The following is a 141,756-nucleotide window of genomic DNA, read 5'->3' as shown; positions in this document are numbered from 1 at the left end:
ACATGGATTTGTAGAAATCCAAGTGTTGGAGTTGCATAAACGCAATTATGACAATATCCAGAATGGATTGAGCATTTTATTGGGGTTTGAGGACTAACTGTTGTTATGCCATATGCCCCGAATGATATCGTTGATATCGCTCATATGAGGAAAATAAATTCCATCCAATGCGAGGTTGGGAATATTTCAAATTGGATATATTAGCCAAGTCCTACATTGGTTATGGACATCATACTACATGCGGTAGTACGATATTAGGCTAATAATATGAGCCCGGGGTAAATCCCGTCCAATCAAATGTCTAAACCCTAAAGTGGCTGACGGAGAGCCCGGGGTACAGAACCACGGTCTTCTTCATGGCCTAGCTTTGCTTTTGCTTCAATTCTGTGGCTTGTTGCAGCAGGATGCACCTACTTTGAAAACAAAAAAACTCGACCTGTGGAGAGGAAGACTACCCCGACCTGTCTTAAAAAGAAAACGGGGCCTGTCTTAAACACATGGATGGCGCATCGCATCGGCGAGACCCGCTCACCGCTCCCTTTTAAATGTTGGTTAATCCTGAACAATAGTGCATAAAATATTTTTATAAATGAAGTGTCAGAAAATGTTACTACTATATTAAAGTACAGCAGCGGTTACTAAATTTTTCTTCTCGTATATCATCTAGATGACATCTTAAGATAAATTTAAACACCGCGGGTGTATTTTACTCTCGCTACTACGAGGTAGCAATCTTTAGCTGAGCAGCCGAGGACAATCGCGATGGCTGAGATTTGCAGCGCCGGTGAACGAGAGGGAGTACAGTTAGGAAGACGACAAGGCATCGAACACTGTCCACACTAGTACACAGACTACGGTTAAGTTGGCAAAAAAGATTTGCTCTAGATGTCACATCGATGTCACATCAAACATTTGATTGGACCGGGTTTTTGAACACTAATTAAAAAAACTAATTTCTCAACTTGCCCGAAAACCATAATAAGAATATTTTTTAGACTAATTAATCAATCATTAGTAAAAGTGGGTTAGCAAAAATGTGTTGTTGTAGCACTTATGACTAATTATATACTAATTAGGTTCAAAAGATTTATCTTGTCGGGTACATCTAAATTATGCAATTAATTTTTCTTTCATTTACATTTAATATTTCATCCATGTGTTCAAAGGGTGTTCCAAAAAATTTTGGAAAATAAACGTGCCCTAAGCACAAAACAACCGAAATGAATTCAACCTTTCAGATACAACGAAAAAACAACACGCTAAAAACTATGCTGAGCTGCAGCACAAATGCAAAGTATGACGGGTCATTCGCAAAAAAAAAAAACAAAGTATGAGGGTGTGTTTAGATCAAAAAAAACCCCCACAAAATCCAAACTTTACATCACATCAAAATCACATCGAAATATTAAATATAGCAAATGACCCATGTATGGAGTACTAAATGTAGGTAAACAAAAAAATTAATTGCATAGTTTTGATGTACGTTGCGAGACGAATCTTTTGAGCCTAGTTAGGTCATGCTAAGATAATATTTACCACATACAAACGAAAAGTGTTATAGTGTGCTACAGTGTCCGATGTGACTTTTTTCCCACCTTAAGGATCTAAACACACCCTCGGAAGCGTCCTGACAGACACAGACCCACTGCGTCATGGACTCAAGGGCATAGCCATGTTTGGTTACCTATCACATCACAATTTCACAAAAAGACGAATATCCGCATGGAGTACTAAATGAAGTCTATTTGCAAAACCTTTTCAGGGATGAGTGTAACTTTTCGAGACGAATCTAATGACTCAAGTTCCGTCTTGATTAGCTACAGTGATGTTACAGTGACCGCGCTCAATTATTCACTAATTGTACGGTCAAAGACCTCATTAGTTAGAGTAACTGTTACAGTACCATAGTTGTGAAAGTAATTTTATAATTAGACTATATTTAATACCCTTAATTGATGGTCAAAGTACCAAAAAGTTTTCATCAAAACTTTTTCACGGGTAAACCAAACGCGGCCATGGGTCCGACAGGAACTGGCCAAACGCGGCGCGCGACGAGCCGCCGTCCTTCTTCCAGGCCATCGCCGCGGCTTCCCTGTGCTCGGCGACCCGTGCCCTGAGCCGCTCGCCTTCCTCGCCCTACATCACCAGCCTCACTTTGGCCCCCAGCTCTCCGGCCTTCACCATCCCCTGCTGCCACCCGAGCACCTCCCCGCCGACCCCGTACTCCTCCACCATGAACGTCTTGTTCATCTTCTGCTCCGCATACAGCGGCCAGCAAAGCATCAGCACGTGAGGAACCGAAGCCGGCGACCAGAGGGGGGGGGGTGAATGGGAGCCGATCAAAATTTCTTCAAAATTTGAATCGTCGGCCTATATCCCGAAAATCAACCAAGCCCTCTGTTGACGCTCCTTAGCGCCCCGATTTATATACCGCAAGCGCACGGTTCGTGTAGCTTTTCCCTTAGAGTATTCCCCCCAAGGTTTATCAATCCGTGGATCGACAAAGAACTACCTAAGGTTTTCCATCTAATCTAATGGATCTATCCTAACATGAAGCATTGATTGCATATAAAGGGTAAACCTTTAATAGATATGAGTGATATGTAAAGGTTGATCTCATCCATAAACATAAGCTTAATCATAGCAAAACCAAAGATATGACTAGGCCTATCGTCATCTAGTTGTAGTTCAAGCTAACGAGCAAACAAATCATGCATCTCAATCAAAAGCATCTTTAAACTCAAAATCTCCAATCCGATCCCTCGATACTCCGCCTACTCTGTGGAGACGGCCTGTCACGACGCCCCCCTTTTGAACGAAATACCCTGAAGCAAGTCGAACCCCCTTTGGTAGTTCCACCATGAACCTCTAGCCACCATGACTACAAGATCATGCTAAGCGATCTATCTCGATAATAGATCTAGGATGAAGCAAACCCAAAGAAAAGAACGAAATCGAAAGAGGAGAACATGATCGCTAATAGATTCGGAAGACTTGATTATCATTACTCACATAATAGATTCGTTTGGATCATCACCGCCATGTGCACACCATCGATGAATCCAACTAGCTCTTGAACTCCGCCATGGCACAACCACGCAGGGAGGCCACGGCGGCTAGGGTCGGCCTAAGCCATCTCCTAGACAACTTCGAAGACTTGCGGCGGCCGTCATCTCCCTCCGGTCTTGACCCTAGGTTTTCGTCGAGTTCTCGGTGGATGGATGCTTCGAGTTGAATAAGGTGCGAGCTATTTATAAGCCGAGGAAGCCACCAGTCGAAGGGGAGGCCGAACCGCCTCAGAAAAGGGCTGGGCCGGCCGGCCTACCCCTTTTTGGGCTCGCCTCGGTCTCATCTTTGGCGTGTAGACTCCTCGCATCTTCTAGAGTTTCTGTCCTTCACGATTGCACCCCTTTGGACGTTGTTATCTTGGAGATATCTTCGAGGAAAGGATAGGATAGGGAATCCTTCCTTAAATCTTCATTTGCTTTTCTTAATCTCGAAGTATCTTGATCTCATCTTCGTGGGCTCGGTCCTTTGGGCTCTCTTGGAGGATGGATGTGCGTGAATGGGCTTCGAATCAACATGGGCTTTGGTCCTCCCTTTGGGCTTTGGCCCTCATCTTTCTCCGTGTTAGCGCTCGATCACGGGCCTCGTCATTTCATGCTCTAAAATAGGCCAAAAACCTGCAAAAACGAAGTTCCTCCAAAATATATGTGCAAGTGTGAAAATGACCAATAATTAGGCCGGGGTTAGGACGGTTAGTGATTTTGATATCAAATTCATGCCATTATTAAGGATAAACAAAGGATAAAATGGGTACTTAAGGAGCGCCAACACCCTCAAGCGTTCTGACCAAAGTTTGGAATAGCTATTGAAAAGCTAAACCAACACAAAAGGCCTCGAACGAGCGAGCGAAAACTCGAAGCAATTCGGAAGCGACTCGGGAAAACAGCCGACCTGATCTGCCTGGACCGGTCTGACCGGTGCACTGGACCGGTCTGACCGGTCTCGGCTGTTCAGAAACTAGCAGATCGGTCTGACCGGTCTTGCCTACCGGTCTGACCGGTGGCACCCAGAAAACCCCCGAAAACTTGGATTCAAACGATGAATCTCAACCAAACGACCACGAAAATCGATGAAACTTGGGGGATAGCCTCGCCCCTACCCCGTGAACATATCCCTAAGAGATCTCGTCCTAAAGATCAACAAATCTTGAGAATTCGAGGAGAGATCAAGAAGGATTGGGGTTTTCTCAAAAGCTCAAGAACTTCAATTCTGAAGAGCTCGTGATTCTAGAGGGTTTGGCACGAAGCTAGAAGCACGGGAATCACTCCAAAGAGCTCTACGAACCGTCGCAATCAAGTGCATCAAAATCGAAACGAAAATCCATTACAAAAAGCACAAGAGGGACGGAATTGGATTGATTCAAAAGCCCAGAGGGCACAAGGAGGATGGGGTCTCCTTTCTCAATCAAATTCAATACAAAGTCTCACAAATCCATAATTAAATCCTACTCTAAAGAGAAGAACAGAGGGAGGGAGACACAGGGGCGGCGGCCTGGAGAACAGAGGAGTCCACGAACAGATTACAAAAGCCGCAATTAACCTAACACAAATGAAGGGGTATTTATACCCTCGGGACCGGTCAGACCGGTACGATAGACCGGTCAGACCGGTTGGTTAGACCGGTCAGACCGGTGCCAGGGACCGGTCAGACCGGTTGGCCTGCAGCACCCCCTGTACACGATCTCATCCGACGGCCGAGGTTCTTTCTTCGAAACGAAGTCTTCTCCACGATGCCGCCGTCTTGATGAAGATCCAGTCCGCGGTTTTGGAGGGTCCGCGAAACCCGGGTAGGTGGCCGGTTTTGAGAAAACCGCCAAAACCTCACGCGCGGGAAGATTCCCGCCTCCACGCCGTGGCCCTAGACGCCGTTCCCGCCTCGGCCTTCTGACGGCCCTAGACGCCGCCCGACGCCCGTCACCTCCTCGCCCGCAGCGAAGCCCTAGACGCCGTCGACGCCCGTCGCCTCCATCAGTCCCGAGACCGACTTCCGTGCCTCCACGACTTGGTGTCTTCAACCGCCGTCCGCCTCCTTGGTTTTGTGACGCAAACCAAGAAACCCGCCTTCCGTCGTCGCTTGCGCCCTCGATCCAGGAGTGGACGCCAGAGCTGCCGCCCGGTCTGAGCTCCGGTCCTGACTGCCCTTCACCGCCGTCCACCGCACGGTCCATCGGCCACAGCACCTCCACGGCAGCTCCCCGTCGACACTCGATGCCCGTGTACCTGCAATCCAAAGACCAAGCACACGATCACACCGCACAGTTGACAATTCACTCATCACAGGCGGTGATCCCCTGTCGCCGCGTGGCGGAGCACCTCCACCTGCGGCACCCACAGCTTGGCGACGAGGCCGCGGCTACGGGTCCTCGCCAGGAACCCCTCGGGCAGAAGGGCGTCGAGGTCTGGGTCGGCGCGAGGGTCCAACGGCTGGTCCGGGTCGCCATTGGGGGGTAGGGCCTCGCACCACCCATAGGAACCGGTGCCCGGACTTCTCGAGGCCAATGGCCATCTCCTTCAGCTGCTCCGCCGAGTGGCTGCCGTAGCCAGTGCCTCCGAAACAGAGGAACACCACGCTGCGCTCCGGTTGCTCGTCGAGCCATGTCAGGCACTCATGCTTTTCCTCTTCTTTCGCCTCGCTGGACCCGGCGACCAGTGGCCCGACGCAGTACAGCGGGGGCATTTTGGGGGAAAACCGTAGGTCGCCAAGAGCTCCCACCGCACGGGGCTCGAGCGACCCAAACGTGTTTGCTAGAATTCCTTGGGATTCTTGTATCCTGCCGAACATGCTCGCCATCGCCCCGTACGCCTCGCTCCCTGGATCCTCGAGCACTTCGGCGGTGAGATGGGAAGTCAGCACGGGCGGGACACCACGGAAGTGGAGAGGCGCATCTCCCAGCTCTCGGAGACTCGGCCAGCCTTCCGCACGGATCGCCGAGACCTGGACGGACGTGGCGAGCGCGGAGGCGTTGGAGGGGAAAAAGGTGTACCCCGGGATCCCGAGCTCGTCGGCGACGCCGCCGAGGACCCCGAAGGACATCATGTTCACGACCAGGGCGTGGACGCTGCTGGGCGGCATGGACAGGAGGAAGTCGCGGAGGTGCTCGTCGAACCTTCCCATGAAATCGCTGTAGCTGGCGATGAAATTGGCGCCGTGGGCGAAGGCGCGGGCGTCCTGGATGCGAGGGAGCCTGTGGAAGGCCACGGACGGCTTGGAGGCGACGAGGCGGTCGACGACGGCGGGCAAGGCGATGTCTCCCGTGAGGGTGGGGTCGATGTACGCGACGATCACGGCGTAGCCCTCTGCCAGGAGGGCGTCGGCGAGCTGCACCATGGCGACGAAGTGGCTGATGGAGAGGCCCGGGTACAGGACGACCGTCTTCTTCATGGCTTCTCTTGGTTGTGTGGCTAGCTGTTGGCTGTACGTAGCACGGTAGCAGAGTGAGTGGCACAAGTTCTTGCTTTGAGGGGAATAATGGAGCGAGCGAAGGGCTGGACGAAGCGGAGGACGGAATTGAGCAATGATTGCATCGCGTGGGAATAGATGCAGATCTGCAGCAGTCATCGGATGCTAGATACAGAGGTGGTGAGCATCCGGGTGCCGGTGGGGGCGCACGTATAGATGTCTAAATGGGCCGGCACGATGCTGCGGCACGGGGCACGACATTAAAAAACACTGTACGAACACGACACGGCACGTCACGATAGGTTTAGTGTCAGTCATAGCACGAACATGGTACAGTGTAGTGTGTGGGCCGAACCCCCAGCACACAGTGCCGGCACGGACACGATACGAATAATGGGTTGGCACGGATCTAGCATGGTACATATTTGATATTAGCCATTAGAACTGATCTACTAGTCGTTAGCCTTACAGGTTTACTGGACCGGGAGCCCACTTAAGACCCATTACAGCGACCGACGTATATATGTCACGAATGACGTGTGGCAGAATCAGTCTGAATTACACCAGATTAAGTGCACTAAACACCTAATTGCACCTCGGCTGGTATAATCACCGGTCTGTCGGGTAAAAATCCAGATAAAACCACTGGAATATCGGATCGTAACACAAGTATACATCCCGCACGAAGGCGAATCAGAGGTACAATAATTTCACAATATTTTACATCACATAAGTAAGGGTATAATTTACATCAAAGTGAAGCTAGAAAGTTGAAATTCTAGCTTAACTAAAAAGAAAGTTAGAAAAAGTTCTACAGCAACTAAGTATAAAAGAGGAGTTCTGCAGCGGAAAGAACACACGTTTATACCAAACATCATAGGGTTGATGTCATGGTAAGCCCAAGCATGACATCATTCAGCCAAGTTATAGCTGGTTGAAGATGGATCCCATTCCAAATACTAGCCAGGAGGTAAAACACTAGGCCAAGTTAAACTAGTGTTTGGATCTTCCAAAGTTATTCCTGAAAACAAGGCCACAAGCAAGCCTGAGTATACTAATACTCAACAAGGCTAACCCGGCTAAGGGTATAAAACATCCCTTTAACTAGACATGCAAAGTTTGTGAAGGTTCTGGGGTTTCTTTTGATGAAAAGCTACAAAGAGTATGTCCTTAATTTCAAGTTCTAGCTTTCAGGTTCTAGTTTCATTAACCATTCTAGGTTTGCACCTATCTATACAAGTATGGTAGAGAAGAATTATTTGCATCCAACAAAATTGAGAATCATCCTTGTTTCACTTCTTACTCTATGTGGAAAAGAGATTAAGCAGTCTCAATATCCGTGAGCGGCAGAACAGTTCGAACCGAATTTCATCCTTGCAAGGTAAACCTAACACACACGCTTGGAGCACCATTGGGTCACTCCCAAGTAACCGTTGGCTTCACATTCCGATTCATGGACAGGGCCACTCTCCCCGACAATAGGGCACTCACCTCGTCCCTCATAGTCGTATTGTAGCACTACAAGTTCCATCTAATTCATTTTATTCATCCTATCCCTAAGAGAGAGTGGGAGGTATGTCCACTTGCCGAGCCGAGAAGTTACTAGGCTTACCGCGTACTATATTTACGGCATGTGGCTAGTACTTTCAAACGCTTAACCAACACTACCACACACTGCGGTCTTATCAAATTTTATCAACACAGACGGATTACCACCATGAAACTTATATCCCAATCCATCCATGGTCCTTATAGTGATTGCATAAAGTAAGTAATCAACTCCTATAAATCTCGTAAGTGACAGAAAATCACCCGATTTTTACCGGTTCTATTCGCAAAGCATCTAGTCGGACTCTATTTCTAGTGTTCAAACAATAGGTACCTAAGATTATGCATCTAGATTTTCATTCAACTCTAATAACTTAGATGCACAAGAAAATAGTAATAAGTTGCATAAAATAATAGGATTATGCACCGGGGCTTGCCTTTAGTGATGTCTATAAAGTCAGTGAAGTTTGATCCTTCCGAATTAGAGTTCGGGGCTTCAGTTAATTCAACAATATTGGCCTGAGCTTCGGAGAAATCCCCGTCTGGTTTCTGGATAAACTCGTATGTTCCGTCGGCTAACGACGTTATTTTTATATGCAATGCAGTAAATGTAAATTAGTGAAGTGCTTGAGTATAGCTTTCCTTCACTAAAAAGTTGAAAACCCATAAAACTCAAGTCAAGAAAACAACTATTTCATTTTCCATTTACTGGGCAGTCATTTATGGAGTAAAAGGGAACACAATAAATTCCATAAAATGACGTGAAAAAGGGGTTTTTTATTTCAACAAAATAAATTACAGAAAGGTTTTTAATAAATCTTTAAACAATATAAAGAGAAGAAAATTTTGCTTTGGAAATTTAGAGTTTGACACATGGTAAAGAGTATGTGGTCAAAAGCATAGTCAAAATAGAGCTTTGGAAATAAAGATATAAGTAAAAGAAGCCAAATCCTAACCCTATTTTTAAAACCAATTATACAAAATTTCAAATTAAACTTATAGCATCATCATGTAGAGCTACTCACAAGGAACAAAACAAAATTAATTTCACATTTTTCTGATTTTTCAATGTTCACTAGAGAAAGAAAAGAACTTTTTATAGAAAAGACCTTGGAACATTTTTAACCCTTACAAATGGGTCCCTGGCTCAAGGAAGAATGAGACAGGGAAGGGGGCCGGCCGTGCTCCGGCGAGGGGGGTCACCGGCGGCGAGGGCTGAGGGGCTAGGGAGCATGAGGAGGTCGAGGCGAACCTCTGGGTAGGTTTGGATGGGGCGCGGGACAGCCGGAGGAGGCTCGTCGGCAGGGAGCAGGGCACGGCGGCGGAGGTGTGCTCGACGGCGGCGATGTTCCGGCAGGGATCGACGACGAGAGGTGGGGGTAAAGCTTCGTGAAGCCATGGTGAAGCTTTCTAGGGGGTTAAGAGGGTCGGAGGAGGTCTGAGGTGGCGGCTCCGTGTACTCCGGCGGTCGGCGGCAGTTGGCGTCGGCGGAGGCGGTGCTCCGGTGAGGGATTGGCGGGGAGAAGGGGCTGGTGAGCTTCGTGGGAGCAAGGCAAAGCTAACTGGGAGGTCGTGGGGTTCAGGGAGGGTCTGGAGCGGCAGGTCCACGATGGGCAGGGGCTCGTCGGAGTTGGAGGAAGGCGGCGGCGGTCTTTGGCCGGCGATGAGGCTTGGTCTGGGCCTTTTATAGGCAACAGAAAGGAGGATGAGCACAAGAGGAGCATGGGGATCGAGTTTGATAGGAGAAAAGGGAGAATCGGTGGGGTGTCGATGCAGGGGAGCTTCGGGGCGGCGTGGCGCGAGGCATGGAGGCCAGCAGGGGCGGCGCTGGTGGCGGCAGGAGCTTGCGCGCGGCACGTGGAGTCGGTGGAGGTGCCAAACAGGGGCAGGGGTGACTTCCCGCGGCGGCGCGCTTGCCGGAAAGGGGAAAACAAGGGCGGCTCGGCGGCGTAGCTTGACGTGGAGAGAGAGGAGGTGCCAGTAAGTGGAGGGAGTGGGGCCAGGGAAAGGCAGGGAGGCTCAGCGGCGCGCTAAACGGCGGCAAGAGCGGCCGGTGGGCGGAAAACCGGCGGCAGGGCGGCGCCGCTGGAACTCCGGGAAGGCTGGAGGTCGAAGAAGGACTGGAGGACTTGGTTGCAAAAATAGAAAAGTTTAGGGGGGTTATCTGTAAACTAAAATTTCCCACTAAATTAGGGCTCAAATGAAAAAGTGCCCAACATGAAAGTTGTTCCATTTTTCAAGATCTACAACTTTCATGTTATGCAAATTTTCACTAGATCAAAGATTTTGAAGATATTTTTATGATTTCAAAATAACACTATTCCATTAAGGAAAAATACTTTTAATAGCAAAAATTATAATATTTTTGGGCTGAAATGCAACAATGCTACTAAAATAACTATTATTGCACATTTGCAAGAAAGCCCTTCAAAAAGTTGAAAATACCTCCTAAGTCAAAACATTTGCAAAAAGGGGGCTTGTAATTTTCTAAAATTACATAAATACCCCTAACTTTGCACTGCAAATTTTTAGCAATCAGACAAGAATTAAACACATCATTCACACACTAAACTTTAATTTAACTACTAGACACCTGAGGTGTCACATGACGCCTCTCACGCTCACCTCTCGCCTCTCACGCTCACCCGAATTTTGAGTGTTTTGAGCCTTTTTTGTGGTGGTAGTGCCTGGGCCGGCACTAGCACGGCGTGCTAACCGTGCCGCCGGCACGACACGGCACGGTTAAGTGCCTATAGTGTAGTGCCTGGGCCGAGTGGCCAGCACGCAGTGCCACACGGCACGGCACGACTAAGGGTTAGTGTCGAGTAATGTAGTGCGGAATAGTGTCAGTGTCAAATAGTATTAGTGTAGTGTCGGGCCGGGCTGCACGTTTGGACATCTTTAGGCACACGGAGGCGTCCGGGGTCCACCGGATTTTCTTCCCTCGTGGAGGGCCAGACGGGGTCGGGGTGGACGGTATTACATTTATGGATTTACCGTCCACCCCTTGTGTCTTCATGGCCGTTCGATCAGACATGTGCGGCCCGGATTAGACATCGTCGCAGTCTGAGGTCGTTGCTGGTCTCGGGAGCCCCGAATGGCGGATGTCGGGCGCAAGCAGCCAGGATGGCGAGCGGTGGAGCTCGACGGCGGCCACGCTCGCTGCTCGAGGATGCCCTCTGTCCTGTTGCCACGTTCTTCATAGATGCCTGGCCGGGGCGTCGGCAGCGGCGACAGCCGATACAACGCGCAAGGACCAGCGCACCAACAAGTTGAATCCTCTGCACGTCATCTTGCCTTGTGCAGCGGCGTCCGAGGCCACCATAACCCCGCCGCGAGCTCATCACGCAAAACACTGTGCTCTAGCCGTCGTCTCATTGGCGCCATTGCATCGGGATCGGCACTATACTCGAATGCGCGGTACAGAACCATAGCCGCCATGCCCAGCCAGTGTGCGAGCACAAGCGCGCCGCCCGGGCACGCGAGCCCACGGCGGCCAGTAGTTGCGAGGAGCAGAAGAGTGGAAACCTTGATGAATCTGGGTGTTCAGAGGGCGATTGCTTGGCGGGATAGGGCCTCGCGATTCCAACCCGCGCTCCATCATCCAAGCTCACCCACCAGAATGAAGGTGGGAACGCGTCGTCAGCAGCTTCACTAGCAAGCCCCGCTGCAAGTATCTGCAACTTGCATTTGCAACGGTGGGCAACAGGATGGCGCCAGATTTTGCCCAACGATGGTCCATCGACTTCGCCTCTGAAGCTTGTGCAAGAGCGCTTCTCTTCTAGCTGAAGAAAGAAACCTGAACCTGAATAGTCATTGCAGGCAAGACAGAAGAGCAGGAATAAGCTGATTCAGTCTGAACTCTGAACCAATTGAAGAAGTGTGTGGAGTTACATGTCTTGAGGTCACGACTGGAGCCAGCAACTGGGTCAGTCCAAGATCAAAATAGCAAATCATCCCAGGAAGATCTCCTGAGTTGCCAAACGATCCTACAACATTTTTTTGTCTCGTTTGAGGATGACAATCTTTCCGTATGCAGTTTACACTATTATTGTAACAAATGTTCTGAAGAATCTGAAGCTCAGTGTTAGCAATCGGAGTAGAGGAGAAGTAGATCAGGGAAAAGGCTAGAAGAATTTGGGATCGGAGGAACAGTAGAGGACAGCTTAGATACGTTTGTTTGTTACAAGCTTGTTCATGCCATCTTCATCCTCTCCACGCATACATATAGCCAGGGCTCTCACACACGCACACCTACTGCCACTCTGGGCAGAAAACCCTCGAGCTTGCTTTCCTGGGCCGAGTGGGCCGAGTGGCACAGCTAACACCCCCTCCCTCTTGACGTGCTGGTTGTCCCCAAACAACGGTGAACGGAAACTGCTGCTGCAGAGTTGTAGCATCCTCCCAAGTCGCCAATGATGCAGGAACGTGAGACCACTTAATGAGTAGCTGCACCACCGGTCGGACACCATGAATGACAGAACGGCGCTGCAAGATGGCCTCAGGAATACTCCAGAGAAACTGATCATTAGGAAGATCATATGTCACCTGATGATGATCACCCACTAGTTTCTTCAGTTGGGACACATGAAAGACAGGATGAACCGATGATGATGAAGGAAGCTGCAACTTGTATGCGACAGAACCAATCCTGGCAACCACGCGATAGGGCCCAAAAAACTTGAAGGCCAACTTCTGATTAGCACTTGCAGATAATGAGGACTGAACATAAGATTGAGCTTTAAGAAAAACCCAGTCATCAACTTGGAAGACCCGTTCTGAACGATTTTTGTCCGATTGTTTCTTCATGCGGTCCTTGGCACGGAGCAGATGCTGATGGACCAGATCATTCATCAACTGACGCTCCGAGAGCCAGTCAGAGAGACTAGCAGAACCAATTGCCATGTCTGAAGAAATACCAAAGTGCCGAGGCTCATAACCATACAACACTAGAAAGGGAGACTTGGTTGTAGCAGAATGAGAACTAGTATTATACCAGAACTCAGCCAAAGAAATCCACTGACTCCAGGATGATGGGCACGCATGAACGAAACAACGCAAGAATGTTTCGAGGCACTGGTTGACACGTTCGGTTTGTCCATCTGATTGTAGGTGATAAGCGGTACTCATACTTAAGTGAACATTGGCCAAACGAAACAGCTCACGCCACAGCTTGCTGGTAAAGACACGGTCGCGATCAGACACAATGGAAGTGGGCAGGCCATGCAGCCGATAAACCTGATGGTGAAACACTTTGGCGATAGACAGAGCTGTAAAAGGAAGCTTGATAGGCAGAAAATGAGCATATTTGGAGAAAAGGTCGACCACCACCATGATACAATCATAACCACTGGATTTAGGCAAACCTTCAACAAAATCCATCGAAATCACCTGCCAAGTTGAAGTAGGCACTGGGAGTAGCTGGAGGAGCCCGGGTAATTTAGTACGATCTGGTTTTGCTTGCTGACAGACCAAACAGGATTGCACAAACTGCTACACAAATTTTTTCATCCCAGTCCATGCAAATAGCTGCTTCATACGCTTGTAGGTGACAGGTACACCAGAGTGGCCACCCAAAGCTGTAGAGTGCATAGCTGTCACAAGTTTGGAATAAAAACTGTCATCCTGACCAACCCAAATCCTATTCTTATAACGAAGAATATCATCCCTCCAAGAAACCCCAGGAACTGATGCAGGATCCAAAACCAACTTAGCAATCATATTTTGGGCCAGAACATCATGAGCATAAGAAGTTGTTACCAATTCCAACCACACTGGAGCAGAAGAAGAAATAACCAGACATTCAGAATCGACAGCAGACCTCCTGGAAAGCGCATCAGCCACCCTGTTATCCACTCATTTCTCATAAATGATCTTGTACTGAAGCCCCAACAACTTAGCAAACACTTTTTGTTGCTAGGGAGTATGGAGTCTCTGCTCAGACAGCTGCACTAAGCTCTTCTGATCTGTATAAATGAAAAACTTAGCAAAAATGCCTCTGCTGATGAACAACCTCTAGAATAGCCAGATACTCCTTCTCATAGGTAGAAAGGCCTCTAGATCTTGGACCAAGAGCTTTGCTAATATAAGCTAGAAGATGACCCTTCTGCAAAAGAACTTCCCCAATTCCCACTCCACTTGCATCAAATTCAATACAAAAGGGAACTGAAAAATCAGGCAAGGCGAAAACAGGTGCAGAACTGAGAGCTTGCTGCAAGGTCTGAAAAGCCCTTTGGTGTTTAGAAGTCCACACATACACTACACCTTTCTTGAGGAGCTCAGTAAGTGGCTTAGCAATGATCCCAAAATGCCTCACAAATTTCCTATAATAACCAGCTAGCCCAAGAAACCCTCTCAACTCCTTGACATTTGCAGGCACTGGCCAATTCATCATAGCTGATACTTTACCTGGATCAGTTGCAACTCCATGTTCACTAATGACATGACCAAGATAGGGGACTTGTCTCTGGGCAAAAGCACACTTAGACAACTTAACTTTCCATTGATCCTACTGCAAAAGTTGTAAGACTTGCTGAATATGTTCCAAGTGCTCAGCATAAGAGTTGCTATAAATGAGGATGTCATAAAAAAACACCAACACATATTTTCGCAGTAATGGTGCTAAAGTTGAATTCATTGCCTTTTGGAAGGTACCAGGAGCACCAGACAACCCAAACGCCATAACTCTAAATTCATAATGGCCTGTATGAGTCTGAAATGCAGTTTTATAAGCTTCACCAGGTTTCAGCCTGACTTGGTGATATCCAGCTGTAAGATCCAAGCTAGTAAACCAACTGGCCTTGCCAAGTTCATCCAAAAAATCATCAATTAGAGGCACTGGATACATGCATTTCAATGTGATGGCATTCAGATGTCTGAAGTCAACACAAAATCTCCAGAATTGATCCTTCTTTTTCACCAGGAGAACAGAAGAAGAAAAAGGACTAGTACTGTGCTGAATAATACCTTCTTGAAGCATCTTAATGATTTGCCTTTCAATTTCATCCTTGACAGCTGGAGGATACCTGTAGGGCCTAACAGATACCGGAGAAGCACCATCAATTAATGGAATCTCATGATCATAGTGTCTAGAGGGTGGCAGACCACTAGGTGGTTGAAAAACATCAGCATACTGGTGTAGTAGGGCAGCCAAATCAGGAGGCACCTGTAAGTCCTGAAGAACTGAATCTGTGACAAGCACAGCACATACTTCCACTACATAATTTTCAGGCAATTCAGGCACTAGGCCTTGCAAAATCACAGAAGCTCCTTGGTAAGGAATAGACATCCATTTATGCTTCCAGTGCACTTTCATCGGACTAAAGGATTCTAACCAATCCATTCCAAAAATAATGTCATAATGAGATAAGGAAATCACCTTCATATCAGAAGTGAAATGGCAATCTTGCAAAGACCACTGAGCACCAAGTAACTGAGACTGACACGACATTTTGTTACCATTGGCCACCAATACATTCAGAGAATGAGGCAGAGGGGACAGACCAGAGAGCTGAGCAGCAACAGTATCACTAATAAACGTGTGAGAACTACCAGAATCGATCAACACAAGTACCTCTTGATTCTGGATTAACCCTTTAAATCTCATAGTCCTTGGAGCCTCCACACCAGTGAGAGCAGCTTCAGACAGAGACAAAAACAACTGCCCAGAACCCGGTTGAGAAAAATCCTCCTTAGAGTGTTCATCCTCGAACGGAATCAAATCATAGAGCTCCTGGATGACATGCAACTGCACAACTTCAGGGCACTTGTGGTCGCGGCTCCATTTCTCAGCACATTTGACACACAAGCCTTTAGCACGACGATAAGCACGCAGAGCCGATAACTTGTCATCTGAGACACGGCTTCTGCAAGGATCAGGAACACGGAGGCCATCAGAAGCAGACTGAGGCAGATTCTTGTCCGACAATGGAGGCAAAGGCAATGGAAGCGGCACTTTTGCTGATGAGCGTGCCGAATAATCAACACGAGCAAAGTCACGAGACTTGTTACGGTCCAGCACCTCTTCCTGCAAAAGAGCGAGCATGCAAGCAGTATCCAAATCGGGAGGTCGCTGAATGACTACTACAGAACGAATATCACTTTTAAGCCCATCAACAAATCGGGTGGTGTAGTACAGCTGATCGGATTTGGCCTCATACGCGGCCAACTGATCAACCAGCCCAGAAAAACGCTCGATATACTCTGCTACCGATGTGAGCTGCTTGATATGGACAACTGACGAATCAGCAGTTCATGATGATCCTTACCAAAACGATCTAAGATCAACTGACAAAAACTAGACCATGAACAGGAAGGAAGTTTGGGCTCTATGGACTGTAACCAGCGAGCAGCCGGTCCAGTGAAGTACATGGATGACAACTTAATCCAGATCTTAGAATCTACTTGGGATAACTCAAAATAGTCCTCAGCACGGCGGATCCATAGCTTGGGGTTCTTGCCATCAAACGAGGGACACTACAACTTGGGAATCTTACTAAACTAAGAACTACCCCCAGAATTGAACCCGCCCGAAACAGGGGAAGTCGACCGCTGATGGGAAAACGCAGGAAGAACAGGCTTAGAGGGCTCAAACGACATACCCTTGCCCGGGGAATGCGAGTGGGTATACACGGACCCGTGTGCATTCTCCCGGATGTTGTGATCGACGCGGTGCCCATCGGGGCCGTCGGCGGAGATGGCGGCAGCAGAAGGAGCCGAAGCCGACACGGGCGCGGGGAAGATTCCCGCCGCCGAAGCGGAGTTGGACTCGAGCACCACTCGATTCACGGTCTTGCGGATGGCGCCGAGCTCCAAGCGAACGTCGTCGATGGAGGCATCCACCTTGGGCTTCCACTCGCCGAACTCGCCGGCCGCATCCTCGATGCGCTTGAAGCGATCGTCGAACGCGTGCTCCACGCCCTCGATGCGCTCGGTGACCGACGACTTGAGATCCGCCATGGACACCGAGAGGGACTTGATCTCGTCGAGAATGGTCTTCAAATTGGGCTCCATAGCGCCGATAGTTTTGCGGAACCGGGTGAAATGCTCGTGGTGGATTTCGTGGGGATCCAGATCGGTGGCTCTGATACCACTATGTTAGTAATCGGAGTAGAGGAGAAGTAGATCAGGGAAAAGGCTAGAAGAATTTGGGATCGGAGGAACAGCAGAGGACAACTTAGATACGTTTGTTTGTTACAAGCTTGTTCATGCCATCTTCTTCCTCTCCACGCATACATATAGCCAGGGCTCTCACACACGCACACCTACTGCCACTCTGGGCCGAAAACCCTCGAGCTTGCTTTCCTGGGCAGAGTGGAACGACGAGGCCCAATCTCCGCAAAATCACCGTCATCAGCACAGCTAACACTTAGAAGAACATGCGCGTCCGCTTCTTGCGATTGCAGACAATTACACGCCACTACAGCACCCAGCCACTACCCTCGCGTTCGCAGCTACGCACACTCCGGGGGAAGAGGAACGCGCGAGGTTCGAACCATAGCTGCCATCCCCAACCAGTGCAAGCAGCACAAGTACGCGACCCGGTGTCCGGTTGTTGCGGCCTTGCTGGAGCAGAAGAGTGGAAAACCTTGATTGTTCCTGGTGTTCAGCTGCTGATGCTAAGCTTCCCAGCCCCGGTGTCATGCTGGAGCATCAGCATCCAAATTGTAAGAGCTCGCAAACCCCTGCGATTCTTTGTTTTCATGACAGAGGACACACGTGACGTGACACATCCCATCCGCACATCCAAATCTACCTAGCATTGAAAAACAGAAAGATTCCACAAACAATTCCCGAAGTAATCACGTGAAAAATTCCAGCATGCACAAACGTTCGACGTCTCGTTGCATTAGCACCGAGTTGTAGCAGCAGGTACCAACAAGATCTACCAGGTTCAACTATTCGTACAAATTTCACCGATGTGATCATTATTTACCGCATGTAATCCGTTCATTTTGACGCCTCAACCGCCGGGGGAAAAAATTTAAACAAGGGCTTCACTACAGTAAAGGTATACAGCATTCAATCATACACTCGGGCCCTAAAAAGAATTCCCATCTTCTCACTTAGACAACACAGCAAAGTAAAGCTTCAATCAAATTTGGGCCCGGCAATCTGGGCCCAGTCACTACCAACCTACACTACATACAAAAAAAAACACATATACTCCTTCCTGTTTTTTCATCCCTCCTGTATAATTACAAAGTTAGAACAAACATGTGGCCTCAGTCAACCACTCAGCTGCATGCAAATATACAGTTAGATAGCCTTGTGACATCCTGGCCTTCATCCTATGTCCTACGTCACGCTGCTTACAATCACAACCATCCTCAGAAACTGTGGACACGCGCATGGGGGGTCTTATCGAGGGAATCCCCCCTTGACCCTTGCTGGTCCACGTCCACTTGGGGTATTCCTGTTCAATCTATGATGGAAGCCATGTGATTGCACCAGCTGATCCCCCATTTACCTTTCTATGGGCTCTTATTGTATTTGAGTGTCTCAAGCAATTGATGTCGCTGCTGTAACTGGTTGTATTATCACGGTGCGGAGGGCGCCGTGATGACACAACACCATGCGCAGAATCCCTAGCTCTTCCAGGTCATTGCGAAGAAGGCAACGTGTCAAAGCAAAAATGGCTTACATACAACACATCTTCCCCCCCTTGTTCCCCTAATCTGTATTTACCTTCTTACGTCAGAAATGCTCCTTGTGGAACTCGAATTTGGTTGTAGATTTGCCATTGAATTCGTAACAAAGTTTGCTTAGTTCCTGTGCCAAAACTGGAGCCCCACAGTAGAACACTCCTGTACACAACAAGAAGATTTACCTTATTTACAGCGATCAGACTATAGAAGATGGTATTGAGATTATTGGTTCAGCCAGAAATGGGTGTTTTTACACCTAGATTTAATTTCTTTTCAGGGCATAAAGTTAGCAAAAAAAAAAAAGGCTTTGCAGAATTCCTTTTATTTTTGCAAGGAAACTTTCTAGTTCTTTACCATGTCTGCGCATACTAAACATGCTATTCTGTTGTATGTACCACTGAGAATCGGTATTTTCACTATAGGAAGCTCCTTATTTTAGTTATATAAAAGTGCTAGTCCAGGTTCTATGATTATGAAGGACTAAACGAAACTCCCATCCTGAATGGCATATTGCAGCTAAAAAGGAAATTTTCAACTATACCAGGAATATGAAAAGTATCTGACCTATTTTAGCATAAGGATGTTTAGTGGCTATCTTAGATAGGACTTTCTTAAAATTTGGCCTTGCAAAATGTGTCCGGACCTGCAAAAAAAAACAGTATAATGAGAACACATCCTCATAAGTGGCATAATATTACAAGGTATTCTTCCTCATCCTATAATAAAGTGCAACACTTTACAGCGAGATGCAGGAGTAGTGGAGTACTAAAACTTACTTTGGTTCCCGAAACTATGTCAACGCCATTCTTGGCATGATTGAGAGCTTGCAACATTGTGATGAGTGCTGACCGAGCATCCCCTTCCTCATAAACACTTGTGAGATAGTTGTGCATCTCAATTATATTCTAATAGTGAACAAGGACATCTGTAAGAACAAATTTGCAAAGAGAAAGCACATAACATGATATGTAAAAGAAAAAGGGTTAGATGATACATACCCTTTGATCTAGTTCAGCAATCTCATTCATGACTCCTTTAAACCAATCAAAAGAGCCTTGTTCACGTGTCACCCAATAAAAGTAAGCATTTGTTGTCTTCAAAACCCTATTTGGTTTTGAGGTAATCCTCATAAGGGTGTCGAGATCAACTTGTGCCTTACTGCGACCAATTGGTGGGTAAAGATCGCTTGAAGCTTCCTGAAGATTTTAGACAAATAAATTAATTCATGGCCTATCTAGTATTGGTGAGATTTTTTTTTTTGAACAGATGGCCAACTAAATAACAGATAAAATAAGAATTAAATCAATTGCTGATTCCTAGGTCACCGAAAAAATATAAAAGGCCAGTTGGTGACATGAGAACAATCACTTACTTCCTCTTCCTCCAATTTGATAATGTTATTGAGTAAGTCTTTCAATATGCTAATAAAAGGTGTGGCACCAATCCCTAATCCAACAAGTAGTAAAACATCATACTTGCTGTAGTCTTGTGCAGGAGACCCATATGGTCCATCAATCAGAAGTTTCGGTAAGCTGAATTTCCAAATAAAAAAGAAAAAAAAGTGAAGCCCCCAATTGCAGAAACAGACTATTAAGTATTAATATGGATATATGGGGATGAATATACGCTTTCTTAGTTGTTTCATCTGCTCGAAGAAGGCCACTTTTCCCACCCACCGGTGGCTCACAAGCTGCTGAGAATACCCGCTTGAGCTCCCGTGTCCAATCACCAAGTTGCCGAACATGAATGCTTAGATAGTCATCCCCAGGTGCCGAAGTTATTGAGAAAGGATGCCTGAATGCGGAATCAAGTGTTCTATTACTTACAGAAGAAAAAAAAAAGGTGCCCAAAAAAACATAAAATTTGGGATCTAGGAATAGTTTAGTTACAAAGAGGAGCCACACACCATTCAAAGGGTGAAACAGCAGGGCACTGAACAAACATATACTGCCCACTCTTGTAACGGAATGTGGGAGGCTTAGACATCTGCAATGTCAAAACATTACCAGGATATATGGCCACCTGCAAAGCAACTATGGATCAGAGAACTGTAAACAAAATCAATACTCAGATTTCTAAATTCTTCAGGGGTGACCTTCAATAGCCGGACAGAATAACTGCCAGATCTGAAGAACCTAAGAGTCCTCTCCCCAACATACAGACCAACAGGTACAGAGAGATACATCCATGTCTGTACAAAATCATATATCATATATATATGAGACATGCACATAGTGATTGAGGTCCAGATAAGTAAGAAAAGATGAAGATTATCTCACCGTCTTTTTGTACCAGTCGTGGATAAGGTATAAACACTCTCCATGAATAACGAGTGCTATGTACACAATGATGAACAAATGATGGGAGTACCAGAATGCATTGAAGCCAGTTAATTTGTCAAATGGCCTTGGAAGCTTCACCAGGCTACGGCGGAACCACCTTGTTGCTAGAGTAAATGCAATAACCATGCACACAACCATGATTACCCCTGTTATGCCCTCCACTCCTTTGACCAGGTCTAAATATGTTGGCTTCTTATCCCCAAAGTACTCGTGCAGTGGAGCATACTTCTCCTCTGGTGAACTTATGAGCCGCGGAAAATCACATACAAGGTGGTTCCCTGCATGAAGGATAACACCAACCACAATTGCCGCTGCAATAGTCTGCCATTACAACACAAGCAACAATTTTGTGCTTTTAGCCATATTCTTGGTTTTCACTGAATGAAATATCATATGTCCTTTTATGACAAAATCCCTTATTATGAGGCGCCACTGATTACCACATTATATGTTTCTGTTACATTCATAGCCAGCAAAAACGGGTATGGCATGAGCTGCCTAACATGGCATTGCCCAAAACTATTGCTTTTAGCAAATTGCTATGGTCCAATCATTGCCCACGTGCAATTTAGATATTTCCAACCAAATGGCTTTAGCTTGCCTAGTACCTTTTAAATGAATATAAGGTATGGGTAAGCTTCGATCAACCAAATGATTTCTTTGTTATGTAAATGGAAAGGGTAGATTAGTGCCTCCCTTGTGAAGGACAAAATACTTCTGGTCAAGAGCAATGAGTCTTCAGTTTGATCTAAAACTGGGCACAAAATAACTATTTGATTGGGATATCACAATCTAGATTATGCCCTGATTGGGATATCTACATTAAATAACGCCTTCAGACAAAAAATATATATTAACATCTAAAATAACAAATAAATGCACTATCAAGACATATTTCATGTGGATAATGGCACTAATTTGATGTTCAAGATGTTGGTGCATTTTTCTATAAGCTTAGTCAAAGTTAGAGAAGTTTAACTTAGGAAAAACTATAACCTCCTAAATTTTGGTACGGAGGACAATAAAGAAGTAATTTGAGTCTATACTGGCTAACCTTGTGAAAGTTTATGTTGTCATCGAATGGCAATGCCCTTGCAGCTTTCGTATTCCGCAGCCAGGTGATGGTGTTGCGGCACACAGGCAAGAGAATAAGTGCCATGTTCAGCTTGAGAGTCTCAGCAGCACCCTTGGCAGTTGTAACACAGTAACCCATCACATGAAAGACATACCGGTTGCGATACTGGATGAACTTCCAAATGAATAATCCAGCCATTATCCCAATCCATAATGCAAGCACCCACAGACGTTTCCAGTTGTCCTCCAGATAGTAGTTCAATGTGCTGCTAATTTTTCTGATCGGACTCCCTTTCCTTAGACCAGCGAGGTTCTGGCTTAGTGCCTGGCTTGTGTAGCTCAAGGCCTGACTGTAGTTCACATAGGTATCCTTTTGCAGTAGCAGTGTCTCCAATTGCCAGAGCTGCAATGCCAGTCAGAAGCAGTTTTTTTTCAAATGACACAAAATTGAACTGCATCTCTAAAGCCAGATAAAAATGAAAAAAAATATTATGGAGCATCATCACAAGATATTTGTTGTAGATTTTAACGTACAGGTTATTGGTCAGGTTCACACCTAAACTATTAGAGTATATTTGGTAGTTGTAGATAGATGTATCGTAGACTGCCATATGTATCCCGGAGAGTCTTGCCCCCCAAGTCATGTACTCTTATATATACCGGCCGAAGCCTCAATGCAATACAACCATCCATCCATTACACCAATTATATTCACTTCTACATGGTATCACGAGATTAGGGTTTGAGATCCTAGGCTATCTTCCGCTGCCCTAACCCTAGCGGCCGGCGCCCCTACTACCTCCTGCGCGCCGCCGGCCGTCCCCCACGGCTCCCATCCAGGGCGCCCCCTCGACGGCCTCCTAGCGCGCCCCCGGGGAGGTCCCCCATGACCTCCGCCGGGGGCAGCGCCCTCCATCGCGGCGGATCGAGTTAATCCGCCGCCGTCCTCCCGTCTAGCAGCAGTAGATCGTGACGTACCTCGCCACCGCCGCCATGAAAGCTGTCGTCGACGACCACGATCTGCGCTGCCGTGGTGGCAGCCGCAGTCTCCTCCGGCGTCTGTGCCCTACCCCGTGCTGCCGTGGTGGCAGCAGGGGCCCCGACACAGCGCGTCGACCTCGTCGCCGGCGGCATGCATGACGGCGCCGCCCCTTCCCCACGCGGGCTCCAGCCGCCGCAAGGGAGGGAGCCGCCCGGCTTCAACTGCCCCTCCGCGGCCTCAAGATGGGAATGGGCCGGGTCGACCCATTGGGTAGTTGGCCCGGCCCACGAGAGCAAGGCTAATGGGCCATGAGAGCCGGCCTCAAATCAGATCAGGGGCCATGAAAGTCTGAACCTATTGACCCAATGGGTAAGTTGGGTCAACCCAAAACAATCTGAGGCATGAGAGAGGTCGGGACTCGGGAGCCTGCATGGTGGCGAGCGACCTGGCGGCGGTGGCGACCGTAGTGGTGGCGGCTCGGCGCGCCTCGCTGGCCTCCGGCGGCGACGGATCCGAGCACCGCGCTCCCTTCCAGCGGTTGTCCCGTCAGGTAAGGTTCTCTTCCAGCGGCTGTCCCGTCAGGTAAGGTTCTCCCATCTCTGTTCTTCTCCTGTAGTTGTCCTAGGGTTTGTTCGTCATGTAAGCTTTGATCTGGCTTGACGGCTTGCTTCCTCGTCGTCGCTGCACTCATGCGCCCGGCTGGTCACGGACGCTGGCAGCTGGGAACCGGCCGTGCCGGGGTGCAGTGGCCCGGCCGGCGACACACTGCCCTTGTCCTCGCTCGACATGGTGCCCCCTTTTCATGTGCCCTCTCTATTCCGCCGGCTTCTTGTGATGTCTGTCAGATCAGAGCTTTTCCTCGCTTGTAAATTGCGGCTGCTATGCATCACGATGGCTAAGTAGGGTCTCTGTTCTTTTTTTTTGCTTCTGAAATACAGCTGATTATTAAATTCCCAATTCAGTTACAATTGAGGTTGCTAATCTATTGGATGCTGACTGAATTTTTGTCAGTGTGCAAAGTTGTAGGCTGTACTCAAAACGATGCTCTTCCCCTTGTAGAGCTCAATTCTTTCATTGCTTTTGTACCCTTTGTGTATTATGGATCTACTGGTGCTTGAAGTTGCCATTTCTTGAGAAAAGATATATCATTCTCAGTTGTCTAGTTGTGAAGAGCATTCAGCTCCACACATTGACAGGCGTACTTAATCATCATATTTCTATTCATTAGCTAATGTGTAGGTTACTTCAGCAAATTAGATAGCAGGTTCATGGTGGTTTTTCTGATGTACTAATGAACATGTAGGTGAGGAGGCTATAGAAGCAAGCCCCTGATCTAGAACAAATTCAGTTGTTGGGGATTCAATTGTTGGCTTGGGCTAGTTGCTTGTTATGGCACAAATTCAGTTTGTATTTGAGCAGTAGATTCAATCGCTTGTGATCTGGAACAAATTCAGTTGCTGGGGATTCAATTGTTGGCTGGGGCTAGTTGCTTGTTGTGGCACAAATTCAGTTTGTATTTAAGCTGCAGATTCAATCGCTTGCTATTAGATACTTGTAATAATCATAATTTTATTATGTGTCATTTACATCTTCATTGGGTAATTATTGTTGCAATATTCGGTATATACGATATGTCTGAATGGGTCGACCCATTATACCCGTTGGGCCAACAAAGCCAGGTGCAGATTATACATTGGGTCGGCCCGTGGCCTCATAAATTGGCCCTGAGGCCATAGGGCCAGGTCCAAGGCCAGGTCCGGGCTGGCCCGTTCCCATCTTGACCGCGGCCCCTCCCGGCGAGCCGCTCGGCGCAGGACCTCCAGCGCCGCCGCAGGGAGCCGGCCGCCCGCCTCCCTCATCGCTGTCCGCCGCCCCTCTCTCTCACTCCATTTCTTCCGCTTCAGATGCGGTCATTGACCGTGACGGGAGAGAGAAAAAGAGGAGATTGAGAGGATTGCGCGACGCGCACCCAAAGGTGCTACACGAGCTGCTGCTGGTTTATTTTTGGTTATTTTCTCTGATTTTTACTCGATCACTGATCGAGCTTGAGTCGCCCACCGCCCGTCGACCTCGCGCCTCTACTTCGACGTCGGCGTCGACTTACCCGGCCTCTTCTTCGTCTTCGACATGCGACATGGTGACATGGACGGTGCCCTAGGGGACGCCCATCTGCACTGCCCTCCTCGCCGCTTTGTTCGCATGTCGACCTTCGCCGGCTCGTCGTCGCCTTCACCGATCGGGACGCCTTCACCGACTTCGCCCACCGTCGTCTCGCCTCACGCTACTCGGTCTGATCAGCCGATGTGCGTGGTCCACCCGGCTCCCGTGATGTCCGTCCTCGTACTGCGCGCCTCTTCGCCGAGTATGGAGGGCTGCCGCTGCTTCGCCTCTTCGGGCAGCCACGGCGCCACCCGTGGTCTCCTTCGCCGTTGCATCCTCACCGCCGCCGACTACGTCCATGACCTCATCGTCGACTTATAGCTGCGCGTCCTGCGCATGGTCTTCGTCAAGCTGTACGGGTTCTTCGCCATCTCCTTCGAGCACCGCCGCCGCGCAATCCGGATCATTCGGCCTTGTGCTGGAAAATCTGGGTTCCCTTCCTCACTTCGTCTAGCACAACCACGTCGCCAGCATCGACATCTCGTCCCCGACTACTTTGTCTACTCCAGCAACAGCAGGCGTTGGCACCTTCTACCTCGCCTTCTTCTACGCCTACGACCGCCATGGAGGCCTTCTCTGCTGGTCCCCCTCGGCGACGGCGTCTGGTTGTGCATCCTCCCTTGCACGTTCGGTATTGGCAACACCGGTGCGTGCCCATCGTCCCCGATGCGTTCCCGAGCCTGGCAAACTCGGGCATGTGTCGCCTGATGGCCTAACTGCATCGACTTCGGCATCGCTCCCTCTACGACTGCATCGACGCGTCGCCATCTTCGTCTCCGGCGTCTTCTCCATTACACCACCACCATGGCGCCTCCTCGTGCGTCCACGGCTTCATGTGCGGCTACCTCGTCTTCGGCAACTTCGACAGCTCTACGTCGACCACGGCTACTCTACGCACGGCATCTTCGACCATGGCTCCTTCAGCTCGGCTATCTCGACATCGGCACAAAGGGCTACCATCCGCATGAGTTACTCGCTGGTTTTCTCTCCAGTCGCAGCATCCGCACCACACCGACGTTATGACTGCGGGGGGATGTTAGTCCGTTGGCTACTGCTTTCGGCTTCTTCTCCAGTCTCACCGTTTGCGGTGCTCCCGCTGTGACTGCGGGGGAGTATTAGAGTATATTTGGTAGTTGTAGATATATGTATCGTAGACTGCCATATGTATCCCGAGGAGTCTTGCCCCCCAAGTCATGTACTCTTATATATACCGGCCGAAGCCTCAATGCAATACAACCATCCATCCATTACACCAATTATTCCCTTCTACATAAACGGATACAGTATAACTGCTCAGAAATATTAGACAGGGAAAGGATTCAGGGTACCGATTGGTACTTAAAAGTAACTTTACATCAATCAGGCCCAAGATGCATGGTTTTACTGCTCAGAAATGCCACAGTAATTGTATTTATTAGCATGTAAGGAAGCATTGTTTTAACCATAGTATTATTGCATTATTGCTCAAGTGGCATCACCAACAATTCACAACACTGCCTTAGTAAAATCAATCCCATCGACATAAATAATAGGACAAAGAGGCCAAGGATGGGGGCATCCTAAATTACAATTCTCAGAGAGAAAAAAAGAAGCAGATTAACCGTACACGATTTAAGGGACAAAAGTCAACCAATCGACGAAACGATGGTCCCCACAAGCTTATAATTGCACCTGCCGGTGCACATGGCTCCCATATGAGCCCACCATACATGTTGTGGATCATGCACGCAATAATTCCCTTGGAGAAAGGTGGGACATGAACTTGGTTCTCAATTGTACTCGCACTATGTCAGAGACTGGAAGATGCATAAGTACATAACTAGCCATACTGTATAGAATTATCTAAATAACACGGAACTAGATGTGCCACTTTGTTTAAAACAAATACAATTAGTATTAGACACCTAATGAAACAATCAGCACCAACTGCTAGGCAACTTTCCTTCAGGAAAGGACATCGAGACCCCTAGCCTTGTATTTGAGAGATGTAGGATCAGTCATATCATCATCAATCATCAGGTGGATATGCTCTACCTTAAAATAAGAGTCTAAATATGATTAGTGCCATTCAGGAATAAATGGAGAAGCAGATGATACCCGGTGACGACCAATCAACCAGAATGCTTCATTGGGACAAATTCAAAACTTAAGATCAGTTATGGATGTTTTGTTCCAATTCAAACTTTTCTAACTTTGACAAAGTTTATAGAAACACCAGCATCTACAACATCAAATTAGTTTCATTAAATCCACCATAAATGTCTTGATAGTGCATTTATTTGGTACTGTAGATCTTAGTATATTTTCGTATAAGACAAAACTAAGGCTACGTTTGGCACAGCTCCAGCTCCAAGATCCACTGGATCGTAGTCCAAACAAAAAACAAAATGATTTATCAAAATACTCTCTAAGTACCATGGAGCTGGAATGGAGAGAATGGATATGAATGAATGATCTTATCAATTTAAACAAGCATCATATTGTGTGGCCTGCTATGCAGAAGACCTGAAGATATCATTTGAAGAAAAATAAACTGCTGGGGCGAAGGTATGCCTCAAACTAGGCAGCAAAACAAAGAGGAAGATGGTAGGAAGTTTCTCATGCAATCTGTTTTTTGTTATATGAATGTTGACATTATGTATGTCTAATTACAGCATATGCGTGCTGGCTAGAGCTATATTACTTTTGCTACAAGATGCAACCCCAAGTGAGCCAGTGTATAACGCCTTTGAATATAAAGATCAAAGGGTCTCCATAGATGAAGTCAGATAGTTCAAATTTGGACAGAAGGGCTCCAGCCTCTGCCCTGCAGGTACCCAGTTCCTCACAAAGAAACTTTTATTGTGCGGTAAGAATTTTCAGGTGGAAGTCACAGAAAATACATGAGGGGCGAAGCATTAGGAGAAATAAAAAAACACAGAGACTTGTATCCCAGACTGAACAGGAGCGAGATGGTTATTGCTACAGGGCATTCCGGTATGTTACATGGAGATACAGGAGGGAAGCAGGAAAAAAATCAGTGGAAGGGCTTGATTGGGCAGGAATAAAAGTTTTCCTTTAGGTTCTGACCAATGATTCCTTCCTGGCTCTATCAGGATTCAGGAATGGGATTCTTTTGATGGAAAAGTTGGTCAACTTTCGCTTTCAGTCTTTACCAAATATTACTGAACTGAGGACCGACCATGCCGTGTTGTTTGGTTGAAACAACCCCCCCCCCCCCCCCCAACAAAAAAAACCACACACACCCACATAAAAACAACAAGAACAAAAAGAACAGGTTAATGCAGCTGTGCCAAATATCTCCAGTCATAATTACTATTTTCTCACTCAATTCCTTAAGCTAACACTCTTCCAGTTAATATGTTTCTCCTGAATACCTTCAAAAATCAGCGGATACAGATGGAATCATGGAACCAATTATGTGCGCCAACTCCTGTTATAGAAAATTGAACGGTACAGGATAAAACATATGTTATTTACCTCAATGTAGCCAAGACCTTCGGGATCAAGTTCCTCCATGATCAAGGCGGCATACTCTTCAGCTTGCTCCTTAAGTCTCGACAGTTTATTAGCTGAAGCACTTAACATAATAATCTGGAAACAGAACAATGGCAATTTTCAATAAACTGATCACCAACCATCCTTTTCACACCTCGAAAAAAGTAAGGGGCCGTTTAGTTCCCAAAAATTTTCACCCAAAAATTTTCACCTCCCCTTTAAACACATGTATGAAGCACTAGATGTAACTAAATAACAAAACTAATTACACAGTTTGGATGTACACGACGAGACGAATCTTTTTAAGCCTAATTAGTGCATGATTAGCCATAAGTGCTACAGTAACCCACATTTGCTAATGATGCGGTCAAAGGCCTCAAAAGATTCGTCTCGCGGTTTCCAAGTGAGTTCTGAAATTAATTTTTTAATTAGTGTCCGTAAAGCCCTCCCGACATCTGGTCAAACTATTGACGTGACACTTGGACCAAAAATTTTCACCAACTAAACACCCCCTAACCTAACCTGGCCTGGCCCTTTCCACGATGACTTCAGCTAACTAAATAAATTAAACTCTAATCCAAAAGCTGCCTCCTTTCCACGCATCGTTTGAACAGATTATTAGGCAGCATGACAGAAATGCCCCCACCAACTACTGCCTTCTGGTGTCCGAAGGCGAACAATCAGCTCCATCTCTATCAATAGTTAATTTACGAAACACCCCTCCCACGTTCTAGAACAAACAATATCAATTGCTCAACAAAAAATGATGTGTGGAGACCAGCCGGACGGTGGTGGGGATGCTTTCCCCGCCAGTTTCGCCGGGATGCCTCGATTAGTCGGCAATGTTTTCTCATGCTACCGATTTCGCAATCCTTATGCGTGAATCCGGGAGCATAAACTTGTAAGACAACAAAAAACAAGTACGTATGTACAGAGGCATGGAAGTGGACAGCTGAATTATCAAAAGACTCCAAATAATTCTATCGAAATGTCCCCAAACAGCAAGAGCAAAGAAAAAAATGAGTGAAAACACCCAGCACAGCCAAGGGGAATTGTTTACCTCTTTCACTTCTGCCTCTGTGATATGGCCATCTGCATTCTTATCCACCCTGATTAAAATTATACCAAAACGAAGACAAGTTAACGGAACTGCATAACTGATGGTGTTCATATCGCAGTTCGTAGATTGTGGGGAGTTACATGTCGAAGAAGATCTGGAGGCGCGAGTCGAAGCTGTTGTCTGTGATCTGCTGCCAGATCTCGCGCAGCTCATCCTTGTTGATCTTGTCCACCTGCATCTGGCGCCGGCGGCTGAGCGTGTCGAACAGCTCCATCGCGAACTCCTGCGACTCCGTCATCCCTGCATCCGAAACTCCAATGCGGTTAGGAACTAATCATTTGGAGAAGCGTGGGGGTTTCTGGAAGAGGACGGTGCACGGAGGGGTATTGAAGTGAACCTATGCATTCGGGGAAGTCGTCACGGGAGAGGTAGCCGTCGCGTGCGAGGCGGTCGAAGTTGGCCTGGACCTCGATCCAGGCGTTGCTGGTCTTGTTGCCGCCGCTGATGAAGCGGAGGCCGCGGATCGCGCGCTGCGCGCCGGACTTGGTGCGGTCGAGCTGCGCCCGGCGGCGGCGCTGCGCTCGGGCCTCGAGTGCGGCGTCGATGCCCGAGGGCGCGGCGGCGGCGGCGCCGCCTGCCTCCCCGGCGAGATTCGCGCGGCTCTGGGTGCGCGTGAAGCGCTTGGTGAGGTCCTGCGAGAACTGCTTGGCGCGGCTGGCGGTGGCCTTGAGCTCCTGCGAGAACTGCAGCAGGCGGTGCGAGGAGGTCCGGCGCATGGCCGGCGACCGCGACCGCGACGGCGCCCCGGACGGCGGCTCCGGGTGGCGCCGGGGCGGGGGAGGCGCCGCCGACGACGACGACGAAGGCGACGCCCCCACCCCCAGCCCCGCCGCCGCCGCCGCCGCCGGCTCGACGCTCCGCAGCACAATGTTGTCGTCCTCCAGCAGGTCCAGCGTCACCTCGACCAGCTCCTCCCCGTCGTCGGAGCTCCGGTCCGACCCGCGCGGCGAGGAGCCCGTGCTCAGCGAGCGCGGCGTCGTCACCCCGGACCCCCATCGCGGGCGGCCCGGCGTGCCGACGCCCGGCCCTCCTCCTCCTCGCATCGCCTCCTCTTCCTCCCCACCGCCTTGCGCTGCTACCCGCTGCAAGCCAGCCAGACACCAAACTCCTTTGACGATTTGGGCAGCTAGCTCGCAGGCGCAACAGTCCAAGCGGGCGCGACCTAAAACGCGGTAGCTTGCAGTCACTCACCCTCCGTCCCCTCCTCTCTCCCTCCTCGCTGGCTGCGCGCGCGTGTGCGCGCGTGGGAGGAAGGCACCCGCTCCCTCGTGCCGAGGACAACCGAGTCCAAGCAAGCCGGGGGGGCGAGCGGAGGGAAGGGGAGGGAGACACGGCGAGCGATTTATCGGGGACAAAGCCGACGCCGCCCCGAGAACACACGTAAAAAAAAGTTTTTTTATTGGTGTCATTACAAAATTTGGAGTTCGAATATATGCCATTACAATTTAACTATTCCGAAACATGACATTACAATTCCAAGCTTCACCGAGCCACGCCATTTTCTACGTATCCCTCGGCACAGGGCCCACCCACAGGCGTACGCATACGGTAGGACGCCCGTTGTGGACGCATTTGCCCCTCCGCTCGCGAGTATAGGCGCTGGCAGCCCTCTCCCTCCTCTCGCCCGCTCTCACTCTCTCCCTCTGCCTCTCCTCTCCCCCCCCCCCCCCCCCGCGACGGCGGCGGAACCCTAACCCTAGCCCGCGCGGAGCACTGAATCCATCCCCGCTGCCGCCTCCTCGCTCGCTCTCACCCTGTCTCTCTTCTCCCCCGACGGCGGTGCAACCCTAAACCTAGGCCGTGAAGCGATGACGTCGAAGTGGTCGGGCAGCCCGATGAAGTCCACGGGCTCGAGCGCGATGGCGAGCGGCAGGAGGGTGTGCCCGTCTTGCCTGATTCCTTTGGTGCGGATCCAGAGCCGTCAGCAGGACACATTTGGGCAGTGGTTCTTGAAGTGCCCGTTGAACATCAAGGTTTGGGTTCATGCAATTCTTGGTTGAACTGTCTCCTTCTTCTTCTGATTCTCCAATTCGATGCAGGGTGATCCCAGTACTTGTGGCTTTATCCGCTCTGAGGCAGAGTATGAGGCCTTGGAAGCACATCCACGGCGGTGCGAAGCTGCAGGTGGTGACTGGTGCGCCGAATTGAAGGATTTGAAGCAAGAATTGGCAGAGGTGAAGGAAAAGCTTGATAGATTTGGAGCTGCGGTTTGGAAGCAGAAGTCTGAACAAGAGTCTAGGAAGTTGCAGATTGTGCTTGAGTCATCAGTTGTAGTGCCTCTGTTAGTAGGCCTTGTAGGTGTTCTATTTGGTGTTGTTGTTGCTGAAATGTGGAAGTGAGATGCTCAGAAATGAATGAAATGCTGACTTGTTTGAATGCTATCATGTGTGTTTTGTGAGTTGCACTGGAATATCTTGTTTGAATGCTAATGAATTGCTGAATTTAGAGTGAGATGCTTGTTTTGCTATTGACAGAAATGATCAGGTAACAGAAAGTGACACATTAGCTGAAAATGACAGAAATTGAGACATAACTTAGCATCACATTAGCTGACAGAAATCTCACAGTTGTTCACAAACCATCAGACCATTACAAGGCCATACACCGGTTCACAGAATACCACAAAGAGTTGTTGAACACACAGGTTCATATTCTACAAGCCACAATGTTTGACAACACAGGTTGAACACACAGGTTCCTCAGTTTGGAAACATAAGCCTTTTGATTGTACTGAGAACAGTAGTGGGTGGGTTAGCTGCGGCCTTCTTCTTCTTCTTTTTGATTGGCGTCTTCTTCTTCTTTGGGGTGCCCTTCTTCTTCTTCTGAACTTTCTTTTTCTTGGGTTGGGAGGGACCAGCTTCATCTATTGGATGCTCTTTCCTACATTAACAATGTGAGATTAGATATTGTCAAGGTGAGATTACATAGATTGCAATTGTGGACAGAATGGTACCTTTTCTTGGACTTGTTCTTAGGTGCAGCTGTCTGACCATCTTCTCCAACCTCTGGCAGCTTGCAAGTTTTTTCAAAGTGACCAAAATCTCTACATCTCTTGCATTTAACCTTCTTTTTTTGCAGCTCTTTTCTCTAAGAAACCTCTAATCCTTTGCACCTTGGGTCTTCCTGCTCCTCTACCCAGCAATGGTGGATAGACATTGAATCCAAGTTGCACTTGTGGCCACTGTGACCTATCTAGCAAAGGCTCAATTCTGTCCTCATAGGCTGCTTTGAACTTAGCCACAGAGTAGTATTCATGGACATAATCTTCAATCTTTAACCCTCTATTGGACAGAATCCATGCCAAAGCATGTTTGCAGGGCTTGCCTGTCACCTGCCACTCTCTACATGAGCATTTGTGGTTGTGGATGTCCACTGTGTGCCTTTTCTGATTGTTCCAGTCATCCAAGATGGTGACTTCTGCAATGTCAACATCACTAACTGCTACTTTGACCACTTTGAGGTTGTTGCTGATCAAGTTCAGGTCCTTCATCACATTGGGGAGTACCCCATCTTCCCACTGCCTAGCAAGCACCTTTCTTGTGTACCTCTTCTCCATTATAAGCTATCTGATTCTGTCAACTAACTCATGCACTAGCAAACCTTTGAACTTCTTTATCTGAGCATTGAAGCTCTCTGAGACATTATTTGTCAAGAAATCACACTTTGAGCTTTCAGAGAAGACACATCTGTACCAGATCCTACTGTGGTGTTGATCTAGGTAATCTATTGTGTCAGGATCAAACTCAATGCTCAAGCTCTGCATCAGCAAGTCAAACGAGAACGATCCTACCTCGACATCCCACTTAATCACCCTACTCTTCGTGTATGATTTCCTACCATTACTGTCTGTTGTACAGAACCCTTCGACTTTAATCTCCAACGAGAATAAACGAACCCTACCAGCAAACATCAAGAGCCGATGAAAAACGATACTAGGGTCAATGCAACGAGAATGCCTATTGCGTCAGTGCAACTTAGCGGAGCTGTAAAAGCAGATCAAGGATGCAGATCCATACCTTTCCTCACCGTGCTCCGGCTCCGCAGGATCCGCCATTCTGGTCAGTGGATCAGCATTAGAGCTCCAGCCCTAGATCTGGAGGCAGCAGCGGGGATGGATTCAGTGCTCCAGCGGGCTAGGGTTAGGGTTCCGCCGCCGTCGCGGGGTGGGGGGAGAGGAGAGGCAGAGGGAGAGAGTGAGAGCGGGCGAGAGGAGGGAGAGGGCTGCCAGCGCCTATACTCGCGAGCGGAGGGGCAAATGCGTCCACAACGGGCGTCCTACCGTATGCGTACGCTTGCGGGTGGGCCCTGTGCCGAGGGATACGTAGAAAATGGCGTGGCTCGGTGAAACTTGGAATTGTAATGGCATGTTTCGGAATAGTTGAATTGTAATGGCACCAATCAAAAAAACCCTAAAAAAAGCCTTGGAGCTGCGGCGCCGCGGCCGGTATATCCGCTGCACCAGGCGCCAGCGCCAGCACGGAATTTTTTTTTTGAAATATACAGCACGGAAAAATATTACTGCCCTGTTCAAGTGTGATCTACACGCGTGGCAGCGAGATTTCTACAGTAATTTTTACGCGCACATTTTCCGAGAAAAGAATCTCGCATGGAGTACTAAATGAAGTCTATTTGCAAAATCTTTTCAAAGACGGATGTAACTTTTCGAGATGAATCTAATGACGATAATTAATTGATCATTTGCTACAGTGATGCTACAGTAACCGTTCTCTAATCACGCGGTCAAAGACCTCATTAGATTCGTCTCGCGATTCACACGGGATTATGGAGGTGGTTTTGTAATTAGACTTTATTTAATACTCTAAATTAGTGGTCAAAGTGCCAAAAAAATTTCGCGAAAACTTTTACACGACCAACCAAACACGGCCGACCAAACTTTTACACGGTCAAATCTGCATCATCTACAGTTGCGTGGCGGCGAATTTCACAGCTGCGGAGAAATCGCAAGATTCTTATAGAGCGCGGAGCGTTAGCGGCGAACGGCCCGACGGTTGGTGGGCAGGGCGGTCGGCGGCGAGGTCACCACCAACCGTGGGCGGCGGTGGGAGGCGGCGGCCTTCTTGTTTTGGGGTTGTTGAGGTTCGCCGGAGTTCCCCGGCTACAGAGGGAGGCCGGGGGCGGGCGGCCGGCCCGGCGGAGGTGGAGGGCGCAGGGCGGCGAGGCGCGGCGGCGGGGGCGCCGCTGGCCGGGCGGTGGGGGTGTGGCAGAACTGCCTAAATTATCCCGGCTCAAGTGCGCAGGCCATCACCATAAAGGCAATATTAGCTTAAACGCACTTCAAACGGAACAATTTTTGGTCTGTCGGGTAACGTCCCGATACAACCACCGATTCTCGGATCGAACAAGCATACCCCGCACGAAGGCGAGTTCAGAGATATTACAACCACACTTTTACAACACAGGCATAGTAAAGATTACAAACCAGTTCAAACGATTATTACAAAACCAACTTAAATAAAATAGTTATACAAGCCAAAAGTGTAAAGCTTCAGAGTTTAAACAGCGGAAGATAAAACACGACGGCTACAACACGTCGCAAAAAGGATACCAGGCTAGCCCAAGCATGGTATCACTCGTCAAAGTCATCGCCGGTCGAAGACGTACCCCACTCTACGGACCAGCCAGGAGGCAACGAGCAAGGATAGGTCAAACTAGCGATCTGATCCTCAAAACTCATACCTGAAAAAGGGTTTCAACAGCAAGGCTGAGTATTCTAATACTCAGCAAGACTTAACCGTCAACGGGTATATTTAACCCACTTTAGCTAGACTATGCAGGGTTTGTGAGGTTCTGGTTTTCCTTTTGCTGAAAAGCAATAAAGAGTATGTCCTTACTTTTAAGTTTTAGCTTTCAAGATTCTAGTTGATTAACCATTCTATGTAAGCAACTATTATCCAATCATGGTAGAAAACTAAGCAAACAACAAGATTGATAAATAATATTGTTGCTCTTATTACTCTGTGTGGCAAAGGGATCAAGCAGTCTCATTTCATCGTGAGAGGCGGACGATTCTGAATCGAAATTCAACCTTGCAAGGATAAACCTAACACACACGCTTGAAGCACCGTTGAGTCACTTCCAAGCAACCGTTGACCTTTCTTTCCGGCTTGTGGATAGGGTCACTCTCCCCGACTACAGGGCTCCAAGGTCCACCCGTGCCCGGTCCAGCCTTGTCCCTTGAAGTCGTAGTGTTGATCAACAATAACATTTAAAAACCTATCTCTAAAGAGAGAGGGAAAGGTATATCCACTCCCCGGTCCAATCGGCTACTAGGCTTGCCGCGTACCATATTTACGGCATGTGGCTAGTACTTTCAAAAACTTAACCACCGCTACCATACACCGCGACCTTAGCAAGTTCATCAACACAGACGGGGTCTCACCAAAGGTCATGATATCGAACACGACCCCGTCCGTCGTCCTTATATTGATAACAGAAAGTAAACAAGCAATTCCTATAAAGCTCGCAAGTGACAGGCAATCACTCGACTTTTACCGGTCCTATAAGCTTAGCAAGTAGTCGAACTCAGGTCTAGTGTTCAGTACATAGGTTCCTAGGATTATGCATCTAGGTTTTCAATTCAAAGCCTAAGAACTGTAGATGCACAAGTAAATAATAACAGTAAATGATAATAATTTGAAATATAGGTTATGTCCGGGGCTTGCCTTCTCGGTAGTTGCTAACTATTTCAGCTCTAGGCTCTTCCGAACTTTGGTTCGGGGCTTCAGTTAGTTCAGCAGTGTTTACTTGAGCTTCGAGATCACCTCCGTCAGATTCCGGGATCAGCTCATACGTCCCGTCTGATAAAGTAGTCGTATCTATATGTAATGCAAGAACAACATTATAAACACACATGGGCAATCGTTTATAGAGTAGTTAAATAACAAATTTAACTACACAATGCATCATGATCAACAGCACAAGCAAGTTATACTAACTTCATTAACAAGTGGGGGTGGTTTCTTATAACAAGCAAGTCATGGATTGCTAATAAATCAACAACTCAAAGCACAAACAGAAATAAATTCCGCAAAAATTACAATAAACATAACTTGAACAAAGTAATCTACCCTGTAAAAATCATGCTAAGACATGTAGCCAATTAATCACAACAATTCTTTCATTCAGATAACACCTAGAGCAAGATTGAATTACACAGACTAAAATATAGCAAATCAGAAGCTCAAAATTTAACAGGAGATCTACACAGTGATGATCTAGCCACTGTGAATTTTTCATGATTTTACCTACACATAATTAATTCTGAGAAAATAAACAAAACAGACAACAGATTAGCAAGATTTATATTTAGCTCCTGATCTAGCCATGAACTGATGCTCAAACTTTCTGGACAAGCTAAGATATTCCAGATGAACACTCAGGAATATTTTCATGATTTATTAAGAACAGAAACTATTTACCATAATTAAAGTCGATTAAACAAGGATTAAAACAAATAAATAGCTACACCATAGAACTGATCATGAAATTTTTATAGCAAAACTAGTGTAACATGAGTAAACTACCACAAAAATTTCAGAGTAATACAAGCTTTCAAGCATCAGATAAGAAAAAGATTAAAGAACAAGTATTTATATACCTAGTAACACAAATCAAAATTTACAGCAAAAACTTGCAACTAAAGCCTAACATATTATGATTCTACTGCATAGAGCTCTTCAAGAGGATTCCAAAACATCAAGATTTTCTATTTTACGAATTTTCTACGAATTGATATTGAATTTCAAAGTTCACTGAAAATCATAGCAAAGAAGTCCCTAAGGCACTATTCATATGTGTCTAGGCCTATTCAAATAACCCCCTGGGGTTTACTTTCTTTCAACTCGAGGTCCCTGGGCCGGGTCAGAGAGGGGAGGCGGCGGTTGACCGGCCGTTTCCCGGCGAGGGGGTCACCGGCGGCGAGGGGAAACAGGAGTGGGGCTAAAGGGGTCCAAGGCGCACCTCTGGGTGCTTGGAATCGAGGCTGGGGTGGTCGGAGATGGGGTGGCGACGGCGAGCGGCGGCGATTGGGGCTCGGCTACGGCGGCGAGGGGGCTCCGGTGGAGGTCTGAGGGCGGGATTAGACCTGAGAGCTGCGCGAGGTCAAGGCAAAGCTACTGGTGGGGTCAATTGAGTGCGAGGAATGGCGGAGGAGTGGGTTCGACGGCGAGAGTGAGCTCGCCGGCGTTTTGCGGAGCGGCGGCGGTGTTCTGGGGCGTCGGAGTGGGGAATCGGAGAGAGAGCGTGCGGAATAGAGTGTAGGGGTTCTCCAGAGGCTGGGGCGCGCGCGAGAGGAGACCCTGGGGTGCTGCAGCGGTCGCTCCACGGCGGCGTCGCGGTGGCGGCCGCCTGGGCGGCTCTGGAAGCGGCGTGGGTGCGTGGCACGGCCGGGGAGGCTCCAGCGCGAGGAAAGAGGGCGGTGGGGCGACGCGTGGGTGCCAGCGCGAAGCAAAGGCGAAGTTGGAGTTGGCCGGGGAGGCGGCGGCCGGCGCGGCGCGGTTCGGTGGCGCGGGAAGCAGAGCAGGCCGGCTGGGGAAGAAGACAGGGACCTAAACGCTATTTCCAAAAATTTCAGGGGCATAACTGTAAAACAAGGATAACTATTAATCTAGGGCTCAAATGAAAAAGTGTCCAACATGAAAGTTGTTCAGTTTTTGAAGACCTACAACTTTGATGTTGACCAAAAATTTATTTGATCAAAGATTCAAGAGCTAATTTTTAAAACATGGAGAGGATTTTGAATTCCAGGAATTTTGTCTTTTTCAATACAATTTCACTTTAAACTTAGACTTAAAAGCAAAATTTGCTGCCATGCAATAAATGCACTGTAATTTTGCAAAAACACCCTCCACAAAAGCTATAATTACACAACCTATTCAACATAACTATAGAAAGGACCTTGCATAAAATTATAATTACACACATAACCTTTTATAATTACAAAAAGATCCTTTTTAAGCAATTCAAGCACATGATGCATGATTTGGTTCTAATTACCCTAACTTGGCTATTTAAAAACCTGGGTCGTTACAGGGGGGGCGGTTGGGTAGGGTCGGGGCGGGGGCGAGGAGCGGCGACGAGGCTCCGGCGGCGATGAGGGAGGTCGAGATGGCAACGGCGGATCCGGCAGCTCACATAGGGCGGCGGCAGCGGGGGCGAGCTCCGGCGACGAGTTAGGGTGGTGGAGGTCGAGAAGGCGGCTGCGGATCCGGCGCCGCCGGAGACGGGCAGGGCGGCGCCGGCGGCAGGGACGAGCTCCGGTGAGGTGGTAGAAGAAGAAAAAGTAAGGAAGAAGAAGAACAATATAATAGAGGGAATTTCGTTCGCTGGCGGCGAACGAGCGCCCTGCAGTGTCCCCCCAGAAACCGAACAATTTGCAGTAGCTGGAGGCGGAGAGAGAGCATTCGCCGGCCGTGGACGGACGGGCAGGGAAAGAGAAGAATTGACCTGTAACCACCGGAGGCCAGTTGCCATGGCTGCGGCTGCTGATGATGATCTGGCGCAGGCAGAATCTCCTCCTTCCAGCTCGTGGTGGGCATACGTTCGCCAAGCCGTATACTCTACCTGGCCTGCGCGCGCCAGGATGTGCGATTACGACAGTGCTCGCGTCCTCCCTCCTCCACTTTCCCCAGCCGGCCACAACTACCCTTTTCGGACGTCAACCCCCCCGCGTTCGTGCCCGGTGAGTTGTCTCGTCCCGCTCCCAGACCCGGCCCGCGCACGCCCCCGCGCCCGGCGATACGGAACGCTACCCACCGCCCCGCCCCGTTGGGTTCGTTCGGCGCCGCGCCGCGTGCGCAGGCAAGGCAAGGCCGCAAAGGCAGGCAGGCAGGCGCGCGGCCGGGGCCGTGCGTGTCCGTCGGGGTGGGCTCACCTAACGTGATCTCGTCTGTCAGATCGCGGGGCGGGACACGGCGGGGGCGGCCCGCGCCGCGGCTGCTGGCTGCCACCCGAGAACATATCGCCATCATGAGCCGAGCCGGCGCAGGTGCCGTGCCCGTGTCCGTGTGGGCGTGGCTGCGGTTGCGGCTGCGGGAGCGCGCACGGCACCTTCCCACTCCTCTCCTCACTCCTACCCCAGGCGCGTCGCCGCCGCCCACGGCGCCAGGTTTCCTCTGAGCAACGCCGGCCGGCCGATCATTGCTCGGCAGGGCTAGCTCGTCGAAGCGTGCTCGAGCCCTCGGTGAGTGCGGTGGCAGCGTCATCGGCTGGTGAGGGGAGCGGACAGCGGACGCCTGATCTGAAGCCGAAACCGCAGCTGACGACGGGGTGATGGCCATGCAAGTGGCTGGTGGCTACCTGGTGAGTGATGGCAAGAGGTTTGGAGCGAGACAGGGAAGAGGAGGAAATGCGTGTCATACAAGCGGCGAACAATGCGGATAAACCGCAACAGCTGTCGTGGATCGTTTCTGTCCTAATGCCAGCCACACCTGTTCTCAACATTCCGCCAAACATTCCACTCAAAATAGAAAAAAAAATCTGTCAAACAAACATTCCGCTTGTTGCTACCCAATAGCACATCGGCGGCTACCCTTTTCAGTTTTATGGAGGTGGCCTTTTCTGATGTAAAAATAAAAATAATGTTTTTTGGAAAACTAAAACAGTAATTGGACGACAAAAGTCACCCTGCTAATGGGTTTGGGTTGAAATGAATTTTATGGGTTGTGTTTTGATATGGAGTGTGTTTGTATGGGTTAAAATGTGTTGTATTAGGTAACATGGTGAGGTGGGGTGGGTTCTATATAAATACGGGTTGAGTTGGAGTGGGTTGAAATGGATATTCTGTGCAAAACTGTGACTATATATAAATGCGGTCCCGCATTAAGAGCCGGATCCTAGAAATAAATCTCGCGTTCACACTATAAAATTTCATCGAAATTGATTGAAATTTGTTGAAGATGACTCAGTATGACTGGCAGCTACTTTGTGTAAAGCAGTGTGGCTAGAAATATACGTGACCCCCACGTCAAGAGCCGGACCCTAGAAATAAAATATCACGTTCACACTTTAAAATTTTATTAAAATTAATTAAAATTTGTTGGAGCTGACTCAGTATGACTGGCAGCTACTCTGCGCAAAATGTGTGGCTAGAACTATACATGGGCCCTGCATCAAGAGCCGGACACTAGAAATAAAACTCCGCGTTCACACTATAAAATTTTATCAAAATTGACTGAAATTTGTTGAAGATGACACAATATGAATAGCAGCTACTTTGTGCAAAGAAGTGTGGTTAAACCTACATGCGGGTCCCACGTCAGAAGTCGGATACTATAATTAAAAGCTCACGTTCACACCTTAAAATTTTAGCGAACCTGAGTAAATTTTGTTGGAGATGTCTCTTAATGATTATCAGCTATCCTGTGTAGACTGGTATGTCTGGATTTATATATGGCCCACCATATCGAAATCAATATATTAAGGCTCTGTTTAGTTCTAAAAAAATCTATAATACCCGTCACATCGAATCTTCAAACACATGCATGAAATAAAAGATTGCTATAGTACCCGTCACATCGAATCCATATAAAAAAGAATGGACGGCCTGCCCATTTGATTAGCAAGACGCAACTAACGCCCCATGATTAACCAGCTCAACATCTAAAGATTTATATTCGTGCATCAAATAAAAGATCGCGCTCGTACCCATAAACATTTCTTAACGTGCCTGAAGGGAACTCAGCATTGAGCTAAGCTTGACGAGCTTGGTCAATGGATTTCTATGCCAATTCCTGTGTTTGAGTGTTTCAAAGGATAGGAAGCACGAAGATGTGCCGTGCAATTAGACCTGATCATAGGCCACTCAACCTAATAAACCTGACCCAACCCGCACGAAAAAAATCTGATCCGACCCAACCCAACCCAACCAAATGACAAGTCAGGTGCGGGCCAAAATATTTAACACGAAATTCAAAAAAATCTGATTCAACACGAAAATTACACATAAAAATATGGGCCAACCCGAACCCGACATGGGTTGGGTGTGGGCCAACATTTTTTACCCGAAACCCGAAATGACCCGACCCTGACCCAACCCGAAAGATGATAAGGTCTGTGCGCAATTCATAGTAATGTGTAGTGGAGGACATCTTTGAGCTCCAATACTCGATGACCAAGTCTATAACGAACTCACACGCCTCTTTGCATATGATTTGCTCTTGATTATTGGGTTCCAGCTGATATGACTTACAAATTACAAAGAAGGGGTGTTCTCAAGAGGCATGAGCGCCATTAACCGAAATGATTGGTCATCTCTAGTGATCATAAGAACAAAACTAATTATATTGGGGGGAATAAAGTAAAATTTCTAGTTGACATAGCTATCACAACCATGTTCCACATCTGACTTTGCCACAGGAAGACCATGGGGGCGAAGTCATGTGGTATACAGATACAGGTATCTGCTTGGCAATTCCTGAATCGTATCAGTTTGCCCATGATCTAGAATGAACACGTTCTTGATGGATTGTTCGTACTCTAGGTTCAGATGCTTGTGTTTAAAATATTGTTGCTAGAACAAATGAGAAGTACTTGGAATCAGTCTGGTTAATGACCATGATTAAAGCTTTCTGAATAAATCGCCCGGCTCATGCCCTGAGTTGTGCTTGTGAACTGCAGCAAAACGTTATCGGAGAACCAGACAGTTCAGAGAAACTAACCTGACAAAAGTGCAGTCACAGAAGTCATTCAGTTTTTGCTTTTACCTACCAAGGGCTCAAATGGAGTGACCGGCAATGGGTCTTTGGTCAGCCTTGAGATGAAGTAATCCTCACTCCTGCTTTTCAGGGTCCAGATTGGCAGTACCCCAAAGACGTCTCGCGTTTGTCCTAGGCTGCAGTTGAGCTTTGGACCACGACGCTGCAGTGCCGCCGACCAACCATCTACCATGGCTTCGTTTCCCACCAGTTCAAACTTCAAACCATGACCAACTTGACGCGGCCTGTCAGTGACAAATCTTTCTGCATGCAGCTCAGGTGCAACGTGTACGATGCATCAGATCAGGCGACGGATCATCCACGCTGTGCAGACAACGACGATTATCGAGCGAAGATCTCTTTCGGTCATCTGAGATGGTCATCGACCTACCTAACACCAGACTGTGATCGGTTCTCACAAGCGGGAAGCTCACTCGGACCTTTTCCATCCCAATTCCCATGTGATGGAGATTGCAATGGCTGCCTAAGCTAGATAGAAGACACTTTGTGATAATTTCTCCACCAGAATATGAATAGTTGAAAAAGGAATGTGCTTACAAACACGGGAATGGAAATGATGAAAAACATGTCAGGATCATTCAAATTTTTAAGGAAAAAAAATGATATCCTTGAACGAACATGGAAACTGCATCAAGGAAACCTGAGTACAACTAAAAGCAGAAGAGCTGCGTTCTTTTTTTAAAGAATAGGTAAAGAGTTGTGTAAGATTGAAGAGATGTATACATGCCATGAAAAGTTCTGCTCATCCACACAATATTGAGTAGGGCGACCAGGACGAAGCAGCCCAGGACGAAGCAGCCACCAGGAAGCTCCATTCTTCTAGTCTTCTAGAGTTCTAGGAGACGATGATGCAGCCCACGCACCGAATTTTTAAGAGATGCGATGATGCCATGATTTCAGAAGAAGGCAAATACGAACCACTCGGCTGCGGTCTGCACTATCATACACACATCCTTTTTCCACGTGCTTGAAAATGAGTGGTTACTTACTCTGCTCTCATGGTAGCAGTTTATAAGCTTGCCAATGAAGTAGAAAACCTGACCAGTAATTAATTCTTCCAAAGTTTTTCAAGAGTAAAGGGAACACATTTTTCAGAAAACTAAAAGTAGTTGGCATGGGGTCCAAAACATGTACTACGATTGTCTGTCCGGCAGGTCGTCAAACAGACAAGCTCTTCACGACGTCACAAGACAAAAGGTTACTTTCAGATGAAGATGTAGCCGTCAAGCTTGATTATTGGGCAAGAAACGGTTACAGAATGCTTGCTAGCCCCTCCTTCCTAGCAGGAACAGGCCTGTTCCCAGGAAATGCATTGCGAGATACATCGACAAGAGCCTTGAAGCTGTATGGCTCATGCATGGACAGCTCAGAGAGAACCTTCCTGTTAAGTTGGATATTCTCCTTCATCAATCCATGCATGAAGTTGCCATAGTTCACCTGGGCAAACAATTAAGAAAATAGATTCAGAAGGTGATTTCTGATAATTGCTTGTTTTAGCATTAGCATGCAAGAAACTCTGGGCTAAGATAGAAAATGTGCAATGCATTGCCCTGTGACGCCTCAATGTAAGTGGATACATACCCCATGAAGGCGTGTACCAGCATTGATGCGCTCAATCCAAAGAGATCGCATGTCCCTCTTCTTGTTGCGCCTATCCCTGTATGAATACTGCAGTGCCTTTTCCACCCTCTCCCTTGCTATCCTTATACAGTTTTTTGCCCTTCCTCTGAATCCCTTAGCTAACTTAAAAATCTTGCCCTTGTTCATTTTCAAGTTTTGGTAGTGTCACACAAAACACTTTTCCCTGTATCTGCAACATCAAGGAAAACGTAAGGAAAACACTGGAATTCAGTATGCACTAATCAGATGTGTATCAAGGAAAAGGCAGGGAAAACACTGGAATTCAGTATGCACTAATCAGATGTGTGTTCAGACTATGCATAGGATTTGGCAAACATTTATTACCAACTAGAGACCCGTACAAGTGAAACATCACAGCAGATAATTTTTACAATTTGTTTGATACTCCCTCCATTCTCTATTGATAGTCCTATTTCAACTTGACACAATGACCAAGGAAAAGCAACCTTGCTTATCATCTAATTAATGTAACACAAGGCTTTTGCTAGTCCTCCAATGTCTGTGCTAGAAACTCCTTGTTACTGGTGCTATTTATTGGCATGGTCCTTATCAATAGCAAATAGGACTATCATTTGTGAATATTTGAGTTTTGGAAATAGGACTATCAAAAGAGAATGGAGGGAGTACTGCACAGTCACACGAGTTGAACTGAAATTGGAAGCATATGTACTAATCCCCCCCCCCACACACCCCCCAAAGAAAAAACTAATTCAAAGGCCAAGTGCAAATGCAACACAGAAATTAAATTATACATATATTTCACAATTTCAGAGATAAGACTGTACCAAGGACTCGAATCTTGAAAACCAAATACATATGAACAAATGAAGCGCATATCTGATATCTACGGCGAAACAAGTGCTGGCAAAACAAATCTGATATTGAACTTGCACTCACATACCATATTAATATGAACATCAACCAGTAATAGTTCACATGGAGTAATTCACAGATCACAAAAATGGTTTTGGAAACCAAATGTTTCAGCTCTTGCAACCACCCTGTGGTTCCACCAATTCACACTACTGATGCTTCCACCAATTCATACCACTGATGCTTCGACTAATTCATACCACCGATGGTGCAAAAGAGGGGCAATGGGGGCAGAAAGCACACTACTGCTTCCACATTATCAGAACCGCTCCGCGAAACTGGTAGAGACGATTATGTGAGCTCGTATTACAAGATCAAGGTTTCAGAAAAAAAAATACTATAGGGGGTTAACTGTAATCTCATGGTATTCTAGGAGCGGAATGAACTTTTTTTTTCTCTCTCTCTTCTCTATTGAGGTGGATTCACATCTTCCCTGTTGATGTGGATCCATACTGGCTGGGCATGGGTCAGGGCAATTTGAAAAAAAAAACCTACTAATCAGGCTATAACAACTCATTGATTTGGCAGTTGCAATAAACAAGGAAAACATTATGTCCATGGAGGATCATTCAAAGCTATGTAGCATGGATACAGATACGCCTGTAAGTATCGGGAGGATACAGATACACGGATACATCATTTTTCCTAAAAGAAGATACGCTAGTATTGTTATGAAAAAAAAAAAGCTACACTAAAACTACAAACGCAGTAGCAGCCTAGTAGGAACTACAAAGTAATTTGCGACATAGCCGTTTCGTTATTTGCAATTTTCCAAATTTCCAGCTAGCCACACCTAACACTCCAACAGCCAAGCCAACTGTGAAGTAACAGGGGCAGACAGTACAGGACATCGGTGTACACATCTACTTGCAAAAATATCGAAGTTAGTAGGTAAAATCCATGGTCAGATCCGAATACAAATAGCACACAGCACTCGTTAGGGGGTTTGGCAGTTCGATTTCGCAGAACAGGAAAGGAAGGGAAGGGAAGGGAAAGGGCGGACATACCTTGTCGGCCGGCGAAGCGTCCAACGAAGAAGGCGGCGCCGCTCCCCTACCGTCGCCGCTTGGAAAGAAGGCAGCCGAGAAAGAGAGAAACTTCCGTGGGGGGCTTCTAAGGTAGCCCATGCAATAAGCCCACGGCCCATGATTCCTCCCGCACTCAGGAGCGGTTTTTTTATTTTTTTATTTTTTATTTTCGTTTTTTTTAAAAATATTTTTTCGAAATTTATAGGAATATACCCCGGCCGCCCAGCGGCCGGGACCTGGCCGCCCGGCAGCGGGGCGGCAGGGGCTTCTGTGCAAAAAATTTTGCAAAAATAATTACGCGCAGATCCCTGGGGCCGGTCGCCCGGCAGCTGGGCGGCCGGCCCAGGCCGCCCGGCTGCTGGACGACCGGCTCTCCCACTCTTATATAAGGGTTGGCTGGTCCCCCCACCCCTCATTTGCATCAAAAAATTTCAGAAACCAAGAAAAAGAGAGAGGGAGGGAGAGCGGCGAAGCCCTGTCGGATTTTCGAGCCGGGGACTGCAGGTAACCAAAATTCTTCTACGCTTTACAAATATCATGATTATGTGTCCAGATATGTCGAGCAAGCTTCGTTTTCAAGTTCATTATGGTGACGAATATATTTCTCATGATGCGTATGGAGTAGATCTATCAGCTTTTGAACGAAGAGAGTGCGGAATAGATAAACCCTTATAGGGGAGTTTTGGTTCCATACGCAAATGGCTTCACGAGAAATTCAATGTGAATCCAAAGACTCATTTCCTAACCGTTCAGACTATGACAAATTGGGGAATTGAAGGGAATTTCTGGTAGTTGATGCTTATAGCAAACACTGAAGAATGACGGACTTACATGCAAGCAGCTCTTGACCGCGGGTGACCTCTTGTAATGCTAATTCAGATTCACCAGAAGATAGCCCATTTCGGTGAAGGGTCAACAAGTACATCATCTCATATGAACCAAGCAGTGGAACAAAAAAATGAAGATCAGAACATGCATGTCACAGAACCTGAGCCGCAAGGTATATCTGATCAGGTAGGAGAAAAACAAGATCAGAACGTGCATGTCATTCAACCTGAGCCGCAAGGTTTAGCTGATGAGGGGGAGCGGATACCTGGAATAGTGGAAGCTGTACAGAATGAAGACCAAGATCCTCGAATGATGGAAGAATGTGGGGACTCATCAGACGATGAGGACTACCCGTTGCTAGGTGAATGGCGAGGCAAGCGTTTTGGAAATCCAGTGATACAGGATATTAGGAGTAATGAGTACGAATACAGAGAGAATGAGGTTGTGCAGGGGGCAAAGTATCCTAGCATTGAAGCTGTGAAAGATGCTGTGAAGCTTTGGGCTATATCGTTGAGGAAGGAATTCAGAGTTGTGAAATCTAGCAGCAAAGAATATGAGGTGAAGTGTGTCAATGACGATTGTACATGGCGAGTATATGCCTACAAGGGCAAGTACAAGACACACTAGGAGTGTTCAATTGTTACACCACATACATGTAGATTAACTGCTGTTGCGCAAACTCACCGTAACATCACATCCACTTTCGTGGCCAAAAAGATGTATGGGGTGATTCTGGACAAAATTGATTATGAGCCAAAATTGATAATTAGGGACATCGACGACCGTTTTCAATACAAAATCAGCTATGCAAAGGCTTGGCGGGCAAAACAAAAGGTGTTTGAGATGAGATTTGGTACATATGAGACATCATATGATAACCTGCCTCACATGCTGTCAGCAATTGTGCAGAGAAATCCTGAAAGCGCGGCTGATACCTACATTGTACCGAGTTTAGATGGGGGACCTAGGTTTCTGCTTCGTGCTTTCTTCTGCATTGGTGCATGTGTGAGGGCATTTATGTATTGTCTTCCTGTTCTATGTATTGACAGCACATTCTTGACAGAAAGATATAATGGGACAATATTGACAGCGATTGGAGTTAATTGCAACAATCAGTTGGTTCCCATCGCCTTTGCTTTTGTTGAGAATGAGAACACAGAGAGCTGGTACTGGTTCCTTGAACGTGTGAAGATTCACGTTGTTGCTGGAAGGCCTGATGTTTGCCTCATCAGTGACAGACATGCTGGTCTTCTAGCAGCAATAAGGCAACTACATGAAGGAAGTCGAGGACAGCCTCCTTTATGGCCAGATGTTGTGAGTAGGTGGTGCATAAGACATATGTGTGCAAACTTTTATGAGCGCTTCAAAAATAAGGAACTTATGAATTTGTTCAAGAGATTGTGCACTCAGAATCAGCAGCGAAAGTTTGATGCATTGTGGCAGGTGCTAGATAACATGTGCGCCGAGCTGCTAAAGGAACAGGCCTCAACCTCCAGCCGGAGACGTTCCGGCGGCGGGCCTTTCACACAGTGGATTAAGGATGCACATAAGGAGAAGTGGTCAATTTTATACGACACTAGTGGTCGTCAATATGGGATCGAGACAACCAACCACGCAGAGTGTTACAATATGGTAATGCGTCATGTTCGTGGATTTCCTCTTGTTGGTATAGTTGAGTTCATCATGTACGGATGCACAAGGTACTTCAGAGAGCGGTACCAGGCAGCTGCTGTCTTACTTAATGATCCAGGAGTGATTTTTTTAATAGGGTCACTAACTACATGAAAGAAAAGATTGAAAAGGCTCAATATCACAGAGTGGTCTCCATGGGCACAAAGGATCAAAGGTTTGAGGTTTCATGCAAGGACAGGACAAGGCAGGGTGTCCGCAAACAAAGGGTCATTCAGGATTGCTTGATAATGCCGGAAGGCAAGGTTTTTTGCAGATGCAAGAAGCCACAGTTTCTTCACTTACCATGCTCCCATGTCATTGCGGCATGTTCAGAATCTGGGTTGGATCCTGGGATTTTTGTTTCACAATATTTCAGAAAAGAAACCGTTGTGCACACTTGGGGCCATGAGATATATGGCATAGGCAGTTTGGGATCATTCACTACACCAAATATCTCTCCAATGCACATTCCCAATCCAGATGCTAGGAGAGGGGTAGGTCGACGGCAGACACTTCGTATCCGTAACGGAATGGATGAGTCTGAGGCAGGAAAGAAGAAAAAATAGATGCAACCTGTGTGGAGCAAATGGTCACACTTACAAGAAGTGCCCTAAAATGCAAGAAGATAATGCTGGTGCTGAGGTTGGACCTTCTGGAAATCCCACCGATGGATTGCCTCCGGATTTTGGAGCCCGTCGCGTCTAGATTTCGTTATGTGTGCATATGTATTTGAACCAAATGTATGGATATGTATTCGGACATGTATGTGATAATTACATTTTGTTATGTATGGATATGTATTTGCACCAGATTGTAGCATTTAATATTATGAAGATATTTGCGTAGTCAGATTTCTTGGTTGTAGTTCTAAATGTGTAGGTTGCTTCAATTATATTGCTCACTGAATGTAGTGTACTGAAAATATAAGGGTAGTTACGAATCATAAATTTTCGGTTTGCAATACAGTTTTGTAAACAATGCTACGATTACAAAGCAGAGGTCTAAGGCGTTCGTACTACTAGATACTTGAACAATGAAAAGCATGGCATGTGCAACACGATAACCTCGTGTTGTGAGTAAACCTAACATGCCTTAGGAAATGTAAAATGCCGGGATTACATAGTGGTGCTTTACTGAGTGCACCGAGGATATTTTCCCTTCCGAATAGCTTCAGACCCTGCTTCCTTAGCACGGCGGGCCCTCTCTCGCTTCCTCTCCCTATCAGTTTCACGTTCCTCTGCCTTCTGACGTTCCACTTATGCAATCCTCTTCTGAATCTCTTCCTGGTTTTTCTTGCGCTTCTCCTCAATCTGTTCTTCATGCAGCATTCGTTGCCACCTTTGTGCAGCCCACCTTGCTTGACGCTCCACGTGGTCCTTATCCTGCTGAGATTGCTCGGTGTCTAACCACTGCACGAAATCACATAGAGGCGGTGGAGTCTTCCCCCAAATCATGTTAGAAGTCATTACTAGATCTGAAAGTGACAAGATCTGATAGTGTTTTGTAGTACCTTTGCTCGGTCCTTGCAGTAATGCTTGGGCGGGTCGTACTCGTAATTCTCGCACATGAAGAATCTCTTGCCAAAGTCGTCCCCCAAAACCCTTGATTTCATTAGTTTGCACAAGGATCCGCAAAAACACATAGTCACCTGGACTCCTTGGGGGACTGTTTCCGTCACCTTATTCCATGGAATGTAGGTGGATCCTGAGGATGCCATGGTGTTGAGCACTGGCAATCACAAGTGAGCAATCAGATTGCTAATATACTATATCAATGCTAATCATTATCAGTAACTACACCTAAATGTACCACTAATCACTCCTAATAATAATTAAACTGATTGCTGAGACTTTCTAATACTTCTCTAACAATTTTTCTATAATTTTCTAACATTTTCTAAAAAAATGTAATATTATCTTCCAATTTTTAAGACTTTCTAATACTTCTCTAACAATTTTCTAGTATTTTCTAATATTTAATCTAACACTAAATGTACTGTATCAACGCTAATCATTACAAGTAACTGCACCTAAATGTACCACTAATTACTCCTAACAATAATTAAATTGATTGCTAATTTACTGTTTCAACAAAAATAATTACAACATAATCTATTTGTAAAGCGTAGAAGAATTTTGATTACCTGTAGTCGCAGGCTCGAAAATCCGGCAGGGCTTCGCCGCTCTCCCTCCCTCTCTCTTTTTTCTTGGTTTATGGAATTTTTGTGATGCAAATGAGGGGCGGGGGCACCAGCCAACCCTTATATAAGGGTGGGAGAGCCGGTCGCCTAGCAGCCGGGCGATCAGGGCCGGCTGCCCCGCTGCCGGGCGACCGGCCCCAGGGACCTACGCGCAATTATGTTTGCAAATTTTTTTTGCACAGAAGCCCCTGCCGCCCCGCTGCCGGGCGGCCAGGTCCCCGGGAGCTGGGCGGCCGGGGTATATTCCTGTAAATTTCCAAATCAAATATATATTTTTGTAAAAAACGAAAATAAAAAATATAAAAATAAAAAAACCGTCCCTCAGGAAATGCATCACTGCAAGCGGATGCAGCTGAAGGCCCAATTCGGTCAGCTGGCTAGACTAGATTTTTTTTCTATTTTTGCCGTTTCTATTCTATCTTTCTCTTATATGGCTTTCTTCAAATGCTTCCATTAATCGTAATAGACAGTTAACTCAGAATTCTCTATAATTATTGGCAACACTTTTTAGCACATGTTCGACATTTTATGTTCAAATGTTGAAGTTGTAAACATGAAATGTTTAAATGATGGATTCAAACTGTTTATTGATTATTTAAAAAAGAAAACACATATGCTTATTGGATCTTATTTTCTTGAGTTTATTATAAACAACACAATGCTTCGAGTGGTTCAAAATAATCGTGCCCAGTCACGATCCGTTACATGTTCCTGCTTTCCCTGTCCACCTGCATTGCATATGCCCGGAAATGTTTGGAAAGAGTACCAAAATAATAACGCAACTAATACCTTGATATTCGACCCTTAATAGGTTGCGAGGTGCCACCAGGACACCGCTGGATATATAGATGGTGATGGAGAGTGTAAAGGAAACTACCGAAAGCGTACACCACTAATTGGCACCCCTAGAGCCTAGAGGAAATTAACCGAACATCGCTGCGGACCAAACATTACTGCAGAAACATCTATCAACAGTATGCAGATGATGACACTTGGAGGATTATTGTGTGCTCTAGTACGAACCAGCACGAATGGCTTATGATGACCTTACCCTTAATAAGCTACAAGTAAATGGAGGAAGACAAGAAGAGTTGAGCATTATTGCAAAGAGAACTTGCTAGGTATAGAAGAGGATGGAGAGTTGTCAAAGAGGCACGCGGACATTTTATTGTGCAAGTCAATCTATCTTTTAAAACATAGTGAGATCCATATGTCGATTTTTCTAACGTAGTGAGCAGGGTGTGAAAAAATGGCATTAACAATTAATGAAGCCGAAGAGATAGATTGACTTGCACAATAAAATTGCATTCTTTTTTAAGTTTACTAGGGCCTTTCTGATCAGCAGTTTAGCACATTGATTCTTTTGTAATTAAGTTTAAAACACAACACATGCATCAGTGCCTACACACATTTTTTTTGGTATATGCATGAAACAAGAAGGAACACATTTGTATTTGTTGGGAGGTAGGAGTAGGACAGCCTACTATTTCCTTCTCTTCCCGATCTAGAACGTGTTTTGATTTGTACACTTTGGGCAGTAAACAAATCTGCATTAGTTCGCGCTGACTATGCACGCTGTCATCTGTGTGAGATAAATAATACTAGCTCATCAGATGAGCTGATTCGTGCTGCACTGTAACTGGGAGAGGAGCTGGAGCTGCTTGAGGATGGGGCTGAGTGCCTCCATGAGCTTCTCGCAGGGGTGGTTGTGCACGCCCTCGTACGTGGTCACCACGATGCTCGTGTCCCTGGCCAGCCGCTGCACCTGCTTCTTCACGTTGCACGTGTGGTGCGAGCACCGGTAGTAGCTCCTGCACGCGCGCATTGGCAAAAGGCAAGAACAAAAGGTCAATTAATTTAATTCGAAGATAACATGTTGCATTGCATTGTGGATCGAGACGGATGGAAGGTAAACCTGGGATACGCGCTGTTCTTGACAGCCTTCTGGCCGTACTTCCTCCACCGGTAGCCGTCGTCGAGGATGTCGTTCTCGCTCCGCGTCTGGAACGCGAACCGCGGCCAGGTCGCCTTCTTCTTCTTCTTCCCCCTCGTCCCGCCGCCCTTCTCCCCAGCTCCCGTCTCCCCGTCGGCATCCCCTGCGGTGCTGCTACTACAACCACCACTAGCCCCCGCCACCGCCTGCTGCTGCGACGCCGTCGCCCCGACATCGTGCAACGACCCCGGCGCGCGCGGGAGGAGCAGCGACGCCCAGTCCAGCTGCGGCACCGGCGAGGCCGAGGCGAGTAACATAGCAGGCAGCTGGGGATTCGGCTGCTTCTGCTGGCTGCCTCCTTGCAGCGAGTCTTCCATCGGCCGCACTTGCACGTACAAGACAAGCCAAGGAGATCGAGGTGGGGGACGCGGGATGGATCATATAAATAGGTGGGCGCGGCTGCGCGGTAGCTGTGACTGGCGGGTGGGGCGCGTGTGAGAGGGAGGACGCCGGAAGGTGAGAGGCGTTGGGCGCGGGACGGGAGATCGGAGAGCGGCGACGGCGAGGGAGGGCCAGCGACCGCGACCCAACCAGCGCTGCATGGGCATGGTTGCAGCTCAACTGCCCCGACCACCACGAATACTGTGGCACCGTTTAGTTCTCAATTTTGTTTGCACAGTAGCAGCTGTCAAATCAAACTTTCAAACACATGCATAAACTATTAAATGCAGTTGGAAAAAATAACTGATTACACAGTTTAACTGATTTATACGAAATGAATCTAATGATATTAATTAATCCATAATTAGACATTAATTGTCAAGTAACAACAAAACGTACTACAGTACCCAAACCCAAACTTTTTCATCAACTCAACACCCCCACATGTTTTTGCCTCTTCCGAAGCTCGGCAGGCGGTAGACCCGCAAACGCTTACCGGTGCCACTAGTTGAGCTCAAACGTAGGGGCTCACCCAGATTGTTACAAAAACGACTGGGCTTAACTAAGCTAAGTTCTGAAATCTAGGTTCCGAAGGAAGGATAGAGCGTAAACGACTAACAAGTCAACTTAGTCTTTATTGCTGAGACTATAGACGGGATAAATCCGTTCGTGTACACTCAACGGCGATAAGTTCCAGAGCATTCGCCAACGGTTTGACCAGAACGAGCTTGAGCATAACCTCTAGCTCGGGTGAAATGGGCCTAGAGACCCTTCAAAAAAAAATGGGCCTAGAGACAACAGAACGCGTAGCTCGGGCGGCCTTTTTTCATTTTTATATTTTTTAAAAATTAAAATTTCAAAAATATATGTCCGTTTTCAAATATTTCAAAAGTATACCCCGGTCGCCCTCCCATAGGGCGACAGGCCCAAAGTGTAATTTTTTTCTTCAAATTTGCAACGAAGACCCTGGAGAAAAAAAAGAGGGGACCTGTCGCCCCCCCAACGGGCGACAGGGGCCTGTCGCCCACCCCTCGGGCGACATGCCCCTGTCGCCCGTTGGGGGGGCGACAGGCCCCCCTTTTTTTCCAGGGACTTTATTTTTCCAGGGACCTATTTTGAGCTATTCGAGCGTGTATTCGTCACCATCGTCGGCAAGATCTCGGCCGCTAACTCCTACCGCACGTAACTTGTCCTTCATTAAATCACGGGAAAAAATCGCAAGAACTTCTCTTATTTCACGAGCATTATGGAACCCACAAACATAATAAGTTCACATCAATAATATCTATAGAAACAAATGACAAGTAACCTACCACAATCATAAGCATCGGATACAAATAAGCGGTCCACAGCTATCTCATTACAAATAAACATCAGATACATCTAACCACCCCTAGGGCGTCGGACCCTCTTAGCCCTCTGCTGGGCACGGACATGGCCCTCGGAGTAGGTGAGAACATCCGGAGACCTCACCTGTCGCTCAGGACGCGCAAGGGGCTGCGGTGTCTGCTGCTGAGAGATCCCAAATGGTGCTCCTCCAAGCTGTGAATACCCCAAAACATCGGGGTCACCTTGCACGGCAGGCTCTTCTGGAGACAAGCTGTCGAAGTCGTCTAAGGTGAAGGTCTCGTTATCTGGTCGAAACGAGGAAGAAGAAGGTCCGGCGCCCGCATCGGGGTAGAATCCTACGCAAAAAATGTGGATGTTAGCATACGCTCGTATATTTCGTAATGACATGTAGAAACCGAAATATGAAACATAAATTAACCTGTGTAGGCCGGTATCTGTGGCCCCGGTACCATCCCTGGATACGGTCCGCCAACTGGTGCTGTCCCTCTAAACATTCCAGTATGGCCGAAAGCAGTAGCTGGATCGTATCCTGTATGTGATATTAGTAAATATGTAGGAATACTTGATCTAATTATAAAGAGATATGTACGTTACCTGCACTTGGGAAGAACTGGGACGTCGGCCCGCCCACGGTCGACGGACACGGGAACGACGACGAGGCCTGGGACGACCCGTGGCTGTCTTCATACTGCACACGGCTTCCCAAGTTGTGCGCCATCTGACGCAACTGGTCACGCTGTCTCGACCATGCCTCTGTCTGCTCAAACTGGGTCATTGGGGATCCGGCACGTACCCTCGTCAGGTAAGTCGAGCAGTCCGTCTGCATCATGTTGCAAAGGCGAAACTGCATCCATTCAGTAAAGGTACAGTTAGAAACACATGAATTATCTTACGAATATGAATATATATATATATATATATATATATATATATATATATATATATATATATATATATATATGCAAATATGATCAAGAGACTCACCGCGCCAGCTAGTGCCTCCACGTGGTGCCGGGCATAGCCATCCTGAGGCCTCGCCTGGTGTGGCTGCGGGTGAGTGTCAACAAAAACCAGACGAGCCCGAGTCCGGGGTAAGTACCAGGTGAGGTAAGCCCTAAAGGAGCTGTCTGTGTGTGGACCTGTTGGATGGACCAAGAGCTCGTCTGCCTGTTCCCATTGGTCCACCCACGGCTGGATCTTGGTGAGCCATTCATCAGAGCACGGCAAGCCACTCCTTGACAACCTACAAAGTGGATTACGAAGAATCGTTAGATTCGACACGAATGTATGAGCCAAGTTCATTCATAATTACCTGTGGTCCTGGCGACTGACACGCTCCAACGCGGTGGGCACCGGAAACTCCTGGCGCTGCCCAAACTGTCTCCTGACTCTCCAGGGGCAATATGCCTCAACCGCGATGTCATAATCCAGGACGGCGGAAGTAAGCCACAGGCTCGCATTCGCGGAGCAGTGCGAAGACAGGCCTGCTGGTGCACGTCTAGCCCCAGCCTTTGGGCTGTAAGGCTCCCAGATAACGTCCTCGGGCGTCAGCATGTCGAGCTCCGAAACAAACTCAGGATATGCGCGTCTAACCCGCGCATGTGCCCAGAACCTCTGCATTCCGAATAAGTAAAATTAAAATTGCGCTAATACATCATGTAACAATGAATAACAAAATTAGATTTGATACGAACGTACCTGACGCCAGATCCAGATAGTTCCCATAGTGGGCCTCTCGTCCTCCTCGTCGCCGTACATGCCTCAGTGGTAAGGCTCGTGGCTGACAAAGGGCCGACCAACGGCTAGCCTCTCGTACGACCAAAGCTGTAGCAGTAGTGGGCACCCTGACAGGATAGCGTTCCCATGTGTCTTCATGCAGCCGTCACAGAGTCCACGGTAAGTGGCTGCAAGTACCGCCTCACCCCAGCTGTAGGGCGGTACGTCCTCGTCCCCATCCGCAATCTCCCGTGCATACGGAAGGAGAATCCTATCGACCGAGTTGCCATGAGTGTTGTTGAACATGATGTAACCAAACAACCAAAGTAGGTACGCCTCCAACGATCTGGTCACACTGTACTCGTCGGCATCCGCAGCCAAAAAGGCAGGCTGCATAAACAATTAAGATTAATGGTTTCAACTATCAATGGAATATGTGAATTGTAATAATTAAATTTATATTTGGAATGAATACGTACTGTAAACTGTAGGAACCAGGTCTTCGAAGGACCTGCTGCTCGCGGGTGCGGGTTGATCGGACCTGCTTCTTTCACGCGGTCAACCAGGGCAAAACGGGCCTCCAGCTCATCCTTCCATGAGGCCGCCACCACACGCGGACCTACAGCCTCCCCGACGATAGGGAGGCCGAGGAGGTAGGCCACGTCCTGCAGCGTAGGAGTCATCTCCCCACACGGGAGGTGGAACGTGTGTGTCTCCGGCCTCCATCTGTCAACGAGCGCCGTCAGGAGGGATCGGTCGAGCTGAATAGGCCCAACCTCGACAAGACGGCTCAGAGTCAGTAGGCCGGCCTCACGTAACCTGCAAAAAAACAAAAAATGTCGAAACAAAGAAATACCGGCGAATACATAAGTCATAAACAATAATATTTCATTACATACCGGTCACACCAATCGTGGTGTATAGAGATCGCCTCGCCGGGTGGACGAGGACGTAGCACCTCTAGGGCTCGGTGCTCAACAGCTGCAAAGTAAGACCTGTGGCTCGAGTCGATCACTGGGTCTAGCAAGGAGTCCATCTCCATACCTGCATTCAAAAATATATGAGAACACATAGGTAAATATATATTTCATACAAACTGGACACATAAAAACAATAATACTTCATTACATACCTGCCATATTTCATTACTACATATTACAAATAATGAAATACAATTGTGGATCATGACAACGAATGCCTTCCACGAGCAATTCTCACCGATGCTCGTCTGAACGTAGGAGGTGCTCCATCTCTGGGATTTCCGGAAGGACCGACGTCAGCAGCATCGTGAAGTGCATTCTGAGGACACTTCTTGTAGTTGTGACTCAATGATCCACATTGGCTGCAACGCTTTTGTGCCTTGCTTGCTTCCGACTCGTCCATACCATTCCGAATACGACGTGTCTGACGGCGGCCTTTGCCTTTCTTAGTGGCTGGATCAGGAATAAACATCTTATTCTCATTATCCTGAGTGAAAGGCCCGACAATTCCAATCCCGTATACCTCATGTCCCCATGTGGATACAACTGCTTCCTTGCTGAAGTACGGTGAAACAAATTGTCCTGGCTGTAACGCAGACTCTGCACATGCCGCAATGAGATGGGAGCATGGCATATGCAATAACTTAGGCTTCATGCAGGAGCAGAATGCTTTGCCATCAACTGTAATCAAACTCTCCTGTACCACTCTATCTCTACGTATACCACGACCACTTTTATCCTTACATAGAACCTCAAATCTATGCTCCATTGTACCTGTGGATATGACGCGGTGCAGTTTGGCCTTTTCAATCTTCTCTTGCATATATTGTGTCACTCTTTTGCAAAACTGAATTTGGGGGTTGCTGATGTTTATGCTTGCAGCCGTGTAACGCTCTCTGAAATACTTCATGCACCCATACATGATGAACTCAACAATTCCCACAAGTGGAAAGGCACGACAAGAACGCATAACCATATTGAAACACTCTGCATGGTTCGTTGTCTGAATACCATACCGTATTCCGTTGGTATCATAAAGGAATGACCATTTCTTCATAGGTGCACCTCGAATCCAGTGTGAAAATGGCTTCTCAATTGAATCCCTAGCCTCTACAGCCTGACTCGTGCCTGCTCCTGATGCCCTTACCTTCACTAGCTCTGCAGTCAACTGATCAAGCATCTGCCACAATGCATTGAATTTTCTCTGTTGATTTTGGGTGCACAATCTCTTAAACAGGTTCTTAAGATCCTTGTTCTTGAAGTGTTCATAGAAGTTTGCACCCATATGCCTAATGCACCACCTGTTTTGGACATCAGGCCATAATGGAGGTGTTGTCGCAGTTCCACGTTGCAATTTCAGTATTGATTGCAGGATACCTGCATGCCTATCACTAATAAGGCACACATCTGGACGTGCAGCAACAACATGATTCTTCACTCGTTCAAGGAACCAATACCAACTGTCTATGTTCTCATTCTCAACAAATGCAAATGCGAGCGGAACAATTTGGTTGTTGCAATCTACACCGATTGCGGTGAGTATCTGACCTTTATACCTTCCAGTCAAAAATGTGCCATCAATGCAGATCACCGGAAGACAAAACTGAAATGCTCTAACAGAAGCACCTATGCAAAAGAAGGCTCGTTGCATAATTCTTTGTCCCCTAGTCACAGCTGGTAAAAGGTATGTGTCATAAAAGCTTCCAGGATTTCTAGCAGCAACCTGGGATAACATACGAGGTAGGTTATCATATGATGCTTCGTATGTGCCGAACCGCATCTCGAACACCCTTTGTTTAGCCCGTCATGCCTTCAAATAACTGATGGTGTACTGATAAGTCTGCTCAATGTGTCGAACAATCATTTTTGGCTCATAATTTAGGTTGTCCATAATAAACCCATACATTTGCTTTGCAACAAAGTCGCATGATATATTGTGATGCGAGGGAAGAACTTCTGACAGCAAACAAGTGTGCTCTGTGACAATGGAACATTTCCAGTTTGACTTCCATTTTCCCTTGAATGCATGTACTCGCCATGGACATCCAGCATTCACACACATCACCTCATATTCTTTACTGCCAGACTTTACGACTCTGAATTCTCGTTTCAATGAGATTGCCCATAGTCTCACAGCATCTTTTACGGCTTCAATGTTTGGATATGTTGCACCTTGCACTACCTCATTCCCTCTGTACTCCCACTCCTGATTTCGTACATCTTCTGCGACATGACTGCCAAAACCATGCTCTTTCCACTCTTTTGGCAATGAGTACTGCTCGTCATCAGATGAGTCCTCATATTCTTCCATCTCTATTGCGGTTTGGTCTTCTGCCTCCATCTCGTCCAGAATGCTATGTATCCTCTCTCCCTCATCAGCAAGACCATGTGGTCCCATGTTTTGGTTCTCTGTCTCTTCTGACTCATCTTGCTCAACATAATTGGTCTCTCTTCGAATACTCGGAGTTCCTTGATCTGCACAATGTTGGATTTCATTTTGTGTCTTCTCCCAGATTTGAATAAGAATGGCCAGAGGCCACCCACGCTCTAGAGCTGCTTGCATGTACTTCTGCCAGTCATCAGTGCTGTGTATCATCATTAATTCCCATAATTCACTTTCTACCTCCCAATTAACAAGAGACTGGACAGTGATCACATGTGTCAACGGATCAACATGGAACCCACACTGCAGCCACTTACATATGGAACCAAAACTCCTTTCCAGAGGTTTATCTATGCCGCTAGATGTGCGCTTAAAGGCAGAAAGATCTACTCCATTTGGCCCATACATAACATTGTATTCACCATAAAATACTTGAAACTGCATCTTGCTCGACATATCTGTATATCACATAATACTTATCGAGTTATACTCTTTACTTCACTACCTTATTCAATAATCCGTAAAAACTAAGTATGAAATTCAATTACAACGTATAAGTATTCATAACTACGTGATGACACTCAAATTCTATACTGCATAAATGGTTCGACTAATTTTCTAAACTAATTTACTACTACGTAACTACAAACTAAAGTATCATTGAACTCCTACTTAAATGGTTTTACTATAGCACTAATTAAATCAAATTACTCATATTAAAATACATAGTACTTAAATATAACAATATTTAAACTAAATGTACTAACCTGCAGATCACAAGTGCTGAATCCGGCAGGGCTTCGCCGCTTTCCTTCTCCTCACTCCTCTTTTTTTCTGGATTTTTGGTGGAATTTTCGGGCTCAAATGAGGAGGGAAGGGGAGGGCTTGAGCTTATATAGGGGGGTACCCCCGGTCGCCCGCGGGGGGGGGGGGGGGGGGGGGGGGGGGGGGGGGGGGGCGACAGGCCCCCTGCCGCGCCCGTGGGCTGGGCCCAGCGGCGGTCGCCCGTGGGCTGGGCGACAGGTTTTTTTTTATATTTCCAGGGACCTTATTGCGAATTTGAAAGAAAAAAAATTTCACTTAAGGCCTGTCGCCCTATGGGGGGGCGACCGGGGGTATTTTTGAAATATTTCAAAACGGACATATATTTTTGAAATTTTAATTTTTAAAAAATATAAAAATGAAAAAACTCGGGCTGAGGCATTTCCAATCTGGGCTTGGGCTAACAAGGCCTCGACCGCTGGCTGTTGCCTTTGCCATCTTCGCCCGAGCGACAACAGGAAACCTTTGTAGAAATGATATCTCGCGTATTTATCCAAGGCGGAATAGCCAAATTCATCCATGAACTATCGCGTCCGGCTCAAATTCGTCCTTGAACTTTCAAAAGGTCCAATTTAGTCCCTGAACTATCTCCATTGGTCCGGTTTCGTGCCTGTGTTGAGCTGGCGTTGACACCGTCTACTGCCTCCTTAACTTTCCGTCCATTAGGTTTACAGCAAACGCTGAAATGTCCATTTTACCCCTATTTTTTCTCTCAGTACATCGGCCCTCCCTCTCCCAGGCAGCCCTCTCGCTCCCTCGCAGTCTGGCCGCCGCTGTTTCCAGCGAGCGCGGCGCCTCACCTCGCCACCCCCTCCGAGCCTGCTCGCCGGCCCTTGCAAGCTTGCTCGCCGCCTCCTCCAAGGCAGGTCGCGAGCCCTCCAAGGCTGCTCGCCGCCTCCGTCCAAGCCGGCTCGCCGCCCCCTCCAAGGCAGGTCGATTCCCCCCACAGTGGCCGCTCTCTGGACCTTGCACGGCGCCGCACAGGACGCCGCTCTAATCGTGGACATTGGCTGTCGATTGAAGGTGAGTGAAAGTTCTGCTCGTGGGATCTAAATTTGATTTCTGTTTTTGGTGGAATTTGACCACGAACTGGATCTGTAGGGCGGAATTAACATGGGAGATGATGAGGTATTGACTGTTCGATTTCATTTCAATGGGGATTTTGTTCTTGATGGGTCACAGATGCAATATTGCAATGGGGATTTGGGAGTATCACACATAGATAAGGACAAATTATCAATCCCAGAGCTGAATGGCCATTTGTTAGATCACACCACCTTTCAGAGATCTATTAGGATGTACTGGTTAGCAGTTGGTGCAAAGCTAAATAATGGAATGAGGCTGCTTGTAGATGATAAGTCTTGCATGGATTTGCTTGATGAGATAGGATCTGCAGGTATTGTGGACATATACACTGAACGAAATGAGTTGGACATGAGTGCCAATGAAGGCACAGAGACACAATATGGAGATGAGGACGTCTTTACCTTATTCAGAGATGAGTACATTATGGATTTGAATGAACAAGAAGGTAACCAAAGTGCTGCACTGGATGAGAACATTATGTATTTGGAGGCTCTCACCACTCGTGAGGATGATCAGAATGATGGAAAGGGTGACCAACATGCCGAAAATGAGAAAGAAGAATCAGGAAGCGAGTTTGATGCCACACGATTTACAAGTGATGAAGATGATGAAGTAAGGGAGATAAGAAATAAATACAAAGAGTTTATGTCGACTGCGAGGAAGGGAGGAGACATTGCATTGGATGCTCCAATTTATTTGGATGTCCCTGGTGGTAGTGATGTAAACAATATTGGTGAAGCCAGTGAAGGTGGTGATGGCATTGCATACTTTGATTCAGATCATGATGCATCATATGATGAGGATAGTGATGGTGTTTCTAGGAGAAGGAACTGTAGGTTTTCAATATTTGATAGTCATGCTGAGACTCCACATTTTGCAGTCGACATGTGCTTTAGAGGAAGGGATCAATTGAAAGATGCAATAGAAAAGTATGCATTGAAGATGAAGGTAAATATTAGATATCCCAAGAATGATAAGCAGAGGCTAAGGGCTGTATGCAGGTGGAAGGGATGTCCCTGGGTTCTCCATGCTTCATACAACTCAAGGACAGATTGGTTTCAGATTGTGACATATAATCCAAATCATGCATGCTGCCTAGAACTTAAAAATAAAAGGTTATCTACAAAAAGAATATGTGACAACTATGAGAGTACTATCAAAGCTAATCCAGCATGGAAAGCTAGAGCAATGAAAGAGACTGTGAAGAAGACATGGGTGTTGATGTGTCAATCACAATGATTAAGAGGGCGAAGGCAAGGGTTGTCAAGAAGATGATGGATTGTCAGACTGGCGAGTCCTCAAAGTTGTTTGACTATGCACTGGAACTGAAGCGAAGTAATCCTGGAACCAGTGTGCATATTGCTTTAGATCCTGAAGAAACTGACCATGTATTTCAGAGAATGTACATCTGTTTGGATGCATGTCGAAGGGGATTCTTGGATGGATGTAGGAGAGTTATTGGGCTTGATGGTTGCTTTCTTAAGGGGCCTATGAAAGGTGAGTTGCTGTCAGCTGTTGGAAGGGATGCCAATAATCAGATTTACCCAATAGCTTGGGCTGTTGTCGAATATGAGAACAAAAATTCATGGGCTTGGTTTCTTGGGCATCTTCAGAAAGATATCCGTATCCCTTATGGTGCTGAAGGATGGGTTTTTATAACAGACAAACAAAAGGTAATTGGGACCACAACCTATGACATGTATGCCACTGAGATATTTAGAATTGGATAATAACATTTATGACATGTTATTGCAAGGTCTTCTAAGTGTAGTGAATGAGATATTTCCATTAGCAGATCATAGGATGTGTGCACGACACATTTATGCCAACTGGAGGAAAAAACATAGGCTACAAGAGTACCAAAAGAGGTTCTGGAAGATTGCAAAGGCTTCAAGTGAGGTGTTGTTTAATCATTACAAGAACAAACTCGCCAACAAAACTCCTAGAGGATGGAAAAATTTGCAGAATACAGACCCCATACATTGGTGCCAAGCTTGGTTCAAGGTGGGATCCAATTGTGAATCTGTTGATAACAACATGAGTGAATCATTTAATAGTTGGATTATAGAAGCAAGGTTCAAGCCTATCTTGACTATGTTGGAGGACATAAGGATCCTTGTGACCAGAAGAATCCAAGAGAATCGGAGCAACAGTGAGAGGTGGTTAATGGAAATATGCCCCAACATTATCAGGAAGGTCTGTAAGATCAGGCATAGGACCCAGTACTGTCATGTCTTGTGGAACGGTGAAGCTGGTTTTGAAGTGAGAGATAAAAAATGGAGGTTCACAGTTGATCTCAACAACAAAACATGCTCATGCAGATATTGGCAAGTTTCTGGGATTCCATGTGCACATGCTTGTGCTGCCCTGTTCAAGATGTCTGAAGAACCTAATAAATATGTGCACAACTGTTTCTCTCTTGAGGCATACAAGAGGACATATCAGCATGTCCTGCAACCTGTAGAGCATGAGTCGGCATGGCCTGTGTCCCCAAATCCTAAACCATTGCCTCCTAGAGTCAAAAAGATGCCAGGCCGGCCAAAGAAAAGTAGAAGAAAAGATCCTTCAGAGCCAAAGAAATCAAGCACTAAATCATCAAGAGTTGGTACTAAAATCAGATGTGGCCGATGCAAAAGGGATGGCCACAACTCCAGGACATGCCCTAGAATGATGGTGTTTATCCTTTCGAGTTATTACCGTGTCATTTGTTTGCTGCTTCCAGATGCACTAACTTTTGGTGCTTAACTGCAGGGAAGGTAGTGCCACAACCAAATCCTTCACAACAGCATGCTACCAATGCAACGAGTCAAGTAATGGTACCTGCATCAGACGAGCAGCGTAAAGGAAAGCGTCCAGTACCACATTCAATCCACACAAATTCATCTGCCAATTCATCATATATTCAGGTTAGCAAATTTCAAAGCAGTGATTATGGAAGACAAAATTTTAGTAAACTAATTCCTTTCCATATCTTCTTTTCTCAGTCTAGCAATAAGAAGCAAAAGGTGTCTAAGTCAAACTCTAGAGCCATTGCTGAAGCGTCTGCAGGTGGGACTGCATCTATTACAATCGAGACAAGTGCTAGCATGGTTGCTGGAACATATGCAAAGGCAACCATCAATGTTTCAGGAGCAACCGGCACAGCCAAAATTCGGTCCACTTCAACTGGTCATGGAAACAGGGAAAACGCAATGTCATCAGGAAAGAGCATCATGTAGTTTGAGTGCCGGTGCATGGCACATGTATCATTTGGCATGTTCTGTCACTTTGAAACTGGCATGTTCTGTCACCTTCGATGAACAAGTACTTTATTTATTTCAACAAGACATGATTACAATTGTTGCAACATCATTTCATACTTGCATTTTACATTACAAAATGAGCCATAGAACTCCAGCGATTACAATACAGCGGCGGCCAAACTGAGAGGGAGGGCTGATGGCGACCAGACTGAGAGGAAGGGCTGATGTACTGAGAAAAAAAATAGGGGTAAAATAGACATTTCAGCATTGGATGTAAACCTAATGGGACGGAAAGTTAAGGAGACAATAGACGGTGTCAAACGCCAACTCGGCACAGGACAAAACCGGACCAATGGAGATAGTTCATGGACTAAATTGGACCTTTTGAAAGTTCAAGAACGAATTTGAGCCAGATGCGATAGTTCAGGGATGAATTTGGCTATTTCGCCTTTATCCAAGATACACAAATTTCCCTTCAGTTTATCAAACGAATTTGAATTTGATTGATTAATAATTAATAAAACTAAATTTAAATTTGTTTCCTACAAACAATTTTGTGGTTTTATACGTCATAATCAAACATCATTAAAATGAAAAATTACGCTCAAGAGCAACTAGCATTAGAACATTTCAAAAATATTTACAAGGCAAGCTAGGGAATAGATATACTAGAGCATCTTCCATTTCCAACCTAATTACAAATTTGAAATCATCCAGACTGCTACAGGCAGCATCTATCGGGCTAAGTAACTTCAAATTCAAACATTGCAGGTTTGAAATCTTCAACCACGTCATGTGAGGCTTCAACTGAGAACAGCTGCATTTTATTTTAAACTAGAGAGCTGAGAACAGCTCGAGTTAACCCTATGCTTAAAAATATATCATTCATGAAAGTCAAGTATACCAAGAATTAAACATGCAAGAAAATTATAGCAATAATGAAAAAGCTGGCATACAAAAATTGAGCTAAAACAAGACGAGATATCGGGTGCTGTTCACAAGGACGTCAGTTAGGAGCGAAAGACTATTTATTCAAAGTAATCACAACCACTAGGGTTAGATCATCTGAACTATGCACTGGTACTCATCACCCGACCTTACAGCACAAATCAATCTCAGAACATAGAGAAGGTAGATTGAAGAACAAAAAAATAAATTCCAGAAGATACAAACGTAAAGAGGCCTCAGAAGGAAGGCAGTAATGGTGTTGTAATCACAAAGATATCATACAAATACAACATCCACATGGTTCATCCTAAGCCTCAATCGAATCAAAATTCAAAACACAAACAAATCCAAAGAAATAAAAATAAAGACACAGTACTACTAAAAGATCTAGTTGACCTCATAGAGAAGATTAGGCTTTTCCACACAGAAGGATTCAGACATATGCTTGTCTATTTTTCTTATTTAATCATCGGTCAGAAAAAAACTAACAGATCTGAGAAAAGTTGTGCAGAACAAACAAAATAAAATCTCGATGGGTCCTGGTGACTGCGGCTGAGTAGAGGACTCGGAATATGGGTGGTGATATATCAGGATGGTCGGCAAGGCAAACAGATGCCAATTACGACGAACGAGACCTATAGATACAATCTTCACAGTCCTCAACCCGGCAATAAGCAACTCAAATCCCCCATCAGAGAACCAAAAACAAACGGAAAAGAAAAGGCACATAAAAACCTTGCAGATGCCCACAAAACCAAAAACGCTGATCGAAATCTGCTGATGGACAAGTGGAGGACGGAAGAGAGGAGAATCTACCAATGTGAGGTGAGATACTGAGATGGCGGCGTGAAGAAGAGAGCCAGCCGGCCCGTGCTTATATAGAGGCCTCTTGGGCACTAGGGTTTTAACGTAGGCGGCGGGTCTTCTCGTTCTCGGATTCTCCGGCTAGCGAATCACAGCCGTCCGATATATCGCGTTCGATTAGACCCATCTAGTGGTGGGGTTTCCGCTTTTTGGCCCAAGGCCTAAAATATATAGGCCCATGGAAAGTAACTCAGGCCCGGGCAAGTCACATGCGTAGCGCCGTAGCGGATAAGCGCAACGAGCACACAACAACATTCGAGTACGCGCTTTTTCTAGTTCTATCTACACTAGTGCATAGTAGATCAGAAGTCCGAACATTTCAACGAAACGAAGACCATAAACACGAAGGATGCTGAAATTTCACGGAGAAGGCACCATGAGGATGTTGCCACCTGAGGAAATCAGCCACATGTACACGAACACAGCAGAACAGAACATCGAAATTTCAACCAAAGAGTTATGGGAAAACGAATAATGCTCCCACGAGGCCACGATGCACAAATAAATCGGTTTAGCTTCCAAAAAAAAAACAAAATGAAGAAGAATGCAACCATCGTCGGCAGCTCCACGAGTTGAGAACCCTTAATTCAACATCTTTGGATGAAAGCAAAGCAGCTCTTCAACAGAATCAAAGGAGCACGAGGATAGGAATGCAACAACAGTTAGATACAGCTGTGATGCGTCTTTCTTGCATAAGGTGCAGTACCAAGTACAAACTCCAGCCAACAATCAAACCATGTGAGTCGCCTACATCTACTTAATATACAGATACTTGGCTCATAATCTAGTTTGCTGTACTCGTATGAAAATGTTACCCGTGCCCAGGAAAAAAGGGCACACAAAGAGCTCATATCAGCTTCAGCTTCTGCTTGGTCCGGTTCTGTCCCCAATGATCACTTGTGGGTCAAGGGTTGACAGAACTTGCGGCATTGACATACCACCAGATACAACGATCTCTGCAAAATATATATGCTCTTTTAATGCGAAGTATCTTTTGGCATAAGTAACTATCCACTCCCATTATAAAATGGCAGACACAGGAGAGATTGCGAATTACCAATGCCTTCACGCACAGAAAGATTTGGCCTTATGACATCCTTTGAATTCACCATGAAGATATCGCCAATATAAAGATGGTTGGTGGGGACATAGACACAGTAAAGATCTTCTTGACCAGAATAACTCTGTGGCAACAAAATAATGAGATTAATTTACTTAGATATCACATCAAACCAGAGAGAACACATCATCGTTACTATTTGCTTGCCCTGAATGTGGGAACATTTTGAGTTTCAACCTTTGCAAGAATTAAACTTGGCTATGAGCCTATAATTACTAGGTAGCGAAACTGTAGCACATGCATAAAACAAAACAAAAAAAAGCATAGAGATGTAATGCAATCTTGTCTGAGAGTTAATATTAAAGAGCCTTTCAGACCTGGAGCGAGACTGATGATGTAATGAAACCAAACGCATATTCTCCTACACGAGGATGCCTTATGATGACCACTTCCTTGAATGCCTGTTTGTTCTGATCTGCACGAAGCAACCAGAGTTTATTTGGCGCTTAAGTTAAGCTGATTGACCAGTGCGATGATAAGTTTACCTGGTGATATTGCAGCACTAATTTGCTTGGATGCATTGTAGATATGACGTACAAGAGGCATGCGCTTAATAATCCACTCACTAAGGCTAAGGACAGATGCCCCAACCCAAGATGACATAAACACTCCAATCAAGAATATGAAAGTAACAGATGTGATGAAGCCAAGACCTGTGAAATCATCAGAATGGATATTGAAAAATTAGGTTGGATAAGCAACACGAATTCTTCTCGTTGACGACAAGGTACCATATAACACTAACTTTTGCCAGGTTTCCCAGATTTCTACAAGAACTGATAATCTAATCATATGATGCATTGTGAAACCTAGATCAAGATAACAGTAGAATTTATAGGTACAATGCTGAACATATCCAGATTTAATACGCTATATACAAGAGCAGCGGCTAGAACATAACATTGTAGCTGACTTAATACGAATCAAAGCAAAAGGCAGAATGAAGGTGCCCCTTTTTCTGAACGGAACGAAATCATTACATGATACCAACAGTCAAAAAAATCTAAGATTTCAATTAAAAAAATAGTTAGTTCATATACCGAATATGTTGATTCCCAGTTGAGCATATATTGGAGAGAAGAATCCATCAACAAAATGAATGAACCACCAGGTGATGTAGAATGTTATTGCGATGGGGAAGAGAATCACACTGGAGATTCACAGCAAATAAAATGACAGCAAAAAAAATGTCTTAGTATATGTGGCAGGCACATGGAAGAATAAATTCATGCAACATAATTGCAAATTGCATACGAATGACACATGTAAAGCCAGATTCAATGCCAGGGAGACACTTAAGAAATCAGGAGAAATAAGACTAGAGGATGGAACATATATGTGCGAAATTATCTGAAAATGCAATGGACAAAGGAAATTCCCTGTTATTAGGACTTTACGCCTAATGATGGAAAATCATGGTATGTTTCTTCTAAACTGTAAGTTCAAGTTCTCATATTTTGATGTTGATTGAATTATCACAAGTTCACAACGGCAACATGTAAATCCTTCATACCAACCATGCACCTCCTGATTTTATCAGGATTTCAACAAGGTAATCTTTTTATTGAAAGAAACAAAAACCAGAATCAAAGAAACAAACATCCCACTGTTCCTAGAAACTGCTGGTTGTATCCATTAATAATATTGCATCACCTGCCTAAATGATTTCCTGCGGTGTAAAGGGGAATGGATGTTGGCTTGACAACCATATAGCATTGCAAGTTTGCAACCACAAACTTGACTTTTGAAGTGGCTGCTAAGTCATGCTAGATGCTAAAACACAAATCCACAACAACCAGGCTATACATAACAAAAGAATGGAAACAGAACCTAGCATTAGCTACTAGGAAGTGCACTATTACTGTTTCATTGCTAGACACTAGACAGTAATCATGAGGCAAGGGAAGATTAGTTTTGCTATAGACTTACCACCCAGTCATGAACTTCTTTGAAGCCCAACTGCGGACAACCTTATGGAATGCCTGCATTTCAGGGGGGGGCAAAGGAGATGTAAAAAACAATATGAGCTGTTCTAGCTTGAACAATACAAAGAGAGATGCCTAATCTAGAGAGCATGCTTTCTCAGTTTCTGCAAGGCAAGTATCAGCTAAGGGGGGAGGACAGGCAAAACGGTAGGAATAGAAACATTGCCTAACAGTTTTTGTAAAGTGGGGGTATTGTTATTTCAAATTGCAAAACGGTATCCTAAAGGTTCTAGACAGTTTGGGGATTTCATGCCGGTTCAAACATAATAAATATATTAAATATCATTCTGTTCCAAGAGTAATATCAAGGGGTATCAATCAAGGGGTATCATCGCAGAAAAGCAGCTGAAGCAAAATCTTCACAGCTTACCACTTTAAGCAGATCAAATAAGGTGCATCAAGGCCATCTAGCTCAAGGTCCAAATGCGACAGTGATGCATTTCCTAGCACATAACTTGTACTGCTTGCTACATGGTTCATGCAGTTAACTGCAGTCTACAAGAGGTTGCGAGGTGAAAGGGCGAGAACAGCAGGAAGCGTAGACTAGACTCATCAAATTAGCTGAACAGCAGTTGAATAAATAAAAGGGGAAAAAACTATGAATCGTGCGGGGAGAAGAGGCATGGGGGTGGGGCGGAAACGGACCTCGCGTCCGGAGGAGGAGAGCGCGGCGGAGGTGGAGGATGAGGAGACCCTGTCGCCGTCTCCGTCCCCGTCGCCGGGCGCCGAGCCGCCGCCGGAGACCGGGATGAGGAGCTCCCGGTCCCGGTCGCGGTCGCGGCCGCCCATCGGGCTCAGGCTCAGCGGGGACTTGTTGTCGCCCATGGGGGCTCCTTCGCCGGCTTGCCGCGGCGGCGGTCACCCTTGCCGCCTCGGGTCGTCGCGATCGATGCAGGGGGGGAGGGAGGATGCCGGCTCGGCACGGCCGAGGGGGCAGAGAGACTTTTCCTTTTTTTCGATTTTTTTTTAATCTGGAGTCGTTTGAGAGCATAGTAGGCTCGTCCCGTCTCGGTGCCTCGTTGGCACCTGTCGAGTGGAAAGGAGACGTGGGTGCCCACAGGTACATGCGAGACGGCCCCCACGTCTGATAGGAGTTGTGATCAGGGTTTATCTTACCGGTGGGAACCGGTTCGGTGGTCCGGTCCGGTTTCGGTTTGGGCCAGTACTAAACCGACACAAATTTAAAATTCAAATTTAAATTCGAAAAAATGAAAATTTTCTAAAAAATTCCTAAAAATACTTTAAGGTGAAACGAATTTAATGGTGTCAAATTTTCTTAAAAATTTGTTCGTTTAACATATTTTTCGGGCATTTAAAGTTAAAACAAAAAAAGGAAAAAAATGAGACGGCCCATTGAGGCCCACTTGGTAAACCGGTAAAACCGGCCGGTAAATCGGTCCAAACCGGTTACACATGCAATTTTAAATTTGGATTTGAATACAAACTGGTCAAACCGGTCGGTAAACCGGTCTAACTAGTCGGTATACCAGTACGAACCGGTTGAACTGAATTTTTTGAATTCAAATTTGAATTTGACCGGTTTCTACCAGTAACCGGTCAAACCGGTCCGGTAAACCGGAACCGGTGGGCGCCGGTTTGGGTAAACCGGTCGGCAAAAAAACCCTGGTTGTGATAGACCGATTAATCAGGTGGGGTGGAGTTTGAATGTTTGATCGCTTTAGCACGATATAAACCGTTAAGTCCACCAAACAGTTACCCTCCGCCACATCATGAATTCCCTACTTTGTAGGTGGCATCAAATTGATTTGAATACTGTAAAAATGTGTGTACGAAAGTCTACGGCGACATCCGGAGGATCTTCTAATCCAAAATTGTAAGCAACTTGAGCCAAAACATCCTAACATCCTTCCTCTTAAAATTCACGTGATCCTTTCTTTATCTCGAAAGCCTATCCAGTATACAAGCCAGCACGGCGAGTGGAGCCTTTTTGGTGTGCAAGTTTTCAGTCAGAGTCAACAGTCAACCAAAGCCGGAAAGTGGCGGGCTGCAGCAGCCACGGGAGTGGCCAAGATACGCCGCCCGCCACGGATGCAGTTGCAAATTGCAACGTGAAAGTTTCAAACTTCCAATATCCCAGGAATACGAAATAACGCGAGCTCGACCACAACATATGAACACCTATCGGTGATCTTATTGGAATTCTATAGAGTCTAGCAGGCACATTAAAAATTTTCCAGCAAGGTGGGGAGAGAAACATGAATTTAGTCCCCACCTTCAAGCAAGCAACTCACAATCACAAGGTTTGCACATGTACATATTGTCTGATTCATCGATAGTGTCAATGGCTGGCTGAGCCGACGTACCAATACAGAACGTGAAGGGATCTCCACCACAGAAACCCTGCAAAAAAAGAAGGAAAGAAAATAAGGTCAGGTTCAGAAACTCAAAACGAGGTTGTTTGTGAGAATTGACAAAGGTGTCATAATTGCTTATTTGATAGCACAAAGTAGGACCAGGACAATGTAACATCTCAGAAAGCATAATGTATATATTAGGATGCCAGGAGGTAATTCGTAGTCTTAGCAGAATCTTTTGCACCAACATGATTTGTGAGCTTAAATAAGTTATGATTTAAATTCATAAATGTATACAAGAAAGTGGATTTCTTGATCGTATAAGGTACAATGATGATATGCAAGATAATCTATACATTGATGCAAACTGCAGATAAGTCATAGGAGATGATGAATGTAAGGGTATTTTGGTACCAAATAAACGATGCTAACCTTCTGTGAGGGGTCAAGCCATGAAGGTGATTTTGGTGGTCTGAATGGAAAATTTTTAAAGTGTGATGGTATGAATGGACAGAGCTAAAATGTGACGGTGTTAATGCATACCAGGTCTAGATTGGTCGTACATATGCAAATTTCCCTAAATAATACTCCCTCCGTTCACTTTTGATAGCTATATTTCATCTTGACACAATGACCAAGGAAAACAACTTTACTTATCATATAATAAATACAACACGGACTTTTTTATTGGTCCTCCAATGCTTTAACTGGAAACTCCTCGTTACCAGTGCTATTTATTGTCACAGCCAATGCCATTAGCAAATATAGCTATCATTTGTGAACATTTGAGTTTTTAAAATATATCTATCAAAAGTGAATGGAGGGAGTATCTGTAAGGTTGCAAATGCAAGAACCAAAGGCTTGGTACCATCCTTATGGATCTGGTTCATAAGATAGCAATTCATATGCGAAACTACCCATCGGACAAACATTTTAAGTGAATAAGTTGAAAATTGTAGCTAAGACCAGGATGACAAAGGAAGATAAAATGCTCCCATCCTTTTCAACTTTCAATTGCCAAAAAAGTATAGCTAGATCCACTTCAAGTACAAGTGGTCACCCTAATGGTCACTCTCAAACTCGTTCCACAGCTGTGTATTTGAATTGACCGTTGCATCAAACATTGTACAGATAGAGTTAGCTGATCCACATCAGATGGGTTATGGATATCAGCTAAGATAGAGTTAGCTGATTCACATCAGATGGATTAACAATATCAGCTAAGCTTGGCTCCATATGACTCCCAATAAAATTCAAGCTTCTCGCAAGGACCAGAACTACAGTCAAAAGGGATTTTTTTTCTTCTGAAGTACTAAAATACTGAATTGGTTAGGTCCAGCACAATTATACATTCAACCAAACGAGAAGAAATTAAACTGAATGTTTCTCATGTTGCGAGTTGAGTCAGTGAAAACGCATAGTCAAATGTGACGAGAATCTATTTGATGATGCAATGCGTAGGTCATCTTCAAATCAAATTTGCAATAGAGAATATGGGCAGCTTCATGAAGGTCTGGTGGACCAATAATTCAGTATCATGATAACAAATATGGTTGTATCATTATTGGCAAGCATGCAATTGGAAATACAAACGAGTATCAATAGCTAGACCACTTGCTCTCTAAGTTAGTATCACGCTAGTAGTTATTGAAACTTGATGTGTCTTTCTTAAGGGATTGTTGTCATAAGAAAACAGCCACGAGTCTATAACAGCAATAAACATGAAAGATGGCAGTTGGCACAATGAATCAAAGCCCTCTTAGAGCTCAACCTGACAAATAAATCATCATACTATCTGCATAAACAAACAATAAAAAAAACTCAAACAATCAAATAAAAAGGCACAGACAAATTAAAAATTGTAGCTTATCTGCTAATGCCATGAGAGAAATGGACAAGGAAAGATAGAACCCCACTGCATCCATCCTTTACTGTTATTCCTTCACGAGTCATCCCTGATCCCTATATTGATCTTTACCTGACCTGGCATTTACCAATCAGTCCTCTTCAAGTTGTGCTTCTATTGCTATGCCCTCACAGTGTTATATTTAAATAATCATTTATCCATTTTGCTCCTAACTCTGCCACTGTTTGCACATATCTAAATTCTAAAGCCGATCCACAAAAGATCCAAAACATCCCATAAGCTTAGACTGCAATAGAATTCAAATTTCTAACTATGCTCAAGGATAACAACTACAGCTGAAACTAAGCAGATTGTTACTGCAAGTCAACATCATCATCCGAAATTCCAAACTATGAGGTATAGTGAGTCGATTGGGTACAGCACAACCATTTCATAAGTAAAATCAGCACAGATGAAACTATATATTTCCATCGAGCGTTATTAACGATGCTCAGCAACAAGGCGTGGAGCTTATATTAAGTCAAAGGGATGAAAGGACTCTGCAATTCTGCATCGACGATGTAGAGTTGCGAACACTGACCTCACTCGAATCACAATCACGGCTTCAGAGCTTGGAAGCGAAGTGCTTCCTCTTCACCTCGTCACTCTCCTCTACAATTCCAACTGACCTGCAGGCCTCAGGGTACATGGACATTCTTATGGACGCGTACACGGCACCGTCCCACTTCCTCGCCGCGAGCTGCTCGGCAAACTTGAAGGCCTCGGCCGCCGTCTCGGCCGCGGAGGGGTAGACGGCGTCGACGACGCCCATCTCCCTGCCCTCCGCGGCCCTGAGCTTCCTGCCCCGGAGCACGACGTCGCGGAGCGCGTTGGCGGCGGTGATCTTGGCGCGGAGCACGGCCATGAAGTAGGGCGGGAGGGGCAGGCCGATGTCGACCTCGCTCATGTAGAGCACGCCGCGGTCGGCGCGCATGAGGCGGTAGTCGTGGCAGAGCGCGAGGAGGAACCCGCCGGCGGAGGCGTGGCCCGTGACGGCGGCGACGGTGGGCATGCGGAGCGCGAGGAGGTCGGCGGCGAGCGGGCGGAGCGCGTCGACGAGCTCCCCGAGGCGCGCGCGGGAGGTGCCCGCCCACCCGATGTCGAGCCCGTTGGAGAAGAAGCGGCCCTCGCCGACGGTGACGAGCGCGGCCCCCGGCCCCGCCCGGGCCGCGGCCTCCGCGGCGGAGGCGACGGCGGAGCGGAGGGAGGAGATGAGGGCGTGGCCCAGGCGGTGCTCGCCGTCGCCTGTGAGGGTGAGGACGAACACGCGGCCGCGCTGCTCCAGGGTGCACATCGCTGCCGGCAGATTGGGGGGAACACGCCCTCTCGCGGGGTTGGTGTGGTCTGTGGGGCGCTAGTGGCGTCTAGTTTTAAGCAGCTGCCAGGAAGGATGGAGCCCGGAGCAACCGACGAGTTGGCGCACGATTTTTACCTGAAAAAAAATATAGCGCACGATTTTATTTATGCTTCCTTGACGTATATATCTTTTTTGAAGTAATACGTGACGTATATATGCAGCGCACGATTTTGTCGACCGATCCGACGAATGGATCTTGGATGAAGTTGATTCACAATTTCCACATATAGACAGAAGTTGCAGCTCCCAAGGCAGGTCGTGGACTCGTAGTGGCAGCAGGCAACAGGCAGCACCTAGCAGACGTATCGACGAGAGATTATTCAATTTGCCCGACGCATCGAAGCTTCCGGCCACTGAAGCTGGAGCTGAAAGTGGACGACGGAAGAGGCAAAGAGCTTGCGCCGCCGCTGTTTAGTTCGTCCTCTAAAATTTTTTAGAGAGAATCTTGCTACTTAAAAATAAATCTAATAAAACTAATTAATCTATAATTAGCAAAGGGCTACTGTATCATTACTGTTGTAAATCATGAATGAATTAGGTTTATTAGATTCATCTCATGATTTACAATTTATTTGTGTAAAAAATTTTGTAAACAGATTTTATTTAATACTTCTAAATAGCAAGGTTATCTTTGACGTAACAGAGTGCAAAATTTTTGAAGATAAAACTAAACAGACATGCGCCCCGTGATTCAGCCATGATTTGGCATATGACCCCGGTCCAGAACAGAACCACTGTCTCAGCTAGGTCTAGGAGTATCTGATAGAGTATGCACGTACAGACAAGTATATATAAATCCAGATTCCATGTCATGAGATTTTTTTTGATACCCGGCTTCACCCTATTTTCATTACAAGAACGGAAATTTCACCCGTTTTCGTGTGAAGAACGACAAGCCAAATAAGGGGGTAAACTATCTACCCTGATTCTGTGATTCAAGCTAGATAGCCCAGCCGATAGTTTAAAGCCCTGGGATTCCTAGGATCCATACCCAAAAAAAAAGCGGAGCGACCACACAGCCCCGTGACGAACGACACCCACCACGCAAAAGACAGACATTTTATTGAGCCCGATCCTTAAATTTGTTAAGCTAAATTATTTAGACGTTTTATCATCTGAGGCGCTTTATCACTTTTTAGACGCAGTATCGTGGGAACCCTGCAGAAGCAGGACCTGAGCTGAGATGTGGCCCGGAAGGCAACGCATCAGCCGCGCGTCCCTGGGGCACCAGGTCGACCTATGGGCACCAGGTCGCCCTCCGAGAACAACAGCACCACCTGGGCCGTAGCCGATGCTGGGTGACGGTGCCACTCCGAGCACCGGGTCGGCCTCGGAGTGCATCACCTTGCCGGTGCCGCCTTCCTCTTCTGCGACCAGCAGCCTGCGGCCTTCGCACGGCGAGAAGCGAGGCAGGAGCAGGCACAGGGCAAGGCACGCCGACACGAGCCGCAACGAAGCGTCGCCGCCGCGTGAACCCATTGGAAGCGGTGGTGATGTGTTCCTCGCTCGGCTCGGCTCTGGTCGGAGGAGGGCGCCTGGCCTCGGCTCGGATTGCCTAGTCGGGCTACCAGCTTTGCTTTCAGAGACAGACTATGATGTGTTGCTCCTGCCGTCGTGCGTGCCGATGGGGCCGAGGATGAGCTCGTTATTTATAGCCTCCCGGCGCAGCGGATTCCTCGTTTACCGATGGAGAGCTCTTGACAACCAAACTGCCGCCTCAAAAGTACTTTTCTTCTTTATTTACTTAAAAAATGTATTTTTCTTCTTTACGTAAAAAAAACTATTTTTTCTTTTCAGATCAACGGCATATGGGCTCTGTACTTCTTCTACTCGTAGAAGTATCTCATTTTTCTTCACATGCAGTAGCAAAGCATCAGAATTCTGTAGTCACTATACATACAGTACAACATTTGCCCCATGCGTGCCCAAACTTTTAAAGCTGCCCCGGAATGGGATTTTCGTTCTTCTTTCAACAGACGGCTGATTCAGGTGATTGTGAGTACATGGCATCGCTGAGAACCTACTAATCTGAACCTGTTTAATCAGCTGACTGACGAGTATTTTTGTTAATTAGAGAAAAATCAGGGCAGCTGTTCACAACGTAGAACTCATTAGTTTTTACATCCAGCCATTGTAAGGCAATTGACAATGCACGGTTTATAGGGATTTAAATTTCATTAAATGACATGCTTCAGATAAAAATAGTAACATGACATAGAATATATAAGGGACCCCCCCCCCCCCGACTCTGGATCCTCCCCTTCTAAAATACTTGTAATTAGTTTATATACAATTGCAAGTGGTTACACAAAATCATAGCAGGACAAACCTGCTCACTTAAAAAGGCAATCGCTAACTAAAGATATTAGCTACTAGCAGTTTCTTTAAATACTTATGACCCCACGGTAGGTTATGAAGGTTTAATCACCAATCGGATGATGATGGAGCAGGCTATGAACCTAGTCACCGGCCAGTCTCGGACACAATCGTTTTAAGTTAAATGTTCGTGTGATCCACCGGATTGGATCAGTCCATTGTGCCAATTGTCCAGTGGTGTCTTTTTCAATATGGGTAAAGTCTTTTTTTTCAACTCTAAACTATCACGATCGTAAGATTTTGAATCATGAATTGCGAAACCGGATATCTTACACCTGTCAACTAACGAAACCGTGCAAAAAAAAAAACACTCCCAAGCCAAAACCACCGCGATTTCATGCCACCTCGCCGACGTGCCACCACTTGCCCAGTCAGCTCCCTCCCTCCCCCAGCCCCACTCGCTCTCTCTCTCTCTCCCATTCGTCCTCGAGCTCGCCGCCTCTGCCGCGATGGGGATCTTGAGCATGCCGGCGGAGAGGATGCAGAGGTAGAGCTGGGTGGCGCCGGTGCTGTCAATGCTGGCGTTGCCGACGCGGTGGAGCCGCACCTCGTGCTCAAGCTCTAGCTCTAGCTTGAGGAACCAGCAAAGCGAGGCGGTGCTGGAGAAGTAGCTCATCGCCTGCCACCCGCAGATGACTGTCGCCGCGTGGCCCCCAACCTCCCGCCAGACGGCATATGGGCTCTGTACTTCTTCTGCAGGCCCGTGCCCAGGGGGCGTGCGGCCCGTGCCCAGGGGGCGTGCGGCCCGTGCGGCTGCACAAGGACCCCATTTTTTTGGGGCCCCAGAATTTGTAGCAGCCCATTAACTCCCTACATATTTCCTACTTGGCCGGCCCTAATGCAAATGGTGAAACGGACGCATGCCACGCCCCTGCCCTGCACAAAACAAAAAGGCCCGCAACACTGAGGAGTCCTGACGCCCGCCGCCCGCCAGTTTAGTTGCCGTGCCGTCTTCCTCTAATCCTGTTCCGATTCATCTTCACTTCTTGTTTTTCACGAGTCACGACACCAAGGGCCGAGCTGTCGAGGCAGATGCCAGACGGCAGGGCAGGCAACACCGTGTCACTGCCGAGGCCATGATCGCGAGTTCGCGACGGCGACGCGGTGCAGCAGCCGGCCGGCGGCCCCAGGGCAGGCGGAGAATTCAGCAACGACAGGTCGGCAATTTCAACTCTTCACGCAATTGACTGGCTTAAGGAGAAGGTAAATAGATATTTCTTTTAATCCCCCCAACTGTATTGATATACATATATACTTGTATCCTTTGAGTCTTTAATGGATTAATTATAATTTTGTTCTTTCATCTTTTATGTTAGAAAACGATCGATTGAAGCCATATTTTTTGCAAATCGATCTAGAAAATATGATTCTGGCAGCCAAAAACATAAGGATGGTTAGTCTAGTAGACATCACTTCAGAATTTAGCACATGGCTCCGATTTATGCCGGCACGGCCCTGTTCTTCTGTTCATATAGAAGTATCTCATTTTTCATTACATGCAGTAGCAAAGCATCAGAATTATGTAGTCACTATAATACAGTACAAAATTTGCCCATGCGTGCCTAAACTGTTAAAGCTTCCCCGAATTTTTCCGTTGTTCTTTTAAGTTTTAACAGACGGCTGATTCAGGTGAATCCGTGAATGTGAGTACATGACATCACTGAGAACCTACTAATCTGAACGAGAAAAGCTGTCAACCAGCTGACCGACGAGTTTTTTTATTAGAGAGAAATCTGGGCAATCTCGTCACTAAAGATATTAGTTATCAGCAGCCTCTTTAACCAGTAAATAACCCCACGATAGGTTATGAAGGTCCAATCAACAATCAGATGATGATGGAGCAGGCTATGAACCTAGTCACGGGCCACAATCTTTTTAGGTTAAATGTTCCTGTGATCCACTCGATTGGATCAGTCCAATGTGCCAGATTATCAGCCGTGTCTTTTCACTTTGGGAGCTATCTATTGAAGATTCACATAGTGCACCGCATTCCATTTGACCGCCCCCTATGTAATTTAAGAGTAAAAACTGAAAGCGAACCATATGTCCATATAAATGATTGTACTAAAATAGGCGTGGAAACAAAGCGTGTTTCTGACAGGTTGCTTGCAAATGCGAGATGTGCATATCCTGTTACATTAGTGCGCAGTCTTAATGTTGTACAAAAAGCATCTCATCTTTGTGAATAATGAATCTTCAGGCGTCAAGCGCTGCATAAATGGCTGAATGCGCTCTCTGATCTGAACGAGGACAAATTAGCCACTTTTGGACATTTTCAAGGGATCCTATACCTATGCCTGAGGCTGATAGGCAGCTGTTTAGAATTTCAACAACAATAACAGTAGGAAATGGTCATCGTGCAAAGTTTGATGAAAAATGTGCTTAGGCACGGTCGCTAAAAAACAACAGTAACAATAGGAAATGGTCATTGTGCAAAGTTTTAGCATGATTATTGGCTGGACCCAAGGGCACCAAAGGATCTAGCACCTAACTTGTTCAAGTTAGCATGGAGGAAGAATAGAACAGTTAGTGACGGTTTGGAAAATATGAGTTGGACAAGAGGACTTTGGAAAATGTCAACAATTCAAGATATGGCAGGGTGTATTCAGCCAGAGACCTTGTTAACAACTTTTCTCACAGATCAGTCTGATGACATTACTTGGTGATGGATTGTGGATGGGGAGTACTCGGATCAGCATATCAAGTACAATTTAGTCAAGTGGATCGTCGTTCAGTTCCTTCAGCGTATCTAGTACAATTTGGTTAAGTGGATGATCAATTCCTTCAACCATCCTCGATTTGGAAAGCACAGGTTCAAGAAAATCAAAAAGTTCTTCGCTTGGTTGCTTGTTCAGTGCAAAATCTTAACTGCTGACAAGGTGTTGGCTAGGAATTGGCCTTGCAACCGAATTTGTACAATCTGTGATCAAGAGGCTGAGACACCAGCGCACTTGTGTTTGCACTGCCGATTTGCGAGAGAGGTTGGGGGTAAGATTAGAGCATGAACAAATGATCTCGTGACTATTCCTGAGCCAACAAGCACAATTGAGGAGGAGATGCGCCTGTTGAAGCTGGCCTGTGGAGGCCCGGAGATCACTTAATTTCTATGTTTAGTTCAGTTGTTTCGATAGTATTTGTTTGTTTTATGTAATAGAATCTTGTAAGAACTTGCTTGCTTTTCCCTTCTTAAATGATATGGCAGTAATCCTTCTTTAATTTTCAGAAAAAAAGTGATCCATGCCTGTCGAGGATCTTTACCACGGGTATAGATTTAAAACTGGACAAAACAAATCAAATGGTGCGGATTAGTAGTGACGGAAGGGAGCAGCGGCAAATGGCTGGCTTCCAGGAGGTAGTGATGGATTGTGATTTTACTGGCCTCGGATAGTCGGATACGATGACCTACCTCACACTAGGGATTATAGCCATGAGAAATGGGTAGTACGTGTTCTCAGTGTTTCCGTCATCGCTTCTCTTTGATGTCTCAACTGCCAGTGACGGTGTCCGCCTTTTGGCTTTTCGCACACTATTCTGAAAAGCCTTTGGGTCAGTTGGATCCATGCCACTCCAATTTCTTGAAATTAGATCTCATGTTGAAAATCATGCCATTGAGTGGCATGATTTTCAACGTGACACCCAATTTCACAGAGTTGTGGTGGCATAAATCGAATTTTCCCAAAGCCTTTTGGCTTTTCAGTGCAGCTGGGAGGCCGAAGCCCGGAGCAACCGACGAATCAGCCCACGATTGGATGATCGATGATGGAGCAGGCTATGAACCTAGTCACCGGCCACAATCTTTTTAAGTTAAATGTTCCTGTGATCCACCCAGATGGATCAGTCCGTTGTGCCAGATTGTCAGTGGTGTCTTTGTCACTTTGGAGCTATCTTCTGAAGATTCACGTAGTGTTATCCGTGTTTCCATCTCGAGCATGTGATCGTGAACGTACCGCATTCCATTTGACCGCCGCTGGCTCTTAAAGGTAATGGAATTAGTAGATAGCAGTGAATCTGAATATGAAGAAGATGAGTACAGGAAAATAATGTACTCCCGCAGTTCCAAATTATAAGTCATTCCAAGAATTTTGGAGAGTCAAAAATTTTCAAGTTTGACTAAATTTATATAACAAGATAATAACATTTATGATACAAATTAAGTATCATTAGATTCTTTGTTAGCTATATTTTTATAGTATACCCATTTGATGTCACAAATCTTTGTGTTTCTCTCTAATTTTGGTCAAACTTCTCCAAGATTCTTAGAATGACTTATAATTTGGAACGGAGGGAGTAATTTACTTCAACCAAGAGAAATCTGAGTGATGAGTTGGAAGCTTGTGTTTCACCTCAAGAAAAAGTGGTTCCCATGGAGCAAGCCAGCAAGTTAAGCCTAAGAAGATCAAATGGGGCCCTGAATTGCAGATAGACAGACCAAGAAGGAACAAGAATGGTACTAGAACTGTGATGCAAAAAGCTACTGAACTCAAATGCATTCAAAATCTAGAAGCTCCTACTAAAGGTGCAGGTAATTCCTTTGTTGTTCTTGACTCACAATATTTAGCTCAAATTGCTGATAAAATTGATATATCTTTGGGTATTGATACTCATGAATGTCTCTATAATGTTGATAGTATGAAAAATGATGAAAATAAAAAAAGTAATATATTTGAGTATAATCATCCTGAGGTTACTCTACCTAGTGATTTGGAGGTCTGATAATGTTGGGGGCACCATTAGGTTGCCAGTAGAACAAAATGTGGAGGTGTCTAACCCTCAACCACCGGAAACACAAAACGAGACTTGGTCTCAGATTGCTAAAAAAAGCATTGATGCTGAAAAATCAAAACAAACATCTAATGACAGGTGCTTTTTGGAACATAAGAGGCCTGAATAAAACAGGCAGGATAGAGTGCTTCAAAGACTTTGTCACTACTAACGAGCTTGATTTCATATTCAGGAATCCAAAAAAAACTCTTATGATCAATCCTTTTTTGATTCTATTGGGATTCCTTTTGATTGGAACTTTCTGCCTGCTTGTGGTACCGCTGGAGGTATCCTAGTAGGTTTTAGAAGCAATAAGTTTAATATTTTGAGTTGGTCTAAGAAACATTTTTGTATTTCTGCTCATGTTAAGAACATTAGTGATAATTTCTCGTGGAGATTGATCACTGTTTATGGGTCTGCTTATGAAGATGGAAAACAAGAATTCATTAATGAACTTCATGAAATCTTAAGTGAGTGGGATGGGCCTACTTTAGTAGGTGGTGATTTTAATTTGATCAGAACTGTCTCTGATAAAAATAATGGAAATATTAATTTCCATTGGGCTAATGCTTTCAATGAGTGGATTAACCACTGGGGTTTGATTGAGTTCAAAATCCCACTAGAGCTTACACTTGGACCAATAACCAAGAACATCCTACTATGGCTGTCTTGGATAGAATTTTGGCTTCTACAGACTTTGAGAACCATTATCCCCTAGCAAATGTAAGAAGTGTTTCTAGATTAGGAAGTGATCACATCCCCCTTATCCTGGATTTTGGTTTACACCAAACAAAAAAGGATCACCTTTTTCGATTTGAAAAATGGTGGCTGGAGCAGGAAGATTTCTATGACATTATTGTAGATACTTGGAGGAAACACTGTCCTTTGACAAACCCCATAAAGGTTTGGCAATTTAAAATAAGAGCCCTAAGAAAGAAACTCAAAGGTTGGTCTATAAACATCAATGCTGAGATGAGAAAGAAAAAGCAGGCCTTGAGCGAGGAGTTTGATATCCTGGATGTTTTCTCTGAAGAAAACAACCTCACTGATGAGGAGAAAGATAGAATGCAAAATATCAAAACTCAATTAGAGCAAATTTGGTGCATTGAGGAAATCAAAGCCAAACAGAGATCTAGAGATAGGTTTATTAAAGAAGGAGACCACAATATTGCCTACTTTCAGGCTTTGGCTAATAACAAAAAAAGAAAGAAAATGATTACTTCCTTGCAAGGACATGAGGGAGAGGTTACTGATCAAAAAGAGATGCTCACTATAGCTACAGATTTTTGTAAAACTCTTTTTGGTTATGAAGCCAAACCCAACATCCATCTTAAAAGCTCCTTCTGGAATGATGAGGAAAAATTATCTAAGGAAGAGAATACTATGTTATCCTCACCTCTTTCTGAGGAAGAAATTAGAACTGCTATATTTGATTCTTATGCTGATGGAGCACCAGGGCCTGATGGCTTCCCTTTCCTCTTTTATCAGAGGTTTTGGGACCTGATTAAGAATGATTTTATGGCCCTAGTGAAGGATTTTGAGGAAGGTCGTCTTGACATTAATAGATTGAATTATGTAATGCTAATACTAATCCCTAAAGAAGCAGATGCCACAGAGATGAGGAAGTTCAGACCTATTGCTCTAATCAATTGTAGTTTCAAAATTTTTAGTAAGGCTCTCAATAACAGACTCATTAAGATTGTTGATAGGTTGATTTCCCCAAACCAAACTTCCTTTATCCAAGGGAGATATATCCTTGAAAGTGTGGTGGCTGCTCATGAAATTATTCATGAGGTGGCTAGGAAAAAAGAATCTAGTATTGTTCTTAAAATTGATTATGAGAAGGCATATGATAAAGTAAATTGGGACTTCCTTATTGAAGTTCTTTCTTCTAGAGGTTTTTCCAACACCTGAATTAGCTGGATTACTAAGCTAACTCAAGGTGGTTCTGTTTGTGTTAGACTTAATGATGTAAATGGGCCTTACTTTGCAGTAGGAAAAGGTTTAAGACAAGGGGACCCCTTGTCTCCCCTTCCTTTTAATTTAGTTGTGGATGTCTTCACCAGGATTCTTAGTAAAGCTGCTACTCAAGGCCTCATTGGAGGCCTGCTAACTGATATGATAGAAAGAGGTATTGTGAGTCTGTAATATGCTGATGACACAATTTTATTTCTAAAAAACAATGCATTGAAAAATTTCGCAATGTCTTCACCACATCACACTTTGAAAAACTGGCGATCTCTCTACTCAGAAGCGGATGTGGTGAAGCTGGACCAGGTGCTGGCAAGGCTACTAAGCAAGCTGGAGGAGCCCTTGCAGCTGACTGCTCCTCCACAGATGAACCAGTCGTCATCAATTTCCCAGATGGAGCATATGTCAAGTTTGGAAGCATCTCCTGGGAGAGCAATCTACATCGCCGATATGCCTTTGGAGGCTGCTGAAGCTCTTGTGCCGATGATCTCTTGTTCTCTAGCGACAAGTTACCTTGATGCTTTAGATGCTAGTCAAGTTGTCTCTCTTTGTTCTGTTGTACCTTAGCGGGCGTGCTTCGAATACGCTAAACCTTAACTTTGTGCAACCTGAACTTTGCTTTGTTTCGTGGAAATAAATCGGGGAAACCTTTCTTCGAAAAAAATATGTGCGGAAACAAAGCGTGTTTCAAACAGAAATAAAGATGGTTCGTGGTGCTTGCAATGCGAGACGTGCCTAACCTTCTGCGGTAGTGCGCCGTCCCAACCTCGTGAAAAAGCATCTCATCTTTGTGAATAATGGGATCTTCAGGCGTCAAGCGCTGCATAAATGGCTGAATTCGTTCTCTGATCTGAACATCTGAATGAGGACAAAAAAGCCACTTTTGGACATTTTCATGGGATCCATGTCAGTTCTCTCATGTGATGCTTTGGACGGCCGGCCAACAGTGGCGCCAACCAAGGATGTAGGTGAGAAGGGGATGTTGGAACTTGATGAGGTTCCTACGTGCACAACTTGCTGACCCATGGTTGTGTTGGGAACTTCAATGAGGTAGTCATGGATCGTGGTTTACTGACCTCGGAATCTCAGATACAAAGACCTACCAGACACCTGCTTGGGATAGTAGACGAAGAGAATCACAACAATGCCAGATACAATGGAGAAGCTAGGGATTTAAGGAATACTCATTTATCAATCATGTGAGATGAGAGAGCAAAGACGAAGGACCTATTGGAAGGTGATGATAACACCCAATATTTCCATTTGGTCGTTACTGGCAAACATAGAAAACAACGCATATACAGGTTAGAACAAGAAGATGGCTTAATGGTCGGTGATGCTTAATTGAAAGCTTATATCACAAACTATTACAAGGATTTATTTGGACCACCAGAAGATAATAATTTTACCATGATGGAAAACCAGAACGATGACATACCTCAGGTGACAGAGGATGAAAATAATCTCCTCATAGCACCATTTACAGAGAAGGAGATAAAGGAGGCGGTGTTCCAAATGGAGCATAATAAATCCCCTGGTTCTGATGGTTTCCCAGCACAATTTTATCAAGTTTTTCAGGAAATTATAAAAGCAGACCTTATATCGCTATTCATGGAATTTCATGAAGAGCGTCTCCCTATATATAGCCTTAATTTTGGAGTAATTACTCTTCTTCCCAAGATAAAAGAGGCAACAAAAATACAACAATATAGGCCTGTTTGTCTACTCAATGTGAGTTTCAAAATTTTCACTAAGGTGGCTACCAATAGACTCATGGGGGTGGCCAGCAAAGTTGTGCAACCTTCCCAAATAGCGTTTATGCCAGGACACAATATAATGGAAGGTGTAGTGATATTACATGAAACCATCCATGAACTACACACCAAAAAACTAAATGGTGTAGTTCTCAAAATTGACTTTGAAAAGGCATACGATAAAGTAAAATGGCCTTTTCTACAACAAACCCTCCGAATGAAGGGATTTTGCCCACAATGGTGTAAATGGGTCGAAAATTTCGTTTCTGGAGGAAGTGTGGGCATCAAAATTAATGATGATATTGGACACTTCTTCCAAACAAAAAAAGGGTTGAGGCAAGGAGATCCTATGTCTCCTATTTTGTTTAATATTATGGTGGATATGCTCTCTATTTTAATTAAGAGGGTTAAAAATGATGGACAAATTAAAGGCGTGATACCTCACTTGTTGGAAGACGGATTGTCAATTTTGCAATATGCAGATGACACGATCATATTCATGGATCATGATTTAGAGCAAGCTAAAAATATGAAGCTATTGCTCAGTGTATTTGAACAATTATTTGGTCTAAAAATTAACTTCCACAAAAGTGAGATCTTTTGTTATGGAGAAGCCAAACAATATGAGACAGAATATGCTGAGATGTTTGGCTGCTAGCGAGGGTCATACCCTTTCAGATATCTAGGAATACCGATGCATCATACCAAACTCCGTAATGCGGACTGGGGTATTATTGAGGAAAGATTCAAACACAAACTAAGCACCTGGAAGGCCAAACATTTATCTTACGGGGGACGACTGATATTATTGAATTCGGTCCTCAACAGCCTCCCAATGTTCATGATGTCCTTCTTTGAAATTCCCAAAGGTGTCCTAAAAAGACTGGATTTTTATCGTTCTACTTTCTTTTGGCAAGGAAATAGGGATAAAAAGAAATATCGTCTAGCCAAATGGAATATCTTTCGTCCAAAGGATCAAGGAGGTTTGGAAATAGCAGACCTTTCTATCACAAATAAATGTTTACTCAACAAATGGTTATTTAAATTGCTGAATGAGGATGGCACATGGCAGACTTTACTTAGAAATAAATATCTAAGTTCGAAGTGTCTTTCTCAGGTAAAAATTAAACATGGAGACTCGCACTTCTGGAAGGGTCTTTTAAAATCTAGAGAAAATTTCCTGGGCTACGAAACATTTAAGATAAAAGATGGCTCGCAAACCAGATTTTGCGAGGATATTTGGGTTGGCTCCAAACCATTTAAAGAGCAATTTCCCAACCTATATAATATAGTCTATTATCCTCATATTATAGTGGCAAATGTTATGAATCAAGCACCATTGAATATCTCTTTTAGAAGAACTTTGGTTGGAGATAAAATGACTGTCTGGAATAACCTTGTAGCTAAAATATCCGCTTACCAGCTTTCCGATGGGAGGCACATTTTTACCTGGGACTTACATAGACATAGCAATTTTACAGTACGGTCTATGTATCAGTACCTGATGAATCAAGAAACACCTTTCGTTAATAAATTTTTATGGAAGCTGAAAATTCCACTAAAAATAAAAATTTTCTTTTGGTACCTTCAACAAGGTGTTATTTTAACCAAGGATAACTTAGCTAAGAGAAACTGGTCTGAGAGTAAAAAAAATGTTGTTTCTGTGATCTTAATGAAACAATTCAACACCTCTTCTTTGATTGTCAACATGCTAAGATCATTTGGAGAGTTGTTCAGGTAGCTACTGGGTTAACCCCACCAAAATCAATGACATATATGCTTAGGAATTGGCTAACGGGCATAAGTATGAAAGAAAGAAGATTGATTTTTGTTGGGGCTGCAACTCTTATGTGGGCAATATGGTGTACACGTAACGATTTAATTTTTGAGAAAAAAATATTTACCTCATTTATGCATGCAGCCTTCAGGAGAGCGTACTGGCTGCGATTCTGGTCCTTGCTACAGCGTGAGGATACAAGGAAGACTGTCTGTTTGGCAAGCAAGGCATTGGAGGTCGTCGCTTTGGATATCTTTGCCAAGAATGGATGGAGAAGCAATAATAGACTTTGCTTTTAATTCATTTAAGTCGTTTGTGTACTCCTCTCTATTTTATTAGCTTGTTTGCTGAGAATTTTGTAAAAACTTAGCTGTGTGCGGCTGGAGAGGCCGGAGACGTATCCATTTTCTAAAAAAAATCAATCATGTGAGAGTGAGAGTCACCCTGTCTAGGTGATCGGAATGAAGTGCCCATGCAGCGCTACACGTGGAACGCAATGTGGACATAAGTAGCAAGTGTAGGTTTTCAGTGCTTCTGCCATCGCTTCTCTTTGATGACTACCAGCCAGTAACGATATCCGCCTTTTTTGGCTTTTCGCACACTATTATGAAAAAACCGCTAGCAAAGTGAGCCTGATAATAATGTAGCGAGTGAAATCATTGGTCTCATTGGTCAAACGACGATGGTGCCTATAGCGTCGCTCCCTCCCTCCTAGAGGCGTTGTCTTAAAAACTCTACCTATGGTGGCGGTGGTGGTGGTGGTCATCTGCCTATCTTCGCTTGTTTCATCTGCATCGTTCGGGCTGCAATGGTCGTCTGGCGGATGTTTCATCGTCTTTCCGCTCGTTGGCGGATACTTTGCTACTGTTCTGCTCTGGCGGATGCTTTGTCATCTTTGTTGTGTTGTCGACCTTTACACCCTTGGCGTTTTGGTATCTTTTAGCAGGTTCAATTGTGGTCGTATAGATTTGTGGGTTTATATTTATCTCCCCCGTTTTTCTTGCTGTACTTGTTTGTTGTCGCATGCCACTTATTTGGTGGTGCTCTTTATCCACCTTAATAGTCTTTGCCTATTAAGGTTTTGTAAAATGGTCGTATTGTTTAATTGTGGTCGTATAGATTTGTGGGTTTATATTTATCTCTCCCGTTTTTCTTGTTGTACTTATTTGTTGTCCCCTGTCACTTACTTGGTGGTGCTATGTATCTACTTTAACAGTCTCTGCCTATTAAGATTTTGTAATGATCGTATTGTTTTTCTCTTAATTAAATACTCCCTCCAAATCATTTTATTTGACGTTAGGACACAAAACTTTAGTTCATTTTCTATACACTTTCTTGTCTGAAACGTCAAATATAACGATTCGGAGGTAGTACGTGCTTAGACATGTTCGTGGAAAAAAAATGTAGTGTGGACTGCAGAGCGCCGGTGGCGTCTGATTTAGCAGCAGCCTGGATGGCCGAAGCTCGGAGCAACCGACGAATTAGCGCGCGATGTTTATCAAAAAAAAATAACGCTCGATTATTTTTTATGTTTCTGTGACCTACTGTATATAGGTAGCGCTCGATTTTCTCTGCCGATCCGATGAATGAACCTCGGATAAAGCTGATTCGAAGGCCCCTTTCAGTTTCACATAGACACAAGTCGAAGCTCACAAGGCAGGCAGATTGGACATTGGTCGTGGTGGACTCGTAGTGGTGGCAGGCAGCAGCTAGCAGACGTAACGATGGGAGATTATTCGATTTGCTGAACGGATCGATGCTTCTGACTACGGGAGCTAAAGCTGAAAATGGATGACGGAAGAGGCAAAGAGTTTTTTTTTTTTTTTTTGAGAGCGAAGAGGCAAAGAGTTGTGCGGCATTGGCGCCGCTAAAACGTTTGGGCATCGGAGTTGACGCGACGACCGACGAACCCCGCATCCAGTGATTCAGCCATGATTTGGCAGATGGACCCGATCCAGAACAAAGCCATTGCGAGGAGTACTTTCTAGAGTGTGCAAAAACAAACAAGTAGACAAATCCAGATTCCGTAAGACGCGTGATATGGTGCCGCGCAGGTGATTCAACCATGACTAGGCAATGAACCCCAATCCAGATCAAAGCAATTGCAGTTCTTCTATTGGTATCTTCCAGCATGTGTCGACAAGTAGATAGTTTCAGCAGACAAACGAGCGTTCAGATTTCGTAAACAATGTGGTGGTACGATACGATACCTCATGAGTCGGGCAAAAATATCCAATCGCACAACTCGGACCACCATCAAACACATATACGCAACCGAATCAGCACATCGGTTCTACAAAAAAACTGGCATGGGCACTGGAATCATAAGTTTTTGTTTCCGAGAAGTGAAACAGAGCAAGTAAACAACAGAGCAGCTGAAATGTATGTGAATGTGATTTTTCAAATCGAAGGTAGCAGATACAAAAAAGGGACTAGTCTACTTCTGTGCAGCAGCAACCGTTAGCTTCCGAAACGTATAGACTTTGCCATGGGAAACACAAAGATCAATTCTCGCAGGCAAGACCCAGGATATGGTATCAATTGCAACTGCTCCACCTCATTACCAAGTCTCTCCCTGCCCATATAATCAACTAATCTCTAGAACACTAGAGTCACGTAGTGTGCAGTCTTTTGGCACATCAAGCAGGCAACTCGAGCTTCACGTTGTTCTTCCAACTGTAACATTAGCATTGAATTGTCAATACCCAGTAGCCAAAGAATAATATGTCAGTGATATGTGACAATTCACAATAGTATGCAGTTCACCTTAAGAAATAGTAGTAAAAGAAATCTGCATACAGAGCTGTTTGCACCAAACCAGCAAGCCAAGCTGAAAGAAATAGACCATTAGTGGACAGCAATTAGAGAGAGAGAGAGAGAGATAAAACACCAAGATAGAAAAGTGACAACTTACGGATCCATCTGCTGTGATGACCCTCCGTGAAATAACGGTAAATCCAGTTTAGAATGTAGAGCGCACGGTAGGCCCTGAGGAAATAATTACGGTGTTATCATGAAGGCACAAGGGTAGCAAGTGAACTGAAAAGTGTGACGAAAATTTAGTATTCTAAATAATGTTAAACTGGAAATAAGAATATGTTAATCCATCTTGTCTCATGATGCAACTTTGATTATTATAAACTTTGCCCATTCCTGGAAATAAGAATATGTTAAACTGCACATCAACTACAAAATGACAGTCCCAAGTATAATTCAAATGGTAAAATAACAAAAATAATAATTGCACAGAGTGCATGCCTAAAAAGTTAAGCTGTCTTGGCTTAAAGGTTATGATTCTGGTCCAAACTCCAAAACTATTCCATACATACTACTTACGACAGGCTGACAGGGCAGCACTAACAAACACTATCCTTCCTCTGAAATATGAACTCCAATACTATAATTCTACAGCACCAGTCGGACAGTCTATTTAGTTACAGAAAGTGAAGAGCGCCATTCAACATTTAACTCTGAATTATATCATGGAATACATATCTAAAGAAAATATAGAATTGCCATATACAACTGTCTGAAATTATTTTATTTGTAAGACTTTGTGCCAGTTATTACATATATGAATAGCGAAAGGGTGCCTAGCCGGATTGGTTAGGTGGCCCCAGTAGCACTCCTCAGGTCCTGGGTTCGACTCCCGGTGGGAGCGAATTTCAGGCTGAGGTTAAAAAAATCCCCTCGCCTGCCTACATGCCAAAGCACATGGAAATAGGTCCCAGCTCACCCTGGCCCGCTCTCACACGGGTTACGGTATGGGTTACGGCGCCCCTATGTAAGGGTGGGGCAGGGGTTTGGGGGTTTTCTCGGCCTGCATGAGAGGTCTTCTACTCTTCTTCTTACATTAATGCCCGGGGGGCGGCTTGCCCCTCGCAGGTCGAGTTTTTTTATTACATATATGAATAAATGCTGATAGATTTAACATTAGAGAATATAGTTCAATGCAGCTTATACCGTAAACTGATTCGTATTTTCCTTGTTATATGTGGTGTTGAGAAAAATAGCAAATTGCCTGCAGGGACCAAAAAAAATGCATACCCAAGGAAGAAAACATATTGCCCAGTCAAGTTATCCACATTTCTGCTTCTCTGGAGCAACACTAACTGTGGGAGAATTGCCACTGCTTCCAAATAGATTGAAAATGCCCAGCATATCTGCAAAGGAACAGTATTTTAGCCTTTAGGATACCCTGACACTGAATTTTGGAATAACTAGTAACAATTCCAGCATATGCAATAACTTATGTTACTTATGATTCTGATATGTTATCATTGAACTTACATTATATAGTAGCTATAATAATCCCAGCAAAGACAATAAGGAATGATATTTTGCCCCAAACAGGCAGTTACTAATAAAGAAGATATGTACCTATGCTGAAGAAAATTATAAAGCAATGGAACCTTACAAAATTTATAGAAGTGTGAAGGGAGGCTGATCAATTATAAGTCAACTTCATAGAATTAAATGCTATTTTAGTTGCTCTTCTCTTTACAATTTTATATTCTAGGATCGCTATAACCTTCAGGAAACTAATCATTAAGTTTTGTACTGTAACATAGATACTCTGTTAAATAGAACAACATGTCGAATCACAAGATGAATCTGAATCTGACCACCAGCAAGTAACATCTAGTCAAGTACACGTACAATCTGCATGCAGTTTGCTAGTTCTTCTTCAACTATCTCAGATCACCTGTGACTAGCTTGGCATAGATCAGATATGGTCCTATGTCATGGGTTACCTTTGACTGGCATGAAATAGCATTTTCGGATACTCTGTCCAATGACTCCGCGGAAGAATTTTTGGAACAATTCTATGTGATGGGTCATCAAATTGCCACCAGATATACTCAGCTAATTTGGCTGCGGAACCATCAGACATAACTTGAGAACAGTTTTTTCAAACATGCCAGTTGTTGTTGTTTAATACTCCAAATTAACTATGCAAAAGATATAATATTTCTTTTTTGACTAGATGATATCGTATTTCTGAAAGCACGATTAACGTAACTTCAATTTCATCAAGCATCCAATAAAAACATCAATTCAACATTGCAATAAATAATCCGGGACAGATCAGTTAGAGAGAAGACATCACCTCCCGGAAGGTGAACCGCTCATTGAATACCAGCGCGAGCAGGAATGCGGCGGCGACGAGCACCACATGGCGGAAGGTGTCCTGCTCTTTGTCGTACGTTCGGCGCACCTGCGGGTGGCGGCGCATGCACCATACGATCGCCGCCGAGCTGGTGATGAACACCACCTTCATCACGGAGTTGTAGAGCGAGATGTAGTCCGTGAAGAGGTCCAGGTACCTCGCGACGAACACCAACATGTACAGCTCTTGCGTCTTCCTCGACACCCCTGCGCGGCGGCACCCAGATCCGTCAGCGGCGAGCCTCCCCTAACCGGCGGCCGAAAACCTAGCGCAGCTACGGCTTACCTGAGCAGGACTTGGTGGCGTAGATCTTGAGGAGGAGGACGAGGACGGAGAAGAGGTGGGTCATGTCCCCGAGGAACCTGAAGGCGTTCATGGCTGCGGCGGCGGCGCAGCGGCTAGGGTTTGTGGGTTTAGCAAGAACAGCTCCAGATGCGCAGGGGAATGGCGGACCGGAGGTGGGCAAGACGCCAGCACAGGAAGAAACGGGAAGGGAGGAGATGCCAGCGTCGGGGGCCGGTGTGGACAGAACCTATACTGTGGGGGCCACACATCAGTGACTGCTGGACCAGTGAGGTGGTTGCAGGAAGAGAGGTCCTGGAGCCTGGAGGGAGGCGCGAGCGACACGTGGGCCTCGCCGCGGGTCCCATGCGTCAGTTACAGGTGGCGAGTCGCGGCGCCGTGAAGTGCGGTGCGGGGATACGTGGTGGGGGCAGCGCGCAGAGGTGACGTGGCCGGGCACCTCACCTGCGCGGTGACGTCACCTCATCGGTTTTTCTCTTCTCTGGCGGTCTGGTCTGCACTTTGCAAAGGCTCTCACATTCACATCACATGCCCGCTGATGCTTCGCGTCTCCTACTCCCTCCTGCTTCCACTTATTAATCCGCCGCTCTCTGCCTTCCCCCTCCACCCGCCTCTCCCGGCGCGAGATCCGTCTGCGCTTCCAGAAGCTTCTGGAACGCCCGTCCGATGAGCGTCTGATCGGCCGTCGCCATGGGCTGCGCTGGATCCACTCCCAAAGTCGATGGTAACTTCTTGGTGTTTGCTTTGCTGATTAGTGAGTGGTCTTTGATTCTTGGGAAAATTCGATTCATGCCACCACAACTCCGTGAAATTGGGTTTCATGTTCAAAATCATGCCACTCAATGGCATGGATTTCAACATGAAATACAATTTCAAGAAGTTGTAGTGGCATGGATCCAACTGACCCTTGATTCTTCGGTGCTACTCCAAGTGGTCGGAACAGAGGGAGTAACAGCTAAGATCAGGTTTAAGTTGTTTCCAGGCGCTGCCGTTAGGAGTAGGATTAGATCGTTTGTTCTTTACTCGTCTCTTGATTCTTGATCAAGTGACCCTAAATCCCATGGCTTGAAGACATCAATTCACTATTCATGCAAGAGTTCAGTTGCAGAAGTGTTGATCGAGAGGAAATTTAGCAAATTGTCTCTGGTGGGTTACTCCGATGATGTTTGTATGTAGATTGTCACAACTGTCGATTCCCATCGATGTAATTGTCCATATTTGGTAAGGCTAGTACAGTGGAGTCAGTACTAGTGGAAACTCTTGCATCACGGTGGTTATATTCGTTTAGTGGAGAGATAAATGGATAACATTATCATGTTCAAAAGGGCACCTGAAGTGATGGCTATATTCTCTAGCAGGATAAAAGCAACTTTGTTTGCACCTACTAAAAGCTAAGATGAGATTTTGAGAGCGGTGAAGTGACGATTTATTCTCACAATAGGATGAAGGAACTTATTTATGGGTTGTGCAAATTAATTTGCTCCTTTTTGTGTGTGTGTGTTGGGGTGGGGGTGGGGGGGGGGGGTAATTTCCTTATATGCCACCGAGAAAACTCACGATCCTTCATATGCCATCGTTGTGTGTATGACATGTGGGTCCCCTACAGCGACGTGAGGAATTTTTCCTTTTTTTATTGTCAGTGCCTTATCTAGTTCCAACCACTTTATTAGGTGCCACATTTCAGAAAAAAGCACTATTCTTTGTAAGTACGTTCGCAATTTGAAACTTACAGAATAATTTTAGCTATTGTGATGATTCCTAATTTTGGCATCATATATGTGAGTCCAATCAGTGGTAACTCATTCTACATACAGAGAGTTTAATTAAGACTAATTTTCCCTTTTCCTTTTCCTGCTCTGCGAAGAGCCATCCGTGTGTGAAGGAAGTTGTGTTGTGTGTTAGTCTTGCAGTCGACTAAAGAGAATTTACATCCTTCAGTTCCTAACAGTTCCTAAATCCAGATTTCGTCCCGATTGTGCTCTGTATCCTAGCATGGTAGCACCATGATATCTTGATAGGTTATATGGGATGTTCTCTTTTGATGTTATTAGGTTACATCTTAAGTTCCCAATAATCCACTCTATTAGATTTAGCAGCATTCTTTCACATGATAACGATGTGCCTTTGGACCAATAAAATAACGTTAAGTGATATTTCTATGAATACAGAGAACAGTAAGAAGCTGAAAAAGCCTAAGGCTTGGAAGCACACTCAACCAATTACATCAGCACAACTCAAACAGATGCGTGATGAATTCTGGGATACGGCTCCGCATTATGGTGGCCAAAAAGGTATGTTTACAACTGTTTAGGCAAAGTTGAACATAACTAATTCTTCTTTGATGTGTGCTGCATGATTCTTGCAACTTGATTTCATTTTGTTAGTCTTCAATTGTTGGTTTCTTCTATCTTGTTTTTCAATGTTTTCACGATAACTGACTGATATTTTGTTTGACCTGTCCAGTTATTACAGAGTTGGCTTTAGTTCGATGTAATCTCAATTCTTCAGCAGAAATAATACTGAGGCCTTAATTTTGTGGTACTGGTTTCGTATCAAATAAGAACATTAGCTCGGTTGCACCAAAAAAAAAGGGTTTGGTTTGGGCAATTATAAAATTTTCACAAGTTGTTGGTAGCCAAATTCAAACTTACTGTACAATCATTGGCTAAAGTTTGGAAGCCATGTTTTTCAGTTTTTACTATATATGAAGGGACACCTTCATTAGCATCAATTTTGTAATATGTTATTGTTTGTTTGTCCAGAGATATGGGATGCTCTTAAAGTTGCTGCAGAATCTGATTTAGCCCTTGCCCAAACCATAGTGGACAGTGCTGGGATCATCGTTTCGAACCCTGACATGACACTTTGCTACGACGAGAGAGGTGTGTATATCTTAATTACCAAATTCTTTGATTCTCTTTTTCTTGACGAGTTGTTCAGGACCGATCTTAAAACTGAGAACTCTGTGTTGCAGGTGCCAAGTATGAACTGCCGAAATATGTTTTGAGCGAACCAACTAATTTGATCCGCGACGGTTGAATCTTGAATGAAGACTTAGAAGACAAACAGAGGGCCACGTGAATTATGTTAAAATGTTCATCTGGTCGCTGGCTCTGATTGCAACTTTTGGGGTCAACGACCTCATTTTAGCCACTGTAAAGTAATTCTTCTTGGGCCTTGTTTAGTTGCCGGGTGTAAAGTTTTTGAAAGAGAATATTTCTATATTTGAAGTACTAAATATAGACTAATCACAAAACTAATTACAGAACTCGTCTGTAAATCGCGAGACGAATCTAATGAGACTAATTAATCCGGCATTAGAGGTTGTTTATTGTAGTATTACTGTAGCAATTTAGCGTCTAATTACAGAATAATTAGGTTCATTAGATTCGTCTTGCGATTTGCAGACAAACTGTGCAATGCATTTTTTATTTCGTCTAGATTTAAGTCTCCATGCAGGTGCCGGATTTTTTTTTGGAATTTTGAATTATGCAACTAAACAATCATTTGGTTACGTCGTAGACCTGCCACTGAAGTCGCTTCTACAGGAGAGTGCTGACTTTGCTGTATGGGAACATATCTGGTGGAAACCACAATTTTCGTGAAAATCAGTACAAGTCACGGCAAAAAAGTCATCTAAATTCAAAAAAAATCACACATGTAGATGATATGATGATACATAACTTTGTAAAATATTTTGTCCAAACTCGACTTCATTTGTGAGATATAAAAATAACAATTTCAAGTCAGAAAGCTGTCCAAATGATTTGTTAGAAATTTATTATTTTTATATCTTACAAACAAAGTCGAGTTAGGACAAGATATTTTACAAGATTGTGTATCATCATATCATCTATATGTGTGATTTTTTGTGAATTTAGACGATTTTTGTCGTGATTTGCAAGAGTTTCATGAAAAATGTGATTTCTACAGAATATGTTCCTTTGCTGCATATATATATATATATATACACACACACAAGTACCAATCCATCTGTTGTACATTTACTTGGAGAAACACTGCACCCCATGCATGTTGCAAGATACGGTGTCATTTATCTGCATCTGCATTTAAAATCGCCGTTTTCTGTGATGAAAATCAACGAGGCGACCTGCTCCGAAGCCGCGGCGAAATGCCATCTTAAAGAAGCCGTGGAAAAGCCGAAAATGCCCCGCAAGAACAGCAGTGACAGGATGCTGCCAAAGGGAAGTAAGCTGGGCAGCTGGCAAGATAAGATTAGCATGAAGCTGCCAAAGAAACCTGCTAATCATGGTCGAGCATGATTAGCCTAGGCTTCTTAGAATCAATCCCGCGCAGCATAGTAGTGTCGGATCTGAGATCTGATCGGCAGCGCAACTGGGCAAGGGTGGATCTGCCGAACCGAACTGGCGTGCTAAACCAACCAAGCCACCAGAAGAACTGGAGATGGACTCGTCGGAAGCCCGATATGATCACACTGAGTACGGGCCGGGCAATGGTGGATCTAGAATCTCAATTTAGGGGGGGCTAATTTTCCCTTCTTCTTCTTTCCTCCTCACTTTTTCGTCTTCCTCCTCCTTCTTTTCTTCTTTCTCCTCTTTATTCATGGTTGAAAATTCTTGGAGAGGCTTTGGGTGCCCCACGTTGGATCCGCCCCTGCCCGGGGTATTATGAGGGTTGAGGCCAGAGGGATCGGAGCTGCTTGGCAACGCATTACGCACTTCCACCGTAGTGTGCCCGCCAGTTGCCTAGTTTGCTTCCTTGCGGCAAGGCGGTTACTGCGGTTCGTGCGTACCCGCTACGGAGTACTGGTAGCCTAGTGCTATACTCCTATGCCTATACAGCTGCTAGGCATATGACTGCGAGGTCGGTTTGAGTGAGAGTTAAGGAACTGAGAGTACAGAATGATCCCCACGCCACAGAACGAGGACGAACAGCCGTTAATTCTTTGTGCTCGCGGCGCGGTGGAGTGGCATCTACGCTTGGCGCTTCCGGTGCCATGGCACCCGTGCATCGAGGGTCATGATCATGTCATCGATCTCGACGCTTTTTCACCGATGCTCCTGTTTACGGAATGTTGTCTCCAGGCTTCTTCCTCGCTCCGGTGGTGCTTTTCTCCGGCGTCGGCGGTGGAGTCGTGGAGTTTTGTGCTGGAGGTCGGCACTGGCGCTTCTTCGTCTTGGCCAGGTGATGTTGCTGCTGGTCTCCTTCTTCTTCAAGGGTACGGAGCATGCTTCAGGGTTTATGGACGGTGGCTGGCTGGATCTAAGCCAACCTTCCCTCGGCGACGGCGGTGGTTGTCTGTGGCGAGCTTATATCCAGGAGCTGGAGGAGGCGGGGCGCGGCCCCGGTCGATGGGAGACCGTCGATGAATTCTTCAACTTCGACTCCTCTCAAAACCAACGTGCGATGGGTCTTCTTCAGCTCAAGGGGGTGCTCGTCTTCCTCTCCGGTGGCGGTGGCGGTGGCCGGCAGCGAGGAGGGCGACCTGAGGAGGTTTGCGGAAGATCCAGGGGCATAAATGTAAATTTTGTTTTGTTTGGGTTTTTCGCAAAGTTTGGTTGGTGTAGTTGTTCCTGTATCCTTTCCATACGTGTATGTATCCGTATTTTCACCTGTATGTTTTTCTAAACTAGAAATACAGACGCGTATTATAAAAAAAAACAGGCAGGCAACGCGGTGAGCTTCAAGCTGGGTCTGCAGATCGCGCGCCCCTCCAATCGGATTGGAAATTGAAACCCGGGTGGAGGGAGAGCCGCGATGCGTGGGACGTGGATCATGACGTTCCTCGCCTTCCGTGCCATGCCAGTCGCCAGAGGTGGCAGACTGCCAGGTAGTGCCGGCAGGGTTGCAGGGAGCAAACCACTCAGAGCAAGTTTTATGGATTCCGGCGGCTGCGGGCTAGGAACGGGCGTCGGGTGGTGGTGGGCTCCGCTGCTGCTCGCTGCTCAGCCAATGGCAGAGCGCGGAGCGCGATTTCGCCTGTGTCAGTCGGCGTTTGGCTCCCCGCCCGTTTGATTCTCTCTCCTATGCCACGTCTGCTCTCAGCCGGTCTCTCGCCTCCCATAATACCTGCTCTCAGGCAGTCGGGTTGGCCATTTCCGGCTGCTCTGGCCCGAATCCTGCTGTTTCGGCGATCCCAAGTTCAAACTTTCGCTGTGCCACACCTAGCACGAGCAGTTCATGTTCACCTGACGACCATTTGGGATTTTGGATCAGACCGGACTCCTTTTTGGTCACGTTTTGGATTTTTGCAAAAGCAATATGTCCCCGTCGCGCCTTTCCCTGGGCCACATCGTGTGGGCCTAGCATTTTCCGCACCCATTCTAGCCGTTCGGCCCGCTTCCCGCCACGTGGGCTGCGCCCCCGTCGCTGGCGGCCGTCACCATCTCTCTCTCCCCTCCGGCGGACCGTCGTCGTCGTTGTGTCCATCAACTCAACGCATTCGATAAGATCAGACGTGCTTTTCTGTGGAATGGCTCAGCAGATGTTCATGGGGGGAAATGCTTGGTGGCCTGGGACAGAATCAAGAGTCCTAAACCTCTAAACCTCGTGGTGGTTTGTGTAGGAATATAGGGTAGCAAAAACAAAAATTTTCTAACACATAAATCAGAATTACTACAGTTATAGATCACGGAATTACCACTAGACGCGCGGTTGCAGAACTTCTATAGCGCGTTGGTGTCGTGCAGATGGAAGCCGGCAGTGCAGTTGCGTGAACCACCTTACGAATGGCTCGTCCTTATGCAGCAAGCGCAGCACCTCCACGAAGTCCACACGTACGGGAAGAAGCGCCGCAATCCGGACTGCTAGGTCCGCGAGGGCGACCTAGGGCTTGGCGCGAGGGGCGGCCAGAAAAGGGGGCGACTACTGTAGCAGGTATTGTTCACGCGCGTGATCAGTAGCTAGGGTTAGGGTTTTTAGACGCCCCCTCTGTTTATATAGCCCCTTAGGTGGGCTGCCTTGGGCCCCACCTTGGGCGCCCCTTTTGGGCCTAAAAGGCCCATTATTGCACTTAAGTCCAGTCTAATTCGGATTTCATCCTTATCAGGCTTCTTTACCTTAAGTGTGTGATCCTGTGGGCTCACATGCGAATAGACATGACCCGAGTACTTTTACTCGGCCCAATAGTAGACAGTGGCCTCTAGCAAGACATGTCAACTCCTATACGCACACAAAGATCATATCAGACGAGCCGCCACAATATCATATACATGCTGTTCCTTTTGCCTCACGATATTTGGTCTAGCTTAAAGCCGACCACTCTTTATCGATCATGTGATTCGGAATCCTTGGTTAACTCTTAACCCCAGCATGGCCATGCATTTCCTGATCCAAATTACTCGAGGGGCCCAGAGATATCTCTCTCTTGTAGAGAGGGGCAAATCTCATCTTGACCGACTATGTCTCATAGCATGCTTCTTGACAGACCCGAAAGCCACCTTTATGACTACCCTGTTACGGTGCAGCGTTTGATGGCTCCTAAGTAAGTCGGTTCACATCTTGAGTACATACGACGATCTCAGGTCTTAGGACACAGCGTACATATTGTGTAATGAGAAGTCATCATCTCGTGTTAGGTCAGTTCAATCTCATGTCTCACATGAGCACATTATTAGTTTGATATCACCATGTCCATGACTTGCGAAACGTAGTCAATCAACTAATACATGTGCTAGTCTAATATTCATGTGTGTCCTCACATGAACTCCGACTAGGAACACTTTAGAATATTCATACAAGTAAAGAGTTTCATAAATACTTCACATAAGTATTAATCAATGCAAGTTGTCATCCATGAATATTCAAGAAACACTTTATTAACTATGAATACAAGAAAATATGATTGTCTCTAGGGCATATTTCCAACAGACTTCGTTGGCTATGGTTCCAATGGACAGATCCTGACCGGCCTTGGGTTGGATCTGAAGTCCGTGTTCTGAAACTGACAGACATCTGTTTAGGTGTAGCACGACGGTTACAATTGGGAATGGCCGTACTGCAGCATTTTGGGAATCAGCTTGGGCCAATGGCTTGGCGCCCAGGGACTTTGCACCGCATCTGTACAAACTTGCTTGGAGGAAGAAACTTTCAGTGAGGGAAGAAATTGAGAATCAGACCTGGACTAGGGGACTTTGGCGCATGTACACTGCAACTGAAATAGCCGAGTTCATTCAGCTTTGGGACTGTGTACAAGAGGTGCAATTCTCGGATAGTTCTGACACGATAATCTGGAAGTGGACAGCAAATGGCATGTATTCGTCCAAATCGGCTTATGACAATCAGTTTGTAGGCTCTTACTGTACTTTCAACGCAAACGCAATTTGGAAGGCTAAAGCGGAAGGAAAGCATCGGCTCTTTGCTTGGCTACTGGTGCAGGATAAAATTCAGACTGCAGATAATTTAACAAGGAAAGGAATCGCCTGTAACTCGATCTGTTGTTTCTGTGATCAGGAGCAGGAATCTGCTGCTCATCTTTGTTTGCACTGTGTTTCGCGCAGCAAGTTTGGAACTTGGTTCAGAATTGGACTGATGGCCTGATCAGCCTACCGCCTTCAGGGATTGGCATTGAGGAATGGTGGAATCTGATGATAAACAGCACAACTTCAGAAAACAGAAACAAGGTTGCTGCGATACTCATTTACACGGCTTGGAACATCTGGAATGAGAGGAACCGAAGAATATTTCAGGGGTCTTCACAACAACCAACAGCAGTCCTAGGTTTCATCAAGGAAGAAATGGAGGTTCGACGACAAGCACTTGACAGGGAGCAGAGCTCTTTATTTTCTAAATGTTTTCCTTTACTATGAGGCCGAGTGTTATTTTGTTAGTATGTAAGCAAAACTATGTAAGAACCTGCATTCTTATCCTCCTTAAATGATATGGCAGTGCTCCTCTCTTTTATTTCAAAAAAAAACTCAACGCATTCGCATTTACGCATGGTCACTGGCCCGTGGGATCACCACCAACGGCAGTGATCCTTTCGTCGGCGATCGGGGACGGTTGGCGCGGGTGGCGTCGTGGCGAGCGATGAGCGCGGCGGCGGGGACGGAGAGCCTCTGGATTCCGTCCGATCCCGCTGGGAAGGGACCGGCCGACCGGGGGACCGTGTGGGCGAGGACGGGTCCGACGAAGAGACATGGCTGCATGCCTCGTGTCCGTATCGTGTGAGGAGACATGAGGTCGTCGTGCTGCTCGTCGTACAGTCCCTCGCGGCGCTGTGCTACGCCAACGCACAGTGATGGGAGTAGAGGACTAGAGGGCAGTAAAGAGTAAACGCATGAATGCATGATTGCTAACAAGTAACCATACGGTAATCTAATGTTGCTAGTACAGACTGTACAGTGCTATATGTAGTTGTGGACGCAGTGGTCACTATAGAGGTTAGTGGCGCGCTAGCTCGTATGTACGGATCGTAGTCCATTAGAGCTTATGAGCACGGCAGGCAAGTCAAGGAGATACGGAGCATCAAGAAGTACACCAAAGAGAAAGAGGTGTTTGGTTCCGTGGGGTTTATTTGAAGCCCTATCACTTCGAATGTTTCAATAGTAATTAGAAATATTAAACATAAGCTAATTATAAAACGAACTGCACAAACCTAAATTTTATTCACGAGATGAATCTATTAAGTCTAATTAATCAATGATTAGCACATACTATTTATTATAACATCCTATGAGCTAATCATGAGCTAATCTGAATTAATAGATTGGTCTCACAAATTAATATAGAGAATAGATATTTATTTTATTATTAACCTATATTTAATATTTATAATATCATCCAAATATCCGATGTGACGGTATTTAAAATAAGCCCAAGAAAACAACCCTCTCGTAAGAAATCATGGAGCCATGGCCATACAATCCTGAGCGAGCCCTCCTTCGTAACTCGCAGATATATAAAATGTGATCCTACCCATCCCCGCCATGTGAGGGTAAGAAGAGGCAGCCATTTTAAAAATAAAAACAGTACTATGGGACAAAAAGCAAGAGAGTCTTGGAGATGGGATCAAAGCGAAGCATGACCGCAGCGCACCGTTCCTTTTTCGAAGCCGAACTGCACCACTCGTCTCGCCCACGGATCGCTGGTACTCGGAAAAAAAAAGCTTGGAAGCGTGGCGGGAACATCAACCCAGTAGTGTACTGGAATCTCATGACTTGAGGGCACATCATCTCCACCAGTTTCCCAATCCCCAATTCAACTATTGTATTAGAAGAGTAGATAGAAAATTAATGCTCTATCAATCTTTTAAAACCTTCTTTTTTTCCCCAATAGTTATTGGGACATCCCAATAATTCACATTCTCTCTCCTTAAATAAAAGGGAAGTTGTGACTCCCAATAAAGTAGTTGGATTGGGAGACTACAAAAGCAACTCCCCCAATAATCCTAAAACTGCTATTGAGACATCTCCTAATACTAATTATTGAGAAAGAATTATTGGAAGACCGATAGAGATGCTCGATGTGATTGATTGCCTACCAAAATTTGCCATACTAAAATGCTAGCATACTATAAAGGCCCTGTTCGGCTGGCTGGGCTGGCCAGCTCCAGCCGCCGGCGCTGGTTGCTTCCACAGACAAATTACTGTAGCCCCAGCCAGCTACAGTAAAACGGCCATGGATGATTAGTGCAGCCCAAGAGGCTGAAAATTTTGGCCCTTGCTTGGTTAGAATCCAAAAAATTAATCCATCTTCTAAAATTACCAACGTTTTGATAAAAAAGATTGGTATACTCACACTTTGTCATATGACTATATTTTGGTAGACAACTGATAAACCCTAACTGTCTGACACCGCACCTGCAAGCAGAAAATGCTTCAGATTTCAGAAGCAGAAGTTTCTAGCCTCTACCAATGTGGTCGAGCCATTTGGATGCAGGCTGCGAGTGAACTAGCAGCGGGCGGGCAACGGCCGAGCCGCCGAACGGAATCCTGCAATCCCCAGATCGGCCGTGGCTGCCGTGCTCTGCCTCCCCTACTCTACGCCTACACCGCGGACGCGACGTCGCAGGCGCACACACTGCCAGTCCCGCACCCGCGCCGAGGGAGAGGGCGGCCGCGCCCACCTCCCCCTCCAACTTGGCCACCCACCATCCCCCCATCTCGCCCTTGCCGTCGAACGCTACGGCTACGCCGCCACTCTCGAGTCCCCAGCGGAGTCCCCAGCGGAAGCGCTAATCGTCAGTAGCCTGTAGCTGTAACCCCGAAATGGTCTAGCCGGAGAGAGAGGCGGGTGCGAGTTCGAATCCGCGCAATGCCGGCGCCGGCACCGCCCGACCGGGCGGCGGCGGGGAGCGGCGGCGGCGAAGGAGGAGGAGACCACCTCCGCGGCCACGCGCACCTGACCAGCTGCATCCACCTGCGCCACCACCACGCGCACGGCGCGTCCGGGCGGAGGCGCAGCCCGACGGGGTCCTCCGCGTCGGCGTCGGCCGCGCTGATGCGGGACCTCCTGGCCCTGCAGCGGTCGCGCTCGCTGCGGGACCCCTGCACCCGCCGCTCCGTCGACTCCGCGTCCAACAACAACAACAACAGGAGGGTCGCCGCCGAACCCGACCCCGACGCCGCCGACCACTCCCGCCGCGGAGCGCTCAAGACGCTCCTCGACCAGCTCGCGGAGAACCCGCACCCCAAGCCCGCCCGCCGGCCCCGCCGCCGCTTCAGGCGCTGGGCCGGCCGGCGCGCCGCGCCCGCGGCCGCCGCCGGCGCTCTGGACCGCCCCGCCGCTGCGCCGCGCGTCCCCGCCAACTCCAGCTCCCAGGAGGCCGTCTGCGGCAACAGGTACCTCTTCGGCGCCGGCGGAGCGGACGGCGACGGCGGCGGCGACGAGCTCATGCAGCAGCAGGTGTCGCAGGAATCGCGCAACGTGTGCGGCATCCCGTGGAACTGGTCGCGCATCCACCACCGCGGCAAGTCCATCCTCGACATGGCCGGCCGCAGCCTCTCGTGCGGCCTCTCCGACCCCAAGTCGGCGTCGGCGGCGCGGAGGTCCGAAGCCGCCACCTCCGCGGCCTCGTGCGGTAATATGAACGGGTCGCGTTCACACCCCCATTTCCCGGTTACCGCGAGACTGACTTCCTCGACGAGTTCAGATTCGGACTCTCTGCCCCTGCTCGTCGACGGCGTGCGCAACGGCGTTGGTGGCATTTCTAGTAGCTTCTCTGGGGAGCTCGGGATCTTCTCCAAGAGTAGCGAGCTGGATTCTGACCTTGCGTCCGAGGCACGGTCAGGGCAGAGGTCACGGGGCTCGCACCGTGCTCGGCAGCGGAGCTTGACACAGAAGTATGCTCCAAGGACTTTCAAGGACGTCGTTGGGCAGAGCTTGGTGGTGCAGGCGCTGTCCAATGCCATTCTGAAGAAAAAGATTGGACTGGTGTATGTCTTCTACGGACCACATGGCACAGGCAAGACCTCGTGTGCCAGGGTATTCGCAAAGGCCTTGAATTGCCATTCTTCTGAGCACCCGAGGCCCTGTGACTCATGTGCCTCTTGTATTGCACACAATCTGGGCAAGAGCAGAAGTTTGTTGGAGATTGGACCTGTGGGTAACATTGATCTGGATAGCATTGTGGATATCCTTGATAATGTGATGCTTTCGCCCATGCCATCCCAGCACAGGGTGTTTATAATTGATGATTGCAACACATTGCCGCCTGATACATGGAGTGTCATATCCAAGGTCGTCGAACGTGCCCCTCGGCGTGTAGTTTTTATTCTCATCAGCCCCAATCTCGATCTCCCTCATATAATTGTGTCAAGGTGCCAAAAGTTCTTTTTCCCCAAGTTGAAGGAGTGCGACATTATCAACACTTTGCAGTGGATTTCTACTAGTGAAGGTCTGGATGTTGATAGAGATGCATTGAAACTTATCGCTTCCCGGTCAGATGGGTCACTGAGGGATGCAGAGATGACTCTGGATCAGTTGAGTTTGCTTGGACAGAGAATTTCGATGTCACTTGTTCAAGAACTTGTGAGTTGTCCAACAATCATCATCAAAATTTCTTCTTTGTTCCCTCTTTTTTTTCTTTGCTAAATATCTATAGCATCGAAGAACTGTGATGTTAGTTTTAAATGTCCAGGCTCCTCTTTTGCATTACTTTTTCCTAAAGAATATAGTGGCTTCAAAGTATAGCATTTGACACCTATGTGGCTTATAATTCTACTACAATATTGAATTCTTCATTTGAAATTACCTGACGAAACAACGCATCGTTCCCTTCTCCACAGGTTGGCTTGGTTTCTGATGAGAAGTTGGCTGACTTGCTTGATTTAGCATTATCTGCTGACACAGTGAACACAGTGAAAACCTTGCGAGATATCACTGAAACAGGTGTTGAGCCATTGGCCCTGATGTCTCAACTTGCTACAATAATCACTGACATCCTTGCTGGCACCTACACATTCACTCGAGAAAGAGTGCGAAGAAAATTCTTCAAACGTCCAACCTGTAAGCAGCATTTCCCTTTCTTATTAACAAATTCATACTCTAGTGTTTTCTAGTACTAATGGATTTCTTAAGAATTTTTTTCTCTGATTTACCTATTAGTCATGTATTCATATCTCTTCGTTACAACAAAATACAGTGTTAGTAGCATACTACACTACTTATGTCTATCAAGCTTTTCCTCTCTTACAATCAGTCCTGTTACTGCAAATATTCATATTGAACACATCACGTTTGTGAAAAAAAACTATATACTGATTTCAGTATCAAAGGATGATATGGAAAAGCTACGCCAGGCCTTGAAAACACTCTCTGAAGCAGAAAAACAGTTGAGGGTCTCTAATGACAAGATGACCTGGCTTACAGCTGCTCTGCTTCAGCTTGCTCCTGATAAACAGTATATATTGCCAAGTTCATCCCCAAGTACAAGTCTTAATCAGGGGCTGCTTACCCGCCCAGAGGGAGACATAGCAAGAAACTCTGCTATGGATCATAGTGAGATATATGCTGGTACCCATGGCTTACCAAGAGCATCTGATCTTGGAAATCAACAGTATAGAGATGTTAATCTAGTGGCTGGTTCCAGCAACAATATGGCAAGCAATTACCATGCTGGAAGGAGACCTAGGGAACATACTCCAGAGAGCCATGTGTTGTCAACGGGAGCTACTAGAGTGAATGGAGGATCTAGGTACAGCAAAACTGACAGTGAAATGATTTGGCAGGCTGTGCTAGATAATGTTCAGTCAGACTCATTAAGAAAATTGCTGGCTAGAGAGGGTCGACTGATTTCCGTCAGCCTAGGCACAGGTAAGATCCACTCGACAAAGTAGCTCTATAACTGTAACATTTCTAAGATGTCTTGCTGAAATTTGATTCTTTTGGCCATGCAGCTCCAACTGTCCAATTAATATTCAGCTCTCGTGTAAATAAGTCCAAAGCCGAGAAGTATAGGGGCCAGATTCTTCAGGCATTTGAATCTGTTCTTTCTTCTGCTATAATTCTTGAAATCCGATATGAATCAAAGGATGATCTGATAGCAGGTCATGCTCCAGTTATTTCTCTCTACCCTGAGGATGGCTCAAATATGGTATTGAAGAGGTCTTTCACTAAACATAGTTCAATTTCTTCTGGAGGTGAGAATTTAATTAGGGGGCTTCAAAAAGGCAATGTGGTCCAGGGCGGTAGCTCAAATCAGACACGCTGGATGCAATCGGATCCACACATATTGACTGAAGGCGAAATTATTGAAGTTGGATCTCAAATGGATCGGTGGGCTGAACCAGATAACGGCATTGTTATGTCAATCGAAAGACAAGAGGGCGCCTGGGGAGAATGTTTGTCTTCACAGAACCAAGTTCCTCAAGGAGGAAAAAATGTGAATAATGAACATGGTCGGCAAAAGAACATTGTAAGAGGCAAGGTATCCCTTGCTCATGTTATTAACCAGGCAGAAGCTTGTTCTCAACAAAGTGGCTGGTCTAGACACAAAGCTATATCGCTTGCAGAAAAGCTAGAACAAGATAATTTGTAAGTAATTCCATGCTGCAAGTAATTCGTATTCGTTCAATTCTCTTATACTAGTTCATCTCTTATACTAGTCGAGCAACTTGCAGAAGTATAGGTAAACATGCCTGCCCATAACTTGGAAATGTTATCTAGTACTCGCAATCGTTGAATACTTCAGATGAAAATGGTCACTAACAGTACCACACAAAGTCAAAAGCTATCAGACATATACAACAACAATAACATAGTCTTTTTTCCCAAGCAAGTTGGGGTAGGCTAGAGATGAAACCCGAAAGAAATAAGTTCAAGGTTCAGGCACATTGATAGCTAGTCTCCAAGCGCTTCTATCCAAAGCTATCTCTTTAGAGATATTACAATCCTTAAGGTCTCTCTTAACCGACTCATCCCACGTCAGTTTAGGTCTACCTCTACCCCTCTTTACATTATCGACCCCCTCAAGAATCCCATTACGCACCGGCGCCTCAGGAGGCCTTCGTTGGACATGTCCAAACCATCTCAGCCGATGCTGGGTAACTTTCTCCTCAATTGGTGCCACTCCGAACCTATCCCGAATAACTTCGTTCCGGACTCTATCCCTCCTTGTGTGCCCGCAAAACCACCGCAACATCCGCATCTCTGTTACACTCAGTTGCTGGACATGTCGCCTTTTTGTAGGCCAACATTCAGCACCGTATAGTATCGCCGGACGAATTGCTGTCCTATAGAATTTGCCTTTTAACTTTTGTGGCACCCTCTTGTCACAAAGGATGCCAGAAGCTTGCCGCCATTTCAACCAGCCAGCTGAAATTCTATGTCTAACATCTTCATCAATGTCGCCATCCTTTTGTAACACCGATCCTAAATACCGAAAAGTATCCTTCTGGACCACCACTTATCCATCTAGACTAACGTCTTCCCCCTCATGCCTAGTCGCGCTGAAATCGCACATCATGTACTCGGTCTTGGTCCTACTAAGTCTGAACCCTTTCGACTCTAACGTGCGTCTCCACAGCTCTAACTTCCTATTAACCCCTGCCCTACTCTCGTCAACTAGCACCACATCATCAGCAAAGAGCATACACCAAGGGATCTCACCTTGTATATCCCTTGTGACCTCATCCATCACTAAATCAAATAAATAAGGGCTCAATGCTGACCCCTGGTGTAGACCTATGTTAATAGGAAAGTCAGTGGTGTTGCCATCACATGTCCGGACAAACGTCGTCGCATCCTTGTACATATTCTTAATGAGGGTAATGTACTTAATTAGGACTTTGTGCTTCTCCAAGGCCCACCACATGATATTTCTCGGTACTTTGTCATATGCCTTCTCAAGGTCAATGAAGACCATGTGCAAGTCCTTCTTCTGTTCCCTATATCTCTCTATCAATTGTCGTATTAAGAAAATCGCCTCCATGGTTGACCTTCCAGGCATGAACCCAAATTGGTTTTGGGTCACACTTGTCACTCTTCTTAGGCGATGCTCGATAACCCTCTCCCAAAGCTTCATTGTATGGCTCATCAGCTTAATCCCACGGTAGTTAGTACAACTTTGAACATCACCCTTGTTTTTGAAGATAGGTACTAATATACTTCTCCTCTATTCTTCCGGCATCTTGTTTGACCGAAAAATGAGATTAAAAAGCTTAGTTAACCATACTATTGCTCTATCTCCTAGGCATCTCCACACCTCAATGGGGATACCATCAGGGCCCATCGATTTACCTCCCTTCATCCTCTTCAAAGCCTCCCCGATCTCTACCTCCTGAATTCTCCTCACAAAACGTCTGTTGGTATCGTCAAAAGAGTCATCTAACTCAAGGGTAGGGCCCTCACTCTCCCCATTAAACAACTTGTCGAAGTACTCTCTCCATCTATCCATGATCTCCTCATCCTTCACTAGCAGTCGATCTGTCCCATCCTTAATACATTTGATTTGGTTGATGTCCCTTGTCTTCCGCTCGCGGATCCTAGCCATCCTATAAATGTCCTTTTCCCCTTCTTCCGTGCCTAGCCGCTGATACAGGTCATCATACACCTTACCCTTTGCTACATTCACAGCTCGCTTTGCAACCCTCTTCGCTAATTTATAGCCCTCGATGTTGACTGCACTCTTGTCAAGGTGGAGGCGCTTGAAACACTCTTTCTTCTCCTTAATAGCCCTTTGCACCTCGTCATTCCACCACCAGGTGTCTTTCCCCTCCTGTTTGCCTCCCCTACTCACGCCAAACACCTCTGAGGCCACCTTCCGAATACATGTTGCCATCTTTAGCCACATGTCATCTGCGTCTTTTCCTTCTTCCCAAGGCCCCTCACCTAGCATTCTTTCTTTAAACGCTTGTGCCGCTTCCCCTCTACGCTTCCACCACTTTGTTCTCGCAATCTTGGCACGTTTGTCCCGGTGGACACGTACCCGAAGACGAAAGTCCGCCACCACAAGCTTGTGTTGAGGGACAACACACTCCCCAGGTATCACCTTACAATCTAAGCAATCACGTCTATCCTCCCTCCTAGCAAGGATAAAGTCGATCTGGCTCGAGTGTTGTCCACTACGAAACGTCACAAGATGGGATTCCCTCTTCTTAAACACGGTATTCGCTATCAACAAGTCGTAGGCTAACGCGAAGTTCAACACATCCTCCCCCTCTTGACTCCTGCTACCATACCCAAAACCCCCGTGCACTCGCTCGAACCCTACATTAGTCGCACCCACATGGCCGTTGAGATCTCCTCCTATGAAGAGTTTCTCGCTGGTAGGCACGGTACTAACCATGCTATCTAGATCTTCCCAGAACTGCATCTTGGTTGTAACACCCCGGGTGTTTGCACAGTAATTAAATAAGTGTCCGCACAGTAATGGTGTAGGTTTGCTTTGCATCATGTGCTTGAAATGCTTAAAAAGGATCTTTTTGTAATTATGAAAGGGTATATGTGTAATTATGATTTTATGCAAGGTCCTTTCTGCAGTTGTGTTGAATAGGTTGTGTAATTATAGTTTTAGTGGAGGGTGTTTGTGCAAAATTTCAGTGCATTTAATGCATGGTAGTCAATTTTGCTTGTAAGTCTATGTTTGTAGTGAATTTACGTTGAAAAAGACAAATTTCCTAGATTTCAAAATCCCTTCAATGATTTTAATTTTATCTCTTGAATCTTTGGTCAAATAAATTTTTGCACAACATCAAAGTTGTAGATCTTGAAAAGTTGAACAACTTTCATGTTGGGCACTTTTTCATTTGGGCTTTAGTTCAAAAGTTATTGCTTGTTTACAGAAAGGTCCCTGGAACTTTTGGAAATTGCAAAATCGTCCTTATGACCATCTACCCTCCCTGCTCTGCTTCTCGCCGCCGGCCACCGACAGCGCCGCCCGCCGACGATTTCCCGGCCTTCCCGGCCATCAATTCGCCGCGCGCTGGCGCCCACGCGTCGCGGACGAGCTCCTCCCCCGCCTGTTGCCTCGCGCTGGCGCCTCCACCCCTCGCCACGCCGCCCCGCCGCGCCCAGAACCTCCCCGCCGGCTGCCACCTCGCCGCCGCCGTGGAGAGCCCAAACCCGAGGCCCAGCTCTCGATCTTTCGCGCGCCTGAGCACTACAAGAAGCCCCGCGCTCTTTTCCCCTCATCTTTTCGCCAGTTCCCTAACCCCACGCCCCAGAACGCCGCCGCCGCTCACCCCGAACGCCGGTGAGCTTCACCCCGCCGCGGAGCCGCCACCCCAGACCCGCTCCACCCCTACAGCCCCCACCTTTAGCACCGCCTCGACCTCGCGCAGCTCCCAGGCCACTTCCCCTCGCCTGAACCTCACCGGAGCACCCTCGCCGTCGCTTGCCTCCGCCGCCGACCCGCCCTGCTCCGCCGAGCCGCCGCTTCCGAGCCCCTCCGCGCAACCCTAGGCCACCCAGAGGTGCGCCTTGCACCCGTGAAGCTCACGCACCCCTCCCCTCTCGCCGCCGGTGAGCCCCTCGCCGGGAAACGGCCGGTCAACCGCCGCCTCCCCTCTCTGACCCGGCCCAGGGACCTCGGGTTGAAAGGAAAGAAAACCCAGGGGGTTATTTGCATAGGCATAGACTCAGATGAATAGTGCCAGTAGGGGCTGCTTTGTAATATTTTCAGTGAACTTTGAAATTCTAGATCAATTCGTAGAAAATTCGTAAAATAGCAAATCTTGATGTTTTGGAATCCTCTTGAAGAGCTCTATGCAGTAGAACCAGAATATGTTAGGCCTTAGTTGCAAGTTTTTGCTGTAGATGTTGTTTTGTGTTACTAGGTGTATAACTACTTGTTCTTTAATCTTTTTCTTAACTGATGCTTGAAAGCTTGTGTTGCTTTGAAATTTTGGTGGTAGTTTACTCATGTTACACTAGCTTTGCTATAAAAATTTCATGATCAGTTCTTTGTTGTAGCTATTTATTTGATTTAATCTTTGTTTAATAGACTTTATTCATGGTAAATAGTTTCTGTTCTTAATAAATCATGAAAATATTCATGAGTGTTCTTCTGGAGTATGTTAGCTTGTCCAGGAAGTTTGAGCTTTAGTTCATGTCTAGAACAGGAGCAAAAATTAAATCTTGCTAAACTGATGTCTGTTTAGTTTAATTTATCTGAATTATTTCCGTGCAGATAAAATCATGAAAAATTCACAGTAGCTAGATCATCCCTGTTTAGATCTCATGTTAAATTTTGAGCTTCTGATCTTCTTTAGTTTGACCTGTGTAATTCTTGCTTGTTCTAGATGTTATCTGAGTAAATGATTTATTGTGGTTAAATGATTACATGTCTTGACATGATTTTTGTAGGGTAGATTACTTTATTCATGTTCTGTTTAGAGTAATTTTGGTAGATTTTATTACTGTTTGTACTTTGATTTGTTGATTTATTTACAAACCATGACTTATTTGTATAGGAAATCGCCACCACTCTTTTTATGAAGTTAGTTAACTTCTTTTGTGCTTTTGATCATGATGCCTTGTGTAGTTAAATTTGTTATTTAACTACTCTATAAACGATTGCCCATGTTTGTTTATAATGTTGTTCTTGCATTACATATAGATACGACTACTTTGTCAGACGGGACGTACGAGTTGATTCCGGAGTCTGACGGAGGTGATCTCGAAGCTCAAGTGAACACTGCGGAACTAACTGAAGCCCCGAACCAAAGTTCGGAAGAGCCTAGCGCTGAAATAGTTAGCAATTACCGAGAAGGCAAGCCCCGGACATAACCTATATTTCAAATTATTATCATTTACTGTTGTTACTTACTTGTGCATTTACAGTTCTTAGGATTTGAATTGAAACCCTAGATGCATGATCCTAGGAACCTATGTACTGAACACTAGACCTGAGTTCGACTATCTGCTAAGCTTATAGGAACGGTAAAAGTCGAGTGATTGCCTGTCACTCGCGAGCTTTATAGGAATTGCTTGTTTACTTTCTGTTATCAATATAAGGACGACGGACGGGGTTGTGTTCGATATCATGTCCTATGTGAGACCCCGTCTGTGTTGATGAACTTGCTAAGGTCGCGGTGTGTGGTAGTGCTGGTTAAGTTTTTGAAAGTACTAGTCACATGCCGTAAATATGGTACGCGGCAAGCCTAGTAGCCGATTGGACCGGGGAGTGGATATACCTCCCACTCTCTCAGTAGGGATAGGTTTTATTATATGTTGCGCAACACTACAACTTCTAGGGACAAGGTTCGGCCTTGGAGCCCTGTAGTCGGGGAGAGTGGCACTATCCACAAGCCGGAAAGAAAGGTTAACGGTTGTTTGGGAATGACCCGACGGTATTCCAGACGTGTGTGCTAGGTTACCCTTGCAAGGTTGAATTTCGATTCAGAATCGTCCGCCTCTCACGATGAAATGAGACTGCTTGATCTCTTTGCCACACAGAGTAATAAGAGCAACAATATTCTTATTAATCTTGATGTTTGCTTAGAAGTTCCAACATGTTTGGTTAGTAGATGCATACATAGAATGGTTAATCAACTAGAATCTTGAAGCTAAAACTTGAAAGTAAGGACCTACTCTTTATTGCTTTTCAGCAAAGGAAAAACCAGAGCCTTACAAAGCCTTGCATAGTCTAGCTAAGGTGGGCTACTTATACCCGTTGTCGGTTAAGTCTTGCTGAGTATTAGAATACTCAGCCTTGTGTTGAAACCCTTTTTCAGGTATGACTTTTGAGGATCAGGTCGCTAGCTTGACCTATCCTTGCTCGTTGCCTCCTGGCTGGTCCGTAGAATGGGATACGTCTTCGGCCGGCAATGACTATGACGAGTGATACCCGGCTTGGGCTAGCTTGGTATACTTTTGGCGACGTGTTGTAGAAATCATGTTTCATCTTCCGCTGTTTAGACTCTGAACTTATAATTATGTTTTGTATAACTGTTTTACTTAAGTTGGTTTTGTAATAATGGTTTGAACTATTTTGTAATCACTACTGAACTTGCCTGTGTTGTAAATTTTGTGGTTGTAATATCTCTGGACTCGCCTTCGTGCGAGGTATGCTTGTTCGATCCGAGAAGCGGTGGTCGTATCGGGACGTTACCCGACAGACCAAAAATTGTTCCGTTTGAAGTGCGTTTAAGCTAATGTTGCCTTTATGGTGATGGTTTACGCACTTGAGCCGGGATAATTTAGGCGGTTCTGCCACAGCTGGCATCAGAGCTACAAGCATATACCAGAGGTGTTGGAACCTTAAAAATCGATTTCCATATAAAATTGGAACCATAAAGAATTTCGGAAAACTACGTTGGATTCGTTAAGAGTTGTGCTTAGAACGTAAAGTCCTAGGGAATTTATGGGAATTACTAGGTGGTTATTTCTGTATGGTTTATGTTTTCTGACTTCCAGCACTTTACATTTTGTCAAACCATACTCACAAGCAACTCTTATTATTGTAACGACACACCTACGTGAGGTAAGATGGTAAGGATCCTCAGTCAGCTGAGAGAGTCTGACCTTCCCGTCGGTGATGCGAGCCGAACGCTGCCCTCAAGCAGTGGCTTACTTGAGGTGCTCCCAATATACCAACGATTAGTTGACTATATTGGAAGTAAAGTGTGCTCAGTCAGCTGAGGGAGTCTGACCTTCCCGTCGGTGATGCGAACCGAACGCTGCGCTCAAGCAGTGACCTACTTGAGCTGCTGCCAATATACCGACCTCGGTCGACTATATTGGGAGTAAAGAAATTTGTGAATATGCCTCTGAGTAGCGTATGCTAACGTTGGCCATACGGTGGAAATTGTATGGCTGCCGCTTCTATAGTGAGCGGTAATGTTTGGGAACGCTTTCATGATTGCTGGCGTGAAAGGTTCATTGGATATATATATATGTTCTGTCAATCTTATGCAGGTACACTAACCGCGATTCGATAAGCTAAGAACGGTTAGAATGTATCGACTAGCTATATAGGGAGAGCCGTATTTATGTATACCACCGTGCTAACCACGTAAGCCCAACGATAGTTGGCAATTGTTTATCTTGTGAGGACGGTCAGGACGTGCATACATATCTGGTTGATGTTTGATTGGTTCATGATATTAGAAGTTGCTACATGAGCTTTTTAAGGAATTTCTAGTATGAATCCTTATAAGATAAGTGTTAGTGTGCTTAAACCATGAGTGAGTGAAACTCTGATTTTAGAAGCATACTTGTAAAATGCATAGGTTTCCTTGGATGAAAAATATGGTTTCGAGTCATGCCTTCCTCCTAAGCCCCATCTTGTTGTTATAAGGATCTTTTCATTCCTTAGAATCTCAAATGATGAACCAGTACCAATTGTGGTTTATTATTCTTTGAGTTGGAATCATATCATCGTGTGAATTAGAATCACATTTGTTTTACCGCAGTCTTCTTAAAGCTTTATTTGAGAAGTCTTGAGATAATTGCATTACTCACATTTGAATCCTTTTTGATTCAGATGGCGACTTGTTCCCAGATCTTTTGGGATGAGGAGGGAAATGCTCATACCGATTGTTTGTACTGGGAGGGTTTTCCGAGGATTCTTTGGGATTCACTTCGTATCTTCCACTACCCAGATCCACCCCAGTACACGGGACGCCAGTTTTCGGAGGATGGAATTAAGAAGAACAGAGTTAAGATGACCATTCCTCAGCACCCCACCTTGGAGTGGCCACCGATTGAGATTGAGGTGATTCGGTATCGTCTTGTGGATGCGTTTGAGAAAGCAGCTCTCAACGCTATCACCACTTTTTGTGAGCACCACCCCGAGGAGGTAGCAGCATATCCTATTGGCTTGTTTCCAGCAGTCCGTACTGGCGATGCAGAGTGGCTGTTCAGGGTCACACACTTTGGGCACTTGATTGGAGATGTAGCGGATGAGACTATCGAGGCAGTAGTCAGATATATGAATGCCCAGTCTCACTACCAGATACTTCAGCAGCGACACATGGACCAGGTGATAGACTTGGCCCAGAGTTTTCAGCGAGGTCTTCGTCTGAAGGATATTCAGATTGGGGGACTTCAGGATGCCGTTGCTGGGAGGGACACTGCTATTGCACAGTTTGAGCATCAGGCTATGGAGTATGGTGCTGAGATAGAGCAGCGCAACACAGTTATCGGTTTTCTTCAGGCGCAGGTGAATGAGCTGCAAGCAGATTGGGCTGATGCTTTAGCACATGTTGGTATGCTCCAGGAGCAACTAGATGCCCCAGCTGAGCCGGCAGCAGCAGAGGAGGACCCAGAGGAGATTGAGGGAGTATCTGACTTAGATTCAGAGCACGCACTTGCTGAGCCTAACCCTCAGCCGGACGACTCTTCTTCCGGCAGTGCCTCTTCTGTGGGCAACCTCGACGACTTCTAGGCGTCTTAGACTTGTCCTATATAGTTGTGTTCTTTTGTTGTATCATATGTATATAGGGAAGATGTTATTGTAAAATAGCCTTAGGGAGGAGTACCACTTGCTGTATTATATGTGGTAAGGTTAAGCGATGTTAGGTTGTAAGAACAAGGCTGCTTTGATGAAATATAAGTAGCGACTACCAGTTTGGAAATCATAATCTTTCTACTTAGCAAATCTCTTTATTTGTGCATCTTCACGCCCTTTGATGAATACAAGAGGTTGCAAATTTTTGTGGCATATGTGTTCATCAAATGTTAGCATGTTGAATCTGTGAGACTAAATTTTAGTCCAATCCCTTCTATGATCTCTGTTGTTTAGCAACATAGCACATAGCAAGGAAGAGCGAATTGATAGATTATTTCCTTTACCCTTTGCTCTCAGCATTGAGTCTTTATACGATGGAGCATGAAGCTATCTAGCAGCTGACCAGTTTTAATTTTTGTGGGTTGCACATTTATGTGTTGTGCACATTGTGCTACACCGCATCTAGTTACATTTTTGCTGATGTTGTTTTATCCAAATGTATGATCATTGCATGTACCATTGATTTTGGAAGCGAGAAATATGTATCTAATGGATGTCTTCCATGATTACAGATGGTTGGTCATACACGCGGAACGCCTGATGGCTTTGGTTGTGAAACTGGCAGTGGATCTCAACAACCACCGCCACCCCCGTCGAATCTGGCCGAGTTAATGGCCATGCAAACAGAGCTGCTTCGCCAGCTAGTCCAAGGGCAACAAAATCAGCCACGCCAACAGTATGGAGGAAGGGAGGCACAACCAGCGGGTTACCAGGAATTCTTTGGTACCCAACCTCCACTTTTCAGCAAAGCTGATGACCCATTGGATGCCGATGCATGGCTTCGTACAATCAATTCCAAGTTTGCTTTGTTAGCGGTACCATGTATTGATGCGAACAAGGCCCCCTTTGCCGCCCAACAGCTTCGCGGTCCTGCACGTATATGGTGGGATAATTATTGTGAAATGCAGCCTGCTGAACATATCATATCTTGGGAGGAATTCAGAACTGCATTCAGATCACATCATATTCCGGATGGACTAATGGAAAGAAAGTTGAATGAATTCTTGGCTCTAGATCAGGGAACCCGCACTGTTCTTCAATATGCACAGACCTTCAATCATCTGTGCCAATATGCGGGTTATCATGCTGATACTGATGCCAAGAAACGTGATCGTTTCCGTCGTGGCCTCAATACTAAGCTCAAAGAACGTTTAAACTTGGTTCAGCCCAATACCTATAATGAGCTGGTTAATATGGCCATTACACAGGAAGATTGTATTGCTGCACATCGTGCTGAGAAAAAGCGGAAGGCACCAACGGGACCCTCGAGTGCCCAGCCACCGAGGTATCGCCTGGTGCAAAATACTCCACCTAGGCCTCCACAAAGAAATGCCCTAGTGGGTAGGTTTGTCTTTAGGCCGCCTCAGCAACAAGGAGGATTCAGACCTCCAGTGCCTCAGCAACAGCAACAGCAGCAGTTTAGCCCAAGGCCGAATGCCCCACAGTTCAATAGTGGGAATAGTAATAATCGATGTTTCAACTGCGGCAGTGCTTCTCATTTTGCCAAGAATTGTCCACAACCCAGAAGGAATAATCCAGGGCAAAACCCTAATCAGAACAACAACAACAACAACAACAAGGGCAAGGGCAAGAGGCAAATGGTGCAAGTCCGGCAAGGGCGAGTTAATTTCACTACTCTTGCAGACCTTCCAGCAGGAGCACCAGTAATGACGGGTACTTTCTCTATCCACAATAAACCCGCAGTCATATTATTTGATTCTGGTGCAACGCATAGTTTTATAAGTGCCAAATTTGGAGCAAGATTAGGATTGGATTTTTGTCATACTAAGGGATCTTTTATGATAACAACCCCTGGTGGGAAGATAGCTTCCAATCAAATCACTAGATGTGTGCCAATTAAGCTGGGTAGCAAATTGATAAAGACAGACTTGATCTTGCTAAATTTAGAAGGCATGGATGTTATTCTAGGCGTGAATTGGATGACTACACATAAAGTGCTATTAGATATCTCTTCCCGGGCTGTCGAGATAGATTCACCACATCAAGGAGCCACCATACTCTATCTACCCCAACGAGAGTATGTTAACTCTTGTGCTTATGCCGCAAAAGGAATTAAACTTGAAGATATCCCTATTGTGTGGGAGTATGCGGATGTATTTCCAGATGATTTACCTGGAATGCCTCCTGATAGAGACATCGAGTTTGTTATCGAACTTCAACCCGGTACCGCCCCTATTTCTAAGAGGTCGTACCGAATGCCTCCAAATGAATTAGCAGAATTGAAAGTCCAACTCCAAGACCTTCTTGACAAAGATTTTATACGTCCCAGTTCTTCACCCTGGGGATGTCCAGCCCTGTTTGTGAAGAAGAAAGACGATAGTTTGAGGCTATGTGTTGATTATCGACCACTCAATGCGGTCACTATTAAAAACAAGTATCCTCTTCCCCGCATTGATATTCTGTTTGATCAGTTAGCTGGAGCTAAGGTTTTCTCTAAGATTGATCTTCGTTCTGGCTACCATCAAATAAAGATCAAGCCTTGTGATATTCCAAAGACTGCTTTCTCTACCAGATATGGACTATATGAATATTTGGTTATGTCTTTTGGTCTTACCAACGCCCCAGCATATTTTATGTACTTGATGAATTCAGTCTTCATGCCGGAGCTGGATAAATTCGTCGTGGTTTTCATTGACGATATCTTGATCTACTCCAAGAATGAAGAAGATCATGCTGAACATTTGCGTATCGTTCTCCAACGATTACGAGATCATCATCTTTATGCCAAATTCTCCAAGTGTGAATTTTGGTTGGACAGTGTGAAATTCTTAGGTCACACTATCTCCAGTGATGGTATATCTGTTGATCCAACTAAAGTACAAGAAGTGATGGATTGGGAATCTCCTATTTCAGTTCATCAAATTCGCAGTTTTCTTGGTTTAGCTGGATATTATCGTCGGTTTATTACTGATTTCTCCAGAATAGCCAAGCCTATGACGGAGTTATTAAAGAAGGGGGTGAAGTTCGTTTGGAATGATAAGTGTGAAGAAGCTTTCCAAACTCTTAAAGCAAGATTAACTACCGCTCCAGTATTGTCTACACCGGACAGTACCAAACCTTTTGATGTCTATTGTGATGCTTCGGGTACGGGACTTGGTTGTGTGCTTATGCAGGACAACCGGGTTATCTCTTATGCATCAAGAGCTCTCCGGGATCATGAGAAGAATTATCCAACCCATGATCTGGAATTAGCAGCTGTCATTCACGCTCTTAAGATGTGGAGACATCATCTTATGGGAACTCACTGTAATATTTACACTGACCATAAGAGCCTCAATTATATCTTTACTCAAGCTGATCTCAACATGAGGCAGAGACGCTGGCTAGAGTTGATAAAGGATTATGATCTAGAAGTGCACTATCATCCAGGAAAGGCTAATGTGGTTGCGGATGCACTCAGCCGCAAGTCACAATGCCACTGTCTATCTGTAGAACCATTCAATGAAACTCTATGCCAGGAAATGATGAAGTTAAACCTAGAAATGGTATCTCAAGGAAGTTTGAACCATATATCCCTTGAGCCTACACTTCATGATAGCATCATCATGGGGCAATTACATGATGAGGGTATCAAGGTCATCAAGGAAAAGTTATCACAAGGAGAAGCAAAGTATAAATGTTTCAGAGTGGATCATAGGGGAGTTCTATGGTTTGAATCCCGACTGGTGGTACCTAAGGATCATCAGCTTAGAAAGCAAATCCTTGATGAAGCACATCTTTCGAAATTCTCGATTCATCCCGGTGGTACCAAGATGTACCATGATCTCAAACAAAATTTCTGGTGGACTCGAATGAAAAGAGAGATCGCTAAATATGTTTCTGAGTGTGATGTCTGTCAAAGAGTTAAAGCTAGTCACTTGAAAATAGCTGGTACTCTCCAACCTTTATCTATTCCATCCTGGAAATGGGAGGACATCAGTATGGATTTTATCGTTGGTTTACCCATTACTCCTCATAGGCATGATTCTGTTTGGGTAATCGTTGATAGACTCACCAAGACCGCTCATTTTATTCCAGTACACACCACTTATTCTGCCAAGAAGTACGCAGAAATTTATCTCGATCAGATTGTTCGTTTACATGGCATTCCAAAGACGATTATTTTTGATCGTGGGCCTCAGTTTATAGCACGTTTCTGGGAACAAATGCAAGAATCCCTTGGAACAAAATTGATTCGTAGTTCGGCTTATCATCCACAAACAGATGGGCAAACTGAACGAATCAATCAAATCCTTGAAGACATGTTGAGAGCATGTGTTATTCAATACGGCAAGAATTGGGTTAAGTGCCTAGCACTGGCAGAGTTTTCATACAATAACAGCTATCAATCCAGCTTGCAAATGGCACCATTTGAAGCATTATACGGTCGAAGGTGTCGAACTCCTTTGAATTGGTCACAAGCTGGAGAACGCAAAATTTTTGGGCCAGATTTAGTTTCGGAGGCAGAGGAGCAAGTCAGAATTATCCAGGTTAATCTTAAAGCAGCTCAATCAAGACAGAAAAGTTATGCAGACAAAAGGAGAGATCCTTTACAATTCGAGGTAGGAGACTTTGTATATTTGCGAGTATCTCCTACTAAAGGTGTTCAACGCTTTGGCTTAAAAGGAAAATTAGCACCCCGATACATTGGACCATTTGAAATTATCGAAACTTGTGGACCCGTTGCCTACCGACTTCGTCTTTCATCTCAGTTGGCCGCCGTTCATGATGTCTTCCATGTCTCACAACTTCGGAAGTGCACCAGGGTACCTACTGAAATCCTTGAACCACAAGATATCGAAATTGAATCCGATCTATCTTATACGGAGTATCCAATCAAAATTCTTGACACAAAAGAAAGAAGTACTAGAAGGGAGAAAGTTAAAATGTACAAAATCCAGTGGAATCAGCATACGGTAGAAGAAGCTACTTGGGAAACTGAAAATTTTCTTCAAAGAAACTTTCCCGACTTTCTTAGAACCAATCCAGGTACCAATTCTTTGCACCCTTTTCTTCCTGTAATCTCGGGACGAGATTCCTTTTTAGGGGGGAAGGCTGTAACACCCCGGGTGTTTGCACAGTAATTAAATAAGTGTCCGCACAGTAATGGTGTAGGTTTGCTTTGCATCATGTGCTTGAAATGCTTAAAAAGGATCTTTTTGTAATTATGAAAGGGTATATGTGTAATTATGATTTTATGCAAGGTCCTTTCTGCAGTTGTGTTGAATAGGTTGTGTAATTATAGTTTTAGTGGAGGGTGTTTGTGCAAAATTTCAGTGCATTTAATGCATGGTAGTCAATTTTGCTTGTAAGTCTATGTTTGTAGTGAATTTACGTTGAAAAAGACAAATTTCCTAGATTTCAAAATCCCTTCAATGATTTTAATTTTATCTCTTGAATCTTTGGTCAAATAAATTTTTGCACAACATCAAAGTTGTAGATCTTGAAAAGTTGAACAACTTTCATGTTGGGCACTTTTTCATTTGGGCTTTAGTTCAAAAGTTATTGCTTGTTTACAGAAAGGTCCCTGGAACTTTTGGAAATTGCAAAATCGTCCTTATGACCATCTACCCTCCCTGCTCTGCTTCTCGCCGCCGGCCACCGACAGCGCCGCCCGCCGACGATTTCCCGGCCTTCCCGGCCATCAATTCGCCGCGCGCTGGCGCCCACGCGTCGCGGACGAGCTCCTCCCCCGCCTGTTGCCTCGCGCTGGCGCCTCCACCCCTCGCCACGCCGCCCCGCCGCGCCCAGAACCTCCCCGCCGGCTGCCACCTCGCCGCCGCCGTGGAGAGCCCAAACCCGAGGCCCAGCTCTCGATCTTTCGCGCGCCTGAGCACTACAAGAAGCCCCGCGCTCTTTTCCCCTCATCTTTTCGCCAGTTCCCTAACCCCACGCCCCAGAACGCCGCCGCCGCTCACCCCGAACGCCGGTGAGCTTCACCCCGCCGCGGAGCCGCCACCCCAGACCCGCTCCACCCCTACAGCCCCCACCTTTAGCACCGCCTCGACCTCGCGCAGCTCCCAGGCCACTTCCCCTCGCCTGAACCTCACCGGAGCACCCTCGCCGTCGCTTGCCTCCGCCGCCGACCCGCCCTGCTCCGCCGAGCCGCCGCTTCCGAGCCCCTCCGCGCAACCCTAGGCCACCCAGAGGTGCGCCTTGCACCCGTGAAGCTCACGCACCCCTCCCCTCTCGCCGCCGGTGAGCCCCTCGCCGGGAAACGGCCGGTCAACCGCCGCCTCCCCTCTCTGACCCGGCCCAGGGACCTCGGGTTGAAAGGAAAGAAAACCCAGGGGGTTATTTGCATAGGCATAGACTCAGATGAATAGTGCCAGTAGGGGCTGCTTTGTAATATTTTCAGTGAACTTTGAAATTCTAGATCAATTCGTAGAAAATTCGTAAAATAGCAAATCTTGATGTTTTGGAATCCTCTTGAAGAGCTCTATGCAGTAGAACCAGAATATGTTAGGCCTTAGTTGCAAGTTTTTGCTGTAGATGTTGTTTTGTGTTACTAGGTGTATAACTACTTGTTCTTTAATCTTTTTCTTAACTGATGCTTGAAAGCTTGTGTTGCTTTGAAATTTTGGTGGTAGTTTACTCATGTTACACTAGCTTTGCTATAAAAATTTCATGATCAGTTCTTTGTTGTAGCTATTTATTTGATTTAATCTTTGTTTAATAGACTTTATTCATGGTAAATAGTTTCTGTTCTTAATAAATCATGAAAATATTCATGAGTGTTCTTCTGGAGTATGTTAGCTTGTCCAGGAAGTTTGAGCTTTAGTTCATGTCTAGAACAGGAGCAAAAATTAAATCTTGCTAAACTGATGTCTGTTTAGTTTAATTTATCTGAATTATTTCCGTGCAGATAAAATCATGAAAAATTCACAGTAGCTAGATCATCCCTGTTTAGATCTCATGTTAAATTTTGAGCTTCTGATCTTCTTTAGTTTGACCTGTGTAATTCTTGCTTGTTCTAGATGTTATCTGAGTAAATGATTTATTGTGGTTAAATGATTACATGTCTTGACATGATTTTTGTAGGGTAGATTAATTTATTCATGTTCTGTTTAGAGTAATTTTGGTAGATTTTATTACTGTTTGTACTTTGATTTGTTGATTTATTTACAAACCATGACTTATTTGTATAGGAAATCGCCACCACTCTTTTTATGAAGTTAGTTAACTTCTTTTGTGCTTTTGATCATGATGCCTTGTGTAGTTAAATTTGTTATTTAACTACTCTATAAACGATTGCCCATGTTTGTTTATAATGTTGTTCTTGCATTACATATAGATACGACTACTTTGTCAGACGGGACGTACGAGTTGATTCCGGAGTCTGACGGAGGTGATCTCGAAGCTCAAGTGAACACTGCGGAACTAACTGAAGCCCCGAACCAAAGTTCGGAAGAGCCTAGCGCTGAAATAGTTAGCAATTACCGAGAAGGCAAGCCCCGGACATAACCTATATTTCAAATTATTATCATTTACTGTTGTTACTTACTTGTGCATTTACAGTTCTTAGGATTTGAATTGAAACCCTAGATGCATGATCCTAGGAACCTATGTACTGAACACTAGACCTGAGTTCGACTATCTGCTAAGCTTATAGGAACGGTAAAAGTCGAGTGATTGCCTGTCACTCGCGAGCTTTATAGGAATTGCTTGTTTACTTTCTGTTATCAATATAAGGACGACGGACGGGGTTGTGTTCGATATCATGTCCTATGTGAGACCCCGTCTGTGTTGATGAACTTGCTAAGGTCGCGGTGTGTGGTAGTGCTGGTTAAGTTTTTGAAAGTACTAGTCACATGCCGTAAATATGGTACGCGGCAAGCCTAGTAGCCGATTGGACCGGGGAGTGGATATACCTCCCACTCTCTCAGTAGGGATAGGTTTTATTATATGTTGCGCAACACTACAACTTCTAGGGACAAGGTTCGGCCTTGGAGCCCTGTAGTCGGGGAGAGTGGCACTATCCACAAGCCGGAAAGAAAGGTTAACGGTTGTTTGGGAATGACCCGACGGTATTCCAGACGTGTGTGCTAGGTTACCCTTGCAAGGTTGAATTTCGATTCAGAATCGTCCGCCTCTCACGATGAAATGAGACTGCTTGATCTCTTTGCCACACAGAGTAATAAGAGCAACAATATTCTTATTAATCTTGATGTTTGCTTAGAAGTTCCAACATGTTTGGTTAGTAGATGCATACATAGAATGGTTAATCAACTAGAATCTTGAAGCTAAAACTTGAAAGTAAGGACCTACTCTTTATTGCTTTTCAGCAAAGGAAAAACCAGAGCCTTACAAAGCCTTGCATAGTCTAGCTAAGGTGGGCTACTTATACCCGTTGTCGGTTAAGTCTTGCTGAGTATTAGAATACTCAGCCTTGTGTTGAAACCCTTTTTCAGGTATGACTTTTGAGGATCAGGTCGCTAGCTTGACCTATCCTTGCTCGTTGCCTCCTGGCTGGTCCGTAGAATGGGATACGTCTTCGGCCGGCAATGACTATGACGAGTGATACCCGGCTTGGGCTAGCTTGGTATACTTTTGGCGACGTGTTGTAGAAATCATGTTTCATCTTCCGTTGTTTAGACTCTGAACTTATAATTATGTTTTGTATAACTGTTTTACTTAAGTTGGTTTTGTAATAATGGTTTGAACTATTTTGTAATCACTACTGAACTTGCCTGTGTTGTAAATTTTGTGGTTGTAATATCTCTGGACTCGCCTTCGTGCGAGGTATGCTTGTTCGATCCGAGAAGCGGTGGTCGTATCGGGACGTTACCCGACAGACCAAAAATTGTTCCGTTTGAAGTGCGTTTAAGCTAATGTTGCCTTTATGGTGATGGTTTACGCACTTGAGCCGGGATAATTTAGGCGGTTCTGCCACATTGGTGCTCTCACTAAGGCCCACCTGAGGGGCATAGGCACTGATCACATTCAAAACCGAATCTCCAACTACCAACCGGATTAGGATAATCCGGTCGCCTTGCCTTCTAACCTCTACGACTCCATCCTTAAGGCTCCTATCAATCAAGATGCCTACACCATTCCTACCCGGAGTAAAAGCTATCAGACATATGAGGCCTAATTTTGATCCATGCACTATGCTACATGATACACTATTGTATACAGTCAGTATTCTGTTTGGAAAGCTTGGAACCTAGATCAAGTAGTAGTCTACATGCAAATTATGTGGAAGTCCAAGATTATAGATTTCAATCCTCAGAAGATGGCTTTTGATGTATTTTTGAATGACTATGTTTGCAGGAGATTGGAGCCTAGATCCAGTTTGCTTTGTTGGAAAGCTTCAAGCACTTCCAGACGGAAGGTAATGATTTTGATGGCATGCTCAGGCCAGCTTTTGTATTATTATTATATTCCTTTTCTTAAAGAAACAGTAATTGGGTGTCATTATTAATCATGTGCCAGGATAATAAATGCTGAAATATTGTCACAAATCACATGGTTGTCACAAAGAAATGCAGGGTAGCTTGGGACTTGTTGGTATACTTGAATAGTACTCTGCAGTATGGTATCCATTTTTCCAGGTGCCATAAAGGGCCTCAAATTTTAGTCTAGATAATTTAAGAGTCGGGCTCTTATCTTATACAATTTTAAGCTAAAAATTATATAAGGGCTAAGTTGGACCTGAAAGAGAGCACTAGGGTCATGATCTGTTACCACCCTCATAACACGTAGGAAACAACAAATTGCCAATTAGTCTGAAAATTACTTTTCATAAGACTACTCTTCTAGTTTACTGCTACATAATAGCAATAACTGTAGGTTGAGGTGTCTCTTTTTAGTTAATTTCAAATGTTTGTATATCATGGACTATAATATATCCCCTTCGTTTATACAATATATAGCGTTTAGGACAATCTAATTACTTCATTCTCGTTCATTTTCGAACTTATCATCTGAACACGTGTTTCTTCGGTTTGTGGCGACGCCTTCCACTTTCACTCTCTGACTGTCCCGAGTCATTTTTACTGCAGCTGTCCGCACTGAAGATCAGGACACGAAGATCACGAGCTTTATCAAGGATTGCCTTCTGCGGAAGGTGCATTTCGGTGAGATCTCCAAGATGAAACGTTGGGGGCGGTTGCCCCGGATTTACGCGTAGCTAACTTTGTTGGGATCCGTTACTTGCTCTCCGTAGCTGTTAAACTGTAGCAGGAAATTGTAGGTGCTAGTGCTATTCTGTACTAGTATATAGCGCTAGTGTGTAGCAGGTAGGAGAATGAGAGAAACATCATAGCCCATTCTTTTCCGTGGAAGACCAGGAATAATTTATAATTGCTTCAGGATTTTTTTTTATGTGAAGCCAAGCCATTGCCGTAAATTGGTCCTGTGCCTCTGGTGGCGTTAACGCCAAAATGGTAGTAGCAGAAGGCGCATCGCCGTCCGCAGAGGCCCATAATAGACGAGGCCCAGAAGCCCGGAGGATCCTCTACTTTGAGCTCTGACCATGAAATCCTTGGAGGGCAATTTTGCCAAAAACCATTCACAGCTCGGAATCCTTGAGCACTTGCAGAGCAGAGTTGCAGTTTAGCCACCGCCGCCGCCACCACAAGAGCATGAAGCGAACTTTACAGCACGAAGCCGGGCGTGGCCAGCCTTCCCGATGACGATGACCTCCTCGCTGAGATCCTCACGCGGGGTGCCCTACAAGTCGCTCTGCAAGCCTTCAAGTGGGTCTTCCGGTCGAAGGCTACAAGTCGCTCTGCTCTCTTCGACAAATGCACCAAGTTTTTTTAGATTAAACAAATACATCAAGTATTTGCGAAAGGGTCTGTAGCCTAATGGTTATAAGAGTCTCGGTAGCACCTAAAGTCCTGTGTTCGATTTGGAGGTAGGTTTTATACGTATGTTCATAAGGATGGATTCGATTTGGAGGTAAGTTTTGCGTACACATGTTCATAGGGATATGAGTTTGCGTGTGGTGTGAGTGTTTAAGTCGTACCGTGTAATTTAAAAAAAATACCACGTATTTGCTCCAGGCCAGCCAGAGAATTCGTCGATCCGAGCTGACTCCTTGAGGCCCAGAGCGTAAGGACGGCCCAGAGGCAGCTGATAGTGGCGGTCGACAACCACCATTTGCCGCTGCGGCTCTATCGGCGGCCTCCCGATGCCGTGATCCCCACCCCTAGATTCCCACCGGCCACCAGTGCTGTAGATCGGACCCCCACCCGCCCCGGGCACCGCCACCAAGACGGGAGACGGCGGGATGGAGGTGAGGTCCAGCTCCGGCAAGGAGCCGCGCGCGGTCAGGCTGCCCGGCGACCTCGTCGCCGAGATCCTCGCGCGGGTGCCCTACCGCTCGCTCTGCCGGTTCAAGCTCGTCTCGCGGTCATGGCGGGCCCTCTGCTCCGACCCCGCCGTCCGCCGCAGGTGTGCCCCCAGACCCTGGCCGGCTTCTTCTTACGCACCATGTCCCTCGGCGCCCCCTCTCGGTACGTCCGCCACTTCGTCAATGTGTCGGGGAGAGGTGCGCCCATGGTCGACCCCTCCTTCTCGTTCCTGCCGGCCGGCCACCGGGACGCGTGCATGCGCATCATAGACTCCTGCAACGGACTCCTCCTGTGCGAACGTGGGGATACGCGCCCGCACGTCGGATCTCGCTATTTCGTCTGCAACCCTGCGACGGAGTGGATTGATTTGCCGGACACAGAAGCGACGGCGTCTTTCCCCGCCGTCCGTCTGGGCTTCGATCCAGCCGTGTCCTCCCACTTCAGAGTTCAGAGTGGTCGTGTTCGTGGAGACCAATGAAATCTTCTGGTGCCATGTGACAGGAATGGAGATCTACTCGTCGGAAACTGGAACATGGACGTACAGGCAGATCGAGTGGGGGTGGGGCAATGGCATTTGAGCAGGTTGGAATTCTGTCTTCTTCAAGGGCACTTTGCATTTGACAAACCCTGACCCTTATTCATTGCTCACGGTGGACATTGACGCCAAGACGTCGGGGAGAATCCCCACTCCGTGTAATTTCCATTTTATCGGAGTCTCTCAAGGACAATTGCATGCTGTGCACATAAGCAAGCCATGGAACAACAACAATAACGATAGACTGTCAATCTGGGTTCTTGAGGATTATGCTGGGCTGCAATGGACCCTAAAACATGAAGTCAGTGCAATGGAGCTGTTTGGATCAATCCCTAGAAGTTTTGGGGACTCCTGCTACTTCAAAGTGCATGCGATCCATCCGGAGCATGATTTGATTTTCCTTACCGCAGGCAAGCTGAAGAGTCTCATGTCATACAACATGGATGAGAAGAAGGTGCGTTTCATCTGGACTCTTGGAGGGCGCGATGTGTCTGCATGCCCTTTATGTTCCTTGCTTCTCAGATTGGCTGCCACCTGGACATTAAAGTTACAGAAACTCTGAACCAAGAGAAAAATTTACAGAACTTTTGTATTTGCTATCATCATGACAACGCGAGAAAGAACTGGTTGTTGCAAAAGGAGTCTTATTATCTAGTTTTGGGATAGCAGTTTGGAATAAGTCACAGGCCAACTTCAGCTTGTTGTCGTTCTCATCTGCCTGTTCACAATGACTTCTTGTAGCTTTGAACAATGCTGGCTGGTCTTTGAAGCATATGTAAACTGTGAGCAAGCCTTTAGGTTTGTACTCTACTGCCTAGCTATCACACTGGACCTACTTCTACTCAATTTATTGTTCTCTCCGAGCAAAACATGGTTACTCTATATATTTGCTTTCATCTAACACATTGTTCTGAACATCTATTTAGATGCTTGTATGGAGTCACCAGTCGCGTATTTAGTGCTCAAAAGACCAAGTAGCTTGGTGTCTAATTTACAATTTGCCCTGAAGGAGTCGGCAGCGTGGACATGATCTCCAGCTTGTCTCTTAGCAAGATTGGCTGGCGTTGCTGTGCATAATTACCCCCCATTGTACCTCACTGAATTTGAATTCTGGGCAGTGGGTACCAAATCACCAATAATGCTTATGCTTAGGTCAGCTGCCAATTGCCCCCCCCCCCCCCTCCCGACCTCAGAGATGCCTTCTTGTGCCTGTGAAAAGAGTTGGCTACCTTGCAATTTGGAAGCATGCATAAGTGTAAACAGAGGCTTTCGATGTGTATGCTTTAATCTACGAATTGCCCTGAACAATTTTAGGCGTTTTTAGCAGGTATTTTAGGTTTGCATACGGAGTCTTGTATTTATAGTGCTCCGAAAACAGAGTCCCTTCATCTGTCTGTATATCGCTCAGAAAGATCCGGTTCAAGTTCAAGAAAGAACACAGGAAAACTGAAATTAGGAGCCCGGACCCTTGTACAGAACTCTATCCGCTTAATACCCTGCGTCTTAAAGTGGCTGCTAGATGGACAACAAAGCCTTTGATGGGTGCAGCAATTTCACTGGAGCTACTTAGTTACTCCATTTGCTTTCATCGACATGCTTTTTGTTAACACCGTTTAGTTCCTCATATGTTGCAACACACGAGTAGACCCATTTTATATGCTTAAAATGTTGTTCTTTTTCACTTTTGTTAAGATATGGTGATTATGTTTATTTCGCACTGGGCTGTTATAAATCTCAAGTTGGATCTGAATTATTGCATACAGTGCAAGATGATTATTGAATTGGCTTTTAGATTGTTTCTGTACCATGTTCCATGTGGATAGCTGTGGCAGAACCGCCTAAATTATCCCGGCTCAAGTGCGCAGGCCATCACCATAAAGTCAACATTAGCTTAAACGCACTTCAAACGGAACAATTTTTGGTCTGTCGGGTAACGTCCCGATACAACCACCGATTCTCGGATCGAACAAGCATACCCCGCACGAAGGCGAGTCCAGAGATATTACAACCACAATTTTTACAACACAGGCATAGTAATGATTACAAACCAGTTGAAAACCTTATTACAAAGCCAACTTAAGTAAAACAGTTATACAAGCCATAACTATAAGTTCAGAGTTTAAAACAGCGGAAGATAAAACACGATGTATACAACACGTCGCCAAAGGATACCAGGCTAGCCCAAGCCGGGTATCACTCGTCATAGTCATTGCTGGTCGCAGACGTATCCCACTCTACGGACTAGCCAGAAGGCAACGAGCAATGGTAGGTCAAGCTAGCGATCTGATCCTCAAAACTCAAACCTGAAAAAGAGTTCAACAGCAAGGCTGAGTATTCTAATACTCAGCAAGACTTAACCGCCAATGGGTATAAGTAGCCCACCTTAGCTAGACTATGCAAGGCTTTGTGAGGCTCTGGTTTTCTTTTGCTGAAAAGCAATAAAGAGTATGTCCTTAATTTCAAGTTTTAGCTTTCAAGGTTCTAGTTGATTAACCGTTCTAGGTAAGCAGCTACTATCCAATCATGGTAAAAATTAAGCAAACATCAAGATTGATTATAGTATTGTTGCTCTTCTTACTCTGTGTGGCAAAGAGATCAAGCAGTCTCATTTCATCGTGAGAGGCGGACGATTCTGAATCGAAATTCAACCTTGCAAGGAAAACCTAACACACACGTTTGGAACACCGTCGGGTCGTTTCCAAACAACCGTTTGCCTTTCTTTCCGGCTCATGGATAGGAACACTCTCCCCGACTACAGGGCTCCAAGGTCCACCCGTGCCCGGTCCACCCTTGTCCCTAGAAGTCGTAGTGTTGCGCAACATAAATAAAACCTATCTCTAAGAGAGAGTGTCAGGTATATCCACTCCCCGGTCCAATCGGTTACTAGGCTTACCGCGTACCATATTTACGGCATGTGGCTAGTACGTTCAAAAACTTAACCAACGCTACCACACACCGCGACCTTAGCAAGTTCAATAACACAGACGGGGTCTCACATAAGGTCATGATATCGAACACAACCCCGTCCGTCGTCCTTATATTGATAACAGAAAGTAAACAATCAATTCCTATAAAGCTCGCGAGTGACAGGCAATCACCCGACTTTTACCGGTCCTATCAGCTTAGCAAGTAGTCGAACTCAGGTCTAGTGTTCAGTACATAGGTTCCTAGGATCATGCATCTAGGGTTTCAATTCAACTCCTATGAACTGTAAATGCACAAGTAAAATAATACAGTAAAAGATATTAATTTGAAGTATAGGTTATGTCCGGGGCTTGCCTTCTCGGTAGTTGCTAACTATTTCAGCCCTAGGCTCTTCCGAACTTTGGTCCGGGGCTTCAGTTAGTTCCGCAGTGTTTACTTGAGCTTCGAGATCACCTCCGTCAGATTCCGGGATCAGCTCGTACGTCCCGTCCGATAAGGCAGTCGTGTCTATATGTAATGCAAAAACAACATTATAAGCACACATGGGCAATCGTTTATAGAGTAGTTAAATAACACGTTTAACTACACAAGACATCATGATCAACAGCACAAAAGAAGTTAACTAACTTCATAAAATGAGTGGTGGTGATTTCCTATACAACTAAGTCATGGTTTGTAAATAAATCAACAAATCAGAGTACAAATAGTAATAAATTATACCAAAATTACAATAAACAGAACATGAACAAATTAATCTACCCTGTAAAAATCATGCCAAAACATTTAACCATGTAATCACAATAAATCATTTATGCAGGCAACACCTAGTACAAGATTGAATTATACCGATCAAACTAAAGCATATCAGAAGCTCAAAATTTAAAATGAGATCTACACAGGGATGATCTAGCTACTGTGAATTTTTCATGAGTTTATCTACACAGAATTTATTCTGAGAAAATAAACAAAACAGACATCAGTTTAGCAAGATTCAAATTTAACTCCTATTCTAGCCATGAACTGAAGCTCAAACTTCCTGGACAAGCTAAGCTACTCAAAAAGAACATGCTGAAATAAAATCATGATTTATTACGAACAGAAACTATTTACCATAAATAAAGTGTACTAAACAAAGTTTAAATCAAAGAAAAAGATACACAAGATAACTGATCATGAAATTTTTATAGCAAAGCTAGTGTAACATGAGTAAAGCACCACAAAAATTTCAGAGCAAGACCAGCTTTCAAGCATTGGATAAGAAAAAGACTAAACATCTAGTATTTATTTACCTAGTGACACAAAACCATATATACAGCAAAAACTTGCAACTAAAGCCTAACATATTATGGTTCTACTGCCTAGAGCTCTTCAAGAGGATTCCAAAACATCAAAATTTTCTATTTTATGAATTTTCTACGAATTGATCTAGAATTTCAAAGATCACAGCAAACTATTACAAACAAGTCCTTAGAGCACTATTCCTCTGAGTCACTGACATCGCAGACAGCCCCCTGGGGTTTTTCAAATTCAAACTCGGGGTCCCTGGCCGTGGGGAAAAGAACAGAGGGAGGATGGCCGGCCAAATCCGGCGACGGTGAGCGCCGGCGGCGAGGGTGGAGGGTCGTGGGAGGTTAAGAAGGCCAAGGCGCACCTCTGGGTGGCTTTGGAGCTCGAGAGGAGGGCCGGAGATAGCGGGTCGACGGCGAGCGGCGGCTTGCGGGCTCGGAGCACGGCGGCGAGGTAGCTCCGGTGAGGTTTGGGCGAGGGGAAGTGGCCTGGGAGCTGCGCGAGGTCGAGGCGGTGCTAAAGGTGGGGGATGTAGGGGTGGAGCGGGCCTGCAGTGGCGGCTCCGCGGCGGGGTGAGCTCGCCGGGGTTCAAGCAAGGCGGCGGCGGCGTTCTGCGGCGTGGGGTTGGGGAAACGGAAAACAAACGAAGGGAACGGGTTGCGGGGCTATTTGCAGTGCTCAAGCGCGCGCGAGATTGAGGGCTGGGGCTCTGCGGCGAGCTTGCCACGGCGGCGTCGCGGTGGCGGCCGCGAGAAGGTTCTGGGCTCGCCGGGGTGGCGTGGCTCGGCTGTGGAGGCTCCAGCGCGAGGCAACAGGAGGGGGAGGAGCTCCGGGGCGACGCGTGGGTGACAGCGCACGGCGAATTAATGGCCGGGAAGGCCGGGAAGGCGCTCCACGGCGGTGGCGGGCGGCGCTGTCGGCGGCGAGAGAGAAAACAGAGCAGGGGGGGTGGAGGTGGAAGAAAAGGGTCGTTTTGCAATTACCAAAAGTTCCAGGGACCTCTCTGTAAACAAGCAATAACTTTTAAACTAAAGCTCAAATGAAAAAGTGCCCAACATGAAAGTTGTTCAACTTTTCAAGATCTACAACTTTGATGTTGTGCAAAAATTTATTTGACCAAAGACTCAAGAGCTAAAATTAAAATCATTGAAGAGATTTTAAATTCTAGGAAATTTGTCTTTTTCAAAGCAAATTCACTTCAACTCTAGACTCAAAAGCAAAAATGGCTGCCATGCATTAAATGCACTGAAATTTTGCAAAAACACCCTCCACTAAAGCTATAATTACACAACCTATTCAACACAACTGCAGAAAGGACCTTGCATAAAATCATAATTACACATATAACCTTTCATAATTACAAAAAGATCCTTTTTACGTAATTCAAGCACATAATGCATAGCAAACCTACACAATTACTGTGCAGACACCTAATTAAATTACTGTGCAAACACCCGGGGTGTTACAGCCTTTCCCCCTAAAAGGAATCTCGTCCCGAGATTACAGGAAGAAAAGGGTGCAAAGAATTGGTACCTGGATTGGTTCTAAGAAAGTCGGGAAAGTTTCTTTGGAGAAAATTTTCAGTTTCCCAAGTAGCTTCTTCTACAGTATGCTGATTCCACTGGATTTTGTACATTTTAACTTTCTCCCTTCTAGTACTTCTTTCTTTTGTGTCAAGAATCTTGATTGGATACTCCGTATAAGATAGATCGGATTCAATTTCGATATCTTGTGGTTCAAGGATTTCAGTAGGTACCCTGGTGCACTTCCGAAGTTGTGAGACATGGAAGACATCATGAACGGCGGCCAGTTGAGATAAAAGACGGAGTCGGTAGGCAACGGGTCCACAAGTTTCGATAATTTCAAATGGTCCGATATATCGGGGTGCTAATTTCCCTTTTAAGCCAAAGCGTTGAACACCTTTAGTAGGAGATACTCGCAAATATACAAAGTCTCCTACCTCGAATTGTAAAGGATCTCTTCTTTTGTCTGCATAACTTTTCTGTCTTGATTGGGCTGCTTTAAGATTAACCTGGATAACTCTGACTTGCTCCTCTGCCTCAGAGACTAAATCTGGCCCAAAAATTTTGCGTTCTCCAGCTTGTGACCAATTCAAAGGAGTTCGACACCTTTGACCGTATAATGCTTCAAATGGTGCCATTTGCAAGCTGGATTGATAACTGTTATTGTATGAAAACTCCGCCAGTGCTAGGCACTTAACCCAATTCTTGCCATATTGAATAACACATGCCCTCAACATGTCTTCAAGGATTTGATTGATTCGCTCAGTTTGCCCATCTGTTTGTGGATGATAAGCTGAACTACGAATCAGTTTTGTTCCAAGGGATTCTTGCATTTGCTCCCAGAAACGTGCTATAAACTGAGGCCCACGATCAGAAATAATCGTCTTTGGAATTCCATGTAAACGAACAATCTGATCGAGATAAATCTCTGCGTACCTCTTGGCAGAATAAGTGGTGTGTACTGGAATAAAATGAGCGGTCTTGGTGAGTCTATCAACGTTTACCCAAACAGAATCATGCTTATGAGGAGTAGTGGGTAAACCAACGATAAAATCCATACTGATGTCCTCCCATTTCCAGGATGGAATAGATAAAGGTTGGAGAGTACCAGCTACTTTCAAGTGACTAGCTTTAACTCTTTGACAAACATCACATTCAGAAACATATCTGGCGATCTCTCTTTTCATTCGAGTCCACCAGAAATTTTGTTTAAGATCGTGGTACATCTTGGTACCACCGGGATGAATCGAAAACTTCGATAGATGTGCTTCATCAAGGATTTTCTTTCTAAGCTGATGATCCTTAGGTACAACCAGTCGAGATTCGAACCATAGAACTTCTCTATGATCCACTCGGAAACATTTATACTTTGCTTCTCCTAGTGATAACTTTTCCTTGATGATCTTGATACACTCATCATGTAATTGCCCCATGACGATGCTATCATGCAGTGTAGGCTCAAGGGATATATGGTTCAAACTTCCTTGAGGTACCATTTCTAGGTTTAGCTTCATCATTTCCTGGCATAGAGTTTCATTGAATGGTTCTACAGATAGACAATGGCATTGTGACTTGCGGCTGAGTGCATCCGCAACCACATTAGCCTTTCCTGGATGATAGTGCACTTCTAGATCATAATCCTTTATCAACTCCAGCCAGCGTCTCTGTCTCATGTTGAGATCAGCTTGAGTGAAGATATATTTGAGGCTCTTATGGTCAGTGTAAATATTACAGTGAGTTCCCATAAGATGATGTCTCCAAATCTTAAGAGCGTGAATGACAGCTGCTAACTCCAGATCATGGGTTGGATAATTCTTCTCATGATTCCAGAGAGCTCTTGATGCATAAGCAATAACCCGGTTGTCCTGCATAAGCACACACCCAAGTCCTGTACCCGAAGCATCACAATAGACATCAAAAGGTTTGGTACTGTCCGGTGTAGACAATACTGGAGCGGTAGTTAATCTTGCTTTGAGAATTTGGAAAGCTTCTTCACACTTATCATTCCAAACAAACTTCACTCCTTTCTTCAATAACTCCGTCATAGGCTTGGCTATTCTGGAGAAATCAGTAATGAATCGACGATAATATCCAGCTAAACCAAGAAAACTGCGAATTTGATGAACTGAAATAGGAGATTCCCAATCCATCACTTCTTGTACTTTAGTTGGATCAACAGATATACCATCACTGGAGATAGTGTGACCTAAGAATTTCACACTGTCCAACCAAAATTCACACTTGGAGAATTTGGCATAAAGATGATGATCTCGTAATCGTTGAAGAACGATACGCAAATGTTCAGCACGATCTTCTTCATTCTTGGAGTAGATCAAAATATCGTCAATGAAAACCACGACGAATTTATCCAGCTCCGGCATGAAGACTGAATTCATCAAGTACATAAAATATGCTGGGGCGTTGGTAAGGCCAAAAGACACAACCAGATATTCATATAGTCCATATCTGGTAGAGAAAGCAGTCTTTGGAATATCACAAGGCTTGATCTTTATTTGATGGTAGCCAGAACGAAGATCAATCTTAGAGAAAACCTTAGCTCCAGCTAACTGATCAAACAGAATATCAATGCGGGGAAGAGGATACTTGTTTTTAATAGTGACCGCACTGAGTGGTCGATAATCAACACATAGCCTCAATCTATTGTCTTTCTTCTTCACAAACAGGGCCGGACATCCCCAGGGTGAAGAACTGGGACGTATAAAGCCCTTGTCAAGAAGGTCTTGGAGTTGGACTTTCAATTCTGCTAACTCATTTGGAGGCATTCGGTACGACCTCTTAGAAATAGGGGCGTTACCGGGTTGAAGCTCAATAATAAACTCAATATCTCTATCAGGGGGCATTCCAGGCAAATCATCTGGAAATACATCCGCATACTCCCACACAATAGGGATATCTTCAAGTTTAATTTCTTTTGTGGCATAAGCACAAGAGTTGAAGCACTCTCGTTGTGGTAGATAGAGTATGGTGGCTCCTTGATGTGGTGAATCTATCTCGATAGCTCGAGAAGAGATATCTAATAGTATTCTATGCTTAGTCATCCAATCCATGCCCAAAATAACATCCATGCCTTCTAAATTCAACAAAATCAAATCTGTCTTTATCACTTTACTGCCCAACTTAAGGGGTACATGCGTAGTGATTTGATTGGAAGCTATCTTCCCACCAGGAGTTGTTATCATAAAAGATCTCTTAGTATGACAAAAGTCCAATCCTATTCTGGCTCCAAATTTGGCACTTATAAAACTATGTGTTGCACCAGAATCAAATAATATGACTGCGGGTTTATTGTGGATAGAGAAAGTACCCGTCATTACTGGTGCTCCTTCTGGAAGGTCTGCAAGAGTAGTGAAGTTAACTCGCCCTTGCCGGACTTGCACCAATTGCCTCTTGCCCTTGCCCTTGTTGTTGTTGTTGTTGTTGTTCTGATTAAAGTTTTGCCCTGGATTATTCCTTCTGGGTTGTGGACAATTCTTGGCAAAATGAGAAGCACTGCCGCAGTTGAAACATCGATTATTACTATTCCCACTATTGAACTGTGGGGCATTCGGCCTTGGGCTAAACTGCTGCTGTTGCTGTTGCTGAGGCACTGGAGGTCTGAATCCTCATTGTTGCTGAGGCGGCCTAAAGACAAACCTACCCACTGGGGCATTTCTTTGTGGAGGCCTAGGTGGAGTATTTTGCACCAGGCGATACCTCGGTGGCTGGGCACTCGAGGGTCCCGTTGGTGCCTTCCGCTTTTTCTCAGCACGATGTGCAGCAATACAATCTTCCTGTGTAATGGCCATATTAACCAGCTCATTATAGGTATTGGGCTGAACCAAGTTTAAACGTTCCTTGAGCTTAGTATTGAGGCCACGACGGAAACTATCACGTCTCTTGGCATCAGTATCAGCATGGTGGCCCGCATACTGGCACAGATGATTGAAGGTCTGTGCATATTGTAAAACAGTGCGGGTTCCCTGATCTAGAGCCAAGAATTCATTCAACTTTCTTTCAATTAGTCCTTCCGGAATATGATGTGATCTGAAGGCTGTTCTGAATTCCTCCCAAGATATGATATGTTCAGCAGGCTGCATTGCACAATAATTATCCCACCATATACGTGCAGGACCACGCAGCTGTTGGGCGGCAAAGGGGGCCTTGTTTGCGTCAATACATGGTACCGCTAACAAAGCAAACTTGGAATTGATTGTACGGAGCCAAGCATTGGCATCCAATGGGTCATCAGCTTTGCTGAAAAGCGGAGGTTGGGTACCAAAGAATTCCTGGTAACCCGCTGGTTGTGCCTCCCGTCCTCCATACTGTTGGCGTGGCTGATTTTGTTGCCCTTGGACTAGCTGGCGAAGCAACTCTGTTTGCATGGCCATTAACTCGGCCAGATTTGATGGGGGTGGCGGTGGTTGCTGAGATCCACTGCCAGTTTCACAACCAAAGCCATCAGGCGTTCCGCGTGTATGACCAACCATCTGTAATCATGGAAGACATCCATTAGATACATATTTCTCGCTTCCAAAATCAATGGTACGTGCAATGATCATACATTTGGATAAAACAAAATCAGCAAAAATGTAACTAGATGCGGTGTAGCACAATATGCACAATACATAACTGCGCAACCCACCAAACTCAGAACAGGCCAGCTGTTAGATAGCTTCATGCTCCATCGTATTGATACTCAATGCTACGAGCAAAGGGTAAAGAAAACAATCTAGCAATTCACTCTTCAGCGCCATGTGCTATGCTGCTAAACAACAGAGATCATAGAAGGGATTGTACTAAAATTTAGTCTCACAGATTCCACAGGCTACATTTGATGAGCACACATGCCACAAAATTTGCACATCTTTAGTATTCATCAAACGGCGTGAAAATGTACAAATAAAGAGATTTGGTAAGTCGGAAGATCATGATTTTCAAACTGGTAGTCGCTACTTATATTACATCCAAAGCAGCATTTTTCGTACAACCTAACATCACTCACCCTTACCACATATAATACAACAAGTGGTACTCCTCCCTAAGGTTATCTTACAACATCTCTTTCCTATGTACAAGCTACAACAAGATAAAACACGAACTTTCTGGGACTAGTCTAAGGCGCCTAGAAGTCGTCGAGGTTGCCCACAGAAGAGGCACTGCCGGAAGAAGAGTCATCCGGCTGAGGGTTAGGCTCAGCAAGTGCGTGCTCTGAATCTAGATCAGAAACTCCCTCAATCTCCTCGGGGTCCTCATCTGCTGCTGCAGGCTCAGCTGGGGCATCTAGTTGCTCCTGGAGCATACCAACATGTGCTAAAGCATCAGCCCAATCTGCTTGAAGCTCATTCACCTGCCCCTGAAGAAAACCAATAACTATGTTGCGCTGCTCTATCTCAGCACCATGCTCCATAGCCTGATGCTCAAACTGTGCAATGGCCAGATCCCTCCCAGCAACGGCATCCTGAAGTCCCTGAATCTGATTATCCCTCAAACGAAGGCCTCGCTGAAAACTCTAGGCCAAGTCTATCACCTGGTCCATGTGTCGCTGCTGGAGTATCTGGTAGTGCGACTGAGCATTCATATATCTGACTACTGCCTCGATAGTCTCATCCGCTACATCTCCAATCAAGTGCCCAAAGTGTGTGACCCTGAACAGCCACTCTGCATTTCCAGCACTGACTGCTGGGAACAAACCAATAGGGTATGCAGCTACCTCCTCGGGATGGTGCTCACAAAAAGTGGTGATAGCGTTGAGAGCTGCTTTCTCAAAAGCATCCACAAGACGGTATCCAATCACCTCAATCTCAATCGGTGGCCACTCCAAGGTGGGGTGCTGAGGAATGGTCATCTTAACTCTGTTCTTCTTAATTCCATCCTCCGAAAACTGGCGTCCCGTGTACTGGGGTGGATCTGGGTAGTGGAAGATACGAAGTGAATCCCAAAGAATCCTCGGAAAACCCTCCCAGTACAGACAGTCGGTATGAGCATTTCCCTCCTCATCCCAAAAGACCTGGGAACAAGTCGCCATCTGAATCAAAAATGATTCAAATGTGAGTAATGTGATTATCTCAAGACTTCTCAAATAAAACTTTAAGAAGACTGCGGAAAAACAATTACGATTCTAAGTCAAAAGGTGATATGGTTCCAAACTCAAAGAATAATAAACCACAATCGGTACTGGTTCATCATTTGAGATTCTAAGGAATGAGAAGATCCTTACAACAACAAGATGGGGTTTAGGAGGAAGGCATAACTCGAAACCATATTTTTCATCCAAGGAAACCTAAGCATTTTAACAAACATGCTACTAAAATCAGAGTTTCACTCACTCATGTTTTAAGCACACTAACACTTATCTTATAAGGATTCATACTAGAAATTCCTTAACAAGCTCATGTAGCAACTTCAACTATTATGAACCAATCAAACATCAACCAAATATGCATGCACGTCCTGACCGTCCTCACAAGATAAACAATTGCCAACTATGGTTGGGCTTACGTGGTTAGCACGGTGGTATACATAAATACGGCTCTCCCTATATAGCTAGTCGATACATTCTAACCGTTCTTATATTATCGAATCGTGGTTAGCGTACCTGCATAAGATTGACAGAACATAAATACATATATACCCAATGAACCTTTCATGCCAGCACTCATGAAAGCGTTCCCAAACATTACCGCTCACTATAGAAGCGGCAGCCATACAATTTCCGTCGTATGGCCAACGTTAACATACGCTACTCAGAGGCGTATTCACAACTTCCTTTACTCCCAATATTGTCGACCGAGGTCGGTATATTGGCAGCAGCTCAAGTAGGCCACTGCTTGAGCGCAGCGTTCGGTTCGCATCGCCGACGGGAAGGTCAGACTCCCTCAGCTGACTGAGCACACTTTACTTCCAATATAGTCAACTAATAGTCGGTATATTGGAAGCACCTCAAG

General features: G+C 45.6%; 9 protein-coding genes, 2 long non-coding RNA genes, 3 other non-coding genes and 1 pseudogene across 16 annotated transcripts; 5 read left to right on the top strand and 10 right to left on the bottom strand.

Annotated features, from left to right (window-relative positions):
• Positions 1-1,992: 1,992 nt before the first annotated feature.
• LOC120667634 lies at positions 1,993-6,677 on the bottom strand (annotated as a pseudogene).
• Positions 6,678-17,994: 11,317 nt separating this feature from the next.
• On the bottom strand, positions 17,995-31,137 carry LOC120664851 (respiratory burst oxidase homolog protein F-like). The gene is made up of 14 exons (XM_039944205.1): positions 30,173-31,137; positions 29,916-30,075; positions 29,776-29,824; positions 28,698-28,811; positions 22,056-22,478; positions 20,939-21,322; positions 20,755-20,850; positions 20,566-20,681; positions 20,286-20,453; positions 20,032-20,191; positions 19,658-19,855; positions 19,436-19,564; positions 19,224-19,302; positions 17,995-18,818 (listed from the first exon to the last, which is right to left on the bottom strand). The coding sequence occupies exons 1-14, from the start codon at positions 30,876-30,878 to the stop codon at positions 18,709-18,711; spliced, it is 2,892 nt and encodes a 963-aa protein (XP_039800139.1). The 5' UTR covers positions 30,879-31,137; the 3' UTR covers positions 17,995-18,708.
• Positions 23,310-24,682, top strand: LOC120664852. The gene is made up of 2 exons (XR_005671040.1): positions 23,310-23,639; positions 24,361-24,682. It is a non-coding gene; the product is annotated as an uncharacterized LOC120664852 (long non-coding RNA).
• A 628-nt stretch (positions 31,138-31,765) lies between the features above and the next one.
• LOC120664853 lies at positions 31,766-32,239 on the top strand. The gene is made up of 2 exons (XR_005671041.1): positions 31,766-31,808; positions 31,875-32,239. It is a non-coding gene; the product is annotated as an uncharacterized LOC120664853 (long non-coding RNA).
• An 11,294-nt stretch (positions 32,240-43,533) lies between these two features.
• Positions 43,534-46,222, bottom strand: LOC120664850 (50S ribosomal protein L20-like). Of its 2 annotated transcripts, XM_039944204.1 has the most exons (4): positions 46,091-46,170; positions 45,112-45,361; positions 44,151-44,379; positions 43,534-44,006 (listed from the first exon to the last, which is right to left on the bottom strand). In XM_039944204.1, exons 3-4 carry the CDS (start codon positions 44,334-44,336, stop codon positions 43,821-43,823), a joined length of 372 nt encoding a protein of 123 aa, XP_039800138.1. In that variant the 5' UTR covers positions 44,337-44,379; positions 45,112-45,361; positions 46,091-46,170; the 3' UTR covers positions 43,534-43,820. The 2 variants fall into 2 exon arrangements, with proteins under 2 accessions (XP_039800138.1, XP_039800137.1); XM_039944203.1 differs by lacking the exon at positions 45,112-45,361 and having other exon boundaries at positions 46,091-46,222.
• Positions 46,223-52,155: 5,933 nt separating this feature from the next.
• On the bottom strand, positions 52,156-53,293 carry LOC120667406 (probable WRKY transcription factor 43). Its single transcript, XM_039947486.1, has 2 exons — positions 52,726-53,293; positions 52,156-52,621 (listed from the first exon to the last, which is right to left on the bottom strand). The coding sequence occupies exons 1-2, from the start codon at positions 53,118-53,120 to the stop codon at positions 52,420-52,422; spliced, it is 597 nt and encodes a 198-aa protein (XP_039803420.1). The 5' UTR covers positions 53,121-53,293; the 3' UTR covers positions 52,156-52,419.
• Positions 53,294-65,761: 12,468 nt separating this feature from the next.
• On the bottom strand, positions 65,762-65,863 carry LOC120668252. Its single transcript, XR_005672349.1, has one exon. It is a non-coding gene; the product is annotated as a small nucleolar RNA snR60/Z15/Z230/Z193/J17 (small nucleolar RNA).
• An 80-nt stretch (positions 65,864-65,943) lies between these two features.
• On the bottom strand, positions 65,944-66,025 carry LOC120668276. The gene has a single exon (XR_005672370.1). It is a non-coding gene; the product is annotated as a small nucleolar RNA U83 (small nucleolar RNA).
• A 247-nt stretch (positions 66,026-66,272) lies between these two features.
• LOC120668273 lies at positions 66,273-66,370 on the bottom strand. Its single transcript, XR_005672367.1, has one exon. It is a non-coding gene; the product is annotated as a small nucleolar RNA Z43 (small nucleolar RNA).
• Positions 66,371-67,170: 800 nt separating this feature from the next.
• On the bottom strand, positions 67,171-70,648 carry LOC120664849 (protein LIKE COV 1-like). The gene is made up of 7 exons (XM_039944201.1): positions 70,326-70,648; positions 69,625-69,677; positions 68,736-68,845; positions 68,181-68,348; positions 68,013-68,110; positions 67,633-67,759; positions 67,171-67,531 (listed from the first exon to the last, which is right to left on the bottom strand). Exons 1-7 carry the CDS (start codon positions 70,503-70,505, stop codon positions 67,434-67,436), a joined length of 834 nt encoding a protein of 277 aa, XP_039800135.1. The 5' UTR covers positions 70,506-70,648; the 3' UTR covers positions 67,171-67,433.
• A 1,133-nt stretch (positions 70,649-71,781) lies between these two features.
• Positions 71,782-75,251, bottom strand: LOC120664848 (enoyl-CoA delta isomerase 2, peroxisomal-like). Its single transcript, XM_039944200.1, has 2 exons — positions 74,443-75,251; positions 71,782-72,041 (listed from the first exon to the last, which is right to left on the bottom strand). Exon 1 carries the CDS (start codon positions 75,193-75,195, stop codon positions 74,467-74,469), a length of 729 nt encoding a protein of 242 aa, XP_039800134.1. The 5' UTR covers positions 75,196-75,251; the 3' UTR covers positions 71,782-72,041; positions 74,443-74,466.
• Positions 75,252-90,195: 14,944 nt separating this feature from the next.
• Positions 90,196-93,582, bottom strand: LOC120664847 (ER lumen protein-retaining receptor A-like). The gene is made up of 6 exons (XM_039944199.1): positions 93,353-93,582; positions 93,008-93,273; positions 91,945-92,060; positions 90,812-90,885; positions 90,664-90,727; positions 90,196-90,573 (listed from the first exon to the last, which is right to left on the bottom strand). The coding sequence occupies exons 1-6, from the start codon at positions 93,441-93,443 to the stop codon at positions 90,537-90,539; spliced, it is 648 nt and encodes a 215-aa protein (XP_039800133.1). The 5' UTR covers positions 93,444-93,582; the 3' UTR covers positions 90,196-90,536.
• Positions 93,583-93,854: 272 nt separating this feature from the next.
• LOC120664845 (ubiquitin domain-containing protein 2-like) lies at positions 93,855-96,685 on the top strand. The gene is made up of 4 exons (XM_039944198.1): positions 93,855-94,094; positions 95,539-95,661; positions 96,133-96,252; positions 96,345-96,685. Exons 1-4 carry the CDS (start codon positions 94,061-94,063, stop codon positions 96,407-96,409), a joined length of 342 nt encoding a protein of 113 aa, XP_039800132.1. The 5' UTR covers positions 93,855-94,060; the 3' UTR covers positions 96,410-96,685.
• A 7,666-nt stretch (positions 96,686-104,351) lies between these two features.
• Positions 104,352-127,593, top strand: LOC120664844 (protein STICHEL-like 4). Its single transcript, XM_039944197.1, has 6 exons — positions 104,352-106,321; positions 106,579-106,798; positions 107,060-107,605; positions 107,689-108,325; positions 126,516-126,576; positions 127,247-127,593. Exons 1-6 carry the CDS (start codon positions 104,606-104,608, stop codon positions 127,337-127,339), a joined length of 3,273 nt encoding a protein of 1,090 aa, XP_039800131.1. The 5' UTR covers positions 104,352-104,605; the 3' UTR covers positions 127,340-127,593.
• A 732-nt stretch (positions 127,594-128,325) lies between these two features.
• On the top strand, positions 128,326-129,978 carry LOC120664843 (putative F-box/kelch-repeat protein At1g15680). 2 transcript variants are annotated; one of them, XM_039944196.1, is made up of 3 exons: positions 128,326-128,642; positions 129,044-129,124; positions 129,488-129,978. In XM_039944196.1, the coding sequence occupies exons 1-3, from the start codon at positions 128,479-128,481 to the stop codon at positions 129,522-129,524; spliced, it is 282 nt and encodes a 93-aa protein (XP_039800130.1). In that variant the 5' UTR covers positions 128,326-128,478; the 3' UTR covers positions 129,525-129,978. The 2 variants fall into 2 exon arrangements, with proteins under 2 accessions (XP_039800130.1, XP_039800129.1); XM_039944195.1 differs by having other exon boundaries at positions 128,350-128,642; positions 129,044-129,978.
• Positions 129,979-141,756: the final 11,778 nt, after the last annotated feature.

Source organism: Panicum virgatum, chromosome 3N (assembly GCF_016808335.1).
Source record: "Panicum virgatum strain AP13 chromosome 3N, P.virgatum_v5, whole genome shotgun sequence".
Lineage (NCBI taxonomy): Eukaryota > Viridiplantae > Streptophyta > Magnoliopsida > Poales > Poaceae > Panicum > Panicum virgatum.
The sequence above is the reverse complement of the archived record's forward strand: the minus strand, read 5'-3'. Positions and strand labels throughout refer to the sequence as shown.

Excerpts from the sequence above, each read along its gene's own strand:
- LOC120664851 (XM_039944205.1), bottom strand. The coding sequence starts at position 30,878 with ATGCGAGGAGGAGGAGGGCCGGGCGTCGGCACGCCGGGCCGCCCGCGA. Across the intron at positions 20,851-20,938 it reads ACGACTGGTACAAAAAGACG|ACATGGATGTATCTCTCTGT; the intron begins GTGAGATAATCT and ends GATTTTGTACAG. Across the intron at positions 18,819-19,223 it reads ACATCCTTATGCTAAAATAG|GAGTGTTCTACTGTGGGGCT; the intron begins GTCAGATACTTT and ends TGTTGTGTACAG.
- LOC120664850 (XM_039944203.1), bottom strand. The coding sequence starts at position 44,336 with ATGAACAAGGGCAAGATTTTTAAGTTAGCTAAGGGATTCAGAGGAAGG. Across the intron at positions 44,007-44,150 it reads CTGGTACACGCCTTCATGGG|GTGAACTATGGCAACTTCAT; the intron begins GTATGTATCCAC and ends TTGTTTGCCCAG.
- LOC120667406 (XM_039947486.1), bottom strand. The coding sequence starts at position 53,120 with ATGGAAGACTCGCTGCAAGGAGGCAGCCAGCAGAAGCAGCCGAATCCC. Across the intron at positions 52,622-52,725 it reads AAGAACAGCGCGTATCCCAG|GAGCTACTACCGGTGCTCGC; the intron begins GTTTACCTTCCA and ends GCGCGCGTGCAG.
- LOC120664849 (XM_039944201.1), bottom strand. The coding sequence starts at position 70,505 with ATGGGCGACAACAAGTCCCCGCTGAGCCTGAGCCCGATGGGCGGCCGC. Across the intron at positions 68,111-68,180 it reads TAGTGCTGCAATATCACCAG|ATCAGAACAAACAGGCATTC; the intron begins GTAAACTTATCA and ends TGCTTCGTGCAG. Across the intron at positions 67,532-67,632 it reads TTCTGTGCGTGAAGGCATTG|AGATCGTTGTATCTGGTGGT; the intron begins GTAATTCGCAAT and ends TATATTTTGCAG.
- LOC120664848 (XM_039944200.1), bottom strand. The coding sequence starts at position 75,195 with ATGTGCACCCTGGAGCAGCGCGGCCGCGTGTTCGTCCTCACCCTCACA.
- LOC120664847 (XM_039944199.1), bottom strand. The coding sequence starts at position 93,443 with ATGAACGCCTTCAGGTTCCTCGGGGACATGACCCACCTCTTCTCCGTC. Across the intron at positions 93,274-93,352 it reads CGCCACCAAGTCCTGCTCAG|GGGTGTCGAGGAAGACGCAA; the intron begins GTAAGCCGTAGC and ends GCCGCCGCGCAG. Across the intron at positions 90,886-91,944 it reads CAATATGTTTTCTTCCTTGG|GGCCTACCGTGCGCTCTACA; the intron begins GTATGCATTTTT and ends TTATTTCCTCAG.
- LOC120664845 (XM_039944198.1), top strand. The coding sequence starts at position 94,061 with ATGGGCTGCGCTGGATCCACTCCCAAAGTCGATG. Across the intron at positions 95,662-96,132 it reads GCATTATGGTGGCCAAAAAG|AGATATGGGATGCTCTTAAA; the intron begins GTATGTTTACAA and ends TTGTTTGTCCAG. Across the intron at positions 96,253-96,344 it reads ACTTTGCTACGACGAGAGAG|GTGCCAAGTATGAACTGCCG; the intron begins GTGTGTATATCT and ends TCTGTGTTGCAG.
- LOC120664844 (XM_039944197.1), top strand. The coding sequence starts at position 104,606 with ATGCCGGCGCCGGCACCGCCCGACCGGGCGGCGGCGGGGAGCGGCGGC. Across the intron at positions 108,326-126,515 it reads AAGCTAGAACAAGATAATTT|GAGATTGGAGCCTAGATCCA; the intron begins GTAAGTAATTCC and ends CTATGTTTGCAG. Across the intron at positions 126,577-127,246 it reads CAAGCACTTCCAGACGGAAG|CTGTCCGCACTGAAGATCAG; the intron begins GTAATGATTTTG and ends TTTTTACTGCAG.
- LOC120664843 (XM_039944195.1), top strand. The coding sequence starts at position 128,479 with ATGGAGGTGAGGTCCAGCTCCGGCAAGGAGCCGCGCGCGGTCAGGCTG. Across the intron at positions 128,643-129,043 it reads GACCCCGCCGTCCGCCGCAG|GAATGGAGATCTACTCGTCG; the intron begins GTGTGCCCCCAG and ends GCCATGTGACAG.